The following is a 144,179-nucleotide window of genomic DNA, read 5'->3' on the forward strand; positions in this document are numbered from 1 at the left end:
GAGTACCAAAACAAAATACAAACAATCAAGAGCAAATTGCTTTTTATTTATGCAACAAAGCTAATAGGCGTGCAGGGCAGAGGCAAAGGAAGCTCCATCTCCAGCTGCTGAAGACCTCCCCATGAGCATCAGACAGAGCCTGCCCTGCCCTCAGCTTGGTGGGGCTTCATCCTGATTCAGCAGTCCCAGGTAAAGCGCTGGGGTCCAGTCAGTGGAAGGAAAGAAGGTGAAGCATGGGTCGTGTTTGCACCAGAGTGCTGCAGCTTGCGCCCTACTACCCTGCGCGTTATAACAAGTGGTGGATGCATGAGCAAAAACTCAGGAGCAAATACCTCTCCTGAACAGATGCAGACAGCCAGGAGCTGGAAATGTGCATCTGCTACCAAACCAGTGGGGCTTGGCTGTAGCTGGAGGCAGGGTCGTAAGGGAGGGCTGTGTGTGAGCAGCTCCATCAGAGCAGCCCCAGGAACCAAGCTCTGGTTCAGACAGCTCTGACTCACCCATCCTCCCAGCTTCATCCTGGAGCAGGAGGGGAGAGCAAGCCAGCACCAGCCCCAAAACGATGGTGTGTGTTTCCCCATGGCAGCTGTGCGGGGATGTGAGCAAGGGGAGCTGGAACCATGTCACCTCTCGCTGCTCCCTTTTGTCCTTTCCTTGCATAGACAGGATGAGCATGGCAAGTCCTGCTCACTTCTGGACCTATAGCCCAGCACAATAAAGAGGTGCTGGGTGGCAGCAGAAGAAGACCAAGAGACTGATGGCACAAAAAGACAGTGGCAAAGCAGGGAGCTGAAGACAGATCCCTTGGGGCAATTCACCCCCCTGGCAGGAGACATTCCTTCTCCTCTATAAGGGAAAGCACTCCGGTTGAACACCTATTTTTCCAGTGTTTATGCATGCCTGAGTTTGCTTCTCATCACCATCAGTGCCTCTCCCAGGGCACCCCAAATGTGCAATTCATACCCGGAGCTGCCCGAGGGGGGACTGGCTTGGCTCTGACGCCAGGCAGACAGGTGAGCACCGCTGGTACCGCAGCTCCTCCGGGGAATGACTACCTGATTTATCTCCAGCCAAATCCTCCCTGATGTAAATTGTAGAAGCTCTCTTGGCAGAGAGCCCCATCCCCTTATATAAGCTGAAATATTGCCCTTTGAGAATTATCCATTACTGCCAGACTGCTGAGCTGTCTGTCTTCAGCAAGGGCCCCAGAAGAGGAGAGGACAGTTGTGTTCATACCTTTTTTGTCTGTGCAAGGTAAGTATTGTTGCGTATTATCCCCTGCGGCAGAGAGTCCAGCGCCACTTGGACAGAGAGATGCCTCTGCTCTGTTGTGCTGAGACACTGGCTCAAATACTAGGAATTTAATTTGATCCTGTAAATAGCTTTCATAGTGAAAGTTTGATCTTGGTTGAGGGGGAAGTCTCTTTCGGGGGACTGAAATTTATATACACACAGAGAAAGAGATTTTTTTAAGAAAAATTGAAAGCAGCGAATCACTGTGCGTATTGGAAACGGGTTTTCAGTAAACTGTAATCCTGTACCCTTCTGTCCTTCCTCCCCTCTTTTCCACCCACAGAGATATACACACACATGCACACCCCAACACCTCTGGTCCCCACTAGAGCCGAGCAGACGCCAGGCCCCTGCCTCGCTGCTCTCCCCTACAACCAGCATTTCTCCAGTCATTTGTGCCCCTGTTTGCTGGAGGGATCTGCTCCCCATCCCCATGCTCCCACAGTGATTAGACTGTGCTGTTGAACCAGTTGTGTTTGGAGAGCTACGTGTTTAAACCATCGGAGAGATGACAAGCCTGGAGGAGGAAGGCGGCTGTTCCCTCTGCAGAGCTCTGATAAGGCCAAGGGTCTGGTTAATAGACCTGGAGGGGCTGACGGGGTCTGCTGAGTTTTGAAGTGCTCATTACATAGCTGCAGACTGCAGAAGAAAGCAAAACTGGTGCCCAAGCAGTGTAAACCCAGAGATGGCGACAGGTAGCCTGGAATTACACCGGCTGAGACATCGCTTCGCTCATTTAATTTCACTTAAGCTGCCACTTGAACTTAAAGCCGTTTCCTTGCACTGAAGTTTAATAAGCGCCCTGTGGCTGTTATCATTCCTGGCTCCACTGTTGGGCACTGGCATGAGGGGAACTCGTGCAGAGAGGCTCTCGGCTGGGATCTTAGAGCAGAGCTGAGTCAGGTCTTCCTGACTCGGTGACAATTCACAGCCCTGAGCAGCAGCATCCACCGAAAACTATTGTCCTGGAGAGGACGCCTCTTCCCTTTCTATCCTTGACCTCCCGTTCTCTTTCAGAAAGATCCATTTCAGCTCGTCCTACCCAACCCAATGCTTGGAGCTCAGCTCTGTTCCGCCATTCCCGCAGCGCCGAGGCAAACCACTGCCTCTCCAAGGGGAAACCAGCTTGGATGTGCTTTTCTCTGGCTGCAAGGGTGGCAGGGAAGCGAATCGCTGGCTGTCACAGCACGAATCACTGTGCCCCTTCCTGGTGCTTCCTCCGTTTGATGCCTCTTATTTCAGACCCCTTTGCCACCTGGCTGCAGGGAAGAGACTCACCTGAACCCAAAAAAAGCAAAACTGGGGTTTGAAGCGTGAGATCCTGGACTAGGTAGACCCCAACTTACAGTAAGGCAGCCCCCTGTCCCCTTCAGCTTACTGTCATGTTTCTCAAGGGCTGGGGACCATTGTTAGAGAACAATGCAGCATTTTTGTAGAAGAGGAGAGCACAGTTAATAAGTTCACTAACTGAGAAAAACACAGCCTTTTAATATCGCTCTTTGTGACTCATAGTGTGAGAGCCAGCTGTTACTACTGGAGTGAAATTCCTTGCTGATTAGTCTTTTAAAGGGCTTCCCAGATAATTAAATAATGATTTCTCTCCCCATTCATTCTAAGTGACAGGAGAGCCTGGCAAACCCACTAAGCATGGAAGGGCAGCATGTTTTCCCAAGCCTTATAAGAGCTTAGCTATTCTGCGGCTAATCCGGTGCTTAAACCCAGCCGCAGATCCCCGCACCAAGGGACAGGCTGTCCCACCTTCATGGTGCTCCAGTGGTGACTTGGATTTTGCTGCCCAAAACACTGAAACAAGGCCTTAGGCCAGGGCTGTGTTTTCAAATACAAAAATACGACAGGAAGGATGGCCTCACCTGGGCAGACAAATGATTTTTTTTTGCCTGGGCTTCCAAAGAAACCAAATTTATTCTGGGGTTTGCATGAGCTCAGCAACACTAAAGATGAATTAATCCCTCTCTGTCCTTCCTGGGCTGTGTTCAGGGCCACAACTAGAAAGAACAAGTGACCGATATGGAGGCCATTTGGAGGGATTTCTGGGATAATCTGGTCTTCAACACATCTGATGTTTCCACTACATTTCCAAATCAAGGCACGATTCACAGTGATTTGCTTGGGCAAGCATTTCAACCAGATGATCGCGTGGCCTCTCGGGGTACAGCTCTGTTGGTCTGATGGAGTTATTCTGGATTTCCACCAAAGCATAAAAGCCGAAGGAGAACCTGTGTATTCATCGGGGGTAACACTGTGGTACAGCCAATCAACGCAGGATTCAGAAGCAGGCATGCCTACACTTGAGTAACTGCATCCTCACGTAGTTTCACTTGTTTGGCTTTTAGAGAGGCTGCTTATCTCTTATCTTACTAAATCAGAAGGAAATTTCAAGACTCAATAACCTCTGGAAAAATTAAGGTCAGAAATTTGTCATTTTCACCACCAACAGAAAAAAGACTTAACAGATATTTTACCAAAGAACAAGACTGGTTTGTAGCTTCAGTTATGCTGAAACATTTTTCCAGTGAGCAGATGCTTTTATTTAATTGAAAACCAATCAGAAATATCATCTAAGACAGAAAAACGTTGACCAACCATATAAATATGTGAAAATGAGCTTGCGAGGTTTGCCCATTCCTAATTGAGAATCTGTTCCTGTGGTTAATTGAGAATCTGTTTAGGGGCAAGACAGGGGTGGGATAGATAGAACGGAGAAAATATTTAAGAAGCAAGTACTCTATCAGAAACATACTGTAATGAGAGTCTAGCAAAAAAAAAAAAAAAGTATTAATTTTATTTTTTTAACTAAGAGCCATCTGGCCATCTTGGCAAGAAGAAAAGATGCACCATTAGCAAAAGAGTCTGAAGAAGTCGTTCCAACCTAAGTGCAACGCACAAGGCATGTTCAGGCACTTGGAAATATTATGGATTTCTAATGTCCCCACAATACCAACACTATTATAACCACTGACTTGACAGGTGAACTGAGGTAGAAGGTGGTTAGGTGACACTACTGTAGGACAAAATCAGTCAGTGGCAGAGGCAGAAGTGCTTCTCCTCTCTTTGCTCTGACGCTGAAGGAAGCATCGCCCAACTATAGTGTAACCTGGAGATGGACTGAGCTCTCTGATGGCAGGAGATTTTGGATGAACTGTCCCCAAACCTGCAGCCATGAAAGCAATGAGCATTGCAAACCTTTCCATGAAAGCCTGGCTGGGGGAGGATTCTCCTATAGAAAACTTGCATTTAAATAGCATTGAGCACTTAGCCTGACAAAAGGCAGGAAATTCAAAGCAAAGGGTGACACTCTGTCTTTAACTTACATTTTTATGCCTTTTATTCCTTTCTTCCCCGCAGTGCAAATCAAGGACAGGGGGTCAAATTGATCCCTTTGGAAACTCCCTGCATTCAGTGGTGTTCCACCAGATATGTTTGGTGGCCCAAATCATCAGACTAAACAACTTTTCCTGGGAATAGAAAGCTTAGGCACGGTTTTCTGATTCACAGAGCAGAAGACCTCCATAGCCACCCTTGTCTAGGAGGGTCGCAGTGCTGCCCAGCAGCATGGGTCCCAATCCCTTGCCCCTGGAGAAGATGTTTGTGAGACAGAGGTGCTGGGAGTCAGGAAGCAACGAGGGATGCTTTGTAAACTGATAATGTTCCCTTTGATCTGAGAAGAGTGAGGGAAGGCAGAACCCTTTTCAGATAACCCGTGGAAAAAGAGCAGTCCAGAGCATGAAGGCTGAGCTTCAGCAGTGACTGGAAGAAAGAGGGACCTCTTGCTAAAAGATAAACGCTTCAAAATCCCAAAGCTGAGCTTCCTGAGCAGGAGATAGCTTCTCTACTGTCATCTTTAATTCATCAAGACATGTTTTTTTACATCTGTTGAAACCATTTAAAAAAATGCTAAAAAAAACCCAGCAAAACTAGCCTGAATTCAGGGAATTATAGAGCTCTGCCTGGAGTCCCAAGCATTGGGAAGAAGTTCAAACTTAAGGTCAAAATGTTACCACCCCTAATTCTTTTTTATTAGCTGTGTCCTTAGAAAAAAAATTACCTCTTAAGCATCACTACATCATTTGTCACATGAAAGGTCCCTGTTGATCTGTCTGGGTGGTTTCTAAGGGCTCTCAGAGTGGAGGCATGATGGAGGACTCTCCTGCCCTTCTCACCAGAGCAGTTTAGGATGCTCTTGCCCTCAGCAACCTGTCCCTGAGGCACAGTCCTGACTCCCATGAGCTGAAGGGAAGGGACAGTGTGAGCACTCATTAGTCTTCTCCTGTGCAAAGGCAGCCGTAGATCACCTTTCCTGATGGATCAGGAGGAAACTGAACCTTGCTGGCAGGTTTGTTGGGTGGCAGAACCAGCAGCAGATGCAGTAACCAACATCTGGGAATTAAGGCTGGCTTTTAAGTGCTCTGCTGTTTGCAGATGTTCCCATGCCCTTAGAGTCCTCCGTGGGCAGACTTAAAAACCAGGTTGAGATGAGCCATTGCTTTACTCACGAAGGGCTGAAATAGGACAACTAGTTTTCTACCATGGCCTTAAACATAAGGAAGAGCCTCCTTCTTCAGGGAGCTGTGCCAGGTCACAAGGCAGGTGTGGAAGTGGGGCAAAAGCAGGGGTCATAAGGGTAAATATGTCCAGGACATTGGGGACAAATTTAGGGAATTTGAGAGAGAGGCTGGGGTTGCAGTGCCTCTTCATTCCCCACACTCATGAGAAAAAAAATAACTGCAGACTGTCCCAGACTGTGATCAGCCAGCATGCTGAATAACACATCAGAAAATCCCCACTATGCTGTGAAATGTGCGCTGTGATGAAGTCTGCCCAGTCTCAGCCACTGGACCAAACTCTTGTGGCAGGTACAGGACAACCTTATTGCTCTGAGCATACAGTGCCATCGGGCGATGCTGCAAGGTCTCCCGGTTGTGCTGTTCTTGTGCACTGAAAAATGGATTTTACCAGCAGAAATCAGGTCACTAGAGAAGGATGGATTTAGCAATAGCAGTTTTGCTGCCATAAGTGCAACACACACCAATGGTGTAGCACAGCCCTCCCAGCACAGGCTTGGCTCCTGCACTGAAAGAACAACCATCAGTTAACCAAAAGGGCTTTCACTCCAACAGGAGAAACCCTCAAAAGGAATTGCATTGCTTTTTTGAAGAGAGCCCCCGGGTAGATAATTATCCTAGGTTGAGTTTTGGCCTTCCCAATCTTGATGGTTCCTTTTTAACTGTACCGGGAAGGCGGCAGCAGTGCCACAATGAAGCTGTTCATGTTTTTAGGGGGAGCTGCATGTCCAGATAACTCCCCTTCTGTTCACCCACCAAGCACAGTCCTGGCATTGTGGCTGACACTAAAAGACTGATTTTTGGTGCCTTCAACTGCTCATAGCAAGTCCTCAGCAATCTCAGCTGGTAGCGTATTGATAAAGTAATGAAACCCTGGACACGAGGAACGCTATTTTCTTCAGCCTGGGGATCTGGGGTGGGTTGGGGTTTGGTTTTGTCTTTTTTTAACTACTAGGGAAAAAAAAAGATAATCAAATCTCTCTGCCACTCTTAATTAGCAAAGGGAAAAAGCAGTGCAAGAAATAATTAGCAGAGGCAACTTTCTTTTAATATGAGACCGCAGTTGGCCACCCCAGGCGATCCAAACACATCTGATCGTGCAGGGTCATTCAAAGTCAGCTACAAAAGCAGAGGAACTCCTCCACATCCAAATGTTACTGCCCTCCTTATATTGCACTATAAAACTGGGCTGTCAAAAAGGCTAGAGATTTTACACTTAGTGTCAGTGTTTTATAGTCATTAGACTGATTATGTTGGTGTTTTTACCACCTTTATTCTACTAATTGGCCTAAAAGCCAAACAGGGACATCATTACTTTATACAAACAAGCAATTATTGGGCTATAAACACACCCTGGTTTGTGTTCCCTGGGTGAGGAGGGAGCTCCTAATGCTCTCTCTGTGGTGTCTGCCACAATAACAGGCATTACAGATGCACTTGACTTTAGCTCTGCTTACAAAGAGGCCTCAAAGCTGCTGATACACAAGAGAAACTGGACATTTGTTACGTCCCTACAAACAGATTAAGGAAAATGGCATAACTCCAGGTTCAGCCCATGCATCACTCTTTCAGTGCCAGGGTAGCTTGGCTTCATTTTTGGTTGGGATTCGTCGTGTATTTGCTTTCCTAGAAAGGGATGGCTCGGTGAATGTGGACAGAATGATTTGTTTATGAGACACCCATGAGAAATGTTTTATTTCCAAGAAATTTGGTCTCCTTGCAGGCTACTGGGTGAAACATTAGCTACAACTTTCCAAGACTTGTCATTGCCTAGAGCCCTGCAAAATACATCTGCTTTGTCCGAAAGGGCAGCGTCTTCCCAGGTTACACTCCCTGGCAGCTCCTCACCCACTATTGCTCTCCCAGCTGGGCTGCTTCAGTAAATGCTTCCAAAAAACAGCGACTGCACTTCGTTCCTCCTTGCATTCCTGGGAAAGCCATATCTGCTGGCTACAGTGTTTTGTTCCAAGGCTTGATGCACTTCGTGCGTGGAAGCTCTGCCCGCGTTTGAAATTAGACTTATTGGAGAGCAAACATTTGCATGGGGTTAGAAGAGCTGGGTTATGTGTCACCTGGCAGCAGGACTGCTGGGGCTCAGAGACCCAGGTTTTTCATCACCCACGGCAAAGTTTTTCGGTACTGTAAAACCCTATCACACCAGTGACCATGTGTGCAAGGGCTGTTTCAGAGAGGTATGAAAAAACAAACGTGAAATCCGCCCCAATATTACCCCACTGGCAATATCAGTAGTATCTTGGTCTAATACTTTATTTTATTTTACCTCCAGGGAGATAGCCCCTCTTCAGGTGAGGTTATAAACCTGAATTTATCTTCGAGTAGACCAAATGTTGACCATCCATTGTCTTCAAGAGGCCATAGTGACTTTCTGTAAGCACTGGGATACCCGGGAAAGATTAGGGAAGTTTGGAAGGGGGAGGTTTATCTCAGGCAAAGCAGGGAATGACCTTGCACCTCCCGAAATTCCTTCTCCAGTTTCTCCCTGGTGTGATAGTCCTCAACACTGATAGTAAATTGAAATGCAGTGTTGTTACGAACCATTAAATAATAGATGTGCTTCCTATGAGGGAGATCTGCTTTTAAATGTTGGTTGAAACAATCTATGTCATTAGTCTGAGTTCTGATGCTGAAAACGTCTGTGTTTTGCCTGAATAAAGTGTGTGGGACTGAGGCCTTTTTAAGTTGCCGAAGGGCTTTGAAATCCTTGTGTCCTTACCGCGTCACTGTTTTTTTAAGCCCTTTCCCTGAAGACTTCATCAAGGACTCTCACTTCAAAACTGATGACACAATATGACCCATTAGAGTTAAATTACATATGAAGTAAAAGTCAAATGCTCAGTATTTCACCAATGTTTTCTGCAGCATGACGCTGGCTGCTGTATTTACTGAACACATCAGATCTTTGACTCTACAGTTTCTTAAACAAGCCAAGTTTTTGGTTTGTTTTGTTCATGTTCCATAAATCCATTTAAACTGAGCTATAATGGTTATTTTTAAGCTATCTCTCAAACGTTTCTAAGGGACTTCTGTAATATCCAACAGAGATGGCTCCTCTCCTTTGGAAATAAGAAACTGTAGCTTCAGTGAGAAACACTATCTGAACAATGTCTTCTTTAAACAGCCCCCAGAAGCACTGCATTTCCAACTGTAAAGGGAATTTGCATGTGTTTCAGCATCAAAGGTTGATACGACTCTATCACCTAGGGACTGTCATGTTATCTAAGTGCCTGCATATCAGGAGCAGGATAACATTGTGTGGCCCACAGCTGCTGCAGATACTACATATTTTCTGAATTAACCTAGGCTCAGATTTATATAAACTATCCCTGATAACATCTGCCTAGGACCCTCCTTTGAAAATGTGCAGAGATCCAACCCAGGCAGGCTCTTTTCTGCAGCTGGGAGCCTGCAGAACAAAAACCAAATCAAAACACCTCTCTCCCTGGAAAAGCCACGCTTGTTTTCGTGATGCCCACCCCAAGAAACGGTGCAAAAAATGTTTAGCGGCGAAGGTAGAACAATGAAGATGTCAAGCGGCTTCTTGGGAGCGAGACGCTGTGTCTTGTCATGCTTGGACATGAACGGGGAAAAAAATGTCTTTATTACCCAGAATGGTAACCTTGAAGTGCACTGGCTGCTTGATCCTATAACTTTCCCATTAGAAGAGGGCACCCGCAATCCTAATGAGGCACAATAAGTAGATTATGAGACTCCTTTTGTTTTGCTAAACAGCAGCTTTTTCTGCAGGGAGTATCACAAAGGTGTGCGGGGCCCTGGTGCATGGGGCCGCTGTGACTGATACGCCGATTTGTTCGGTAGGGCCGGGGAGAAGAAGTGAAGAAGACAGCAGTAATGTGCAGTAGAGCCATGGGGGGCAGGTGCCAGATCTGCCTAAATTAGACTCATCAGTATAGAGGCTCTGCCCATTGTATCTGGGCTATAAAGCTGTCAGAGAGGAGCCCATTTGAATATTCCTTCATTCCTACCCTGGCGCTTCCTCCGCTCTCAGCAGAGCTAAGCCCCGGAATCTTTTGTTTGCATGAGAAACCGCTGGCATCTTACATTTATAAGGACTTCTAAGGCTCTGCTATGAAAAATAACTTTGTCTCGAAAATACAGGGGATTTTCTTGTTGTCGTTGGGTTTCTTTTAATTGCATGCAAACCAGCTAGTGAATTTGTGTGCCCCTCTGAGAAGTTATTTTTACAGAGAGTTCAGTGGTCATTTAAGATTCAAAGGAGAGCACAGCTTTTTACCAGGCAGCAATCTTTCCACCTTGCATATTCATTTCGGTGCCTAGAGGAGCAGACTGCTCCAGGGGAAAAAAGCAGGGATGGATTCCTGCCTCTGTGAAGGGGCTGGATCTGGTGGAAAGATAAGAGGGAATAGCAAGTGGGCCCACCACGCCCAAAATGGGCTTCTCAGCAATGTTCCTGTAACCATTCCTGTGCTGGATAGATGTGGAGAAGGTATTAGGAGTGGTCAAATCAACTTGCAGGCTGAGATGCAGAGTGCAAAATTGCATTCTTGTTTTCTGTTGGTTTTAATTAGGCCACCCAACCTTTGAGGACTGAGGTTGTGGAGTTGCAGGTCAAATGAGTACCCTGTAGCATAGCTGTTGATGTCAAAGGAGAAAGGCTGCGCAGCCAAGCAGGATGTTTCATCACAGCCCGCTCAGATGTTAGTTGGCTGCTTGTCATCGCTCTGGTTGAACTGGAGATATATGGAGAAGAAAGTCTCTCCTATTCTACTTTGGCCTCTCCATGTGAATCTGGCAACAGACAGAGAGACAATATAAATCTTGGGAAAACAAGTAAAAGTAGCTTGGGTTTTAGATCTCTGGGAAGCTCTGCTTTGTGTTACAAAGGCACTCCTGGTGCACCTTCGAGGTTGCTCTGGTCTCTGGACCTACCTACCCACAAGTACAGGCTGTGCACATCTGTGCAAATCCTCATTTCACCAGCAAAGTACTTGATTGTCTGGACACAAGGCATATGGAAGGATTTTCTCAAACTAGAAGGAAACTTTCATGCATTCAGTTCTTTTGATGGATCTGGTATTATTTGCTGGGGAGTTTCCCTGCCAGACCTTGGTCTGGAATACTATTTTCCTGTGGATTTAGTAGGTTCTGAGTTTTGTAATTCCCCAGAACCAGTGCAAGTGTTTCTACTGAACTGGGACAGCAAGAGGGAGAGGAGGCTATTCAGTTTGTCACTGCGTGCTGCTTCTTGAGTACAATTACAACTTACTATTTTAATGCTGGTATTAACCCATCATGGATTGAGATCCCACTATATGAACTGCTGTATGAGGACAGATGGACCTTTGAAAGCTAGCTCTTTTCCCAGAAAAGATTGACCCAAGGCACCAATAGCCAAACATGAAGCCAAGTAACCAACTATGTCACCCTCCAAGAGCAGACTTTTTCATATCTAGCCATTTCTCACAATCCAGGAGAGAAGATTCAGTTACGTAGTCACATCAGTCAACACTTGAATCACTGGCTGGGATCTTCTCAGTTAGCTGAGATAAAGTACAGCATAAATGTAATGGAACTGATTAAAGTTATGCCAAAAATGATGTACACAGAGAAGGATTTTAGATGTCAGATATTTTGAATCTTCTCTGTATTTTCAAAAAACCAAAGCAATCATTTCATGCCTGATCCAAGCAGCTAGTAATGTTTTTTACCAATACTGAGACATGTTACAGGTGTGTTGTTGGGACCTACCAGTCCTACATTCATTTGCTGCAGTCTTGGTTTGGACCCAAGATTGACTGAAAAAGCCCTTCTGGAGGCATCTTTTCCTTCGGCTGTATCAATGAACTTTGGAGGACTTTTCCAAAAGATTTTCTCTTTGATGTCCCAAATCCCCAGTTGGTTTTACTTTTTGCTCCCCATCACTGCCCACTCCTTGCTCCGCACTGCCAAAGGGCTCTGGGAGCTGCCTCCTTCTAGTGCTTGGATGAGGACTCTGCTTGCAGTCACAGCAAAGCCTCTGCATCTTGGCAAACACACCGCAGAGCATCACAGTACAGGCAACAGTATTTTTAAAAGCTCTCTTCCCATGGGATCCAAAAAAAACCATTGCAGCCTGGTTTCTGAGAAACCAGGGAAGACTTCTGCAAGGCTGGGCTGCAGGACAGATCGGAGAGGGGTGCCCAATACCATCAGCATGAGCAAAGGCACCTGCATTATCCCATTCTCAGGGCTGTACATCCTTTACAAACCACTCCTGAGAGCCCAGCCTGGACCCCTTGGGGAGAGCAACAGTTGTTGGGAAGCAGCTGGGGATGTTGCAGCACCAGCATCTTCCAACATACAAAATGCAGCCTCAGGCTGCCCAGTCGCACCTTGGATTTCTCCACGGAGCATCTAGGGATGTGTTTATAGAAAAGATATTGTTGGAAAAAAATCTTGCTTTACAACTGTTTTTATTCTTGGCAACAGGTGGGCCATTGGAAAAGGGACTGTTAGGAAACAAAACTGAATCTGTATTGTTGGCCGAGGCATAAAACGACTGTCCAAAATAAAGCATAAAACTTGTTAACAAGGAAAGCACACTATCAGATTCAATGGCAACAGGAGGAGGCAAAAAAATATGAAAACCTGCTCCAGGCACTCTGAATGCAGCCCTTATGAACTAGACCATTTCAGAGTTGTCATTTTACTTCTTTCCATTTTTTTAAGGGCTTTGTTTTATTTTTAGCATCAATCCTGTTTTTTTCCTTTTTCTGCTATTTTTCTGTAAATAATAATTGGTTCCTTTGTGGCAGCGTTTCCACATTGGCAGTGGCATGTAGTTCTTTCTTGGAGGTGGCAAGAAAAAAGGGAGCGATTTGTTTCAATGGGTTATTGTTGAGTGAATGCAAATATCTGCAGCCACTGGAGCAAATAGGAGCAGGGGATTAGGCGCAGGAAGCTGGCTGAGTGGCATAGGCCATCTGTCCCGGTCCTGAGAAAAGAGGAATCTCGTTTGCAGTGTATGTTAATTAGTTAGCTGATTGGCTCAGCTGTCACCTTTGCAGAGTGAAAGTGCACGGGCACAATTAAATTCATGTCCATATATGTTTATCAAAGCACATGTTTTTAGACGGCCTTCGTTTTTAGGTGTAATTTTGTCTTCTCAGGGACCGAGAGGATTCTTTGCTATTGTGCACACAAATGGAGGGGAGGAAAAAAGAAGAAAGAAAAAAGAAAGAAGAAAGAGAATACCTTAATTAAGACATGATCTGGATTGTTTGCTGAAGCGTCTCTGGCCGCATTCTTTAATGCACTTGAAATTACCCATTTGCATCAATAGGCGTTAGCTGAATTTATTTCCATTCAAATGTATTCCCTTGATGTTTCTACAGAAGGTGGTAGGTTTGGAAATACATGTATGGCAAGTTTGGGCTCCTACGGTGCCCCTATTCAAACACAATGTCAATATCCTACACTTAAAAGGGATCCGTTAGTTAAAGTAAAACACTCCCTGGGTTGGGGTGGGTTTTGTTTTTGTTTTCATTACATTGACATCTCCAAGGCAGCATCCCCAGTAACTTTCCTTGGGAAGAAGTTGTCTGCTTGCAAGCCCCAAGGAGTTATTTCCCATGGTGTCATGTCAATTATTTCTGATTTATTTGTTTACTGTCTTCCAGTCCGTGTCAATGCACAATGGGCCACGTCTCCTCCTCCACGGGCACACAGGGCCCTGCCTGCGGGGTTTGGGGATGCTGCAGAGCGCCGCAGGAGCCACGAGCATCTGCCCAGCCACTCGCACACTGTAGGGGCTTACGTAGAGAGGGCAGGCGAGGGCAGAGGGCAGGTCGGGGGCGAGGGATCTTACCTGGTTGGGGACACTGGTGCTGACCTTCACAGAAAGGCATGAAAGAGCTGCAGAGGCTGCTGGTCCCGGGCTGGAGGAGCAGTCAGGGAGCTGCTCTTCTGAGGCTGCTTTGCAGCAATGGAAGTTTTTTTCCTTACTGGCCTCAGACGAGAAACCTGTCACGCAGCCCACTTGGCTCAGGAAGGCCCTGAGGAGAGGAGCTTCCTTGAAACACTCCAGCCATCAGGCTGCATCCGCAGCCCCATCTCCCCCGAGAAAAACCTGTCGTGTTCTTCCCATCTTCTGTCAGGGTCTGGTCATGGCTTCCCAGGATACAAAATCAACCAAGGGGCACGTCTTAATGCCCTGGGGAGATAACCCCCTGTGTCTGCCTGCAGGGACTCCCCAGAAGCCAACGAGTTGATTCACAAGGCAGGGAGGGAAAATAAAACACCAGGAACTCCCTTTATTGCAAAAAACAAGAGCAAGTGCATTCAAAGCTCCAATGGCCAGAAGCAGAGGAGGAGACGTTTATCTCCAAAAATTGCAGCTTCTAGTTGTGAGGAATACACATCTCTATGCTAAGGGCTCGCGTCTCCTGCCCAGGGACTCTGTGTGCAGCCTGGGGTGAGGAGAGGCAGGGGTATGAGGGTATCATAGAATCACAGAATCAGAATAGTTTGGGTTGGAAGGAACCTTTAAAGGTCATCTAGTTCAACCCCCCTGCAATAAGCAGGGACAACTTCCACTGGATCAGGTTGCTCAGAGCCCCGTCGAACGTGACCTTGAATCTTTCCAGGGATGGGTCATTTACCACCTCTCCACTGTTTCACCACCCTCATTGTAAAAAAATTTCTTCCTTAAATCTAATCTGAATCTACCCTCTTTTAGTTTAAAACCATTATCCCTTGTCCTATTGCAATAGGCCCTACTAAAAAGTCTGTCCCTATCTTTCTTATAAGCCCCCTTTAAGTATTGAAAGGCTGCAATAAGGTGTCCCTGGAGCCTTCTCTTTTCCAGGCTGAACAACCCCAACTCCCTCAGCCTTTCTTCATAGCAGAGGTGTTCCAGCCCTCTGTCTGCATCGACATGGTGATAGGGCTGCTTCCAGCTGATGGGCCACTTTAAAATGGCATGTTGGAATGCTCATCTCTGCAGAGATGAGACATCTCCCATGTGCACACAAATCGATAAAACATGTAGCAACCTCCAGGAAAACATACGTAATACCTTCTTGTGCTGTTTCATAGGGCTCACACCCTTTACCTGATGAGGGTTTCCTTCCTTCCTTTCTTCCTTCCTTCCTTCCTCCCTCCCTCCCTCCTTTCCTCCCTCCCTTTCTTCCTTTTTTCCTTCTTTCCTTCCTACCTTCCTTTCTTCCTTCCTTCGTTCTGTCCTTCCTTCCTTTTCCTCCTTTTCCTCCTTTCTCCTTTTTTTTTTGACCTGGGGCACAGACCTCCAGCCACATGGAGCCTCTCTGTCCCATTGGAAATGTGAAAGCTGAGTTGGGTGAAACCACTCTCAGTAAGAGATGCTGAATCCCACCAGGAGAGACACTTAAGCAATGTCACCAGCATGGCCTTTGATGGGTGAGATGGGCTGTCTTGGAAGCATGCTCGGCCCCTGGCAGAGTAAATTAAACACACACATACATTTAGCCATGCTACTCTTCTATGTGATGCATGGGTCCTGGCCAACGATGATATTTCCTAATACCTTTCATTGGCATCACACTCTTAGGAGTTGTGTGTGTAAATGTGTGTCTTCTTCCTTTTTAAGACAAAGCACTAAATCAGCTATATTTATAGAGGATCAGCAGATGGCCAGCAAGCTGTGAAAAAAATTATATTTGTCAGGCTTATAAATCTGAAAGGGGAGTGTAAGCAAAACTCCACAGCACTTGATGTGATTAATTTCTGGAATGATATTTTGCCTCTGCAAAATTATCCCAGGCCTTCAGTGCATAGAGGCTGCAAGGAGCTACATGGTGCCATAACGGCAGCATCTAAGTGCTCCTGGGGCACCCTCGCAGCCCCCAAGGTAGCCACGGTGCTGCTGTCCTCACAAAACAGAGGGAGAAGGACCGGGCTGCCCAAGGCTGTGCTGAGGAACCTGCAGCAAAGAGGGGAACCAAAGATGGGCCAGACTTTGGGTTCAGCGTGAGATGGGAGACATGGGATGGGCACAGCCCTTTCCACGCACCCTACACCCAGTGCTCATGTCTGGAGCAGTGCATCCATGCTGACTCTACAGTATTTCACTCACTGGCTCTTCTGGAGATTAGTGAATGTCCCATGCCCTTGCAGGGGCTTCGGGGAAGCCTGGAAGAAGCCCCAACACGAGCATAAAGAGAAAAGCTGGCAAGGGTCAGGAGGGCAGAGCCAACCTGGGACCATGGTCCATCAGTGGGAGCCCTGGGGGACTGAGCAGATGTGCTCTCAGCGTGTGCCCCAGAAATGGCACAACTAATGCAAGATCAGCGTTCCCCCTTTTTTTTTTAACCACTTTGCAAAATGTATCCAGAGATTCACGTGATGGCACTGCAGTGTTTTCTCTCATGTCCTAACGAACCTATAACCAGCTTTATTCCCATCCACTACTAGAGTCAGGGTCTGACTAAACAGGGCTTAAAAATGTGTATAATATATTAGCAAAGATATTGCCAAAAGACCTAATTAAAAAAAAAAAATAAGCTGTGTGTTAACATCAGCCGATCAGAGCAACCCCTGGGAATTTCCCCTCAGTAACACAGCAGGTGTGAAAACATAACTTGTCCCCTCTACAGGATGCGTTAGCTAAAATGTTTTTAAAATACACTTTTCCTTCTAATTTAAATCAGCTTGCTGCATCAAGTTGCTTTGGGGTCATAGTTTTTATAGGCAGAGGGTCCAAGACACTGCTTTACAAAAGGATTTAATTCACAACAGAGCATGGGATGACGAATCTGGTTTTGGCTGTCAGAGGTGGGAGAGCACCGCTGTGCCGGGGAGGTGCGCTGTGCCAGCAAGCGCCGAGCACCCGCTGGTCCTTCCTCACAATAACTCCCTTTCCACCGAGGAGGAAGAGTAAGTGCATGTACAAAAAAGCCAGTCCTCCATGGTCATTACTCTTAATTACACTATTACTCGATTCAGGACTACCACAAAATTATCCTGATTTGCCACTGCCTTACGTAGATGTTTATACCAGCACAAATTGAGTGCTAAGTGGGTGTAAATCAATACCAACCCCTGAGCAGCGATTCCTGGCATGGCAGCATTTTATATTCAATTTCTGTAGCAGTAAAGGATACCATACAACAGCGGAAAATCGTCTCCTCTCTCCCTAATTTTACCTGTGAGACCTGTAAGACGGGGAGCAGCCGCCGCTTGCCAGATCGTTCCTAGCAGTGAAACTTATATACCCACACACGATTTTCCTTGCAAATCCTTGTTACTTCACTTTTTTAATCTTCAGCCCTCACATTTCCAACAGCAAGTGACAGCTCTGCATCTCCCAGGCTGTTTGTCTCCTGCAGGGGTTGGCAGTGCTCTGTCTTTCATTTAAGAGCCCTCTCGCAACAGCCAGAGTTTTCCTCTGAAAAAATAAATAAAGCTTCTCTCCCCACCCCTCAGAGAAAAACCCTCCCCAAAACCCAGCGAGAATGAAAGCTCAACCATCCAGGGAAGCTTATTTCTTAAAAAGGACCAGTGAAGTTATTTTGGAAGACAACTGCCAGACGTACTGAGAGAACATTGATCTCCAAAGCTGTCATAATATTTGACCCTCAGAAAACAGGAACGTCCATCCCTTGGGTAAACTGGCTGCAGTAATATTAAACGGGGAGAGGGAAAGAAAATGCTTGTTGTCTTTCGGAAGAGGGATGCGGGGCTGCAGCAGTGCTCCTCGGCCGAGCAAGCAGGCAATGCGGAGATCAAAAGCTGAGCTTCAAGTGCTTCTAGTCAGAAGCCTTTCATCTGCAGCTCTGCAAGCATTTAGAGGTGAAAGTCCCAGAGTTTCACTGGGAGTGACGAAAAACATTCCTTAGGACCTCGCTTGAAAGCATCGCTGTCTGCAAAATGGATTTATATTTGGGTTTTGTGCTCTTTTTTCTCTTTTTTCCCCATCCCTAGGACTTCAATTATACACGTTGGGCCAAATGCAGAAGTAGACCAGCTGCAGGCAAAGGAGATGGTGGTGGGATGCAGGGTCTGCTCCAACGGCTGTGGGTTGCAACCCCAGCCCCTTCAACCAGAGGTGTGCAGGTAGGGTGGTCTTATTCCCCCCCAAGAAGAGGGTCTTGGATTTAATCTTCTCCCTCCGTTGCAGGTCTAGAGAGGCACGTGGCTGTCTCCAGGAAAGCAGCCAGGGAAGGAGGTGATCAGACCGCAGCCGCCACGGAAAGCATCGGGTATGTAACTATTCAGCAAATTCTCGCAAATGACGGTTCTGTTCTCAGAAATCAGGATCACTCAGCATACGCTTCACAAACAGGGGAAAAAAAAAGGCGGGGGGGATAAATTCATGGGATAATTTATTCACGATGAATAATTCAACCAGCAGAAGTGACTACTCCAAAGATCAGGTCAAAAGTTGAGTGTTTGAATAAATGAATTGCCCTTTCACAAATATAAAAAGCAGAAATCTCAATATTTATCATTTGCAGACACACAAATATTCCAGAACAACATTTTCTAATGAACTGGGGAGGGGTGTTAATAATAAATTCTATTGATAACAGGAGTTAGAAAAGCAAATAATAACTGACTGGAACATGTTTATATATGAAAAGTGACTTTTCAAACAAACTGTCAACAGTGGGCTGCATTATAAGACTATTAGGAAATAGGAACTCTGTAAATAACTTGCCTACCCCGGCAACTACTGAACCTACTGCCAGTAAATAAGCATTACCTTGGAGCATGAACCAAGCTGTCGCAAGCTTGGAGGCATATGGTGAAAGTGCAAGCAGAGAGGTTTGAGATTCACAGCTGAGACCAGACGTGCAGTGAAAAATGGGAACCATTGGAGACCTCTCTGGGTGTCATGCCCCTAGAGGAGTCGCATCCCCTCCCTGCTTGGGTGCGAGATGGGTTTTTCAGCCACTGCTGCCCGAGGGCTTAAGGTGCAGCCTGGGCAGTGTCCCTGCACAGTCGCGTGGGTCCCCACCACAGGGCAACCAGACACCTACCTTCAAACCAACCAGCAAGGCCACCACATCCTTTTCACCATGATCAGCTACAGCTAGGCTGCTTCTGGCTGGGGCAAACACATGTGAAACGCTCAGCTGTAACGTGCCTGCGCCATCCACTGCCTCTCTGCAGAAAGCCCATGGAGGCTCGCCGTGCTTTCTTGGAAAGATGTTGTCCACAGTTCCTCCAGGATTTAATCCCACAGGCGTCCAGCCTGGCATCCCTAGATGTTGTCGTAACATGAGCAGATGCTGAGGTCCCCCCCAGATGCTCTCAGAGAGTCTGCCCTCATGGTGTTTCATTATTGGCCCACCTGCTGTGCCACTGTGGCAAACCTGCTCGTTTCCAGTAATTATAGAGGAATGTAGAAGTAGGAGCTGATCTGGGCTCATCAAATCATTTCACTCAGGCTACTGTTGGTCGTGCTTGCTCATGGCTGACCTAAGCCATGGCAGGAATTCATCAGTCCTGGGGTGTCCTCTGCCACTTTGCTGGCAGCAGTAACTGAACTTCAGCCAAACCAAGGGGAATTTGGTTCAGTGCAGTTTGGACTGATCAAAATTAGGGTGCAGGTCCTGCAGGCTGGCTTAATCCAGTCTTGAAGTCATGCTTTGAGATCACATTTGGAAAGATGAAGACACTAGGCAGAGAGTGAAATTCAATTTTTCCTTATACTGTGCATAGCTGTAGTGAGCACAGCTCTCGGCAAAGACTGGTCTCTGGCACACGGGGCACAGGAAAAATGACCTGAGGCATCAACAGCCTAAAAAGGGGGAAGGAGGTTGATGAGAGACAGAGGCACAGCGAGCTGGGGTTGGAACTGAGGTGCTACTTTCTTTTTGCAATGGAGTTGTGGGCTAAAAACCTCCCAATACTGCCTTCCTGTGATGTTGCTCGCCTGCCCCGAGGAGGACACATCTCCTCCAACTGACCCTGAAAACCACCTTGGTGTTACTGAGCTACAAAGAACTGTGAAACACTGCTCAGATGGTTTGACAATGCAACCGGGGTTTATGGCCTTGAGCAGGACAGAGAAGCAGCTCTACTGGGAAGGGGAGTCTGGGAAGGCTGGTGTGCCGAGCATCACCTTGCTCTGCCACAAAGCCCTGCCTGCTGTGATCAGCCATGGGCCACACCGCAACTTGGTGGCCAAGGCAGGACTCTCACTTTGGACTCCCCATCCTCTTGCTGCAACCGCAGCACAGCCTCTTTGTCCGAATGCAGACCCGAATTGCAAGAAAGTTAGCCTGATTGGATTTTTTTTAATTTTCTTTTATTTCTGGAGAAAAAAAAAGAAAAGGCTGTTTTCAACTTGGCAACAGAAATAACAAACACACGAGTACGAGAGCTGACAGCCTTAATTTGTTGTTGCATTTCTACAGCTTCATCTCAACAAGGATTCTGGACGCAGGGGAGGCAAATAGTGCTCCTACCCTATAAAAGAGGTACAGGGGGGAAGAATGTGGTCCAGTAATTATAGAAATGGTCTGGAGTCAGAAGGACTCCACTATGAGCAATTAAAAGGAAAATTAACCATAAGAAAAGTTTTCTTTCAGTTTTATAGCTAAATCCACAAATAGAAGAAATACTGTACAGTCGAACTCCAACAAACAAGCATGCCTGATTTTAATGAGGAAAACGAAGGGCTTGTTTTATGGGATATGTAATATAATAGTCCCATGGTAAGGGAGCCTATTTCTGCAGGGCTCTGCACTGCATGCAGTTATTCCAAGTGGTGCAAAGTGGGTGTAAAATGCTACCGAAACCAAATTTCTTCCTTGTATCCTCCTGTGGTCATATTCTACACCTCTTGCATGCATGTGTTCTCACTGATCTGCATGAGAATCAGCAGATTAAAGAAAAAGGACTAGTACTGTGATTAGGAAAGAAGGAGAAGGAAGGAGAAAGGTTCTGGACTCACCCCCTTGCCACAAACTTCCTGCATGATCCTGGTTGAGTCACTTAATTTTGGCTGAAGGTGGGATGGTAGGGCTCTGGCAGAGGTCCAGAGGTCCAAATTGCTGGTGAAGGTGGGATGCATGGGGCTGGGGTGCACCAGAGTTTGTAGCCGAACTTTGCCGTTATTGTGGCAAAAGATACTGTTGTCTATGAATACAGAGACAAAAAGTGAAAATCTGGCAGCAACAGGGACACAACCTCAAAATTTCCCTGGGGGAGCTGTAGACATTTGGGGTCTCCTTGCATGCCAGTGAGGATCACGGACATTTTGGTTTTCCACACGTGTGAGGGGCACGCAGCACCATCGCACACAACACAACCTCATCCCTCCCTATCACACACGCCTCTGCATTCACCGAGCTCTCTCTCACACCAGAGTAAAAAAAAACTAACTACACTTATACTCCCCCACCACTGCCACCACCCTTTGCCCCACAGACTAATCTGTTCTTACTTGCCCAAACTTACTGAAATATAAAGGCAACTTGGTGTTTATAAACGCAAAAGAAAATATATGACTTGTTTGCCAGGGAAAAGGTCTTAAGGCTATATAGCGAAAATTATTTCCATTTGACTTCTTCCACCCCATCATTTTCAAAGAACCAATTTGTTGGCTATTTTGTTGCTTTATTCAAAGAAAAAGAAATCTTGGGGTTTTTATATTATTGTCCCTCTCATATTTCATGCCATTCTTCTTGTGGGCAAGAACAGAGCAGGGGCAATACCAGCACAGAGAAGAGAGAAAGGTCTGACCAGCAGCTGGGTATGAGTGAAAGCACTGATCTTCAAAGACGGCTTTTGTCTCTCATAGCCCATATGATATGAGACAGTGATCTCACCGAGGGTCATGCTCCTTCTCCTTCTTCTCCTCCTTCTTTTCTTTCCATTTTGGGTGTTGCCAGGAAAGGCTGCCCTGTTTAGAGGCATACAACCCAGGGTTGCACCCCTCAGGACATAACACACAGTGAAGCTTGCGGTGATGTTCATGACCATCCTGGACTGCACTTTCCAAGGTGGTGGCATCCAGGGGCCTTTTACCCGAAAGATGCATTTGGCTTCACAGTGAGGCCAAATGGCCAGGATCAGCTCCGAGCAGATTGCACCACAGTGTCTGAGGGCCACAAGGCTTGTGGAAATGGGTTAAACATAATTATCACAACCTCACTTGTCCTACATCTGCCACCAGCAGCATGCTTCTTGCAATTTGTATCAAACTACAAATACCTCCGACCTGTGTCTGGGGCCATGGCTGGTGTTGATGAAGTGCATGTTGTGCCGGGTTGCAAACCACGTGGCACCTTCTGCCAAGCAGCTGGCTCTGCTGGAATGACCCTGTCTTCTGCAAATGGCCAACAAAACTCGACATGTAAATGCATCGCACTAACAAACCTGCTGGAGTTGCTACTCCTCAAGAACTTCTCAGTAATACCAAGCAACGATCTCACCAACTGCATCACCCTTCCTACACCCCCTGGGATCTCCTCGCTTTGAGCTAGTGACCAAGTCACCTTCCGCACCAGGTTTGCTGGAGGACCGGACTGCTGAAGAGGGGGACAAGAAGGCAACATCAATTTGGTACTCACCTCCCAGAGCAGGGAAAAACTATCTTGATGTAATCACCAGAACAGAGGTTTTAAAGGCAGGGCTGTCTACTGCCCATGTCCTGGGCTGACAGAAAATCCATCTCACAGCTACCCAGCTGCTCTTCCCTCCCTCATCCGTATCACAGCAGCATCCAGAACTGGTTCTCACAGGTAGCACAGGGCATTTTTTGTTTGTTTTTATTTATTTATTTTTTTAACTAACAGTGAATACGCCAGAAATCAAAGATTTTGAAAGATGAAATTCCTTGCAAATTCAGAGTGATCTGAGCTACTAGTTTCAGCCAGAGGGGGGGAAAAAAATGAAAGAAAGATAAAAGAGTGGGAGGGGAATTCTGAAAAAATTTCAAAACTCATTGTTTCAACATCTTCTAAACAAAATGGGTGGGTTTTTTTCTGAAATACTAAAATGTTTCATTTCAACATTTTCACATTCGTGTCTCAAAACAGCCTTTTTGTTTTACAAATGAATATAAATCAAAAGAAAACACGGTTAAATGAAAAGGTTAATAAATACAATAAAACATCTTGGGTTTGGACCGAATAAACTATTTGGGGTTGACCCTACAGGAATATTTTCCTTTTTTTCCCCCCAGTTTTCCAAGAAAATGCAAATAATTTGTTTTGGTTTGATCTGAAGCCATTTATTTATCATTCCTAGAGCCCAAAATGCCATTATTTACCTAGATCAACTCATTGGCTCCCTGGCACCCTTTTTTGGGGGGAATTAGGAAGACAAAGGGGATGAAAAGAGACCACATTGACATGGCTGTGAGGAGGGTTGCTGTGGGGTCTGGGCTTTTTGATCCCAGTCAGGATGGTTAGGTGCTGTGGTACCCACAGCGCCCTCAGGACATGAACCAGATGTGGGGAGAGGTGAGATTTCTTATCAGACCAAAATAAAAGATCTAATAAAAGTTATTATCTGCACCCACAAGATTTACCTTGCCTGAAGGATGAGGCACAGTCACTGCTAAAGCACAGCTCTGTCCCGAAGGGCACCGTAGCATCCTGATCGATATGTTTTAGGGGTTTTGGAAAGAAAATCAGGAGGGACAGGTTTAATGGTTTGCCTACTCTGTGGGAGAACAGGGAGCAAAAAACATCCCTGTCCAGACATGTGGGAGATGTCTGACAGGCACAGGGACAATGTGGAGGCCCCAGAAATGGGACTGGCCCCAGGTTGTACTCCTTGCTGTGCCATGCCAGGGGCTCCTGCATACATGCTATTCATTTCGGTTGCGTAATGTTGAGCTGTAAGACCTCATCAGCTGCTACTCATTACACAGGCACAGCCCTTCTTGAATAGAAACCATAGCAGAAAATAGATCTCGGGATGTAAAAACTGACATCTTGAATTCATAAACCGAGCGACAGCATTCTTGTTTAGAGTCTGAGGGTGGCCTGTTCTGAACTCGCCTTTTTTTATACCAGATGAGTCTAACCTCAGAGCCAGGATGACTCCAGTGAGTATCATTACCCTAAAGCAAAGAAAAGAACATGACTCAAGTCTAGCAGTGCTAGAGTCACTACAAAGCGCCCAGGCAGGGGACACCAAGTCTGATCCTGCCATCCGTCCAGACCCATCGGCTCTCTGATGATCTCCTCGGTCCCAGCGACTGCAATGACAAAGGGTGTGATTCTGGGCTGGAGACAGACTGCTTTGTTCACATGTGATTTCCTAACTGGGGAAGTGCTTTAGAAAACCCCAGCCACCAGAAAGGGACACAAAAATAAACCAAGAAACCACCATCCTCCACCTATCCCACTACCAAACCAGTTTCACTTCTGAAAGCAGGAAGAACTTGTCCCACGGCATGCTCCCCTCTCTGTTAACTAAAGGAAGGCACGGTCTGAAGTGGTTTTCATCCAAAGAGTGGACCTAGAGACACAAGACCTTTGAAGTTCCAGCATCTCTTCGTGAGGCTATGACAAAATGCCAGCCCCACCACAGAAGTTGCATCTTCCTTCCTGCTCTGCTTTAACTCAGATAAAGGAGAGATATAATTTGCCCACAGGTAGGTAGATGCCAAACCACAGCTTTCAGAGCATACCTGGGATGCAGAAAGGCTGCAGGAATCAACACCCATCGCCTCCCTCACCCACAGCCATGTAAAGCAGGGGGGCAAGAGCAACTATTTTCATTAAACAATGGAGGGGCTGGGGGAGGGACTCATTGACCTCTCAAAGTCTTTTACAACCCAAATTTTTTACAGTTTCATATACCTGTTTCATTAAGACACGGGTTTGGGGAGGTTGGGATTTTATGCCAGATCTCTTGTATGAGCCCAGGCAGGATATCTAACCTCTCCCCACCTTTCCAAAACCATGATAACATGTATTGACAGACACATTCATGTTAGTGAGTGTGCTGAAACCAGGACAGTGAGATACTTAGATAATGGTGCTGGAGACTTTGAAGTATCTGGCTGGCCAACAGGTATGGAAAATTTGCAGAAGTAACCTGAGAAGGCACTAATGTGTCTCAAATACACCTCATCATTGTCCCTGACCTGCCCATATTCAACCTTCATCAGTGCATCCACTGAAAACAGCGAGGTCTTCTCCTGCAGCTCCTTTTACAGCACCTCATGCTCTCCCCGCACCATGCTGGCATCACCCTTTCACAGACTCTTTCTGAGGCGGCTGGCAGTGCAAGTCCCTTTCTCACCTACTCAGTGGGAGGGAAGAAATCAAATACACAAGATAAAAACATACCCTATGCAGCAGCCTGGCTTAAGCATGCTGTCACCAAGTTCTGTCTATTTATTCTTTGTCAGCTCTTTCTACTTGCTCCATCTTTCCTCACATATTTCAAATCTGCATCTAATTCAAGTATTGCATCCATTTATTTTCTTAGTACTTTTATTCCCCTGAACCGTGTTTTTATGCTGGGTAGCCATCGTTGGAAGCACAGTGCTGAAATAAGGCACTTATTGGCTGCAGCTCCAGGGATTTAACCGGATATCTGCCTTTGTTTAAATTAAGTAAATCAGGATGTTTCCTAAACACCATAAGGACAGAAGTTTAGACTTCTACTGAATCAACTTTTTGACCTAAAGCCAGCAATGTTTCAGTCAAGGACATTTCCTGGATATATCCAAGGAGTCTGAAAATCCCCTTCATCAGGTTGCAGGAGCTCTACAACTCACCCTGTCAGGGACACCAGTCCTGCTCCCTTTGGAGGGGATGCCCACCCCTATAAAGTGACTACTTGAAGACAAACTTGTAGTCACTCAAAATTGAGTCAGATACATCCCACCCTTCAAATGCATTTTTTGATACAAGACTGTAGTTTATATACTTAGAGACATACTCATTCATACCCCCCGATGAAAACAAACCTGCAGCTGTTACGGGGTACGGCTTTAGACATTGCTACAGACAGAGCTTCGATAGGGGATTTGACAGAGCTATGTGCTGATGGATGTTGTGTTCCTGAGTACCTTATCCTACAGAAATGTTTTACCTTCAGTTTTTATTAGTGAGGAGTTTCCAAAGTGCTCAAAGCTGGACATGATAGTGAACGTGAAGTACAACAGAGATTTTGGCACCGTTTCTTACACCGATATCTTTCTGGAAGCCCAGAAGTTAAGCACACAACTTCCATAAGCAAGAAACAATGGCAGATGGACAAATCTTCCAAGCAGATCCATGGCCTCTGAAGACTGGAGAGTCCCAAAAGCCTTTAAAGGATCTGTGTGTCCTGGGACTTGCATTTTTATTTTCTTCTGAAGAAGCAAGCCACGGTGGCCCAGATGTAGTCCATGGGCACCCAAATGAACTGGAAAGCACCCGCATACCCAAAGGAAACAGGCTGCTGCAAATATTGATTGCTGGGGGAAGAGGGAGAGTGAGTAATTCCTATCATAAATTGGTTCAATTATTGGAAATGCTGACAAAAGCTAAATGCACAATAAACTACGGTGGTTCCCAGCACTGAGATGCTTTGAGCCAGCAGGGGCTTTGCTGTCCTTGAGCCACAGGCCACCAACAAAGACAATAGAAACTGCTGATGAAGCTAATCATTAATTGTCTTAATTAAACAACTGAGGAAAAGCTTTGTAATCAAATATCCACCTTCCTTTTGCTAAGAAAAGCTAACACGTTTGCAACACAGAGTTTGGAGAACAATCTCTCAAGGTCAGATTTAGATTGCTTGAACTGATTCCCATCTGAGGCTTTGAGGTGCTTCACTCGGTTGTTTCCATGTGAGAGAGCTTCACCCTCAAACTGTTACCTGGGCTTTACTCTTCCAGCCTCTTTCCCTAAAGTCAGCTTTTAAGGAAAGAGACGCTTCTCTCTATGAATGATGATAGTAAAATATGACCAGCAGTAATGACTGGTGTATCTACAGAGGTCACTGGCTTTGAAGGCCTTGTTAAACACATTTTATTTGTCTCAGCTAATGTCAATGTGGTGATTCACCCTGCTTCTCTATGCCAGCAAAATGAATGAGCATCATTAATGTTTTATATCAAGGTGCAGAATGCGTAGTTAAATGCCTTCCAGCAGGCACTGACGTCACACGAGGATGTTTTCCTTCACCTCTCCTCCTTGGCATTGCCCAGGACTTCAGCAGGAGAAAAAGCATACATAGATGTAACACAGGCCTTATGTGGCTCAGCAGCAGTACCCTGCAACACTTAGATTTTACTAGAAGTGCAGTTTTTTAGATGAAAAATGTACTGACATATAAGCAGAGCTCAAAATGTTGTCCAGATCAGCAAAAAAGGAGGTTAAAAAATTAGCTATAAAAAAGCAAACCTAACGAGAAGCCAGGTAATGCCTAACTTGATGTGATATTAGAAAGCAAAGGAATCTAAGTGAGGCAATTTACATATCTTGGCAGCAATGTGCAGCTCAGTAGGAATGTCTGGAAGGAAATCACATCCGCAGTCAGCACAGCAGTGTTAACCAAGATTTGAGCCTCAAAAATCTACAGCTTAAAGTTCCATCACTCAGGCTCCAGTTCATATGTTATCCCTATGTTAACAAATGGGTAGAAAACCAGAAAAACTCTCTGAAGGTCCAGAGAGCCAGCCAAATTACTTTGGATGCAAAGCCCATGGGAAGAATGATATATCTGATTAAATGAATTTATTGCAGAAAGTGCAGAACTTGATCAAAGGCTCCTTTACAGCGGAGATAACCTGCAGACATACCTTCAAGCAGCTTTAAACATTGCATCAACAGCAGTCTAACCCAGCAGCACCATGGAGTAACTACCCACGTACTTACCCTGTTCCTTGGGTGGGTTTTGCCACTATTTTGAACCTGCACCTGCTGCTAAAGGTACATGGTTTGGATCAATCTGCTCTGCGTTACGGTCACAACAGTGACGGCAGAGTGGACTTGGAGAGTTCATCAGAGCTCAGTCTCCAGCATCACCCAGTAAGGGAGAGGCACACAGCAGACACGTGCTAAAAATGAAAGCACAGCATCTGCAGAGGCCATCCTGCCACCAGACAACTGGAAGAAAACACAGGTGGGGATGGCTGCAAGCCACTCATCAAAGAAAGCTGGGATGGAACATTTATGGGGTTTAAGCAACTCAAAAGACATGCAAAGGGCAGCTCAAGCTAGATAGGGATGACCAAGAAGTTGCCTAAAGTGCCTGATGGTGAGGGAAGCATCTAAATTCAGACTCTTCAAAGTCTTGTAAGTGGGTAAGCAGAAACATTGAAGACAAAAGGAAATAATTCATTTTTCAGCTTGTTACCACTACTGTCCTTCAGTGCCTTCAGAGCTAAATCTAGGTGACTGAAGCTCAGCTGGGTAAACACAAACCAAACCAAAAACCCGCGTGCTTTTTGAAAATATCACCGCTAGCTGCTCATTTGCAGCTAGTTTTTGACACCTGAGGCTACGCTCTGAGAGTTTAAAACCTGCTGGACCCCCAAGGACATTTCTGCATGGATGCAGACACGCTCCCAGCCGCTCAAGCAACCTGCCTGGTCCTGCTCGCCTTACCCCTTGAGGTGAACACGGTCAGCAGTCAGCGCTGGGAGCAAAGGGCCTCCCCAGCACTGCTCTCAGTGATGATGGCCCTTGAGCAAATGCGCTTTCAAGGGCAAATGCTGTATCTTTTCTTTCACCTCTTTAATTTTATCAGTACTGCTTAAACCTGGTCTAAGAGGCCATCCAAGGGACAGCGATTGCCTCAGGGGTGGACATGCAACTGGAGAGAGACTGCCAAATATGCAGATGGTCGTTATCTGCAACAGCATTGCTGTGCAACAGGCTGAGCTGGGACTCTCCAGCCGTCTCCTAAGGAAGAGCAGAGCGTGCCCCAAGAGCGTGGTGTTTCTGTCCTTCAGCCTTTTGAATTTGGCCTCTGCAGAGGCTGCCTTTGATCAGAGCATCACCAAAGCCTCACCAGATTAAACTCCACCGGGCAGATCCTCAGTTGTGGTAAATCAGCACGGCTTCCCCAGGGTCGATGGAGTTATGGTGTAACCACCCTGCGGATGATCCAGCCCTGTCTTTCATCCAGCTCCAGCATCAGTGATAAACGCAGCTAGTTTCACATGCCTTTGTCCATCTTGCTGGAAGAATGCTGATTGTGAAATGAGAATTTGCAATGCTAACAAAATCCTGAAGAAGGGCTGCAGAGAAAAATAACCGCAAACAAATAAGACCAAACCCTCTCCTCGCTTAGAAGATTCACAGCATCCCGAGGAAGTCATAGCAGCAAGGCAGAGACTGACAGTGTTTGAACCCTCCTCTTCTCTTCACGAAGAAGATCTGTGGGCAAAGGGCACCTGAAGCAGAGGCGATTGCTGGCTGCTTTGCAAGACCTCGAAGCATCAAACACGCGTGCTGGCTCCAGCCCAGGATGGAGGTGTTGCACCATAGCAGTTTGATGCCTGCACTGTTTTCTCCTCACATTTGCACTGACTCTGCACACAGTCCTTGCCTTTCTGCTAAGCTCTGGTACTCCCTCGGCACATTGCACCGCCGAGGTACAGTGTTGCGTTGGTGGGTGGAAATGATCCCTGTAAGGCATATGTAAGCAGAGACCCTCACTCCATCTGCCCACTCAGCTTACCCCTGTTTTCTTGCACCTTCTCTCATTTCTGAGAAACTCACCCTCAGCTCAGTTCCTCCGTCTGCAACTTCTTTCATCTGGAATTAAAAATAGAGTTGGTGCAGGGAATTTCTAAACTCATTGTGAATATGAAGAGGTGAGAAGTGAAAACTAACTTTCCACCAATTCTGGTCCAAATTGCCTGGAGCCCACTTGTATTTTCTGCCCAAGTGAAAGGGCCATACATGCAGCTTTGAGGACGAGGAGGGTTAGCTTTCATCACTTATTCACAGAGCTGCAGTCCTCAGGCTTTCCCTTTAAGGTTTTAGCATGCTCAGGGAGTAAAAATTATAATACAGACCAAGATGGGAAACACAGAAAACAGCAAGTACCAAAGCCAGTACCCAAAAAGTAACACCAGATTATTTTGGCAAGGCAAGACCTCCCCTTTTTAGAGGCCACCTGCTTCTCCTGCAGACCTCAGCATGGATGTCCCACACCTCTTACCCCAGATCCTCTCTCATAACAGTCCTTGAGATGTCCCTGCGCTCCCTGCTGCCATGGGGCAGGGAATGCCCAGCAGCATTGTTTTTCCCCAACCAACATCATGTCTTCTAACTTGGATTTGCCTGTGGTGACCCGTGGTGGCAGAGCACAGCCAGCTCCCAAAACACAGAGGCTTTATTTAAATAAAGATAAGTCTGCAGGCGTGACAATGGCACAAGCTTTTTATTGCCTTTCATGTGGGTCATTGCAAACACCAGGTGAAGTTGAGGCATTTCAAATACAGGCTGGGAAAAAGACTGAGTGCAACAGAATAAAAGGAGCTGGAATAAGGACAAGCGATTATTGCACACAATAACCAAAGGAAAAATAACATTTTTCAGTCTTTCTCCAGAGGGAAACAGTTGGAGTCCAAACCTCGCTCTTTTTTTCCCAAATAAGTGTCACAGTCTTTTGGCAGAATGAATTTCGCCCCGAAAATTTCACTGACCCCATTCAGTTAAATTCACAGATCTTTTAAAGTTTTCCAACATCACCAAGCAAAAAAATAAACACTCACAATGTTAAAAGCGCTGCAAGAGACTGTTTGATTTGGGGAATTTTCCTTACTCACTCGCAGGCCCGAGCATATGGTTAGCATTTCGGTGCCCACCGGCAGCCAGGGACCGGCTGGAGGTGGGATTGCCCTGGCTCTGCTCAACGGGCACCGGCCATCGCTGAGGCTCCCTGGATGCAAACAACAAGGTAGCCGTTTCTCAAAGAACACAAAGACTCTTCAACCACCTGCAGAACACACAGTCTGACACCAGCACGAGGTCGCTAATTGAAACGGTCTCCTCAATTTGATGTTGATTGGAAAGGGAAGCCACAAACCTGGAAGAAAAGGAGAGGCAAGAGCAAGGAATCCAGATGGCAAATTATTATTTGTTGCCTTTTAGACCAATGTTGGACTGAAATCATGGCCTTAAACTGCCATTTACAACTAGTTGAGCTATTGGGGATGTGGCCATGTTGTTTGCTTAGTGTAATTCATATATTTACAGCAGTTGCCCATACAGTTCCCAGAGCAGGGTGGGCTCAGGGCAGCATCCAGGCAGCTTTCCTCCGGGACGTGGCAGAGCAGATACACCCAGCTGCAGGGACAGCCCTCCGTGGATGGAAATGATGCTCCAGTGTTTAAGTATCCCCAAGTAAAACACCATTTCCTTTAGGTATATCCTGTGGTTTCACTTCCAGGTAGACTTTTCTTTTGCTTTTAGCTAGGTGGTTCATTACCATAAGCCACAACATCTTATTTGAAGTTGTGTTTATTACCAGTTTGACACATTACACTAATATTTATTTTTCAAATCATACCATGAAACGCTTTACTGATACAATTGAAATGGGTATTAACTTAATGCTTGGCCTTATCAGGACCAATATTCACCAGGTTTCTTAAATCTGTTCAAGCCTGCTTACAAAAGGAATATTTTTCAAAGCTGCAGTGAGGTAGAAGCAAATATATTTCACACATTGTAAGAGACTAAGAGGACTAGAATTTAAACTTAGCACGAGTCCATTTCCTAACACCAAACTCACGAATGCTCTCCTCATTTCTCTGAACACAATATTCCTCCTGCAAAATGATCCATAATCAGCCATTTGTCAGACTTCAGACCTTCCAGTAATACTTACAATTTCCTCAAAAGTCAACATGTATTTTCATGTGGCTGAGTCAGGACATGGGTAATTTATTGGCTGAAATCAAAATATGAAGTGAGGCATTTTGAAAGCTGATGTATATAACGCTGGATGAAATCCATAGTGCCACGATGTGCTTTAGATAGCAGTAATATTTATGACCAACAATTGCCATCATTTTTTGTGTTTATGCCTCAATTACTGTGTTATGTCATACACTTCTGCGTAGTCAAAATCAGTGTTTTAATTTTAGAACCGCCTCACGGCATATCGTGAAAAAAAATTTATGAAATATAAGTAGCATGCTTTAGTCATCTAGCATGTTTCTCCATCAACCTTATCTTTCTTATCTTTAAAGAAAACTATAATTGGATAATCTTCACTTAATGTAAACTTCTAAAAGCTGGAAGCCATTTCAAGATTACACAGATTAACTGTGGCTACCTGTGAGAACATGCTTCAACATTTCTATGAATTCACGGTGGATAAAATCAAGTGTCTCCAGTATTTATGAAACTATTTTGGCAAAGAAGTGACTGGAAATTTGTCACACAGCCTTCAAGAAAAAATGATAACTTTTCTGTAATGTCCTTGTCTTTCTTATTACCCTATGAGCCAGTCAGTTGGCTGGAAGCAAATAGTGGTTTTAATTTTCTGTTGGTTTGCAGACAGAGTGCTGTCTGGCTCCCAGGTCAACTTTAGCATTGTCAGCTGCAGAAAGGAATATATTTTCAAAGTTCAGATCGTTTGATTTTGGTATACTTTTTACATGTACAGAGATTCCTTGCTGTCTAGCTGCACAGCTGTCTGCAGAGAAATCAGCCTGACAGTGGATTATCCCCCTTCCACTGTGTAGTAAGATACAAACTATTACAAATATTTTCATATTTCTATGGTTTGAGGCATCAACAGCCACAGAGAAAATATGCCCTTTTCAACCAAGTTCCTACTTGTGTTCTCAATTGAAAGAGGAGCTAATATATTCCTGGCAATACGCAACCCTTTTGTCTTACCATGGCGTATGATTAATACTATGCCTGAATTTTGGAGAAGGACACAAATTTGCTGTCACAAGGACACAAATTGGCTGTCACAATCAAGTGGCTTGTATGAACCAGAGTGGACACTGCAGACGCCTGCTTGCTGCTGTTTCTGAAGCGCCCAGCTTTGTACACCTTTTCTCACCGAACATGAGGTTTGCTCTCCAGCGCCAGGCTAGGGAGGTTCGTAAGATCTGCACTGTTTGCACGCTGCCTCCCGTGAGCCCACCATGAGCAATTAAGAAACAATTAAGAAGCAATTTCTGGGTAAACTATATTAAGCCTTTTGGCAATTATTGCTATTTTCCTGATTCATTTAAACTCTTTTCTCCCCTCATTGCATCAAGTTCAGAAACTAATGATTAAGAGGAGTAACTTGATTTTGTCCATTAATGTTAGTTCCCAGTCGTTGTTGTAGTTACACTCCACATAGGGATATCACTAAATAATATAAAATACCTAAATAATATTTAGATTCAGCCTGGACCAAACCTTTAACTAGCAGGTCCACAGATTCCAGACACTATAGAGACTGAAGTAGACAGTCTGTATAAATATATGGCAAAAAAAAAATCATATTTAGTTACAGAAGAATAAGTATATAGTAGTTTCAAGTCAGTTTCACCGTAGTCTGTGGGTCTCCAGGGTACACTGACTTCTCCTGAATGGTCTACAAAACTTAACAAGAAAAATAAGCCCATTGTCAGTAGGCTTCAATTTAACTATACAAGGGGCTGAAGATCTGCTGGGAAAAATGTGGATGTCTGCAAATGAAAAAGATTGAAAACCACTGACTGAAAAACACTGGCTATTCTGGCTGCATTTTTTTTAAGGAAGACTGGAATTATGCTGTAAAAAACGCCTTCAGAAGTATCTGTTTACCTCTCACTAGTACTGAGGACATATTTGAGTGGGATTTGCAAAGAAATTGTGATCTTTCGGATTTAAAGGTGATGCACAAATGTGAAATACCGCTGTGTGTGAAACAGAGGGTGCAGGCCCTGCCCTCAAGCCGGATGGTGGTTTGGAGAAATGAAGCCTCCAGCGATCATAGGTCTCCCACCTTGGACCACCTCCAGCACTTCCAGCCAGTGCCTCTGGGCCAAGGGGGATACTGTTTCTCTTTACAGCCCCACAGTGAAGCCTTGAAGCCCCCCTCCACCCACAGAAAGCAACACTGCAGGCTGCTAAAATGGGGTGAAAACTCCCCCTCCTTCAGCAGCTGAGCATCCAGGGTCCCTCCATTATCAGTGTAGAATAACAGGCACCATCAGAAGAAGTTTAAGTTCAAAAAGTGATATTCTGGAGGCATCTAGCGCTCTCCATTGACCATCGGGACAGCCCAGGTCCATCAGGTTCCCAACTCATGTGCTTTGCTAACTTCACTTGAAGTTATGCGGGTTTTTCAACCTAAGCAGACATGGGTGACGAAGTGTTGCAGAGGCAGGAGATGCTCAAATAGGGTGGGGAGTTTCCAGAGTCACACAGTTAATGGCAAATCTGGGGGTAAACCTTGGGTCTTCTCTATAAATAAAAACCTTTGACCGGTCAGTGAATCTTTTACACGGTGCTCAAGATCAGCAGTACTGCATCCAGTGTTTCCAAATGCTTATTAATGATTCATCTGATCTATTGACCTAAAGCAAAATTAGCTGTGAAAAGCATGGCAAAGCCATGCAGGCCTTGCAGGGCTGATTCTCAACCATACGGCTGTCCCCCAGCACCTTTCCGGTCACATTTTAAATGACTCGGGGTTTTCTTCCAGAACAGATAGAGGTGACCTGTGTTAAAAGTACATGCAAAAAAACCTGGGGCAAAATGCAACAGAGGAGGGGGAATGTCACCAAGTTCTGGAAAAATGCATCATGAGCAATTTCTTCATATAAAAGGATAATACAAAAGATAATTTCTGTCCTAGGAAGAGCTCCCAGAATTGGTTTCACTTCTCTTCTAAGAAGCCAGCAGGATGTTTGTCCAGTTTAAGAAGAAAGCACTCTCATTTATTCAAAATATTCATTTGCCCATCTGCCCCGGTGCCACCATGGACCACCGCCTGCCCCTGCCCACCGCAGCATCCCAGCTCGGCAGGCACCGGCAAGGCTGTTTGCAACATTGCGAACTGCACTATAACTTGAGCAATCAATTCCCTCCCTAGGAAAGCGGCTGCTAGAGCATCGCAGTGTTCCTGGAATGTTTGGAAATACTTGTCAAAACACGACTCCGGTTTCATTGTTAGTTCTATTAACATTCAAACATTTCCCTTGTTGATTAAAGGCATTGGCTCCATGCAACGTCTTAAAGTCAATATCTACCTGCCTCCTATCCAATTTCTTATGTAACTGCTGCTTTCCACACCACAAATGTTTTCCTCGTAATGATGAATGAAATGATTTATGCCACAATTACTACGCAGAGGCCTTTCAGGGCTGACGGAGGCCAAACCTCCCTGACCACAGGTTGCATTCTTCATGATGTTTGATCTGGACATCCAGCACGCTGCGTGAGGGGAATCACATTTCTGCAAAAGTACAAGATCCCTGAGGTAGTTATCGCTTTATCATGACAGAGCTGGACGCGGTCCCACAAGACAAGCAGCAAACCAGGAGTTGGTATTTGGGAAGGCAGTTCACCTTCCTGGGCTTTGGAGTGACTGATTGTACCATGGGGATAATAACACTTAACTATCCCCTACAGAGTTATCTCTGTTTGTAAAGTATCCTGAGACCCTCAACTGCTTTTCCACTGCAAAGCTGCTGGACGTGCACATCAGATCTGGAATGCGTGTGCATGTTGCTTCTTATTTCAAAGGCCAGTAAAACCTATAGAGCCACCCAATTTGTAATATGTCCTGTATATTTAATACACTGCCATGTATCTGATCCACCCACCCTATCTCTGCAGCGGACTATACCCAGAGCGGAGCTTGCACCATGCTCTTTGGAAAAATAAAACTACCACAGGAATTGCAAGGAGATAGACATACAAATCAAGCTCTAGATGTGGCTGGGCTGGAGTCAGATGCAGCACTGTGTCAGTACTGTCTTGCGGGAGCACACAGGCTGTATTAAAGCAGAATTAAGAATGGCTGATTTGTCCCCGTGTTCAAGCCTTCCCCTGAAGTAAGACAACGTGCCACTGAGAAAGAGCTTGCCTGAAAGTCGTAGTAATAATGCCCTAATATTGACTGAAATTCTGCTGTCCCTAACAGATGAAAGCCCTCAGCTCGTATTTATTTTAGGATGTGGTTATTTATCCTGCAAGCTCCCATGCTGCTCACTTCTCATCCCTCTCCCTGCCTCGGAGTGGGGCAGAGCAGGGTAAAAGCCCCCGGAGAAAGGAGGGTAGGGATGTGGCCACCAGGGCATACAGCAGGGCCAGGACTTGGGGAAGAGCCGGACGCGTGACATCTCTGAAGGGCTGGAGCCGAGGGGTGTTTCCATGCACCCCTGCTGCGGGTGGGCAGCTGCAGTGGACGGGCAGCGGCAGGCAGCCGGTGCCCTTTGGTGGTGCCATCCAGGAGAGAAGACTTTAAGTATGGCCATTGGGCTCGCAGAAGCTCATCTTGGCAGCGTGTGGTTTCTCCTCACAGGCATCAGTCTGCACAGGCGGGTGGGGGATTAAACAGGTTGTGGTTTTGTTTCAAACACTCCCCAAAGTAAGGTGTCCTGCTACACCCACAAGTGCAACGCTCCAGCCCATTTGCTTGAAATGTCCTACGCGGTGATGGCACGAGTAGGTCTGGCAGGCAGAAGTGATCTCTGACTTTTCCTCTCCAGGCTCCAGAGCGCTGTCTTGCTTTACTCCAAGGACAGGGAACACCCAGCCTGCACTGGCGGCCAATGGCACCTCCGAGAGCCGCTCGTGACCCTGGCACAGTCCCCTGGCTGCACATGCAGCAGCTGTGCTGAGTCAGCATTATTTCAAGGTCTGATTTTAAATCTTTGCTTCTCACACCCTCCACAGGCTCTCTCCAAGTTTTTTTTTTTTCCCCTCCACGTCCTCCAATCCTCTGCTTTGCTCTCCAGGCTGCCAAATTATTTTACCTCTGCCAGCACCTCCCCGTACGCAGCTCTTGCAGAAGAGACTCGGTGTGTCTCTCCAGCTCACTTGTCCCTTCTTATTTCACTTCAAACCAAAAAAACTCGCCCCTTGCAGAGCCCTCTATTCCTCATCCGTCCACGCTGTTCGGTGGGAAACAAATCCCACAGGGCAAGGTTGTGTTGCAACCAGCTCGCAGAGGGTGCAGGCACAGAGAGCGCCTTCACAGGGTGGCTTAACCTCTCGCAGTGTTTACCCTGACAATCAGGGTCTTTAATCTTAGCAACAACGACTATCGGCTTGAAATTCAATAAACCTGCCTGGAATCGCAGTCCTTTGGGCTGGCTAGCTAATAAAAAACGGTTTAGCCATTCCAATGCACCTTATTGATATAAATGGATAGTGACATGAGCTCTGGAAAACGTACCCGAGCGTCTGCATCCACTGGTGCAATTTAACCCTTGGATGCAAAGGGGTGGGCAGCTTGGGCTTCTCCTCACGCACACTGACACTGATCTCTCAACCAATATTTCAATTCAGCCTCACGTCAGCTCATAACGTCCCATCGGGCTGCAGGAACAGCTCGTTACAGCACTGCGGGGCTGCCACACTCAGTCCGGCTCACAAGTCAGCTAACGAGCCCCAGTTCTGATAAGAAATATTTGGCAATATTTATTGTGTGTCCCTAACCCAATACTATTCAGAGGCTCATGTGACCGCATCTCTGATCAAACTTACTGAGCATATTAAAACTTGCACCAAAGTTTCTCCTACTTCATCGCTTTGCTCCAACTCAGTATTGATTCAGGAATCACTTTCTGCCCGCTAAGGAAGCAAGTTCTGCGAGGATCCACTGACGAGGATGTACGGGGGTACCAGTCCCCAGTACCGTGTTTGCAAGATCCTTATTGAGCCCAGCACTGCGTCAGCTCAGCATTTGCTAAATGCGACAGCTCAGATGTGCAGGCAAGTGGCTTGCAACAGCGCACGGGAGAGATTGCAGGGGGAAGGGAAGCGGCTTGTGCCACCGTACCCCATCTCATCGCACTCTAGCAATGTCACCAAGGGTGACTCACAAGGAACCTCGGCCTCAAGGGCTTTCGGACAGGCATCTCACAGCCTGTCCCATCCCCATCTCCTGGATGGAGAGGCAGAAGGGTCTGCTCAAAGCATTCATGCCTGGAGCCGATTTTGCTGACAGCAGTCTGCGTTTAACTTATTTTAAGACTATCAACAGGTTGCACTTTCAGAGACAGAGTTTAGCAGCCTCCCTTCCAGGCAGAGCTTTGGAGAGGTGTGAAGGGAGAGGGGTTTTAGCCGTGCCAAGGCCGCCATGGCCTGCAAGGCCCCCCCAGATCACTTCCCAGCACAGCTGCTCTCGGTGGCCGAGCCCCCGGTGCGGTCCGGGCAGATGGAGGTGCCATGGGAGTGTGACAGTGACAGTCTTGGACAGTGAGCACACCGCTGGCCATGTTGTATTTCAGCTGCTTGCTCGGAAAAGGGCAGCCGCTCACCATCCCTGAGCTGCCGAAAGGGGTTTGATTTTCATCACTGACAGCTCTGGATATTAAGGGGATAAACAAATACAAAGTTCTGGGAAGGGAATGTTTATAAAGGGTAAAAGGAGAACAAACACATTGGCAGCAAGAGTATCCCTGCATGAAGGGGAGTGCACGCTCCTAGCTTGAGGGGGAAGGAAAACTTTGGGGCTAATATGTGGCTTATGGCATAGTAGTCCTAAAATAAATGCAATTGTGTTGTGCAGGCTTTACTAGTCTACGTACATGGAATTTTTTATAGTGAGAAAGTGGCTGAGACACAGTCCAGAGCCGTAGTTTTTGCTGCGCAGCACTACATCTCGGGCTCTGTTACGGTGGCCACCACAGTGACGAAGCAGGATCAGAAAATCTGCGCTTAATCGGATCTGTGCTCCCTGGCCCCACGTGAGTGTGCTGCACCAGAGGTTAATAAATGGGAAACCTAAAAATATCCCACTCTAGGGAAAACTGCGAACCTTGAAGTCCTTGGTACAGGACTATCTCAATACCCCTTTGATTTCCTGTTGTAAAGGGCTTCCAAATGTTATAAGCTTTTAGTTTTCCTCCAAATGAAAAACAGTTCAAAACCATTAAAGAGCTGAGCTGACTTGATCCGAGATGCAGACCTTTACGTCTCCCAGCAGCCTTAAACCTCCCCGGGTTCGGATCGGCCGTTTCCATCCTATTACCCCGCTCCAGGAGCATCACGAAAGCATCTGCCTTCCCCTGACACGGAGGAACAGCCACGGTGGCACTTCCGAAACGCAGTCACAGTGTGAGAAACTGCCCTGAATTCTCACCTACGTTTCTGTTTTAGCTGTGGGCTTAGGAAAGCTCCTGGTCCCCCTTTGCTTCTCTCCCCTTGGAAAATGGGGAGCATAATAGTAACAATAACGGGTGCTGCTCTTACCCTGCTGGCTTTACAAGAGATCAGAATTTGGCCCTGCTTTTGCAAAAAGTCAGCTTCAAAATGACGACGGCAACAGCTCCCCATGCAGTGTTATAATTATGCTGCTGTTGTTGTTTTTATTTTTATCGATTTTCTGGCACCTCCAGCACAGCAGTTGCGAGAGCAAACATCGTGCAGTTTGACAGGCTGCCAAGCCATCTCAGTGACGGTGAAATAACCACATTTTATTTATATGTCTGCTTTTCCCCCCATTGTTTTCATTGAAACCGACGGTGTCACTGGCGAGGGTCTCTGCTGACATGTAGGATTTCCTCGCCGCAGCCCCGTCTCAATGCTTCCCCACACAATGCAACAGTATTGAGATGTCAGAGTCTCTGTGCCTGATAAAGGTGTCAAGACGGATCCCGGTCGCAGCGACAACAGCGCGAACTCCAAGCCCTCCGCAGCGGCCGCGAGCCGTCCCCGCCGTACGCCCTCGCTGGAAGCCAAACCTCCGCACTGCCCCAGCTTTTTCCCTGACCCAAACAACCTCGGCTTGACTGTTCCACAGGTTGGGATTTTTGGGCCCCTTGTGCACAACATTTTCAGCTCTGGTAATATGTGCATCTATTTTCGGTGAATGAGTCGCTACGTCAAGGGGGATTAAAGCAGAGCTGTGACTTCTCTGTATGAAGCAGCTCGGATCGCTTGTCAGCAATAACTGATGCGCGTCCCTTAGGCAACTCGGCCGTGTTGGGTGTCTCTGAGACGACCGCAATATCCCAAACCATAACTACGATAGTGACTAGATCATCGTAATCGTTACTAGATACAAGCGACATTTAATCAGATTTTATTAAAGTAGCTAGTCCAGTCAGCGGCAGCAAACATGCAGAGCCCGTGGAGGCTGTGATTACTCGCATCAATAAAACACAGCGATTCTGGGTGTTTGGTGGGTGAAGTCAGGGTGCTCGAAGCAGGTTACACGCTGGTGGCTTTGGGGTACCGGGGGAGCGGGTGCGTTGCCCATTTGCTGTGCGAGCCCTCAGGCTGAGCCAACGCTTTGCGTGGAGTTTCTGTCCCATCCCCCTTCAGCCCGCTCCCACTGCCTCTTTTCAGAAAATGGGCCAGAAAAAGAAAATGCACGGGTGCGCTGGCGGCGCAGGGTGCCGCTCCGGAGCCGCACGGGCGCACCGCCGCGGGGTTCTGAGCGAACTTGGATCCCATCGATACGGGAAAAGGCCGCCCGCTTCACCCCGGGACTCGGCGGGGGCCGCCGCCTGCCCCCAGCGGCTCCCGGCCGCCCCCCTCCCCTGCCGGCGGCGGCCCCCCCCCCCCCCCGCCCTGCCCAGCCCCGGGGGCCGGGCGCGGAGCGGAGCGGGCGGCGGGCGCGGCCCCCCGCGGCGGCGGGGCGGGGCGGGGCGGGGCGGGGCGGGGCGGCGGGGCGGGCGGCCCGGCCCGGCGGGCGGGGACATCGCGGCCGCCCCGCTCCGCGCCCGCTCCGGGCCCGGCAGACGCAGGAGCGCCGCGGCGGCGGGCGGCGGCGGCGGAGGCTCGGCGGGCGCGCTCGCTCCCTCCCGCCCTCCATGCGCGGTGCGCGGCCGGCCGCGGGGCTTGCGCAGGTAGGCGCCCCGCCGCCGCTCCGCGCCCGGGCTGCGCGCGTCCCCTTGCGCTTTTTTCCTGCCCGCACCACTTTTTTCCCCCTTTTTACTACTCTTTTCCCTTTTTATTATTGTTTTTTGTCCTTTTTCTCCCCCGTGTCGGCACCAGGGGCGGGGGGGTTCCTCCTCCCCCTGAGCGCCTCTCTCCCTCTCCCGGCAGCGCGGCGGCGGAGCGGAGCGGTGAGCGGCGGCAGCATGCGGCCGGGGGATGTCTGAGGCGGGCGGTGCGGCGGCGGCCGCGCTGCCCCGGCGCCGGGCCGGAGGCATGCGGGCGGCCTGGGGCTCCGTCTGGTGCCTGTGCCTGGCGGCGGCCGTCGGCGGGATGCCGGCGGGGCGGCGGGGCGGCGGCGCGGCGGCGGAGAGGAGCGGCGGGCAGCCGGCAGGTAAGGCTGCGCGGCCGCGCACATGTGCTCCGCGCTGCGGAGCGGGAGGGGAGGTGAGGGGGGGTTCGGCAACCACGGGGGTCGGGTTTAGCGCTACAGGTCCCCCCCCTCTCTCGAAGGGGGACGGATGGAGCCCGCCGGGGCCGGCTTCGGAGCGGGAGTTGCAAACGCGGCGCCGGGCCGGGGAGGCGGCAGCCGGGCCGGGGTGATCCTGCTCTCACCGCCGCTCGGGCAAGCTGCAGAGGTGCCCAGGTGGGGAAAAGCTGCTTGTAAAACGATCCGTGTCGCCTAGGAGTCCTCTCCCAGCGGTGGCAGTCCATGCAACACCCGGGGGTTGACCCCTCTCTGCGCTGGGGAAGGGAAGGTGCCTCCGTAGGTCTGTAGCGCATCTTCAGCGCACATCGGAAATGCGCTGGCTGTGGGTCTTCGGGTGGGAAAAGTAAGGAAGGGTCATTTATATCCACATCGTGGGAGCAAAACTGGAGCTGCGACAGCTCCGGGTGCGCACACGCTGGATCGCAGCTTAAGAAGTGCGGCGGTGCTGAGAAGGGAACAGCATTTCGGGGAAGCCAGTAAAGATCTCCCCTCGAGTGGCAGCACTGCAGTTGCAAGCGAAAAAAAGTTAACACGTCGGACAAAAGCTGATTTTTTTTTTTTTTTTAAATGTCGTGTCTCTCTGATACGCCTCAGCTGCTACCTGAGTCCCTGTTTATTTTTCAAAGCTCTTTAATGGAAGGGAGCCCCCTCGCAGCCCCCCGTCTTCAGGATTGCGTGTACCCGGCAGAAAGTTTCCATTGTTCAGGAAAGGGTTTGAAGCCTGTTTGCCAAAAAAGTGACAGGGGAATAAATGGGCTTCGTGCAGGCTGGGGGGTGGGGGCATTACTTTCATACCCCTTTTGGTTGAAGCTATAAATCACACCGGGGGTTGGTTTTGTTTTCAAGAAAGTCCTAATAAAACACCAGATTCTTAGTGTAACTCGTTTGGCTCATTTTTCACAGCCAAAAGAATTGATTTATGGGGCAACATCTCAGCGACTTGGTCAGAGCAGATGAGGTCGGTGCGCGGGAGGAAGCGAGCAGCCTGGGCTGGTCACAGGGGTGGGGAGCGGCAGAACCGACGTGTCCCCGGTTCTGTCCATTTTAGGCTGAAATACGTATTGGCACTGTCACTTCGGGCACAGTTCAACCCACGGAGGTGGGGAGCAACCTCGGTGGCTGCTTTGGCGGTCCCCTGGGTTTCCACCTGCATCTTCGGGTTGATGATGTGTTCAAGTGGGGCTAAACCCTTCCCGTGCTCTAAGACACCTTTGGACGTTAAGGCTTTAGGATGCTGTTTGCGTTGTAACAAGTGGCGTACCCGGGGTTCACGCTGAGGGAAGTGTCTCTCTGGTGCTATCTTTAAACTGAGCGATGGGTTGGGATTTCCCGGGGCACCGGTGGAAATCCTCAGGACAGGCTCTCTTACTGCTCTGTCAGCTTTCTCCAAAGTAAAAGCGTTGCTGTCAAACCCCCCTGTGTTTCCCTGGGAGCAGGATTTGGCCCTGAGCGGAGGGCTCCCATTAACCCCAACGCCCAGCAATGTCTCCAAGGGTCGCCCCGTCACTGTGAGCTGCTGGAGGTCCCATGGGTGGGGGGCTGCGAGGGCAGGGGGAGCCTTGCGATGCCGGTGGCTCTCTTGCCACCGACCACGTGCGCGGGGAAGCGTGAAGCCGGCGCTGCTCGCCCAGCTCCGCGCCGAAGCACGGGGGCACCCGCTGCCCGTCCGACCTGGGGGGGAAAAGGTTGTGCAAAAGAAACTGTAAAGAATATAAACCTTCAGAGCCAAGTAAAAACACATTTTACTTTTTCAGTCTTTTTGAATTGAATGGTAAAAAGCAAATTCTTTCTCCTAGTCAAATGGGCCATGGGGTATTGGCTCATTACTGAGGGTTGTTGTTCGTTGGGCTTTGCATTTACAGTCTAAGGCCTTATTTTCCATAAAGGGGCTTGGAAGGATTTTTCCCCAGTGATCTAATTCTCCACACGGGGCTGTGAAGGCTATAACAGCTACTGCTTTGTGCCTATACTCAGCTACATAAAACACACATTGAAGGGAGGCATTCTCGAGGTATGTGTATGTTTGCTAATATGAATACTCGCTATTAGCGGAGGTGGAGGGGGTGCAGGTTTTAACATCTCCGCAGGGAGGTGTTCGGCTGTTGGCAGGAAGGAGGCAGATGGCGGGGCTGTTGCTGAATAGAAGCTAAACTAAAAACACCAGGGGCCTCATCTGGGCTGAGTTTCTCTTCTCTCCCTTTCTCGGGGCTGCTGCAGGAAGAACAATGTCAAATTTTCCCCCCCCTCCTTTTTTTTTTCCTTTTTTTTTTTATGAATGAAAGTAGAGAGGCGAGGCAGGATTGAATGTGTTTGTCATTCAGGGGCTATGACAGAGATGATTAGGGAGGTCAGTGAACTCCTTTGCAGCCTTGAGCATGCGGTCACTCTATTCAGCAGCCACAGAATAGACATCAATATAAAAAAGCCCGTCCAATTTGCATTAGTATTCAGATAAAGATATTACTTAGTACGATTTGTGAATGTCAAGTAATGCTGGCTGCTCTTAGAGAGCAGACCAACTGAAATGGCAGCGTTTTGCTTTTAAAAACTTCTGATAACCAGCCTGTCTCCCGTAGCTGGTTTGTATGTGTCTGTCTGCATACGGTATACGTGAAAAAGGGCATTTCTGGGCTTCTTGGGATTTGTATTGCGCTAGTTAGCCGCTAAGGCTATCTGTGTGCATTGAGAGAGTTTTATAGAGAGCTGGTTTGTGCGGGAAGGGGAGAGCTCTCCCAATCTGCCAGGAGCAAGAACTGAAGTTTCCTTGTGCAGTGCTGGAGTCAAATTGTCACCCAGAGTTACTGCACAGGCAGTCTTCAAGCCAAAATAGCAGAAAAGGTGCCGTTTCGGGATTTCAAGTTGAATGGTGGGGCACATACCGGTTCCTGTGACTTTTCTGCCTGGAAAGAACTGGTGATGCACTGGTTGCAATGTTTTTCTTCATGCAGCTGATGGCAACCTGGGGTCCTGTAGCCCTCCAGCGTGCGTCCAGCGGCGGGTCCAAGGGGTAGGGTATGGCGATCCACATCGCTTTGCTTTGTGTGTCTGAGTGTTTCAAAGTTCACCCTGAAATTGTAAGGGTATTGAAGGGAGTGCCAAATGGCACTGACCGTTCCTGCAGCCGGCCTTGGGGTTTACGCGTTCAAACCCTCTAAAAAGAGTCTCTTATATATTGGACGGTGCTTCCTACTTCGTGCCTGAGACCAGAAACCCTTTAGATTCAGTGGGCAGCTCTGAGCGGTACAGTTTGGAGATTAAAAGTTGATCCATTTGTTCTCATTAACAGCAGCAGCTGAAAAAGCTAATTAAGTCTTTAATGTTGAAACTAGCATATTTTACTGAGCAATAAAATAGAGGATGATGAAATATGGCTGGCTTTTTTTTTTTTAAAATCTATTTCTACCTAGCAAATAGTTTGCTAGAAAGTCTGTTCCAGTGCGGAGACTGACTCATTAATGCGTTCGGTACTAGCTGTATAGCATCCCGTCTTCTACGCATATTGACAAGGGTCACTCCAATTAAATCTGAGGGTTTTTTTCTTTTAATTAAGACTTTATTAACAACCACTGAGTAGGGAACATGATGAAAGTAAATCTGAAAATTGTGTAGCGAAGTGTTGATCTTCTAATTAAATCATGCAATTAAAGTAAGCCACTCTGACCAGCATGTTAACTTTTACGACTCACTCCAACAAATCTTCAGCACTGTTTGGGAAAGCATACCTGTCCTGAAGCCTGCCTGAGCGTGATTTTTGAAGTTAGGCGAACACTAAAGAAGTTTTGATTGCTGCATCCCTGCTGTATCTGGACCATTTCCATCCAGTGGGACCCAATCTGCTGCCTGGAGAAGGCTGAAATTTCGTGTGAAGCTAGGGGAGGACTTTTTTCCCCTCAATAAGGCTGGAAAAATTTTTTCCTCTTAAAGTATGGTCAATAAAAGTGACCTTTGATAGGCAACTATATGCTTAGAAAGCTGTCCTCCTTGAAAATTCGCTGCATACGTCTGCTATTTCAGTTAAAGACCCTAAAAGACAGGGAATCACCCCAGTTTCTGAGCAGTTAATAAAACTTCCAGTTTACAAAAGCATTTGGCCAAGATGTTTCTGACCGTGATCTGTCCGCTGGCACGCAGAGCTGTGACTGAAAGCATTAGCTGAACCTTAATTTCAGCTAAGGTTAAGGCATGGCCTGCTGGTAGGTTTTTCTGGCTGGTCATTGAAGTATGTAGGATCCAGTGCAGGAGGCTGGGTGTGAGCCCTGAGGCTTCAGAATAGGTGGAGAAGTGGCCATGTTCTCATAGTTTAGCTTTTGGCCATTTTTAGTATCTGTGGAGTAGAACCAGCAGGAATGTTACAAATTCAGATATTTCTACTAAAAATACAGGTGAAATTACCTTGCCAGTCAGGCGACTTTTTCCCAGCTAGGCTGGACCTGATACACAGACAGTCTATTAAACTGACTTTATTTTTATTCTGTTTCCCTGTTTGAATAGACTTTTCTCTTTTTCCTAGTGTGCTCCGTGCTTGTAACTTTTCTGATGTCCTGGGGGTTTGTCTGGCTCTGCATACCTGTTTCTTCTTTTTTCTGACCCTTCAAAGAAATAAAAAAAAGGCATCTTGAAATTACCTGCTAGCTCAGCACCCTCCAAGCCATTTGGTAGCATGGTTTGATGGAGCTGTTTCAGTGTTTGCCGTTTCATCTCTTTTAATACCGCTTAGTTAATAAAATTTATTCTTCTCCACGTATGAGGCTGGATGCCAGAGAGGATGGTGGCTTGGTAAAAATTCACCATACCTCAGTTTTTTGCAGCAAATGGGACTGCGGTTCAGCAAAGCCATTCCTGGTATGTATGTGAAAGCGGGCTGCCTGGGCTGCTAGGAGGAGTAAATCCGACAGCACCCCCTATGCAAATGCGGGGCTAAAACCATGTCTGAAGACATGTACGATGCCGACAGCATGTCAAAATACCTTGTTACACTCTGACTTTTTTTTCCTTGGCCTCCTGCATAGCTTATCAGTTTACTGTTTGCCCCTCTTTTGGCTGTTTATCTGGTGATCTTGTTAAAAAAAAAAAAAAAAAAAAAAAAGTACTTTTTCTCTGAAGTCAGGCTGACAGTCCAGGTGCCCCCTTTCCGATATGCTCACAGCTCAAGTTGCCAAGTGCCGTAGATATGATTTAAATCCCTGGATGTGTGAAGAATGGCTTTTATTCCTGCGGTGAACGCGGTATTCCTGGTGTGCTTACCCCTAGAGTATCTGCTCCTTGGCTTGAATGACCAGGAAGTTTCTGTAATATCAAAAGCAAATAAGAACTGTGAGATAGGAGCTGAGTAAAACCTTGGGTAAACTTCATAGTTAAAATGTGAAAGGTAATCAGATGTAAACCTGCCCTGTTGCTCTGATAGGCTATCTGGGGGGTTGTCGCATGCAGGTGGATAGGGACTAGCCAGGTAGTTAAATCTTTTTTTTTTTTCTTTTTTTTTTTTTTTTGCTGTGACACTCAGGTTACACAATGTAGCAAAGCTTTGTTTTGAAGAATAGCAGCACAGTCAAGTAAGAAAACACTTTTCCAGTAACTGCTTCAGTTTCAGATGTATTCATCTAAAAAAGATGTGGTATTTATTGCGGAGGGGGAGGTAGGTCTTGTGTGCTGGCCTTGCTTTCTCAAATCCAGAAAGCAAGGGAAGATAAAGAGTTGGTTAAATAAAAAGGTTATATTAAAACTTGGAAGGAGATTTCTTTATCACGCAGAACTGTATGCAAAACAATTACCATGTGCTTACACGTTTAGCATCTGTGAGATTCTGGGGCTGTGCCATTTCTGCAGGTTGCGAGGGGTTAAAAGTATTAATGACTCAGAAGCGAGAAGGGTTCCAAGTTTTCGGGTGAGGAAAGGACGCAGTCTAGGATCGCTCTCTGCGAGCCAGCGAAGCTCTGCGAGCTGTGGTGTGTGCCGAAGGCACTCTTCCCTGGGAACGCCGCAGCATGAGGACCCCAGCGTTGGTGTTGGCACCCAGAGGTTGTACCGTGAGCTGTTGAACAACCTGACAATGTCAAGCTGACACATGGCAGCATGTTGGTTTGGGTTTTTTTTTCCCCTCTTTTCCTTTTCCCCCAAGGAGCCAAGCCATCGCTGCATCCCTTAGTTTGAGTATAAGGTTTTTAGGGAAAGGGAGTAACAGGCAATCATGGCACACCATGGCATGCCAGAGACCCGTGAGGGTGGCTTCCCAGCTCCTCCTGTTTGATAACTGATGAAAGTATTTGTCGGCTTATCTTCATTTAATGCTTTTTCCCTGGAAAGTGGAGCAGTTTACAGTTGTGCCTTTATTGCACCAAACTACCTTGTGCTGTTCACAAGGAATCTTACCAAAGTATTTCAGCTGACGTAGTGAAATCGGTAAAGCTTTGGAGACGAGATCACTGCTAGGTTATAAGAAATGGGCTAGTACCCAGAAGTAATGGAGTTGAAGCATTTTGGAGTTGGCCTGGGGCGAGTTGGGTGTATGGGAGTCAGCAAAATAGCTGGGTATTGCTTAGGGGCCAAACCTTGTGGTGGTTATGTGGTGCGTACGTGAGTTCTGACTGATGCCAGGAGAGAGGAGCAATGCAAAGTAACAGGAAAGAAGTGGAGAACTTGACTGTCGTAGAGCTCCGAGGAGGGTGCTGAGGATGAGAGCATCTCTGAGGCTTCTCTCACAAAAGGTGGGCAGCACCTGGCCCCTGCAGAGATGGGGTGCAGACGTGGTCCCAGTAGCAGGACCCGCGTTCCAGGAGCCATCTGGTCCCGTGCTGCTGGTGGTGGATCTTCAGAGGGACTTACTGGGGGGTTTCGCTGTGGCATGGGGCAGAGAGCAGCACGGGAAGCCCTCAGGGTGTTTCTGCTCTGGGCTTCAGGGGGTACCACAGGGCAATGTGCATTACCCCGGACTGACAACTCATCCCCCCTTACTCACTCCCCCTGGGGAAGGCAAAAAACGCATCTGTGGGGGCTTTTCTTTTGAGGGCAGGGAGCTACGGGAGGTGTTCCTGGATTCAGGTGATGAGACCAGCCTTTACCAACCTTACCCTTTCCCTGTCAAAAAACTGAAAAGCTTCCAAGAATTGGATTTTTAATTTTACTTTGATGCTTGGCAGAGCTTGTAAAGACCCTTTAGGGCGAGTTTGGCTCCCGGTTCGGAGGGTTGTTGCTTTGTTTGGGGGTTTTGCCATTCTCTGCTGCTCATAGTCCTGTAAAAATAATAATGAGGTCTCGAGGTCCTGATCTTGCTCCTATTGAATCCTAAGCAAAAAAGCCCCCATTGATTTCCAAGGGAGCAGGCTGAAGCCCTTCACAGATCGTGGTGGGAGCAGCTATTTAGCATAAGCAGGGATTGTTTGGAAAGTTTTCTAATGACCCAAACATTTTAACAAGCAGAGGAAACTTGGAGGGTAAAAGGGCTCCCCGGTTTGGGGGTGGGGAGATGCCCGGCACTGCTTCATGGGGGCCATCCCTGGCGCTGGCTCTCCGTGACCTCCCGTTCCTCTCAACCTGCTGTAACGCAGACCTTCGCTTCTCGTCCCACTTTTTATAACTCCAGCTTTGATGCAAGCCAGCGGCAGCATCGCAGCCCAAACACGGGCCCCAAAGGCAACGGTGATGGCCACCGTCTGAGCCCCCCGTGACTCTGGCACGAGTCCTGCGTGGAGCCGAGCCGCAGCGCCGGCCGCCATCTCCTCATGCCCCATCCTCCTTGCCATCATATCAGTGTCGGCCGGCATTAGCCCCCAGCGCCGTGATCTGCCAGCCGCACAATGCGCCGGGGAAAGTGTTAATAATCCCCCGCGGGGGTCTGCAGCGAGCCGGGACCGAGCCGGCCCTGCCCGTGGGCAGGATGGGGCTGCCGGGGCCGCTTGCACGGGGACAGGAGCTGGCGGAGGAGCTTTCCTGGCACTTCATGGGCAGGCAGAGCAAGGGAAAAAGAGTTTTCTTAGAGGGTTGGTTTTGGGGTTTTTTTTCCATATCTCCCCCTTTCACGTGCAAGACTCAAGCACAAGAAATTCCGTCCCAGCAAAATATTTCAGCAGCTTGTTTGGAGACTGTAGGTCTTGAACTAACCAGTGATTTGATTTTTGTTTAAAATTTTTTAACTTCTCTATATAGATTCCCCCGGGCAAGCATTTTGTTTCTATCCCGTAGCAGGATCTGCGCAAGGTGAGCATGCTGATTCCCCGAGATGTGCTTTGGGAGATGGGGGTATCGGGGCTAAAAGTGAAGAGGAAAAACCAGTTGCAATGGGAAGATTAGGGAGTTAAGAGTGTGCCCTGACAACTAGCATCTGCAACCAAAGATAAATCCTCCATCAGCCTGTCTTTAATTAAAAGTATGATTGGAATTAGGCATAGTACCATCTCTCCTGATCTGTATCATGTGTATCTGTATGAATAAAGCATTTTTGGGGAGGGAGAAGAGAAAAACACCAGATTTTAATCTTCCTTTGGTAGCCGATATGTCTGCCTTTTGAAAGGGCATATTTCTCCCCGTCTTAGAGTACCCAGGCTTGTTGACAGTAAACAACTGTCACTTGGCAGTTTATGAAAGAAGAAGAGTGTTTAAGAAAACATGTCCAGTTTAAATAGTTATGTTAATAGGCTGGAGATTCATGCAGAAGTGGGGGGGCTGGTAAATGGAGGTGCATAAATTAGCTGGTATTTACTGCGTGAGAGATGAGCTGTGAGTGAATGCAGTTGGGAAAAAAAAATAAAAACTATATTCATTTTTACAGCCGGTGTGTTATACATGATTTCGCAGCTTTCTGTGAAAGCATTATTTTTTTTTTTTTCCAGGGAAAACTCAGAAAGCCTCTTTCTTGCAGCGTGCGGTGGGTTGGGCCCCGGGAGGCCCCTGGGTGGGACGAGCCGCAGGGCTGGGAGCCCAGCACTCCCACTGACCGGTCCTAATGCTGCTTCACGCTCCACGGGCAGCGCTTAGACCTTGCGGCCGCCCTGACGTGTCCTTAGCCTTTGCTTCGCAGGGGTGATCCGAAGAGGAGACTGCAAGGAAACTCTGCCTCCCAATCCGCGAACTGATTAATTACAGAAAGGAAGGAGAAAAAGAACTAAGAAATGGCAGATGGTGTCCTCTCTGCATCCCTGCCCAAAGTTGCTACAAATCCATCACCCACCTTCTTCTGAGTTAAACACTTGTGAACACAGTGAGTGATGAGCGAGCGCAAAGCATTTGTTCCAGCTCGGCCCAAAGGCATCAGTGTCAAAAGCGTAATGAGTGAGGGCCTGGTGTCAGGCACTGGAAATCTGTAATTAAGCGTAAAAATAAGTTTCAGGCTTTCCAGGCTCCTGATTTCCCTGGCTTGGGAACAAGGGTATAAGCGGCTATTGGGGGGTGCTGATACTAGTCTTGAAGATACTGGATAAAGCCACCCTCCGGCACCCCCAGCTCCCATCCTAGCTGCGATACAATATAAATACAGTAAATACTGTGGAGTTCCAATAAACACAGTGTAGGTACTGTGTTACAGATACTCCAGCTTTCCTTCAGTCTTGGGTATCTCGGAGGGAGGCACCTTGACAGCAGCAACTTCTCTTGCCCTTGTTTTAGGTAGAGCAGAGAGAGCTGCGGGAGCAAATGGGAACCCTCAGAGTACAGACGAGAGAGTCACACTTAATTCTCTTTTGGCCAGTGGTTCAATTACTATTGCCATTATTTGGACAAGGAGGCAAAGGAAACCCAAACCTGAAGCCTCCTGCCGCAGAAATGCTGTGAGATCTGCCCAGGCAAAAGGCAAATAACTCCTAGAAAGTGTTCATTGAGTTGTACTGGGACTCCAGCCTGTGTAGTATTTAGTGAAGGAATGAGATTTCTGCGTCATTTTTATGTGTAAGCATGCTGGGACCTTGGGATTTGAGAAGGCAGTGGGCTTCTCCATCGGGAAAGTTTTCATTGTTTGGATGGGCACCACAGAGGTGGCGGGGGGGGACAGCAGCGGTTCTCCTTTGCCCCGTCTCCCTCGGTGCAGTGGCAAAAAGGGGCAGGTTTGTACCCACCGCTCCGGTTTCAGCGGTGGGTCGCTGCCCGCCTGTGCTGGATCTGTTGACCCCACGCAATGTAAATCCTTCCTGGGAGGAGCCGTCTGTGCGCTCTGAACAAGGTCATCTTGTGGGTGGAATGTGTTAGTCCTGGCAAAAAGGGCCTGAAACCTCCTCAGGTGCTTTCAAAATACGTGTAAATGTTTGAAGTGGAGGTTTTCTCCCTCTCTGCCCCCCTTCTCCCAGTGCATAGCAAATGAGGTGTGGACAAGCAGTGCAGTCTTTGCAGTAATAACTTCAGCTGGTGCTTGAGCCTGGCTGTTTTGGGGATGAGAAGGAGCAGTTGGAGGAGCAACATGTGGTGTCTGTGGGCAGGGAGGAAGAGGAGATGACTCTGAATTAGCCACCCGCCCTTGGAAAGAGAGTGGAGGGGCCAGACTGCTGTGGGCAGCTCTTGCTCCACTTATGGGTGTATACATCCACATGGATAAATAGGTGTAAATATGTGGGGAGGTTGTCTAACTTTATGTCTTCACTAGTGCTACAAGGTGGTGGTTCATCCACCCATCCCACCCAAGGGAGCATGGCTGAAGCTCAGCTTCGGTGCCTGACTTTTAGACAAATCCAGCCCTCAGGTGGCTGCTGGGCTCAGTTTTTATCATCCATGTTTTCTGTCTGCAGAAGAGAAATGGCTGTTTTCTTTCTTCCTTTGCTTGCCTGTTGCAATGACTGTTCCTGCTGCGTCCTCACTCGGATGCTTGGGTCCTCATTCACAGAAAGAGAAAAAAAGCTGGGAAAATCAGACTGTGGAGGACAGGGCAGATGTCTGAAAGTGCCTGTGGAAAGTCCTGCCATGTCCTGCTGCAGGACACTGGAAACGATCCTCTGCAGAGAGTGCATCTCCTTGCAGAAGCATGAAAATAGCTGTGTATAGAGGTGTCTCGCCTGCTTCTGGCGTTACTGGAGCCTAACGTTGTACAGCTCGTAGAAGATGATTGTTTGGGAGCACTAAAACCGAGACACGCATGACTTCCTTGAACTCTCTCTTAATTTATTACGTGCAGTCCGAAACCCGCTGTAATAGATACGGTTGCAGGAGACCATTAAAAGGTCCGTTCTGGTGAACCTGATGCCCTGCTGTTGCTGCTGGAAATGATAAACCGCGTTTGGGTCGGATGGTATGCGATGCCCTGTGTGTGCGCGCGTATGCATGGAAGCCAGTAAGTCCTGCTAATTTAGGGATTGTTTTCCAAGTCTGTTTTCTATAACTCTGTAGACTTAATACAAATAAAGAATGGACCAAGTTTCCTGTAAGAAGCGCAGAACAAACGCTAAGCGTGGGATTTGAATGCAGAAAGGTGAAAACACAAATGTATACAGAAACAGCAAGTCAAACAAGCTGAAAAAATATTGTAAGGTTGATTTAACAGAGCAGTGAACTCAAAGCTGTCTAATCCCTTTAGCAGCCTTCTTTAAAGAGGAGAAATAAAAGAATTTTTGACATCCACTTTTTTTTTGCCATCTCTCCCAACTCTTTCTACTAATGCTGAAGGGTAAGAGTTGAGTTTAGCACAAGGACAAAGTGTTGCAGCTTCAGTTAGATGTGCTTTCTAAATAACAAAATCTTCATTTGTCATTTGCGACTTCAGATTAAAGTGGATCAGACTTCCCAAAAGGAGATTACTGTTAAACTTCTCCAACTTGGGTACCTGGCACCTAAATCTCGCTTGAGGCACTGAAATAACAGGCTTGGTTTTGAAAGATGCTGAGCCAGGTCAGGCTCTGCATTTAAATCACTTAAGCACTCTTAGAATCTGGCTATTCATTTTGATGCCTAGATATGGATTTCTGGGCTTAATCACTGACCTTTGCATTTCAAATGTTTGGCCTTTGTTTTCTTTACTAAGTATGCAGACAGTGCAGCCCCCAAATTTTTATTTTTCCTTTTACATAGCTGAAAAGAGCTAGCAGAGAAGACTTGGAAGTTCTGCATCTTATTACGGAGAAACAGGGATCTTTGAAAAATACCATTTTATGTAACTCAAGGGAAACTTGCAAGAAGGGGAATATTGACTTATTTTCATTCACATGAACATGATCCATCATATATCTAAAACCCACAATCAGTTGGAAAAAAACCCACCCAAACTACCCTAAACCTTTGCCCTCTCTTAATCCGTGTACAAGAGGGTTTTTTTTTAGATGTGCTTTCCCCCCCCCCTCAAATAGAGGCAATTGATAGGCTCATAAACAAATACCAAACATTAAGTCCTAATCTCCATATAGAGGAGCCTGACCCTTTTTATGGAGAGAGAGGGGAGAGGGAGGAAACAGGGACAGGAGTTTGAGGTTTAATGCTTATTAAAGTTTTAGTGGGTGGGAAAATGTGATCAATAAATTTTGTTTAATGCCTCGAAACTGGTGTTAGTTTTCACTAGCTACACTGGAGAGTAGTTTTCATTTTGAAACTAGGACACTCGTAGTTGGAATGACAATTAATGTGGAGTGAATATGGTCCCAGTTGGAAGCCGATTTTTTGAATAGCATGAAAACTCCCCCCGCTCCCTGCCTTAGCTCCGGAGTGGGGTAGCTTCCGTTTTTAATTAGCAAACCAGGCAAAATTTAGCTCATTGTGTCTTTCTGCTCCTTTGGCCCAGTGGATGGCTTGGATTTCTCCATCTTGCTATCATGAGGCTGTTCTTTTTATTTTTTCTTCAGTTTTGGTGCGGGGAGGAAGGGGGGGGGCTTCAGGATACTTAGGATTAAAGTCATTGTTCAGGGGTATTTGCAGCCAGCTGCCTGCATTAAATGAAGATTAGAGGAGCACGCATTAAAAGTGCAAGGGAAATGCAGAGGAGCTGGGATTTGGGAGCTGCATAGCTGTGAACCGAAGGGGAAAGGTTGGGGTTTTATGGCAAATTTTTTCTGATGCCATGTGATCTCAAAGGCCACTTCAGAAAAGCATCACAAGTAACTGCCAGGGCCAGGCCTGCCTGGGAATTGTAAAGGGACCATGAGTCTTTGCATCCCTAAAAAGTTCCTCTGAGGTAAACCTAAACTTTTGGGCCTGGCGAACTTACGTATTGCTTAAAAATTCATCTGCAAGAGCACTTAAGAGGTGGTGAATGTTTTGCTAGAATTCACTAAATAGCTGAAAACCCACCCTGGAGGTCACAACTCCAAAAGTAATGAAGTTTTGAAGGATTTTAGGAAGGAAACGAGGGTGTAGAGGAGGAGCCCAGAAAAAATAACTCAAAAGACTTACTCAGCAACACATGCTTATTCTTTTAATGACTTAATAAGACAGTTTAAAAATATTTCCAAAGATTGAGTTTCTCGCCTTTCATTATGCTTTGTGGAGCGCTCATTTGTGTAATCTGTAGTTCTTGTTGCAAACTTTGCTAATTGCTTGGTGTGTGTCACCTACAAAACCCCACCAGGTAGCCTGGTCCAGCAAAGTAGGAGGGATGGCATGGAGCACTGATGCTGAAGAACATAGGTTTGCTCAGGGCCTTCACATTTCGGCAGGACCCAATCCTGCTCTGATGGAGGCTGGGGACAAGCTTTGCTCAGTCCGTTGGGACGCTGGGAAGCCTCAGTCTGTGCCTCAGTTTCCATAGCTGCCTCCACTGGCTTTGGAAAGGGTTTGTGGTGGTTGCTTGCTTGCTGCAACAATGAGGTATTTTTGGACTTCCTCAGGCATGAGAAGCAGGAATGTTAAAACATCAGCCATTTTGTGGGATCTGTCTGTTGAGATCAAGCCAGGATGCGCCTGCTGTGCTGCGCAAAAGCTGGGGCCAAATTGGCCACTGTTCTTCAGAGGCAACGAGAGGCAGACACCAAAAGGACGATGACAGATCGGCACAGTCTCTTTGTGCTTCACCTAGGATCAGCCCTAACGGGTGTCCCATCACTCTGCCTTGAGTAGGGAGCGGTCTGGGTTGACCACATTTTGGCCACCGCGGTTGGGTGAGGTGGGCTGTGTGACATGTGGGCAAACCAGCTGCAAGGATGCACTCACCCGCGCACCCGGCTGGGACTGGCGTCATCCCCGCCATGAGCGTGGGCTGCTGAGATCTGATACAGCTCATTGCTGCCCTTCTCTTGAGTAAAGCACAAAGGCTTTGGCACCTGGGAGAGCAGGAACCATCTGCGTGGGCATCCTTGAGGTACTTCAGCACAAGCCAGGAGCTCTTGTAGGACACATGGAGCAGCACAGCCTGGGGACCTCAGCATCCCCATGCTGCCAAGCCTCCCTGCTCCGCTGCTCCCTGTCTTTAGGGAGCATTGATGAAGAAGTGGAGGACATTTCATATCAGTTCTTTTATTTCTGTTAAAAAAAAAATGGAGTGCAGAACTGTGAGATAGATAGATATGGGTGGTGGTTGCTTCGCTCTTTCGTCTTTTGAGTGGGGAACCAAAGAAAGTCTTTGGTTGCGCAGTCTGGCCAGATTTTGAGGAAAACCCCATTATTGCCTGTTCCTTTAAACCAGCAAAGCCCCAGCTGAAGGCTGTCCTTGGGACAGGCTCTGGGCTTTCAGCAGCAACCAAAGCTTTGTGTCTCTTGGGTTTTGCATTCCCATTTTTGTTGGGTGTAGCCAGGAGACCCCTTTGATTTGTTCTCTGGTTTTTTTTGTTGTTGTTGTTTCCTCCCCAGGGCTTTCCAAGTGCCACAGGGAAATCCTCCTGGCCAAAGTGTTTTTGTAACTATTTTAGCTTTGTGATGATTTATTTCTTCTTCTAACTCTCAGCATCTGAATTGGGTGATTTAAGAAAACAGTCCATTAAAAGGAGGATACTGTAGAGTCCTGATGAATCCTGTTTTCTACTTGGCCGGGGGAACAGAAAGCTAATTGCCAGTAGTAAATCCATTCAAAGGAGGGCTGGAGGGAGGGAGAAAAGCTAATATTCCTCCTTGAATGCCATTTAATCTCTGAAACCTTTCATGCAGATGTAAATTAGGATTTGCACAACAGAGTCAACAGTTGCTCAGTAGATAAGGCAGATTTGCAACATCTGCTTTTCCATTCGAGAAGCTCTTCCAAAGTCTCTGTCGGGGACAGCCAAGCTAAACACTAGAGATTTTTTTTTCTTTCCATAATCTCTTGCTTATGGAGAAAGCTGCATATGGCAGAACTAAACCTGGTTATTGTTCTGCTCATTCTGTAAGAAAAAAGTTTGCTTTCCTCCTAACACAGATCTAAAAAAAACCCCCACTGGGTGGTAATACAGTGCAGCACACTTGTTAACATCTTTGGAAGAAACCTTGTCTGGTAACAATTGTATAGGCCACTGTGGTGGTAATACAGTATAAACAGTTTACCTTGCATTATTATTAGGAAAGCTATTTTAAGCTTTTCCAGGAGAACTACACCCCTCCCACGCAAACACGCGCAATAGGTGAAAGATAAAGTGGCACCTTCAAATGATGGAGTCAAACCCTTTTCGGAGGTGGTTTCCTAAAGGCACATTTCTCGATCACAGTTTAGGCTTTTACAGAAGCAACCGCATTTTTTCGTTTTTGCTGAGGTGTGAGCCCCACTGAGCAGGGGAGATAACCCAGCTGGACACCACTTGGGGAAATGAGGTTGCTTTGGCAAAGCATCCCGTGCTGCTGTGATTGCCGGAGCCCCTTCTTCCCGGGATGGCTGCAGCCTGACACTGGGAAATGTGCTCCGAGAGGGGTCTTGACGTTGGGGGGGGGGGGAGAAAAGGGGCAGAAGAGAGAAGACAGATATATAATTTATATAATACTTTTCATTTTTATATATAATATTATATATAATATCATATACATAAAACACTATATATTATGTATATAGGTATATGTAGGTATATATAAAATATATTTAATATATATATAAAACACGTAAAACTTCTGTTTTATGTATTATATTTTGCTGTGCCAGCCTGGTGATGTGCCCTTTGGGGTGGCATGGCCATGGCCAGGCAGGGATGCTCTGTCACTGGCACCATTGTGGCTGCTGCAGAAAGCAGAGGAAGCTTTGCCTTGCATAAAGCACCAGCAAAAATACATATATAAAAAATATCCCATCAGCTCCCCACGGCCCTATGAGGGTATGGGCTGACTTCAGGTGACCTTGATCTTATCTGCCCTGAGAAGGCAGGTACTTGGGGAAGCAGGCAACCCATGATCTTATGGTGCCCACCTCTCACAGGGGCTGCTGCTCAGTGCAGGGCCTGGGGCTGGTTTGGTGGGTTTCAGTATTCCCCCAGGGCCCAGCTGCCTCTCTGGGGAGACAGAGGGAACAGGGACATTGCAGGGTGCTCGTGGGGAGGTGGTTTGTCATCCCTTGTCACCCCTCCTGGCTGCTTTTTAAATTAAGGCAAGTACGAAATGAACAGCATTCAGCAAGAAAAGTGTTTTACTTCCCTTCTGGGCAACGGGGTTTGGTGCAGAAGTCCCAAGGTGAGGTGAGGTGAGGTGGGGAAGCGGTCCCATCCCACGAGCTGTGACACAGGTATTGGGAAAAACACTGTTGTGGGGGGTGAATAATACTGTGGCCTCTGTTAACCCAGGTGGGACACTTATTTAGAGGACACAGTGCTGGTCTGAACCTGGAGATAGTCTATGTGCTCTTTGCCATCATGGCCTTGTTCATCCCACCGATGCTGGGGCAAGGGGAGTTTGCCATATCCCTACAGCGGTTAGCCACCGCCTCAGTGGCCATGACCATCATCCCCCGGGAATGGGATACCAAACTCAACAGGAGAAAGCTCTGGCACAGTTGTTGCTCCGTGATCCTATAATATATCCTGTCACGGTGGATTTGGTGCAATAAAATACAGAGAACAAGAAACGTTTTCGAATTAGCCTGAAGAGAGAAATGCGTGGAGTGCTGCTATCTTTCTGCTTGTTAACATGCCAAATATGGCTTGTCCAGCTTGAAAAGGGGAAAATATGATCCACTTAGAAATGAGCCGCTTAGTCCATTCCACCACCAGGCTGTGAAGCAATCCCAAAAAGCCTCTCCAGGGTTGCCAGGGTTCAAGGTGGGGTGAGGAATATTTTGCTGGTGGTACTGAAGGTTTTGTGCCTTGAGCCCTCTGTGGTGGGAGTCCCAGTGGGGTTTTGGTTGTGTGGTGGATGTGCCCCAGCTGCGGGATGCTCGCTGGAGGAGGAGGAGGAGGAGGATGGGGGAGCCATGTACCCGACCTGAACAGTCCCTTGGGAGGCTCCCAAAGACTTTGATGTTTGGAGAAGCAGAATCGTGGGATGCTACTGCAGGAGGAAAAACACAGATGAAGAGAAATAACTGGATGGAGTGTCCTGGAGCCAGGACCCAGCACCCTGCGAGGTGGTGCGGGGCCCCAGGGCTCCCCCACCCCACCGAGCTTCCCATGGGCCTTCGCCACCCAGCAGCAGCCCCGATGCTTTCTGCCACAGCACCTGGAAACAGTCCCTGGCACCAGGGAGGGCACCAGCCAGGCCCTAGGTTGGCTTGAAGTTTTTGGGGGGCCATAAGCAGCCCAGGAATAACCTATCGCCCTCCACCTCCTCATCCTTTTGTGCCTGAAAAATAAAAAACTGCATATCTTCACGCAGTTGCCGAGAGCTGCCTGTGTTAAAACAAAAATGAAATATTTCCAGGCTCAGCCAGAAACAAGTATTGATGTCTAAGAGGAGCAGACATCTGATGGAAATACTGACACACTTAAGCACTTGGAGCTGCGAACCACACAGAAAGTGAATTATTGCTGGGATGAGCCAGGCAGCTACGGAGATGAAGTATCTTATCCTTATAAGTGAATACATACAAAAGCATTTTAGTACTGGTGGGCCAGCTGCTTCTCATTGTGGAAGGTGCTTCCCAGCTAGTTGCTGCCTTTTTGCTCCTCTGAACAGCTTAAAACGTGCCTCTTTCTCTGTAGCATGTTTGCTATCAGCAGCAGTGATGATGCTGCAAGTGCTGATCTCCATCAGAAGCATCTCTTGGTGATTCTTGACTCATTACTGCTTTGGCTAAACTAATAAATGGTTGAATTTTAGTCATATCTTGGGAGCCCACAACCTAGATTGCCTCCTCCTCTCTAAGAACCCATTAAAGCTGCAAACTCATTAATCCCTGCTCTGCTGGCAAGTGGTGGAGAGGGCTCCTGTAACCCCTACTCGAGTTAACTCCCCAGTAATTTATACGTATGTCTGCTGTGGGTTTTGAAAAGATGCTGTTAATGTCAGTTAGATCCCAAATGGGAGTTTCCTTTGGGAAAGCCGGGAGGGACCTTTGCAACCTGACTTGCAATAGAAACACTTTAGGAAAGTTTTAAAGGATGCGTGGGAATAGCTGTTTGCCAGCAGCAAGGATGGTTTTCTTAGGACCCAGGACTGAGATCCAGGAGGTGGGTGTTTGTAGCTCCAGTAAATCCGAAACCCGCCTCCCCACAGTGCAGTTTTGCCGTGGGAAGATTTCTGACTGCCTCAATCAAAGGTGTGTGTCCAGATGCAAGACGCAGCCGTGTTGGGAGAGCTCAGCGCCTGCTCGCCTGTACTGGTTTCCTTGTGATTTAGCAATGGGAGATGCAGGATGAAGAAGGTGGCCAAATCCTCGCCCAGGTCCCCAGGAGGGCTCAGCCCATCTGTGTTAAACCCCTCCCAAGCACGGGCTGCACACCCAGCTCTTGCCACTTTGTTCACGCCACGTGGTTGGAGATGTAGACTTCTGCAAGTCAGTCTGATGGCTGGATGCTTGGCCTCAGGGGCCAACTTCATGTCTCCTTCATGTCTTGGTGTCTCTTGTTGAGAAGGTGTTGGAAACACCAGGCACTTGCGGCTGGAAGGTGGGAAGGAGGTGCTGGGCTCTGGGCACCCAGTGGGAGACATGAGCTCTGGTTCCCAGCTTTAAATTCCAGCTGTTCTCAGCACGGAAATGAGACTCTCTCCGCTTTCGGATTTATCATCGTATTTGAAAGCTGTGTGAGGAATAATAAGAGTAAAATTTCGTTCTCCAAGGTCACAGTTGGGCAAAGTGCTTAAGCACTTAAGTGCACGTTTAAGTACTTTGTAGAGGTCTCCAGTTTGGGTCCTGTTTATTTTTTCAGCCATAAGCATATAAACTGAAATTTGAAAAACTGTTTAAAGAAGTGAGATTAAAACCATTAGTAACATTTTCCTTTTAATTCGCCACTCCGTCTTTCCAGATATTACTCCCAGTCGGTAGGAATAAAGTCACTAGGACTGAACTTTGCATTTAACAGGCATCACGATATCTGCTGGAGACCGGCTGGGGAGATCGAGGGCAGAGATGCCAAAATAAAGTTGTCAGAAACAAGAAATGATGCTTCTTTCCACAGAAGAAGCTTCAGACCCCAGTCATTCTGCTCTGAGTCTAAAGTGAATTTCCTCTACATTTCAGCATTCCCTTATTATGTTTTATAAAAATAGTTTGTTGCTTTGTCATTAACCCAGGTTCATTATGGCTTTCAAAAAAGAGTGATTTCCTTTTAAATGGCTAAATAGTACAGTTTGGCTTGTGCTTAGTCTGGGCTTGTTCCTGTTTGGTAGGTTTATGATACAAAAGCCAAAATATACAAGTCTTGATCATTTGGCAAACAGCTTGGGTAAAACTGTGTATTTTGTATGGAGGGATTGTGCAGCTGCATGGGGTTTGTTTTCCAGTAGATTAAATTAGCAAGAGCTTCCATCAGAGTCAACAAAGATCAGTACCCAGTCCTGCAAGTGCAAAGCTGTATACAGGGCTTTTTAATTGGAAGCCAAAGTTGGCACCGTTGAAAAAATCCTTATAGTCTAGAATAAGGAAGGAAAAAACCTGAAAGGAACATTTAAACCAGAATATTTCTCAACTGTATTTTCCCCAAGGATATATCCCAGTTGGGAAGAGACCATGGATGAACACTTAATGTCACAACAGGTGCTGGTCTGATAGGAAGGAGATGCTGTCTCTCCGTCTCCTTTTTCTTTTTACTAAAAGTATCTGCTTTCAGGGAAAATCTTTTCATTAAAAGAAAAAAAAAAAACACCCTAAACCTTTGGCTGTATGAATACCACAAAATTCTGGCCAGAACCTAAAATATTTGAGTTGGAATTGCTGCCAGGGTATCAGAGGAAAGGTTCTTTGTAACCCCAACGAGTGTGGGCCTTGCCTCCTGCGAGACGATACCTCCCATGAAATACCACATTTTCTTTATGTCTACACTGGAAGGCTATTGACTGAAACATTTTTATATTTTTAATTTTTACATTTCCACAAGAATAAAAACTTGCATGACAAGAAGAGAAAAGCAGTACATTTTTCTCTTATAACCTGCTCCAGCTCTATCACTTAATGGCAAAAGAGCAGCTTGAAGCCAATGCCACATCCTCAGGTATTCAGAGCTGCTGTAATTGCATTGGTTTCACAGTCAAACTGTAGTCTATGAATACACTTAAGCTGTAAAATTAGGATCTCTATCCATATCTGATTACTATTGGAGATCAACTCAGGCCACCTGGGTTTGGATCATAGGATTAGGTTCAGACCAATCTGTTTTGAATTACTTTTTACTTGTGAATTACGTAATCATAGCACCAAAGTGTCGTCGTTGTGGAATAGGATCCCCCGTGATACATATTGTACAAAACCAAGAAGACTTATGCCTGGTGGAGCGTACAGTCTCAGAGCTGATGTGAGCCAGAAGACAGAGATAGGGCAGTGCCAAGTGAAAATGTTGGTTAGCATAGACAAGGTGGGGAGAATGGCAGTCTTGCTGTTGATCTGGTTGGGTTGAGGGCAGCTGTAGAGGGCTAATTCTTCTTCATTAAACTGGTGTAAAGATGAATAAACCATTCAATGTCACAAGTGAGTTTTATACGTCACTAAAATGAGCCTGAGGACCAGTAGACCCAAGAACCGCACTTTCAACATGCCCCACGTTCCTCCATGGGGAGACTTCTGAGCTTGAACCTTTCCTTGTGTCATTATCCTACGGTAAAACAAAAGTCTCCAGCCCGTGGCGGGGTTCACTGTCATCACTTGTGGAACAAACTGGTGCAGCTGGTAGATAGACTGAAGAAATAGGGATTTTGGCTTTCATGCTCAGTCTTCGGTTCTGCACTCCTTTGTTGCACAGCGTAATTCCATCAGGGAGCTAGTGGTGGGTTCATTTATTTTAGCTATTCCAGCCTGCGTCTTCTGTCCAGCCTTCCCCCTTGTTTCCTTCAGCCTACAGAGTTTTCCTTTGGGCCACCCAGAGTCACTTGAGAAACTGGGTTTATCCCCATCTCTGTTCCTCTATCCCCTCCTTGCTGGGTCTCGCAGGGGTTGTGGACAGACTCACAGAAGTAAAGAAGTCGAGATCCAGAGACCGAACTGTGAACTTTTCAGCACACACTTTCTGCCAGATCACCCCCCAATGCGACATTGGGTGTTGCAGTGACCCTACGTAGACATCTGTGCTGTTTGTTGTGATGCACCTGGTGGGGTGGCCATGTTTTGGTCGCTACAGGGTTGAAGCCATCCTTGTAGATTATCCAGAGACCTGACTGTAGTGTGCACAGCTGTCTTTCTGCATTACTACCTGCCTGGGGCAAGCAAGGCTTACCTCTAGCAAGGAGGAGCTCTGGGCACATGGAAGCATCAGTAGGGCAAATATAAGATACATTTCTTTTTAAAATGCTTTTTCATTCTCTGACACCTGCTCTTATTTACTCATTTCCATTTCTCCCTTTGCAGAATACTTGAGGAGCGAGACCACCTTTCTGGAAGAGTTGGTGTTTGGAAGTGGAGATACCATTGAACTTTCCTGTAACACCCAAGGCTCTTCTGTGTCTGTTTTCTGGTTTAAAGATGGTATCGGGATTGCACCTACCAACAGAACTCATATTGGACAAAAACTGTTGAAGATAATCAATGTGTCATATGATGACTCAGGGCTGTACAGTTGCAAGCCAAGACATTCCAACGAGGTCCTGGGAAACTTTACAGTCAGAGTTACAGGTACGTGCAGAAATACAGCTGTCTCAGTAATTTATTTTATTTTTTTTTTTAATTTTTGCCCCTTTCCATGTTCAGCACAGCTGGTGCTTTGCGGTGTTCGTCCGTACTTGGTAGGTCTCTACCTCCCTGGTAACTCCTGGCAGTGATTAGACTGACAAAACAAACCAGTGGAAGAATGCTTGCGTGTCCATACCAAATGTTAAAGCTTGATGTTAATACTGAGAGAGACTTAGAAACGGTGCTAGTCAGATTAAACCGCAAATCCCCCTTAACACTCAAATAGATGCAATGCTACATGTGCCTTTGAAGTCTTTTGTGAGTGAGTGAACTGTGGCTCAGGGAGGTTAAGTGACTTTTTCCACTTTATGTGACAAATCAGTGGCAAAGTTGCATGTAAAAGCTGGAGGTTCCTGAAAACTGTTTCCCTGTTGTAGCCGATAAATCTCTTCCCTCCACCCTGGTTATCACAAATTACTAGTTTGTTTCGGAAGTAGCTTATCTGTCAACTGCGTATATCTCAAGTATGTGCTTCATCAAAGTACTTACTGCAATTCATATATTGCAAACAAGTGCTGTGTTAGCAAAGCACATGCCGTCATTTGCTTGGCCATATTTTCCATGATTAGGACAGTAGGACAGAACAGCTACAAGCTGTGCAAACCTGGATCACTAAACAGAGAGTGCCAGAAAAATCTGTTGTTCCCAGACAGCTAACCGCTAACACTAAGATCATCTGCGTGATTTGAGGCTGCTGCATTGGTAGATGGATACTCATCACTGAGAGCAGATAGAAAGCCTCCTGATCACACAGATTAAAAGCCTGAATTTTCAGAAGAATTAACCCCTTGTGGATCTAAGGTTTTGAAAACTTCCCTTTGCCCTCACGCTGTTGGAGGTTTTTCAAGCATCCCCAAACAGTAGGTCCTTGCCTCCAAAAGTTGAGTTCCCGCAAAAAGTAAGGGGCTCTGTCTGAAAACCAAACACAGAGATGTTTGTGATTGTAAGTCACATCCACTCCATAAAGAGCTTTCTCATGCCAGAAATAGGATTTTGTGTGAGAGAGTCAAACCGTCGTGAGAATAAAAGCTCGTTTCAGCAAGCCTTCACCAACATCTGCTTTTCATTGAACATTACTGGAGATTGCTGTGAATGCTTCAAGGTCATATCAATTAAATGGTTAAAGAAGTATTTGGCCCTTGAAAGGCTTTCTTTAACTAGGTACGATTATTGGAACTATCCAAGGAACTGCAGGTTGTTAGAAACGTTACTCTCTCTGGTTTTTTTTTAAGTGACATTAAAATGCTTTTGAGTTCAAGGGGCAGCAGGGAGGCAGAAGAGGGCAGCTGGTTACACGCTCAAATGAAATAGCTGCCAGCCCCAAAAGTTCGTAAAGTGAGAAATTGTTTTTAATAGTGGAAGGGCTGATAATCCTCTGCTTTTAAAAAGTTTAAGCCCCTGTGTTTTTCCTCTTCACTAATAATAGCTAATAACAGCTTAAGAACAAGCGAGTAACCTGAACCTGCTTTCTGACAGCATTATGAGTCTTTGATTCTATTAGCCCACTGTCATTACCACCAAAGTGCTGGTAATGTGGGAGTCTCCGTTTTAGCTGTCAGCAGCGCTTGTTTCAAACTTTGAAGCCCTGCTTTATGTGGCAATAGTGGCGCCTCTCGTATGCTCAGATATTTCTTCATAATTAGTATTGATTGCTCAGCGTGGCACTGCAGAGATGAGATTGTTATCGGAGATTTGTGGTTTGTGTTCCCACTTCTTAAAGGTAATGCCGGCGATTAGCTCGGGTATCGGATCAGGTGTTTATGTGGATATCTAATGTTCGGGGCTGGAGTTGTTCTCTGCGTTAAACTGGTTTAAATCTGTACTAACAAACTGGAATTGCTCTGATCTGTATTCTTAAGTGAGCAAAACTAGGCTAGGTAAATTCAGAATAGCTGATACACACCTAAGTCCCATTTTGAGAGATGCTTCCAAATTCTAGGAGCATATCAGGATTTTCCTACATGGGGCCATGAGTTTTGAGTCTGCAACAAGTGGGCTCTTCTGCAGCGACTCTGAGTTTACACAGGGAGATGCTTGGTGCTGAAGGTAGAGCGAAGAGATGCTGGAGCTGGCGTTGGCATTTCAGTGTTGAAAACCAGGTTGATTAATAGCAGGGTTTGATCTCTTTAAAATGCCTCCCTTCAGACATGGGGTTGAGTGTTTTGCTAGTTTACAAAAAGAAACGTGCTGTCCTCTTAAAACCTGAGTACTTGAAGAGGATCACAAATAGAGGCTGCGTGCCCAAACTGATCTCCAGCCCTGTTGGCAGAAGCTCCATTTCTGCAACCATTTCGTGCACAGAACAGCCTTTGGATTTAGTGGCCGAGCAGCACCCCTGTGACAAGCACGGACTGCAGGCTGGTACCAGCGAAAAGAGCTTTTAAAATACCCAAGACTAAGCACTTCAAAAGAGGTGACTAAAAATATTAAGCCCCTTTCCGTTCATAATTAAAGGCCTTTTGAGAACAGCATCTAGCAGTTCTTGCTGTTGCCAATACTCATCAACTTCTGGAAAGGATTACTATTTTAGTAAATGATTAACAAATAGCTTACAAATTTTTAGTCACCTTTTGAAAAAAGGGATGTTTTAGTAACCTGAATAGGACAGCAGCTCTGAACGTGGGATATTTGGTCTTAAAAGCTAAGGTACATCTTTAATCTGAAACACAAGCGAGGTCAAAGACTCTTCCCTCAGTCTTGTGGAAATGTTTTTGAATTGGTTTAAAAATTGATTCTGCTCCTCTGGTCACGATTAATTCATTGGAAACCAGAAGGAAACTATAATCACATGTTAATATATGGGTAACCAAATCTGATTGTGCAGGGCTGAGAATGTGCTGGTTTCTCTGCCGATGCTGGTGGGGATTTGGCTCAGTTTCTGCCTTCGCCAGGACTTGAGTAAACCTGCTGGTTCAGCCAAAACACCTAAGCATCCCCTTCATTTCAGCAAGCCCCGTGGCATTTCCCTGGTTTGTTGCCAGCAGGACCTCAGCTGTGGATTTGCAGTTAGATACGTGCTCGAAGTCTTCCTTGAGACTTTGCCAATGAGAAGGTGCAAACCATGATGTGCCACTGCAGTCTAAAGCAGGGAGATGATTCCTGTGTTACTTGCTCTTGTAGATGGTGAATATGTCTGGAAAGTCCTTCCAGATTCTGCAGAGAAGTAGTATTTGTTGTTACCTTTCCCCTTCCTTTCTTTCCTTGCTTTCTTTTTTTTTTTTTTTCTATTTTTTTTCCTCCCCCCCCCCCCCCCCTTTTTTTTTTTTTCCCCCATTTTTACCTCTCCTGAGCTGGTCAGATAATGGCAGAAAACTCAAGCGCATCTTGAAATGAAGGAGGTTCTGCCTGGCTTGGTCTAAAGTAGTGCTTTACATTTCTGGCCACATGTTGAACACTCATAAAGTTTCCTGTTTTCTAGTGTTTAAGGCCAAGTTCTTTTACCACTGTCTCAGAATATAAAGGCTGCTGGGTTGTTAGCATTTTGCCTTTATTTAAAAAAGGAGTTCCTGGAGATTATATGAAGTCAGTGATGCTAAATCTTCCAGACACTGAATTGTGCTAAATCATATAAACTAAATCAAAACTAAGCTGCTATTTTGTAATGGGATTTACATTTACAGTAGTCATTTGGTGGGGGGAAGAGGGACTAAGACTTCGTTGTGCACAGCTTGGAGAAGGTGAGATGTTAGACCACATTAAGCGAAACGGTTCAGGATGTTTTGGAGAGATACAGATGGAAAATTCCCAACTGTTGACCTGTATTCAGTTACAGCCTCGAGGTGCCTCGGTAGGAAGAATATAACTGAAGGGAATTGGTTCACGGAGTAGCCATCAAAATGTCAATTGAGAGAGAGGTTTGATCGCAAGGGAAAGTGTTAAAAGCTTTGGTCTGAGTGGCTGAGCAAGGGGTTAACGAGGGGAGACGTGGCAGGGGCGTACTGAGTTAAAAGAAATATGCGGGGAAAGTGAATTAGAAATGCTGACCTGTCATTTTGAGACTCGGTGAAATAAAAAGTCTTCAGAGTGAATGCTAGAGGGGAAAAAAAGCAGGGGAGAGCTTGCTCTGCAAAAAGAAACTTCCCCTTTTGGAATTGCTTTTGTATTTATGAGAAGAGCACTTCACACAGGGAGAAGTATTTGGCATCGGACCCCAGTCTCTGTGGCAGAGCACTGGCAAACTCATGACACCTCTCTCCCAGTTCAGAAAGCTCCTGGCCACTTGTCCTTGGCCCAGCAGTGTGGGAGGGACAGGCTGGTAGAGCTGCAGGGAAGGGTGACCCATCACTTGGATGTCCTCCCTCGCTGGAGCCCACCATGACACCAACAGCCTCATCCAAGGTGGTGTCCCCACCTGCCATCCTCTTTCTGCTTCACTTCTTTCTCCTTCTCCTCCTAGATTCCCCTTCGTCGGGTGATGATGAAGATGACGATGATGAGTCAGAAGATACAGGTAATTAGTTTTTCTGGGATACAGAGGCCTTTTCTTTCAAAGAGGTGTGGCTCCCAAGCAGGGCAGCTCATCTGGGTGTTTGCCTGGTCGGACAGCAGCTCTTTCTCTGTGATGAAATCAGTGACCTTAGAATGGTACCATGATGATGTTTATCTAAAAATTTAGAAATAGCTGCCAGAGTGGTATCACTGCTGTAATATCCTACAGCAGCAGTAGCATAATTTTTTTTTTTTTTTTGGAAACTTGGTTCGGCGAATCTGACTTGATGAGCTAGAGTTATAAATTCTCCTCGCATGTAGATCCAGACAAACCCACTTACCAATTTTTTTTACTACACTGACGTTACACCAGTTTTACACCATAGCAAACCTTGGCCTGCTTTATTTTTAGCTGTTTTGGTTCTGGTCCTTACCAGCATCTTGGCTGGAGTCAGAGCATAAAGTTTACGCTAGCCAAGGGCCAAATTTACTAATGCCCTAAGCAGGAGCAACCCCTTTGGCTTTACTGGTTTTTCTTTCGCTCATGTGGGGAAGGGAGCCTGAGGACAGAGCCTCTCGGTGCTTTTACTCTGAATCTCTTTCAGTCCCAGTGCTTGTTTCTTTAAGTGCAATGGCATTAATCAGGATCATTACATGCTTCAGAGGCGTTAGTGTTGTGTTTTATTATGCTCTTTATATTTCTGCAAAGCAAGCTGCCTGTGTGTATGTGTTTTTAATAAATAAATGTCTTGCATTTGAACTCCCAATCAGCTATGTACATTGGCAGAAGTTCAACATGACTGGAAAATTTCTCTTGCCCATAGCGTTGGACATGCAGGACTCTTTAAAACAGGTCTCCTACTGTAATAAATTCATACCGCTGTGTCGTGCAGTATGTGGACAGTAATGGTGAGTTACGGTGCCAGGTGACCCATCAGCAGCAGTTAGTGGGTTTTGATAGCTTCTAATTAAGGGCCAGATTCTGCGAGGTGACAAGCACCTTTGCAGAGGTGCTCAGAGCTCCTGATGCCTGCTGAAGCATGGTAGAGGCATAGGGAGGGTCAGGTTTGGTCAGGATTTTTTCGTGCTGCAGAGCAGCTTCTGATGAGCACAATTAATCGTTCTGTACTTTTTTTTATGTGGTTTGTAGTAAACTCCATCTCTTAGCAACAGGTATCACAAAACATCAGCTGGTTTATGGTACAGAAAGACAACGTTTTTCTTCACTGAAAAGGAAAACACACATTTCGCCACATGTATTTATAGCCTGTATTCTGGGTCTTCTTGACTTCAAGGCTGTCTCTTTTTTTAGACCTGAAGGTAATGACTGGCTTTGCTTAAAGGTCTCGTTATAAAAAGTTGGATTCTTTTCTGCTTTAAAAACAGTTGATTAGCTTAACGTGCCAGCGTGGTGAAACCTCATGGCGTGTCATGAGGTAGATGTGCTTTGTGTTGCTTTGTTTGACATCAGACCCTCCATTTAGCCTTCACAATCTTCTCTTGAGTCTGGGGAGCCATGTTGTTAACCCTGGCACCACCGCCACTGGGACATCCCACTGGGAACAGGGGCTGCAGGACCATCCTGGGCAGGCGGACAAGTGGGTGTAGCCAGTGCCATGTCCCATGGACAGCCCAAAGACCTGTGTCCTCCATCTCTTGTGGCAAAAAGATACCCTACTAATGAGGTATATGAGCCTCTGCTTGGCCATCAAATGTAGCCATGGTCAGTAGTTAGAGGAGTGAGGGCAATAAACACGCTTTCATGCAAAAGAAAAATATAACCCATAGTTATTCATATTCAGGGGGAGGTAATCCATCCAGGACTGGCTTATTGCATGTTGCCATATTGCACATCACTGAATAAAAACCCTTTTCTCCTGGCCTCTTGCAATGATAAGTTAATTTTCTGGCTTACTTTTGTTGTTCAAGAGAGTTTCTTATCCTCACATTTATAGAGAAGAGCTTGGAGAGCTGATTCTAATAGCGTCATGAGTTTGAAACCAATCTTGTTAATTTTGGGGTTTTGACCCAAAATTGTTGAATGACAGGAGCTGGAAATACCAAAGCAAGAGAACAAGAGAAAATCTGTCCTAAAAGAAATGAGTATCTGGTGCAAAAACCCTTGGAAGAGCACAGAGACAGGCCCTCCACATGGAGTGCCCTGCTCTGCTCACCCCCCTTTGAGCACCCTCTCCGAAGGGCAGTACGGAAACGGGGCATCCCTTTGGGATGGGCAGCAGGAAAGAAGAAAGGGGAACTTCAGCAGCTTCAAATCATCGGCCCGTTTGTTGCAGCCTTGTCACAAACCGTGGTCCGCCTTTGCAAAAAGAGGCTTTCCAATACCTCTGTTCTCTACAGCTGTTTTTCCTGGCCCTGAAACAAAAACAAAACTCCCTTTTCACACACTGCTCTTCTGCCCCAGTGCTCCCTACCCCTCTGTATCTGTTTGTTTCGAGCCCCCGCTGCGTAGCCCCAGCACCTTCAAAGAGCCCCTATAATCTCCAATTAAATCTGGCTGTGTACTCAGAGGCGTCAGCTGGGGAAATTACACAATTAGGGTTGATTCTGTCTGCCGCAGAATTTTGTGGCAGCTCCTAATTGCTAAATGAGCGCTTGGCTGTATTAATTATTCCAAGTATCGTTCTCAGGTTTTTTTAATTGGTCATTCCAGTCGGATGGGTGGCCGGTGTCTTTGACGAACAAAACGGACCGTCGGGCTTAGTGTTTGATGATGGGAAAGGGCTGATGATAATGTTTGTGGGTCCCTTTTTTTCCACACCTGCCTATGCAGAATCATTGCTTGTAATTAATTTAGAGAGAGTGGTTCTAGAAATTTTTCCTGTCTTTCATCCTTCCTCCTTCCTCGCTCCTGAAGCTCTCTGGAGCTTTGCAAGCTTTGCTTGAAAAGAGGAGTTAGCAACATTTTCACACCCTTAAAAAGCAGTAATGAAAGGACTCTGGGGGCACAGCAAACCGAAAGCGGTGATGTTTTGTTCGCTGCTCCTGTGAGTGAGAACAAAGGCACCATTTTCAATGTGTAGACACTTTCTTCCAGTTCCAGTTCGAGTTGAGAGCGATGCTCTGGTTGTCTGAATCTTGGCACGTTAATCCAGGGGTGTCCAGCCCTGGCAAGCCCCAAATTGCATGGAAGAGCACCCAAACGGAGGGGAGGCCCTCAGAGACGAAGCCGTGTCTAATTGCAGGAGGGAGGAGCGGATCCTGCCTTTGCTCCATATGGAGAATATCCCCAGCTGGAAACTTTCCTGGGCCCCATCTTGCTCCTCTCTGATGTCCAATGGCAAAATCCCCCTTGGCTTCAGTGGCAAAATTTGCAGCCAGTGGGTTGATGCGTCTCCTGTGAGATTCAAACTCGTCTTTTGAGTGAGAAAATGTGGTGAAACATCACCCTGCAGTACACACAGCTGGTGTGGAAGGGGGAAAACACCCCAAACGCACCGCGAAAGGAGGAGCCCAGTCCTGGCGGGGCGGCCGTGCAATCTAGTTACACCCCTGTTCCCCGGGTGAGTGTCACCGATGCCATAAAATGGGATTTATTGTAGGCAAATACGTTAATCAAACAACAAACAGAAGGTTATTCGGCTGCCCTTCTTAGCTGTGGCGAAGGGGGACTTTTCCATCCATGCCTGGCCTTTTCCTGAGCTCTCCCCCGTAGCCCCGTTACCCTCCTGTAAAGTCCCCAGGAAATCAGGGTGCGTTGCCAAAAGGAAGCATTCGGCCAGAAAATAGCCTGTGCTTCGGAAACCAAGGACCAGATGTCTCCCAACATGGTTTCTGCAGCTCCCTCCTCTTCAGCCTTCGCAACACCACCCCAACTGTCCTCCTCCAGATTCACCCCCCTGCTGCTGCCCGGGCTTTTGCCCAGCCTTTGCTTGGTCTCTGCCCTTCCCAATGCATGTGATAGCAGCATCTTCCTTTACCATCAAGACCTGCTCTTCCTTTAGGAGTTGCATCCACTCTTCTAACATTTCTTGGAATATTCTCCCCTTTTTTGTGCAGTTCTTTACCATTTTTCTAAGCTTAGATATTGGAAGGTAGATGGTTACACAGTGTCCTGCTTTAGCCCACATTATCGTGTAGCACTTGAGGCCTCTCCTGGATGTGCTGCTTGTTCACAGTGAAGTTTGCTGTAGCCAGAATTTTGCAGGAGCACGGGAATTGCAGGGATTCCTCCTTTTGCTTTTGTTTATGCCAGCCGTACTCCTGCTCCGGTGCCATCCTGGCAAGAAAAGGGCCTTAAGCAGTTTCGTTGTTTAAAAAATGAAGTGTACGCGGCATGGGTAAGCACCAGATCCCTCTGATACGTGGAGCTGACTCTGATAAGCATCAGGGCATGTTGTGCAAGGCAGCCTGAGGGCAGATGCAAGCCCTCAGTACTGGATTGCAAGCCTGGGACAGCATTACTGAGGCACCTGCGTCCAGCTGGCTGGCTGCAGGGTGTGAAAGCAGATGAGACATGAGAGCAATGGGCCCAGCAGGGCCATCTCCAGCAAATGGAGGGCCTTCTGGATTTAGCTCCTGACATCTAGTTCCTCATGGCCAGGTGGGCTTCGCAAGGAGCCATGGGGAGAGGGGACCATGTATTAGCAGGTGCTGAAAATTAGTGGGTGCATGGATTGCCTTGGCTGAGCTATATGACCTTGCCTGCAAAATCCTTGGAGCTGAAGTGCAGCAAGGAGCCTGTTTGGGGGGACACTGGGGACTTAGACCAAGGTGCAGTCATCACTGACTTACTGGGAATTGCAATGGGATGGGTCTCGTGGAGCCAAACACGTCAGGGCTAAGTACATCAGGGAGTGCTGGAGAAGGAGAGCAGCTCTGGTGAATCTCAGAGGGATGCAACAAGAGGGAAAACTTTGTACACCCTTGTCATTAAGGGGAAGGGGATTGCAGAGGCTTCAGAGTAGCACTGAGGTGGGGCTGTGATGCTGGGTGGTGTTTCTGAGCATCATCACTGCGGAAGAGGCCAGCAGCGATGCTTTCCCAACAGCTTCGGTAGCCATCACATTCTCCAAGGCAGTTCTTGAAGGACCAGCACCTTCAGTTTGTCTTGGCCAGAAGCACACAGGTCTCTGCAACCGGTGGGTTTGGGTACTCTGTGTCTGTGGGTGCTTCGTTCCCATCTGGAGGAGATGCCAGTTACACTCCTTGGCCTCCTCTTTGCTATTTTGCAGCCCAAACAGTGTCTGCCCCCATCTCTCTTGGGCCTCGGTGTGGAGCAAGGAGCTGGGGGGCTGGATGTGGCCCCCGGCGTAGCAGGGGAAACACCCCCCGTGCCAGCTCTGCAGTGTTTCCTTAAGCAGAAATGAAAGCTTGGGAGGCTTTTTTTAAAAACTTTCTCTTCCTTTCTGCCCAGTATAATGAGTTTGCTGCTGCTGCTGCCTTAATTTGGAGTTAATATGTAATGTTTGTAACACAGCCAAGAAACATCGTTGTACTTGAGGCAGATTATAAAAAGTATCTCATGCTAACACTGGTGTTTTAAAACTTATCCGTGTTCGAAGGTAACATGAATCTTTAAAACTAAAATCACTTGTACTTAAAGAACATAAACATGATAAACCAGTTTGGCACTGGCTTTTTTTTTCTTCCCTTTCCTTAAGGAGGCTACACTACATTTGTGCTTACCGAGAAGCAAAATTTTCCAGTGCACTCAGCTAACACTTTTTCTCTGCTCCCTTGCTGGCCCATCAACATTTTTTTACAGTTCCAACATCTTTCTGCTGTTCATGCTTCTTGGCTACTATTGTCCCGACGGTACATCTGTATCTTTTTACACACTGAGGCCAGATTCTCATCCTGACCTGGGATAACTCTCCCTGTTGATTTAAAAGCAGCTACTCTAGATTTATACTGGCATTACTGAGACAAGAACCTGGTCGTGAACCTTTCATCACAAACCTAAAATGCAAACACCCTGTCTACGTCTATGAGAGTCATTTAGCTGGAAAGCATTTCTGTGTCATTTATCTTAACTGCAGCAGGTAGCAATTTAACTGTCACTCCACACATGCCAAAGCCTCCTCAAACGCATCTGCTCACCAGCTGATATCCTCCGCAGCAGAAATGGGCCTGTTCAACTTGGTCTTTCCTTTCTCAGGTGGCCCCTTCTGGACCCGGCCAGATAAGATGGAGAAGAAACTGCTGGCAGTTCCCGCCGCCAACACCGTTCGCTTCCGATGTCCGGCGGGTGGAAACCCCACTCCGTCCATCTACTGGCTGAAAAACGGCAAGGAGTTCAAGGGAGAGCATAGGATTGGGGGCATCAAGGTAAGGCCTCGGGTTGGATCTCTGTTTTTATCAGGAGTTTTCTACTGACCGTAGAAAATTGTATTTCACAGTGATTAACACTGGTACATGTAAGAGCACAGTCTCAGCCGTGTGGAAATGGGGGTGTCTTTGGCAGCCCTAGCAATTGCTCAACACCAAAGTGTTGAAAAGGGCTGCTGTCCCTTGGGATTGAGGGCTAATTCCCTCTGAGTTTGTCTATAGTGGTCATTCAGGGACTAGGTAAAAATGAGGCTGGGTTTATGGTTGCGTTGTGGACAGTGAGGAGAAAGCAGGAGCAGAAACTTCTGTTCTAATTTCTGGAGATCAGCCCAGTGCGTTGAGATGTGTTAGACTGAGCCGCAGCTACTCACAGCTTTCAAGGAAAACCGACTCTGCATCCTTTGAAGGTGTAGGAAGGACCTCACCAAGGAGCTGGACCATCATGCTCGTGGACATTAACATTCTTGTGGTATAAATCACTGACCCTTGGTCAAGTGTTGGATTCCCTTGTATCCCAGAGTAATAGCATCTGCTCTTTGGCTGCTTTCTTCTCCCTCCTTCTTTTCTACCATAAGGTGTTCTGGAAAATGCTCTGGCTTGTGTTTATAGATAGAGCCAAGGGACACAGAAACCCAGTGCACTCTGGTTTAATTAGCCAGAAGTTTCTGTGCTACCGTATATGACAAATTATGGCAGGATTTTAACAGGAAAATCAGCTCTTCTCTGATTTTGTTCTTATTCCTTTGTCCCCTTGAGGTCACAGTCAAACTGCTTTCTGGTTTTATTTGGGGAGAATAGAACTGGTAGCAGCTGATTATAATAAAATCAGTGTAGCAGGCAGGACTCCTGAGCAGTGATTTTTGCCTGCACTCTGCTAGCCCTGGCATATCCCTGGGCTGCTGCTAAGAAGAGGTGATTTTTAGGAAGGCACTTTCATCAGTCCTCTGAACAGCTGTGTGCTGATGCCTACTACATCTGTAGCATTTTGAAAGGGCGGCTAGGCATGCAAAGCGTGCTGGGCTCCAGAAACCAGAAAAAGGATTCAAAAAAGTTCCCTCCACACAGTTTTGGGTTGTTTCTTTCCTGTTAGCTCAGACCCGTTCCTGAAAGAGCCTTTTGTGATTGCTCCAGTGAAGCCTTTGAAGCTCCCTCCGCAGCCCTGTCCATGCTCCAGCCTGGACGAGGCTGGGGACACGCTCAGGTTTGGATCTTCTGAAAAGTTAAGAAGGGAAAAGAAGTGGGGAACCAACTCCTGTGGGTAAACAGCCTTTTGGCAGATAACATTCAGAAAGCACAAGCATCTTTTACTAACTGCAGGCTGTGAGGATCATCATGAAGTGTTTTCAGGCTTGTGTGCACCGTTGGAGCAGCTTTTTACAAAACTATGTGACGTCAGCTGCACTAAATTATGCTTGCAGAATAAAATCTAAAGCTGAAAGCAATTCCCCTACCTACTTCCCAGTGGTTTTAATCTATCCTTGAGTTTAAATTGACACGTTTCATCCTCTGCGACATGGTAGCGAGTCTTTGGCATCGCTGTGCTTTGTTTCTCTAGGGGCACCTTCCAGCAACAAGCTGATGCTTAAGGAGCTATTGAAGGCAATGTCAGGCCAATTACAGCAAGATTGGTTTAAGCTCTCTATCTGCCTAGGTGTAGTTCTTTGTCCCTTTCTTGATATAAAGACATCTTTCTCTCTCTGTAATTTTCCTTCCCTTATTTGCTTGCGTTTGCTCTTGAGCCGCGGTTAGATATAAGTAGTCTAATGTAAATCTCATCCAGTATAAATATACTGATAGATATCAGCTGAGATTTGAACCAGAAAAAGAGACTGAAAACCTTCTCAGTATCTCATGTATTTAAGATTTAAATTCCCTGTTACAACTTAGGTTCGTAACAGGATTAGGCAGATTGAAAAGAATGGGCAAGATCCAGATCTGGCAGAGTTTGGTTGGCTTACTTCATCTCAAGATCTGGTCTTAACCCAGCAATCCTTAAGCTTGGAATGTTCTCACTTGTTTTCAGCGTGTGGAAGAGTTGAAACATTGATTGTGAAAGGTCTGTGGTCAGCAGATGAAAGCTGACCACTCTTCCACTTCTGCCTCTTGCGAATGGCATTTAGATCCTGTGTGATTGCCTGGTGTTAAGTCTGCAAGAGAGAAGGGCGAGTGTTGAAAACATGAAGTCCAGGTTAACGTAGTTTTGTTACAGTTCATCCTTAACTGGTAAAGAAAGGAAATTCATATGACTTATCATATGAAATTTCCCAAAGAGCATTAATGGTTAAATCCTTGTTGGAATCTCTAATATCGTAAGCCTGTGTGTGTTAAATGACCCTAGAAGGGAAGATGGAGGGGGAGGGGAGATAGAGGATTATCCCTTCCCCAGACCATTGCACTGACTTGCATACCAGTCTGGCAAACACGGACTGAGGTTCCTAGTGTGTCTGCAAATGTTTGTTTCACAGGGAGCCAAGAATGCCAACACCAAATAAACCAGAGGAATTTCTAGTATCTCACCCACTTGATTAATGCCTGCACTAAGTCACTTCATATTTCTAGTGTTTTATTGAGTATGGCGACTATCCTCACTTGGGAACATCCCTTTTTATTATCCCTTAAATCGAGACACCAGTCTCCACCTAAAAAAAAATATCTTGTTGCTTCTACAAGAGTTTCCAAACAAGTTCTGGCCCATGAGTCTGTGCCCCCCAGGTTCTCTCTGTTCAGAGTCCAAAGTCCCCATCACAAACCTGACAAAGAAAATTTCTTTGAGAGTGTCATAAAACTGTCTTTGAAAGTATATTCTAAGTAAAATACCTAATTTGGGCCTGATTTTATAATACAGGTCAGACTAGGGAGTCATCCATGTATCTGGAGTCCCGTTTCCTTGGAGTAGCTCCTAGGGGTTCCAGAGGCAAATGCTTTGCAATGCTGATAAGTGGATTAAATTAAGTCTTTAGACACAACTATGAGACAAGCCAGTATGGAAATGAGCCACTGCGCAGCCACAAATTTGCATTGAAACTTCCTTGACAGTCTGGTATGTTTAGCTGTGAACTCAGGGTCCAGGCTCTCTGTTCCCAGAGCATCTCTTACCCTCTAATTGCTGCATTGCTACAGAGATGCACCGAGTGGGGTGTTGCTTTACAAAAGGTGTAAACTTGGTTTTGCGCTGAGCTCCATCTGTGCTGTCCTGGGTGGGCAGAGGGTGCAGTCAGACCTGACCAGACATCTGCAACAACCCAGATTTCTGTACAGACTGTTCAGCCACAACCTCCAATTACCTGAAATGAAAGGAAATTCTGTATTCAGCGGTCTCTGAAAAGTGGGGTGCTCAGGAGTGCTGTTCCTGGGGTCGCAGAGATCTACAAAGCAAGGGGCTTTGTTAAAATGGCTTTTGCTTGCTTATCTTGCAATGAAGCTGGCCAATCCTATGACTTTGAACCTTCTCTTTGCAGAATTCTGACTTTAATTGTGGCTTGGCCCTTTAAAGGAAAGCATGTGGATGCAATTTATGTGTAGCAGAAGAGGTTAAATGACTTCATATTTGAGTTCACCTGCTGCAGCAAGAAACCTCCAGGAGCAGTTATGCCCTTGTTTTTTCCATCAGCCCTTGACATTCTGTAGTGCAGCGTTATTGTAATCTCTTGCTTCTGTGTCCTTGGAGTCACCTTCAAAATGTTTAATAAAGTTAAATGTTCTGCTCTGGGCGGCAGAAGGCATCAAATTAATACCCAGAGATTTGGAGAGCTTTCATATGCTATGCATACTGAAGTCATCTTTGTTAGTGTTAGTTGCTTCTGTATTAATTCAAGATTTACTTTCCATATCCGTTATTTCCTTTATACTCATTAGAAACAAACGTTCTAGCTGGGAGCACAGGGCAGCAGGTCAGGGTGGAGACATGGGCTGTGCTTTCCCTTCTGCTACTGAACAAACCAACAACTGTGGATATGAGCCACATCCAGAAAACCAACTAGTATAAAACTTGGTGCCAAAAGAGAAGGGCTGACCTGGCATTCTAGGGACCAGACTTGAGGCTGGGCATGTTTTCTCCTGTTTTTTACAGAGAATTTAGGGGACTAACTTAGTTGTAGACACCCATTTCTGTTCAGACAGATGCCCAGCCCTGTTACCTCCATAGCACACATCTTTAAAATACGTTACAGATGGGGGAAGAAGTATGACTTGTATTGTTTCTAATCATCTCATGGGTTATATGTAGCCATTATTAAAGGCCTGCAGACAAGAGTATGGTATTTTGAGCTGACAGAGTCTCTGGACCAGAGTGGTCTGGCAGAGGGGACCGGTGGATCAGAGTTATCTTAGCTGATGCCTTCTGAAGTCGTTATTCTAATGAGAGGTGCCACATTCAGCTGGTTTCATTATTGTTTTTATTGTGGAAGCATCTACAAGTCCCTGCTGCAATCTCAGCGTTACATTGTGTTGCGCTGTTCATGCATTGGCCTTAATTCCCTTTCACATTAAGCCTTTAATGACCCTTGAAATGGGTCCTTGTGATGTTCAGGCCTGCTCTGGTGTCTGTTCATGCTGGTCGAGTGTGTAGAAGTTCACTGATTGTTCACTGGTTTGAATGGTCTGGTGATGATGGCACTTGACCACAGGCTTGATGGTTTGATTTCTTCTTCTAGTTGCGACACCAGCAGTGGAGCTTGGTGATGGAGAGTGTTGTGCCGTCAGACCGAGGAAATTACACCTGTGTTGTGGAGAACAAATACGGCAATATTAGGCACACGTACCAGCTTGATGTATTAGGTGAGATTTCACTGGTTTCCCTCAACAGCTGATCTGTGGTGACGTTCAACAGGCGCGTGATGGGATATGGGAAGCAGGAGCTTGATTTCTTTCCCTAAGGGTTGGATCATGCATCTTCTGAAGCCAACAACAAGCTTCCTTTTGGCCAACAATTCAGCCTCAGATCTGTGATCAATAAATGACTTAGCTGGTCTACAGAGGGGCCAGAAGGAATGGTAGGACTGACATGCCTCCTGCATTCCCAGGAAGTTCTTCCCTGTTTGGCTTGAGAAGCACTGGGTAAAGCAGTGGCCAGGACACCTGGGGGGAAAATCCCAGTCTTCACTCTTTCTGCTGAAAGGCCAGGAGATGAAGGGTTCAGAGGAGAATCTGCACTGGAGGAAGGACGGGTAAATTAGGATTTCCCTCTCTTTTCTTTTTTTCAGAAAGGTCACCCCACCGACCAATCCTACAAGCAGGGCTCCCTGCCAACCAGACTGTGGTGGTAGGGAGCAATGTGGAGTTTCACTGCAAGGTCTACAGTGATGCCCAGCCTCACATCCAGTGGCTGAAACACGTGGAAGTCAACGGCAGCAAATATGGACCTGATGGGACGCCCTATGTCACGGTGCTGAAGGTTGGTACACGCTCCCTCTTCTCACCCTCAGGACAGTCCTTCCTCTGCCTTGGTCTCCATGTTACAGAGACGGCAGTTACCTTGTGGGGATGCTCTTCAAAGAAACCCACTGCCATACTCATGGCAAGAGAGATCAGCATTGAGTAAAGGTGCTTGCCATCAATGGAAGCCATGAATTTTATTTACATGTTTATAAATAAGCCCTCGACTAGCAGTGCAATGCGAACCAGAAACTCCCAACAGAATATGTTCAATGCCACAGTTTCTAGAAGGGTAATCGATACTTAAATCAGACTTTTGGGAGCTTGAGGTCTCATTTTCTGTAATTGTTTTGTGTCTATAAGAAAAAAGTCATGAGAATAAGCCAAGGAGAGCTGTTGGGATTGTTCTTTCCTTTAAGCCCACGCAGTGGAATACTCTGCTTTTTGGAGGGGGTACAGCAGAAATGTCCTAAAGTCAATGTTCAGGCTCTTCTGTTTGCCAGAGATAACATAACTACTGTAGTGGCACAGATAAGCAAAGTAGTTGTACGAGCTGAGGCAACTGTGAGAAATGCAGCATAATAAAAGAGAAGCTGTCAGATTGCATTTGACCTAAAATCGTAAAAATAACCTTTTTTTACAGCTTCAATTGAGGTCTTTTGGGGCCTTATTAAAATAAAAGGCTCCCAACTAAAACACATGCTTTCCTTTTCCAAGTAAACACACTGCAGCGTGCACATACTAAATAATGCTGAACTACCAGCACCTGAGAGCCAAGATAGTCTTGTTCCAGCCACTAACATTTGTGAGCATTGCTATTATCCATGCTCAGGAAAGCGTTTTTTTTTATTGAGCAAAAACTCACTTACTAAGACTCAGTAAAATGCTTTCTTGAAAGGGAACTTCCAGATTACAGCCAAAACAAAGCCGGAGGGTCTGGTTTCCCCTCAACCTATGCAACTGTAAAAAGTAGAGAATAGAGAGTGAAAAGCACATTGGGCTTTTAAAATACTTTTTTTTTTTCTTCTTCTAATAATTAAAGGCATCCTATGTTGATATTTATTAAAATACATAGGGCCAAATGCAGTTTTTCTGGCTCTGCAGTTACAGCTGAAAGCAGATTTTGTCCCTGCAGTTTCAAGCTGAGGTTGTCCTGTGCATGGACATTCCCCGTGCACATCCTGCTGCACACACCCTTCTCTTTGTATGAAGTTTTAAAAAAACCCTACTTATCAGACAGCATCTACAAAACTGTAACTCAGCCAGATACATGATAATAAAAGCCAGAGACCCTGGAAATAATTACACAGATTGAAATAACAGATTGGTTGGAAGAAATGGCTGGAGACAGTTCTTCAGGATTGGCAACACACACTTCTCGCGAGTTGATAAAACTTTTTATTTTTTCGCTGTGTCTCCAAATGTGTTTGAATTATGCATATTTGAATTTCCCCCTGGCTTCACAGCCCAGTACCAAGCTCTGAATAGCTGGCTGTGTCACATGCCATCTAGTATAGTCTCCGAGCTCCGTGTGTGGTCCCCGTGGGATAAAGTGCTACCTTTTGGAAGTTTGCAGAGCGGCTGCGAACAGTGCCTTGTGTCACAAGCACAAGCTCCCATTTTGCTGTGGCAAAGAACATATAAATAGTCTGTATAAATAGTGTTTTAAAATCAAGTTGGAGCGGCACCGGGGTGGCTAGGTAATTAGAATTGCCAAATACCTTCTCTTCTGTGGACAGCAAAGGCTCCGCATTCCTCGAAGGGGAGCACAGGCAGGCGTTTGAAAGCACAAGTTTTGTTTGGTTTTATTTTTTTGCTGAATAGGACCAGCACACGTCTATTTACTACTTCTGGTTAATCAGGAATGCTTTGAATTGTATTAATGCCGGCATCAGCGCTGGGGCACGTAGCATTTCCATTTTGGGATGCATCTTTTGTGTGCCAGTACTGGGCCTCTGTGGAGCTGTATCAGGCCCAGCTTTGCAGGGATTTTTTTTTTTAATGTGTTGTGTGCTTGTTTTTTAAAACTAAAGATCTGATAAAATGATCTCACTGTCATCTTGGGGCCAGTCCGTTGGCTTTATGGGCTCATTCCCCTCATGCCACATGGTGCCATTGCTTTGACCCAGCATCCTGGCCGTGCTGCTGGAGCAGGGTGCTGTTAACAGCCCTTCGCTGCCCACAGCTGCTTTAGAAAGGGCTCTCTCCTGCCCAGTGCTGTGGTGCCTGCAGGGAGATAAGGCTTTTTTATCAGCCTGCCCTTCCCTCCTGCCCTCAGGAGATTTTGTGGAGTGTAGGAGCTGCTATGGGGCAGTTTGTATATGGGGAGTATTCCGGTCTCCATCCAAGCGAGGGGAAAGGAGAGGTGCCCAGCACATGAAATTCCCCCCTCACATCTAAATGGGGGGGTGGGGTGTCAAAACCCACCCCAGTCCAGATGGATAGATTGAATGCCGTACTTTCAAGCCATTTTTTAAACAGCCTGACAAAAACAAGCCATCACCTGCATCAGTTCCTGAAAGCCTGGGCTAATTTGTGATCAAAGGAAACCCCTTTTTCTTTGCAGAAGAGCACTAAATACATTCCAGTTACGGAGGGAGGGCTGGCAACACTGTGCCCAAGCTTTGTCGAAGGCTAAATTGTATGTTCTGCATTGAAACATGGCCCGGTTTAATTATAAACAAGGCAGCAACAGCAGGCAGGCACGTTTCCCCACTAGTCAGGACAGACAAACTTGCCAGCACGTAAGCCTTAGAGATGAGATCAGGTCAAAACCGGTGGTGGTTTGTCATCAGACACGGGACATTGCGGCTCCTCTCCAATGCCACCTTTGGGTTCAGTTCCTAATAACCTATCAGATCTGGCAGCCCTGTTGATTTTTATGGGCTGCCAGTCATATTAGCAGGATCAGGCCTTGAAATCGAAGGCACTGAGACTGATCTGGAGAGCGTAAGACCAAAAATGAGAAGACCAATTGTTTTATTTTCATTTCCAGAACTGAAGCTGATATTCTTTCTATACTTTCCCTAGGCTACTTCTGAGGCCACCCAAAACAGTTGTGCATTTTCAACCAAAATAAAAACAACTGTTTAGGGAAAAAACTGATGTGCTGTTGTGGCAGCGTGGAAGAAGAGAAATAAAACCTTGCTTAAGAGTCTGAAGTTTGATTTATATGCACCACTTTATTTAGTAAAGAAGAGGCTCCTACAAGCAGTGGAAAAAATTACAGCTAATTTCTGAAAGGCAAAGTCAGCAGCGAGTTTCAGACCGCCACTGCTTATATTTTGTTTCCAAATTCTATTTTGGAATCTGATAATTGAAACAGTATTTGCTGAGCCGGGTTGCAAACACAAATCTCTGCTTAAGCCCTTTCTCTGGTGCTCCTGTCTGCAGAGTTATTAAGAAACCGTAGGGCCTTTGACTGCCGTCAGATGGAGAAGTGGGAAATTGGCCTATTTTAAAAAAGAAATCGCATGTGTGCCGCTAGTGAAGGGAAGGGAGATCACTTGCACGTGGTTTTGGGGCCAAATGCAACTTTTCTTCTCCCAGGTCCTGGGTTAGGTCTCTCACCGCAGGGTGAGCCGGGGAGGTTGCCACAGCCAAAAAGAAAATAGCCATGACCAGTCAATCCTAGCTAATGTAGGTGCGATGGAGGTATTGTTTGGTTTACTGAAGTTCAGGTTTCTGTCTGTTCCTGCAGTCTTGGATCAGTAAAAACGCTGAAGCCGATGCTAACCTAAATCTGTTCAATGTGACAGAACAAGATGAAGGAGAATATCTGTGTAGAGCCAACAATTTCGTAGGCATAGCCGAAAAACCATTTTGGCTCCACATTCGCAAACCAAAACCAGGTAAAACCACAGACTCTGTCCCAAGGCCCTGGCAACTGCAAGAATGAGCTATAACATTTTTAAGAAGCTAGTGATTAAAATTACTATTCATTTTGTATTATACCCTGTCAACTGACGCTGAATGGCTTTATCTTATTTTCTTGCTAATTTTTTTTTTTTACAAGAATGTAACGCCTATACAGCAATTGCCATGGAAAAATTCCCACAATAAAATGACTGTCAAATTTTGCTATCAACTCTTCACGCTTTTATTCCTTTCCCTTCCTTACAATTGAGTGCTGATAACAGAATTGCATGTTAATGACCTGTGACGTTCAAAGCTCTGGAAAACCAAGCTGTTTCAAGATTTTCACCCGTAAAACTGATATAATCAGTACACAGATTTCTGCCCCTTGGAGAGGTAATGGAGAAATAAATATGAACATTGGCTCATGAAAGCAAACAAGTTAAATAGAGAGCAGCAGCAATCTCCTGGGCTCTGGGGTTTGACTCCAGCCTGGAGGGTTTGGCTGCCGTGTTGCTCAGTGCCACTGCAGGGAAGTTCCTTACAGGTACCTTCTTGTAATCAACCAGAGTTATATTACAGCATCGAGGGCTGTGTAATGAATATATGGCTTTGAGATGCCCACTCTGAAAAAAAATTCTAAAATTCTATATTTTTCGATGAACCAATGAATCAAAATGTTTGTATGTTCCTCTGATCAGCACTTGAGTCTTTCCCCACTACATCTCCCCTCCTTTCTCCTTTCTTTCTGTCTTTCCTCTCTTCTTTTACCATCTTTTTTTCCCTGCCCCATACTCACCCTACTAACCCAAAGTCAGTCATATTGTGGGGTCAATTTTTCATTTGGATGCTTTTGCTTGCATGCTTCTTTAGTGGGACAGAGTAAGAACCTGGTGAAGGGAACTTTTTTTTTGCTTTTGACTACAGATTGCAGAGGGGAATGAATGAATAAATGTGGAAGATGGGCCACTGAAAAAAAAAAAAAAAAACAACCCACCTTAATCTGCTTTTGAAATTTGCCTGTGGTGTCCTCACTTGCTGGGAATGTGGCTTATTCTCGGTTTTCCCTCTTTCTATGTGTGTGTTTTTTTTCCCCGTAGACGGCAGGTGTTAACACAACGGATAAGGAGCTAGAGATTCTGTACTTGCGAAATGTTACTTTTGAGGATGCTGGGGAATATACTTGTCTCGCAGGGAATTCTATTGGGTTCTCACATCACTCTGCTTGGCTGACGGTGCTACCAGGTATTTCCTTCTGTGCTGGCCTCTCTTTCCCTCTCCAGGGTGCCTTGACGTTTTGCTTTAGAAATGCCAAGTTCCTGCAGACCGCCCCTTGCTTGGAAGAGGGTGCGTTACCCAGGGAGGGCTCTCCTCTGGGGTTTGCTGTGCGGGTGGTGAATCCGCACAGCAGAAGACCTCTGTTGCATATTCACAGCTGACACTTTTTGCATTGCGTCTCAAGATCTAAATTGTTTTTGCAGTAAGGGTGCAAAATGCCCATATCTTTTTTTGATCTAGATAACAAGGAGGTGTTCACAGCCTCTTTGTTAGGAGGAGGAGACCAACAGGAGACTGTTAAGTGTCAAAATTAGGAGCTTTGTTTTCTTACACTGCTAGTGGGAGAAGGAAACCTCCCCATCAGATGATCCAGGGCACCTAAGTTGGACATGGACTGTGGATCATCTTATGAAGGAACCTTTCTGTCTAACCTCACATCTTAACCTAAAATTAGATGCATAAGTGGTTGGTGTGAGTACACCCTTCGCTGCCTGTAGCATTATTTCCGCTTCACAGATGAACAGGCCAAGATAGTGATCTCTAACAGAAGGTCGAGGAGAGTCATCTGTAGAGAGGGCCCAGGAGCCCTGGCTCCCAGGGGCATTGCAGGCTGCCTGCTCCAGCTGGGATCGATGAAAGCTGCAGTGGGCTTGAAACCCGAGGCCAGAGTGACCTCAATTTTGTGGTCCTTTCATGTGCAAAGCTCTCATTGACAATGAAGCCAGCACAGAATATGCAACAGAGGGGTCTGCTCTCCCAAAGAGGGGGACAAGGCTGTGCTGTCCCTTCACCTGCAAAATCTGCCTCTGGCTATGGGGGAGGCATGAGCACAGTCCAGGAAAGCACCAGCAATATTCATATTGTATCTCATAGGTGCTGTGCCTTGCAGATGGTGCAAGAACAGACCTGGAGTATGTTCAGTTGACCCTTACTGAAAGGGCATCCAAAATCCTATACGCTCCACTTTTTGGCTCACCCAGTCATAGACCCCATTTGGGTCCATCTTGCAACACATCCATCTCAGGACGTGTTTAGGAACTGGAAACTTTGGCATTTCTAATCCTGACTTTATCTGTGCGGGTGATTTGGATGTAGTCACTTTTACTGGGGCTCAAGAGGGTTTCCTCCATGCCCAACCCTGCTGCCGGTGGGATCTGCTGGTCTTTTCTCTGTTTATTTGCCAGCTCTAAAATAGCTCATCTGATCCTGTTTCTGCTTCTGCCATCCGCTGGATGAGAAATCATTTCCTTTGGTTAGAAGACTAATGTCTCTGTTATTTTGAGAATCTCCTGATACTGTCTCATCCAACTGTTACACTGTTTTTACAATGTATGAACTCACTCCTCTTATTTAAGCAAAGAATAAACAGGAGAAAACCCACCAAAAAACCTGAAGTGGAACTTTATATTGAAGTCAGGCACAGTGAAGGGCAGCCATCCGTGCAGCAGCAGGCCCTGAAGCACTACCCACAGAGAAGGTGCAGGATACTGCCCATCTGGGGAACCTCTGCTTGTAAACCCCTGTCCACGCTAAGGGAGGAGAGACACGGAGCAGAGGGCAAGACGGTGTGAGCCAAGGCAGCAGAGCTGCGGCACCAACCTTAGTGCCTGATCCCGGGAGATCTGGTAACCCTTCCCCGCCGGAGGAGATGGCTGCTTGGCAGGATCAGGCCCTGCACCACTGACACACAGGCTGGTGCAGCCCCCAATGTCACCAACAGTCCTTTCTCCGTCTCCCACTGGACACAGCCACCGAAGACCTGATTCGGAGCCTGCTGCTGCCAGGGACAAACCTCCCGCTGCTTGCCGAAGGCACTGCTTTGGGACAGCAGTGATGTACTGATGTAACAAGCCGTTAGAGAGCTAACCACACCAGCATGACTTCATTATAAAGTTTACTGCTGCTGACTGTTCCTCTGACACCAGCATGCCTTTGGGGGACAGAAAACCAGTCCCACCGTGGCTCCTTCCTCTGGTCTATGTGCCTGTCCTGAAAGGAACAAGGAGAGAAACGCAGCTGAGCTTTGCTGGTCCCAAAAAAGTCTTGCTAGCAGGTAGCCACTGCTGATGGGCTCATGCCATTACCATCCTGGCTCAGCCACCTCTCTGGGCCAGACCTTCCAGCCTCTTCCCAGCAGAACTAAATTTTCATTAAATAATTACGCAGATTGCTCTCATGAGGCTTTTTCCCTGTGTGATGCCTTACCCCTGGGTGCCCTTCGAGCCCCTTGGTCCCTCAGGGCAGGCACTGGTCCAGTGGAAACCTTTGCTGGAGAAGCCGAATCAGCAAAGTGCAGCAAACCCCAGTCCTGCAGCCTTTGCACATCCAAGGCAACCAGCTACATGGTGTGGATGTGCGGGGAAAGCAAGATCTGGGGCAGAGGGACAGCACAGACACGTGAAGACGCCTTCAGCCTAGAGCAGTGGTTTTCAACCTGTGGGCTGAAGGCTCTTAGAAACCCCAGGGTTGCATCAAAGGGCAGTAAAATTACCCCAAAAAAGGCAAGCTGAACTGATGTTTCAGCTACAGCTGCAGATGGAAAACCACTGGCCTAGGAGAGTCCCCTCACTGAAGTCACTCAGAAAACTGATGTAGATGAGCAAGTCCTCCCCAAATTCCTTGTGCTGCATGTGTGTAGTTGCATGCAGGCAGCTGCCCACCCCGTCCTGACTGACATCTCTTGTTACCCTGCAGCAGAGGAGCTCATGGAAATGGATGATTCGGGGTCAGTGTACGCTGGCATTCTCAGTTACGGCACTGGCTTTGTTCTCTTCATCCTCGTGCTGGTCATTGTGATTATCTGCAGGATGAAAATGCCAAACAAAAAAGCCATGAACACCCCCACTGTACAGAAAGTCTCCAAATTTCCACTCAAGAGACAGGTAACAGAAAGTAGATACAAGATTCCTATTCCCCCCTATGGTCATCCCTCTTTTTTTTTCCCCCTCCTTGAAATTTTCTCTCTAGGTGAGAAGGTCTACCAGAAAAACATTACCCAAGAGGGACATAAGTTGGCTGCTGTCAGGAGTTTAACCCTTTTATTAATTTGTTTCTGTTCCAGTGGAGCAGTAGCTGGTGGCAGCTGACTCTTGGTTCATGAGCAGCTCCCAAGCCACCGCATTTCTGTCGCCCTTGTCCAAGAGAGGCTGGCAGTGCAGCCATGGATGCCACAGAAAGCACGTCTTGCAGGGGAACAGTTTAGTCCAGGCTCCCTGGTGGAGCGGGGATTTGGGGAGCAAGAGCATGTTTAATTGTGCTCGGTCCTGCTTTCACAGAGGTCACTGGTGACTTGAACCAGTTCTCATGGAGGTGGGAGAGGGTCCTCTTTCTCCATGCAGTTAGAGATCCTCTGCTGCATAATTGCAGAGGGGCAGGAGCAAAAGGCACCGTGTAAAACCACATAGTGAAGAATACAGATGTCACTCCTTTGGCTGCAAGCTCGTGGTGGGCATTTACAAGGCCAGAACAGAAGTCACTCCATAGCCTGTACATGTCTATGGGGATGCACACAGAGCAACTGAACAGATTACACCTCCTGCCTGCTGGAGGGCACTGGCTGACCTGTCCCGCCTTTCCACCAGCTAAAAACCTGACCACAGGTGCCTACATCAGTGCATTTCTGCAAGGATGGGGGGAGAGGTGGAGCAGGGAGGGGATTTCCCATTTAGAAATTACCAGCAAGGTGTCAGTGAGCAAAGATGGCTCAAACCCCCTCAGTGATCCATCTCAGGCACTGCCTTCCCTGGGAATACAGTTGGCAATAACACTTCATTTGCTCTACCCAAGCAGGTGTCGTTGGAGTCCAACTCTTCCATGAATTCCAACACGCCCCTGGTCCGGATCACGCGTCTCTCCTCCAGCGACGGGCCGATGCTGGCCAACGTCTCTGAGCTGGAACTGCCTCCTGATCCCAAGTGGGAATTGGCACGCTCTCGGTCAGTCAACTCACGGTTCAAGGTCCCCTTGCCTCCCGGGAGTGTCACCACCCCGGTACCCACTAACGCGCCTGCTTCTTCCTCCCTCCAGCCTGACCTTGGGAAAGCCACTTGGCGAGGGGTGTTTTGGCCAAGTGGTGATGGCAGAAGCAATTGGGATTGATAAGGACAAGCCAAACAAGGCCATCACGGTTGCTGTCAAGATGTTAAAAGGTATGGGGAGTCCACGGAGGGCAGAACAGCATATTGCGCTGGGATTTCCTCTCATTCCCTCTCTTTTAAGTCTTTTATACAAACAGATACAATAGAAGAAAGCAAGAACAGCCTTTCTTCCCCTTCACCCACATAGCCTGGGGGTGAGGGCTGTCTCCTTGGAGAGCAAGTAAAAGTGCAAATCCCATCAGGAAAAGAGAATGGGAATTAACCCAGTTCTCTGCCAAGGGGTAATAGTATCCCTGAGAAGAAGGGGAACCCCCTTCACTTCCAGCCAGCTCTGTGAATCAGCCCGCTCCTTACTCCTCCTGTAGCCAGCGCTGCCTGTTCTAGCAAAAGCTTATGCAACAAGCTCAGGTGGAGTTTGCAGTAATTTGCTTGACAAACTCCTTCTTCACTGAAGAAACTTGATCCCAAACTCCTGAGAGGTTAAAGAGAGGCCAAAAATGGGGGAGTCGTTGGGTGCCTTCGGCTGAGTCTCTGTTTCCCATCCTTCCCCCGCGCACAGTAACCACAGACAGCACACAGACCTGAGGAGTTCAGCTGGAGCAAGCAGGGCGGATGCTCCAACAGTGAGCAGCGTGGGTTTGAGGTTACACGGGGTGACATCTTTAAAAAAATAATCTTTAAAAAAATAATACTTTTGATCAGAAAAGGATTCTTTTAATTTACATTTCCTTCAGTCCATTCTGAAGTTGTTTTTGGAAGCAGGAACATTTCCATCTTTCCAAACCAAAGCATTCGTTTGGGGAGTTTTTCCCCCATTTTTCTACTTATACTTTTGTAGAAAAATTAGAGCTTTCCATGAAAAAAATTCGTTCCTTCCTCTAGTCCTTCTCCCAGCTCTGACTTTCTCCCATCCTTAACTCTCTGCCTCTGGAGATGAGGGAGGGAGACAATTAGAAATGGAAAATGGTGCCAGGTACCAAAACTGACTTTTTTTCTTTAATACTTATCAGGATGAAACAGAAGAGGAAGGGTTTTATTGATTTCCATATGACATTTCTTTCCGTCTATTTGTTTTTTCTTCTTGAACAAATATTCTCTTTTTTTGAGATAGTATTTTTTGTTTTTATTTTGATTCTTCTTCCCAAAGTAGAATAAAAACAAGCACTGCCATATTTTGAGTACTGTTTCCCTATCAAAGCCCCGCATGGCTATGCAGCAGTTCTGTTAACTACTTCACAAAACACTTATTTTCTTCCTGACATTTTTTTGCTTTCCTCTTGCTTTCTCCAGATGATGCCACAGACAAGGACCTTTCCGATCTGGTCTCTGAGATGGAAATGATGAAAATGATTGGGAAGCACAAAAACATTATTAATCTCCTCGGTGCCTGCACGCAGGACGGTATGTAGCAAAGCAGCCCGGTGCTCGCAGGGCCGTGGGAGGCTCAGGTTTGACTGTCCCTTCTGTGTAACTACTCACTGGCTGCCCAGAATGTCCCAGAGGAGATTTCGGTGGTCAGCTGTTCCTCCGCTGGATGCTGATGTGCCCTTGCTTGCAGGACCGCTCTACGTGTTGGTGGAATATGCGTCGAAGGGGAACTTGCGGGAATACCTCAGGGCACGTCGCCCACCTGGCATGGACTATTCCTTCGACACCTGCAAGCTGCCGGAGGAGCAGTTGACATTTAAAGACCTGGTTTCCTGCGCTTACCAGGTGGCCCGTGGCATGGAGTACTTGGCATCTCAGAAAGTGAGTTGAGAAATCTCATGTGGTAGAAGCATCAGTCAGACCTGTGTGTTCAAAGGCATGCAGTGCTCTGTGTGTGCGTAGGACAACTTGGGCAAAGCGTTGCAGGCTTCTCCCTTTACAGACCAGATTTTTCAGTATAAAGTACTGGGTTTTTGCAGAAGGCTTTAGCTGTATGCAGAAGTTCCCATATGCCAGCTGCATCCATGAGCCACGCAGCTGCACAGCTCTCGCTGTCACCTGCAGGCCTGTTAGCATCCCCAAAATGCATACAAAAGCATAAGCAACCCAGACCTTGATGCAGTTCCTCAGCAATTCAACCTCTACCACTCGGAGAGGTAACTGGCTTTCCTGGTTTCGTCAGGCGTAGAGTTAGTTTTCTTCCTCGTAGCTGGTATAGCACTGTGTTTTGGATTTAGCTGTCGACTGGGGTTAAACCACAACGCTGGCTTTCAGATGTGCGATCCTGAGGCTCGGGCAGCAGTGGTCAGGGTGAGCGTCACACCAAGTTGTGAGCTTCCACCGTGGGAGACGTGATTTTAGACAACAGTCAGGAGCTGCATGCACTCCTGTCCCCTTCATCTGCCTTCTGAGATCGCTAAAGATGCAGAGCACCTACGAGGAAGCTGAGATCCTGGGTGTAGCTCACGTGTTTGTGGCTGTCACCAGCTTGGTGAGGAGCAGAGCTGGCGGTGGATTTGGCTCGATACATGGCCGTGCCCAGGCTGCTCCCTGGGGAGCACTTTGCTGGCGTTGAGCCGGCTGCTGCGTTTGCTTGCATCATACCCTGGGATTAGTCCTGATTTACCCTGACATCAGCAAGTGGAGAATCAGGCCTGGGGTTCAGCAAGCTGTGCACCAGGCGGCGTGACTTCTTTTTGCAGGCAGGGAGCACTACAGCAAGAGCCAGGTCAGCTTCAGATGTCAGATGTGTTCGTCCTGTGACTGCAGCTCAGGGCGGATGGTTCGTGATGGCTTTAAACTCCCTTTCTGCAGAGTGCAGGCTAATTTAGCTTCTTTCTCAGCTAACAGCTATGATGTTGGGGGTTGGACTAGATGACCTTTAAAGGTCCTTTCCAACGCAAACCGTTCTATGATTCTATGTATTTTGGATGTATTGGGGATATGTTAATTTGAGGATTTTTTTCCTTCAAACATCAGCCTGCACTCCTCTTCTGGGCAGAAGAGCAGGGCAGAAAGACAGCTTCACGTCCCAATAGGCACCCACAGAAGAGGAGGATTGGCTTTCTCATCTGTGCATCCCCTTTGGAGAGAAAAGACACGCGGCTGTGTCAGCGCTGCGGCTGCCGATTAGGTGTTGCTAAGAGGTGGCTCCCACCGAGCATGCATGATGGGGCAGTGACACAGAAAGCGAAGAGTTAAGCAGTGCCCGCAGCTTTATGAGCTTGGGAGTCAATGAAACGGCAGCTTATAAACCAGACGGTGCTGTTGGTTCCAGGCGCAGGCAGCTAACAAGCCCTTATTTATTGACTTGCTCACCTTTCACAGTGCATTCATCGCGACTTGGCAGCCAGGAACGTGTTAGTCACTGAAGACAATGTGATGAAAATAGCTGATTTTGGCCTCGCTAGAGACGTTCACAACATCGACTATTACAAGAAAACCACCAACGTAAGTACAGAGCTGCCAAGCACGTGCAGTTCTCCTTCTGGCAGGGAATTCGGCCGTCCCTGCAGCAAGTGGCCCTTGTCGCACATCTCCCTTTCTAGAGAGGCTTAGGAGGAAGAAATCTGCCAGTGGCCTCATCCTGTGAGGGGCTGTAGATAGGATGGCCCCAGGAGTCCACCCACCCTCCATTTTCTTCCTGACAGATACTGCTGGTGCTAGCAGCCGGTTGAGAGATCTTGGCTCTGACCAGGAGGCTCTGGACTAAGAGAAACCAAGGTTTTTACCAAAGGGAAATGGAGCCCTTTCCAGTCTGCTCCACTACTGTTCCTAAAAGTCCCAAGGAGCCAACTTCTGTCCCACCAGAGCCCTTGACAGAGGAATGACACTTTTTGTGTACCTGGAGCTACCGGCTTTCATGCATTTCTCTCTCTTTTCTACAACTGAGCAGCTTGGCTCCACTACCAAGGGTGAGAAGATGGTCCCAGACAAGGGCTGAGTCCCGGAGTTGTTTAGATTTTCTGTAGAGATGAATTTACAAATGAAGGGCTGGAGAGAAGACCTGTGTCTTGGTTCAGAGCCCTGCAGCAGATGCTGAGCTCTAAGCAAAAGCCGCAACTGCAACGGAGTGCAGAGATGGCAGTGGAAGAGGTTGAGCATATTGCAGAACCTGAGGGTCTTGACACTGCAAGGGGTCTAAATGTCCAGGCAGTCCTACAAAGCCCACCATGCCCATACAGATCCTTTCCAGTATCTTAATTGCCAGGATTTCTTAATCATAAATCAATAAAAATTATTGGGAATTTTAATAGTAGATCAAGTGGATTTTCCCTGTTTGAGCTGTGTTGGACAGCTGAGAGAATAATCCCATTTGTGCATCCTGCCTATGTCCCATCTCTAGTTGCCTCCCCCAGTGAGACAGTGGGTCAGAAGAGGACAAAGCCCTCCCATAGTCAGGTTATGCCTCAGACATGAAACAGTCGTTTCTGACTCCCTCCAGGGGCCAAGCAAAGCCCAAAAGAATGATGATTAATCTAGTCTTTATTTCTCACATGTGATGGCCCATGTTTATGACCCTGATGTGGGATGTTCCCCTGGAAACTTGGGATCAGGCTTCCTCCTTTATTCTCCAGTGGGATCAGGATATGATTCTTAGAGGATCTGGCCCTTGCCTTCACTCTTGGAAGTTTCCCTTCAAGTTCAGCCTAAGCAGGGTTTGGACTTGGAGTCAAACTGCTTCTTCCAACCAAAGAGATGGAAAGTGTTGTCCCATGCTCTGCTGCAGAGCTCGCTGCATTTCTGAGCAATGAATGCTGCTCCCATGCAAAGATTTAGAGGCTCTGATATGTTAAACCTGCCTTGGCAGTGAAATACAGTCCTCTTACAGAGAGCATTTACTGCAAAGATTGTCAGCGAAGATCCAGGGATCAAATGCTCTAATCTGTTTATATGTGGCCACTACTGCTTTGCCCAGTGACCGGGAAGGCAGATGTGGTTGTTAATGAAAATGTTTCAAACTGGATTAGAAAAGCAGATTCAGATGGTGCCGCTGTGGCTGGGGGAATATGCTGATGGGATGTTCCCATTGTCTTCCTAATTACAGGGTCGGCTGCCTGTGAAATGGATGGCTCCAGAAGCCTTGTTTGACCGGGTCTATACTCACCAGAGTGATGTGTAAGCGTACTCGCACTTCTAAAAAAGAATAAAATGTCAGGGAAATCGACACCTATAGTATCTTAAAGACAGACATACTGCTAAGCACGAGCAGGGCTTGTTCACTGCTGGGGTGCCTGGGGATGCAAAAGCAAATTAATTGATTCCAAGCTGCAGCTTAGCACACGTGGTTTTATTTTACCGTTATCCAGTTGCTTTCATCTGAGGATGTCTAGTGAGCTGCTGAAAAATTATTGGAAGGCAGGCAGGTATTTCTTGTCCAGTTTATAGATGAGGAGATTCATCCTGCAGTCAAAAAAAAATCCGTGCAAGAAAACCTCCATGTAAAAAAAAATACCCTCAGCTTCCTCCACGCTTTGCCCCAGACAGTTACGCTTCAGCTGAGTACGTGGGATGATAAAATATTCTGTCTGCCATTAGTAGAGTTGATCAGAGAATATTCAACAAATATATTCTCGGATTAATTTTGCCGCTTCATGTATTTGCCTTTATTTATCTTAATCCTGTCTTGTCTTTTTTGGTGCCTCTGCACGGTAGGCAAACAGCAGAGCCTGCCTTAACGTGTAAATCTGTATCACATCTGAACTTTGCAAGGACTGAAGTAGCTCAGCATGCACGCTGGGTTTTTTATTTCAATATTTGGTCAATAATGGCATTTTTACAGTAATTCAGCAGCCAGCCTGCCTGTTCCTCAAGGCTCACCGCTTGCAATTGGACAAATGAATCTTTCTATTTCTGTATTTTTCACATACTTTGGCTTTTATTGATCTTAAATCATAGTTTCCATGCTTAGGTAATGCTGCAGCAGGCATGACAGATAAATCAAAGCTAGAGAACGGGAAAGCGAGCGTGCATGGAAGCAAAACAGAGACAGATAATCCCTGTTTTTAAAAAGAAAATGAAGAAGGCAAGAGATATTTTTCAAAAAGAGGACTTTTAACCAGAGCACAGCTGCGGGAGTGGAGTGTGTAACATTAGTGCTCTGCTGATTTTTGTTGGGGTATTTTTCTCCCAGCTTGGCCAGTGAAATGAGTGTTGTAACAAGCAAGTTTTGGTATCAGCTTGCACAATTAGTGGCCTGTGGTTCCAAGCCTGCAATTCAGTGAAGCTGTGCATGAATAATTTGATTTGTTCCATTCAGTGGAGCTGGTGGAAGACCTAACAAAGAGCTGGGGGTAATAGATGGGCTGTCACCTATCTGATTAAATGCTCATTTCAATTTCAGACTTGGTGCCTGGGATTTCTTTGCTATTGAGTTGGATCAGCAGAGATCTCCAAGTAACTAGTAAAAATGGCCTAGGCAATTAGTCATGCTATTGATGACTTTGTTAGCTATGCATGGCTGCACAGAAATAAAGCTGGGCGGGGGGGAGGGGATATAGGGGGGGCTTGAAAAAAACCTCATTGAATTTTAAAGATCTTTCTTTGGTTTCCAGCTGGTCTTTTGGAGTGCTACTATGGGAGATCTTCACTTTGGGAGGGTCTCCGTACCCGGGAATTCCTGTTGAGGAACTCTTCAAACTCTTGAAGGAAGGCCATCGGATGGACAAACCTGCAAACTGCACCCATGATTTGTGAGTGTGTGGTGGGGGGATGACCTCCTTGCCCCACTCCCCCTTCCCTCTGCAGCCAAATACCACCCCAGACCATGGTTCAGGCCGGTGGGACATCCCCACCGTGAGATTGTGGAGCTGGCAGCGGGTAGGTTTACCTACCCCGACACATTTCGGCTCAGCTCATGACTCATTTGGTGGGTGGCAGTTGGGGGTGCAGCTCTGGTGTGTCATCTTTAGGATGGTTCCTCCTCCTCCTCCTCCCCGAAGCTGGCCATGCGCCAAGGCCACCATGGCTGAAGTTGTGTTGGCCATAGCTGTTCCCTCAGGCAATTTGGAGGTGGGTGGGCAGGCAGATGGGTGCCTCTTAGCCCCACCATGGGTGACAGTCCCCTCTCCCATCTCATGCAGGTACATGATCATGCGGGAGTGCTGGCACGCCGTCCCCTCGCAGCGGCCCACCTTCAAGCAGCTGGTGGAAGACCTGGACAGGGTCCTCACCGTGACGTCCACCGATGTGAGTGTGGGGGGGTGCGGGGAGGGGTCGCTCGGTCCCCAGTGTGGGGCACCCACCATTGATGGGTCTGTCACCCTGGCAGGAGTACCTGGACCTCTCGGTACCCTTCGAGCAGTACTCGCCGGCTGGCCAGGACACCCACAGCACCTGCTCCTCGGGGGATGACTCAGTCTTTGCACATGACCTGATGCCCGATGAGCCCTGCTTGCCCAAGCACCCCTCCTGCAACGGTGTCATCCGGACGTGAGGACACCCCGGGCGGACGGACGGATGGACGGATAGACAGGCGGGCAGCATGCCCACGGAGGCACGAGGGTGGGGCGCCGAGGATGAAACCGTAGTGAAGGATCTTCTAGTGGAACTGCGTGGTGGTGCCCGGAGATTTGTGGTGGTGTCGAACTGTTCAGGGTAAAAAAAAAAGAAAAACTTTTTTTTGTTGGGTTTTTTTTTTTTTTTTTTTTCCCATTTGCTGTATAAAAAGTCAAGAAGCACTGTTTGGCCTGAAGGAACTAATCTATTGCCAAGATGACCTATCATATATGATTTTTTTTTTAATTTTCCGTTTTTTGTTTGGGTTTTTTTGGTTTTTTTCTAAGCAGAATGTTGAACCTGGGGGGCGCTGACCTCCCAGCCTCCATGCTTGCATTTCGAGTGCCAGAGTAGCCGTTCTGTGCCTGCAATACGAAGAAGAGAAAAAAAAAAAATCTTCCTTTTTTTTTAAAAAAAAAAACACAAACAAAAAAAAAAGTGTAAAGAATGTAGAAATTCTTTGCTTATGCAATCTGTACATGAACCTTTTTGGTGGAGCTGAAAAGCCACGTTGCCTGCAGGGATTCATATATTTATAAAAATATCTATATTTTTGTTGTCGTCGTTTTTATAGCTTCATGATCGTATTACCCAGCTACATAGAAGGAATCCTTTTTGGAAGAAGAAAAAAAAAAGTGAAATGCAAATCGTCATGGAGAAAGGAAAAAAAAAATGATAAAAAGAGACAGTCAAGCCATCTGAAATGGCGGTGCTTCGGCCAGGCTCGGCGGCTGCCGGCCCTTGCACTGGGCTGGGAGCGATGGGGCTGTGCCGAGGCGGGAGCAGACCCCAGGGACGGGCAGTGACCTGGCAGCGGCCGTGGGGGTCCCCGGGGAGGAGAGCATCACCCACCCGAGACCGGCGGGGGACCTAGCTCCTGGGTGCCCACATGCTGTCTCAAGCCACATCCCGACCTTTGGGAACAGCTATTTTGGGGGAAAAGGAAAAAAAAAAATCGCTTTTTGGGGTTTGCATAGTTTTGCTTGCCAAGGGCGAGTGCAGGGGAGCAACTCCTCCATCCAGCCCTCGACGCCAGCGGTTTGGCTCCATCTACGTGCAGTGACTCGGAGAAAGAAGTTACGGGTACCTGTAGGCAAGAGCCTTTAACTTATATCAAAAAGGTTTATTCCAGAGAATCTGTGTATATATCTATAAATATATCCTGTATATATATAAATAAATATATTAAAAAAAAAAAGAATGTATAATACTAATGCAACATAAAGCAGTACTGAGAGAGAGTCTCAAAATACGAGCATTGCAATCTAGGATATACTGATCTGGGCAAAAGAAAAGATTGTTTGTTTGTTTGTTTTATATCTTCACAGTTTTGTTTTAAAAATTGTACCTTAACATGTATATTTGTAAAGTTATTTATAGACGTTAACATATCTGTTCATTGGTTTAAATAGCGTAGCATTACTGTAAACTTTAAATTTCACCGAGTTTAAGGGTGGGGTTTTTTTAACTTATTAAAAATGGAGAAAAAATATATTAATCAAGTTTTTCTTTTGTGTTTATGGGAAATATTGAAAGAATGTATAGGTGTACAGTCCTTTAACAAATTACATTTAATGTTATAAGTATATATATATATATATATATGTATTCATTAAAAAAATATTAGTTTATCCTGGATTGCAGTGAGCAAAAGTAAGTTTATTTTTCACTACATCACCAGTGGTTAAAACCAAACAAATAGCAGCAGAGAGATGATTTTTACATATTTCAGAAAAACAGAGCCAAGAATTCTTCCATCAGTTTAACCACTGTGCATTAAGGGGGTGTGGGTGTTTATTTTTCTATTTTCAAATGAAGGTATTCTTTGTGGTCGATTTAATAACAAGTATGCAGCAAAGTGAAATGTTGACTTTGGATGATGCGGGGTAATTTTTTTTTTCCCCTTTGCCAGTACCGTTGTATTTTGGGCTTCAGAAATGCCTTGTGAGCAAAATAGCAAGAAGAGTGACACTCTTTGCAGGAGAGGTGCAACGACTGCGTAGTTCTTTTGCATCTAACTTACTGGAAAATGCCAGTGATGCCTGATTTTCTGTGTTTAAAATGCTGTGCTATTTTGTTCCTCGATGTCAGACAGCTGTTCAAAAGCACAGGAGTGAACTAGGGTATTTTAGCATGGATCAAGCTGACAAGGGGAGAGATTTGGGCTGGGGATTTTTTGTGGGTTGTGTTTTTTTTTTATTGTCCAGAAGACTTTATCTACTACCACGAAGAGGCGAGGCAAATTGCATCCTGAATTCTTTCCTTCCATTTTTCTCTGGTGCATATTACATATCAATGTTTCAGAATAACAGGATGACAGCATCTCATTTTAAGATTTATTTTTTTTTCTTCTTAGAGCCACAAAATCCTTACCCTAAAATAAATAATTTATAGTTTGAGGTTATTTCAATGGAAGTTTGAGAAGGTAGATTTCTATAGATTTTTGTTTTGTTTTGTTGGAATAAAAAAGAATTTTTTTGTATTTTCTTACAAATGTCTGCTAATTGTGTACATTCCAAGTACTCGAAGCGTTGAGTTTTCCTGTACTGAAAAAAGAAAATGTACAAAACTGTGCATGATTTCAAATGTTACTAGATATTATAAATATATATATAATTTATTGAGTTTTTACAAGATGTATCTGTTGTAGACTTGTTGACTTTAACATTTCTTATTCAATGCTTATATAGTTTTATAGCCTGGACTATTATCTTTAAAAGCTTAAAAAAATTAAAAATTCCGATTTTGTTACATTTTATACTGTTGATGTTACAATCCACAGGTTTGCATAGCGTGATTTTTTCAATGAGCAACTCTGTTCAGTTTATTTTAATACTGTATTTCTGTGCCTGACAGCTGCAGCTGTCGAAGGTGTGAGATGAACACTAAATAAAACTATTCTGCTTTTGTTAACATGGCAAACTTACTTTTACAAAAAAAAAAAAATAAACAAGTTGTTAAATTTTGGGGTTTATTCCCGGTTGTGAGGGTCCTTTGCAAAACCAGGTCTTCCAGGCTCTGGGATTTGTAGTGCCAGGAGGGTTTATTTTTTACAGTGCTGCTTTGCGAGTCCTGGCCAGCACAGGTTTTATATTCATAATAAATTTATAACAATTTTGGATCAAGGGCAGTATTATTTCTTTGGTAGTGTGTATATTTATATCCACACAAGCTGTTGTGTGCACGCAGGTATAGAGGTATTTAACCCCCACTCTCATACAGGATTAACCATATAGCAGTAGCACAAGGGCAGGAATTGCTCATTAAGCCTCTGTTACGGATTTTATCCAGACCAGGATGTCTCCCAGCGAGATCGTGGAGGTGCTCGGGACATTGGATCAGGCCTGCAGATGCTGGTGAATGTGCAAGGTCCACAAGAGGAGCCCAGTGCTAGGAAAAGGGGAAGGTGGATGCATGCAGAGTGGGCACCCAGTGCTTGGTGGGATGGGCACGAGGGACCTCATTCTGCCCTGCTCCCAAGAAGCAAGGGGAGCCCAAATGTGGCTTTGGCTTTGGCAGGGTTTGAGCAAGGGAGCTCAGTAAATCCTTGCTTTGCTGGTAGCAAATGATGCAGGGGGATGTTTCAGCTTGGGAAACATTGGGCCTATCCTACCAGCACTTCCATATAATATTAATGGATTCCTACAAGTGAACTTGCGTCCCAGACGCCTTGATTTTTGCATGCAAGTTTATCTACCTACACATAGCCCACCTACAGCAGCAGGCATTTGTAGTTTTAAGTAGCTGGGCGTGGGGGTGTATGCATCTGAGTGGGTTACATCTGCGGCACTGGGACTGGCACCACTGTTACGCCCTAGTAGAATTAAAAAAAAAAAAAAATTACATGGGGTTTAGGTCATTTCCTTGCCATTGTAAGAAAAAAACATTCTTTTAGCCCTACTAAGATGCACTGCATTGTGGGAAGAGAAGTCTTGCTACCTGGCATGAGTTGTTTCCATGCTTTAAGGACAGACTTTGATGGCCAGCCCCGTGCCCTGCCCCAGCAGGAGCGGCGTGGGCCAAGGGTTGATCCCTGGCCATCCAGGGCTTCAGTTGGAGCACAGCTAAAGAGCCTTTTGCTGGCTCGCATGCAAATGCCTTCATCATAGCAGGATGGTGAGGATGTTGTGCCCCATTTGCCGCCAGGACTTGAAAAGCAGGAGAGGGATGGATCATTCTGCAGTTAGCTGCGGTGTGTAGCATACCCATGCTTTATGGCTGCCCAAAAATAAGTTCTCCAAGCACATAGCACAGAAGTCAAAGTCTCAAAGAGGCAAGTCTCTGTCCCAACGCAGTGGCTGACCCACACATGGAGCCGGCGTGATGTTTGCTTTCCCTCTTGGGTTTCATGATGTCATTCTTCCTCTGCTGACCTTCACCCGCAGCAGTGTTTGCTTGTGGGTTAGGGAGGAGGGGGTAATATTTTACTTTAATTGCCCTACAATGCAGCCAGTTCTTAGCCGCGGATGAATATTTGGCTGCAGTGTGTGATGTGCATTGAGCAAAGTGCAAAACAATCTCAAGGAACATTTGCAAAGCTGCTCAGCTGGGCTGCAGCACTGAGCAAACGTCCCACCGCAGCTTATCCTCCCCTTCGGTGGCCGACCAAACCGTATGCCCTTTCCACATGAAAGAGGTATTTTTCAAAACAGAACAAATGTCTTTTTTTCCTCTGTGGGTGACTACACAAACAGGGCTTTGCACTGGCCCCCATGACATGTTTCATAGCAACATTCAAACAAATTACTAAAATTATGATTTATTTTTTTTTAAATGTGTTCCCATTGGTCATGGCTCCATGGTGAGACAGGGAAGATTTGGCAAGAGGAAGAGAAGTCTGAAGTCCTGCAGGTGTCAGTAAGAGATGGCAACTAGAACGAAAATAGCAGTTTCTTGGTGGCTGGTGCCATTTAAAACTTGAAGGAGGTGTCTCCTGCTAGTGGACTCCTCCGAGCCAGTTCATCCCTCCCAGAGGCTACATAACCTGCAGAAAGGGAATACGGAGACATGGGTTGTGTTGACATGAAAAAGGAATATAAAAGGTGAAAGATGGATCTGCTCAACACTGCAGAGCTACTAGCAATGGGAGGACACAAGGGAATGGCCAGAGGAGATGCGAGGACATGAAGTGCTTTCTAGGGTTTCATGGCCAGGACCATGGGCTCACCAAGAGACAGGGAAGGGATTTGTCACTCTTGCCTGTACCTTCTTCTTCCTCCACCTTCTCAGCCATGCTAGCTCTAAGCATGGTTTCACTTTCTCATGCCTCTGATTTAGTTTCTCTGTTTCATCACCATTGTGTTGTTTTTCACAAGCAGCATCTCGGGTGTAGGCAACATGTCAAGCAGAAGAAGCATTGTGCCCTGCCCCAATGAGATTATTATCTAAAACCAGGAAAGAAATCAGTGTTCTAGCACACGGTGATACAATTGGCTCTGAGCCTTGCGGGGACATTTGTGCCCACACGCACCACTGTGTGATCAGCTATCCTGGCTGGTGCCCACCAAAGACCAGACCAGAACCATTGCACCTGTCCCAGGTCCTTTTGGGGAGATCTGGCAGCATGCAGGAGCAGGGGATGGGGAAGGAAAGGATCCAAGCAGAAGAAAGATATCTTACCAAATGTGCAGGTGGGATTGGCCCAGGAATGATTTTGCTAAAGGCCAAAGTCTGCATGCATCACCCACCAACCATGGCTTGCTCCAGGTTCCTCACCAGTGCAGACAAAAGTGGCTTTGCCATCAAGGTGGAAGGACCCAGCTGGGAGGGGAGAGCAGGGAGAAGGGGCAGAATCGGGTACGTCTTCCAACAAAGAGCTATATTCAAGTAGGCACTGGGCACCAAACTCAAGCAGTGAAAGCAAGTTTGGCACCAGCAGAGTTAGGCACCTGCACACTGCCATGACACTGGGGTGCACTCCCTACACATTCGGCCAGAAAATCAGGCAGCACAAACTAAAACCGACGCTAGGCAGAACAAGATAACGCCATGGATAATCAACACACAGCCTCTCAGTCGATAACACCCCCTGTCTAGCTGTTATTACTGGCATTTAGCTAAATTCCATGCACACTCGCCTCTGGGGCTGCCTCACCACCCTCTGCATGCTCTTGGGGCATGCTAGACTGAGACAGGGGTGGAAGGTGGTACCACTGCCTTACATCAAAGGTAGGCACTGCGTTTGGGTTCAGTCCACCCTGAGCCAAAGTCAATGTGGATGTTAGGGTAATCAGAGACTTCCAAATGTTAGAGACTGTATTAAAGAGCAGGTTGCAAGCAGGGGTGGTGAAACTTGTTACCTTTTGACTCTTACTAACAAGACCTCTTGATAGCAGAGGAGCAAAACTTGAAGTATTGATGGCAGAAAATCAAGACTGAGGAAAGCAATATAAAACAGAGCACATCCCCTGAAGGCTCTGGCAGACTGGCAGAACAGGGCAAAAAACCCAAACAAATTCCTACAAGCCCTCCCTGAAGCTGCCTCAAGGAAATATCAGCTTTGGAGAGTAACTTTGCAAATGCAAAGTGATCGCAGCCTGCACAGGCATAGCACAAAGCTCTGCGGAGAAGTGCTGTCGTGCACTCCTGATGTGCTCATACACACCCGAAACGGCTGCCTGGACAACCAGGATCCAGCCAGCAGCTTGCCACTTTCCCAGGAGCCAGCGTGTTTGCTCTATGAGGTAGCTCTGGTCATACCAAAAAAGCCTGAACCCAATCTAAGAGAAATCATTTCATGTCTTTCCTGGGTAGCACCACGGGTATCTTTTTTCCCAATACAGCAAATAACTTGTTCAGAAAATGATTCTTTGTGCTGACCTTCCATCAGACACTTACCTAGCGTGCTCAACAAGGCAGAAAACCCATTTATTGGTTCCAGACAGTCGATGTCAATTTTTGCACTTCCACACCAGTCATATAGAGCAGGCAGACAAATACAATTTTCTCCCAAAGTGAAAATTAGCTAGACTTTGCAGAAGTTGTTTTCAAGCAGACCCTGGAATTAAACCTGCTTTAGTAGCACTGACAGGTAATCTCGTGTTATTGCAGGAGAGAGAGATCTGTTTTCATCCTCTTGTGCCTCCCTGCAGCGTTTAGCTCCCGCAGCCATTTCTGTCCTGCAGAAGATGGCAGACTCACAGGTGATGGTGCTTGAGGCCATTTGGGAGGAACAAACTCAATGAGCACTGATAGGGGCTCATTGTACACCTCCATTACAGCGTCCCAAAAGAATCATCTTCCTGTCCTGGCGTGACACACACACATCTTCCACACAGGAAGAACATGCACTCAAGTGCTGACATTACATGGATGATGCCCACCACACCTTCATTGTGCACCACCATGAGGGCTGAGCAGCTGGACAGGATCAGCTCTTGAATGTGTCTAATTGATTCAGTTTGGCCAGTGGCTTCAGAGGACTCCTAGTTCTCTGCCAGTCTTAAGTTTTTGCCTAATACAGCCCCCTAGGTATGTCTTCTCTCATTTGATGACAGTGAGGAGCTTGTCTTGTGCTAGCAGACAGCAGTCTGGCCTCCACTCCACACTGCCTGGCTCAGCCAAGGGAACTACAGCAGAACGTTAACTACGTGACCATGGACCTTGAGCCCTTGGGAAACCGCTGAGTAGGCACTGCTGAACACAGCAGCAGAAAGGCGCTGAGATGTTTGGGTGAAGAAGGCAGAATGGAAACCAAAGGAGAAGAGCAGAGACAGGCACGTGGATGGCGAAAGCTGAGTCATCTTCATAAGAGGAGGGAAAGGACCAAGCTGCCAGATGATTTCCTAAGAAAGAAGCAATACCTTTCCAGGTACTTATGAGTTCACACGCTGGGAATGTGCTGCTGTCAGAAAGGGGCACTCATTTACAGCCTGCACGTGAGAATTTCAAAGTCAGGGCAGCCTGAATGCCATCTCAGAGCTCTTGTTACACAAGTAATTCAGATTTCTGGTGATTATTCTTCTTTGGACAGAAACCATGCAGCCAACTCTAACCTACACAAGAGATGGAGGAGGATGGAGATTGATCTGGGCATTGTAATATGTGTTTGTGGAAACACCCTCATCAGTATATACATTCCTATCTAACACTTCTGTTGGAGGTTTATGGCTTGCACATGAAAAACTTCTGCAAATACCTCCCAAAGGCTTTTATGGTCAAACTCTTGGAGAACAACAGGAAAATCCAGAATTGGACCATCCTAATGAGACACTGCGGAGTCTCCCTCTTCAAAAAAGCCACTCCACTCAGAATAACCCTCATCGCCTCAGCCTGGGGTGTATAAACACCCAACTAATAAAAATCATCTGCCAAGCAGCCCTTCACAAACTACCCAAGAAAATATTCATACCCCAACAGGAGAAATGATAGAAATACCTGAAAATTAGGTAATGCCTTTGCAAGTATTATCACCTTCCAAATAACCCAGGAGAGAGAAGGAGGGGCTGTGCAATATACCCCTGACGACCAGGGACTTTCATCTGGCAAGGCAACCACCGAGGTCTGGAAGCATCATACTTGGCTCCTGAGCAGCACAGTGACTACTAGATAAAAAAAAATGGAGATAAATGCAACACATGTCGTGAGGCTGATGCTAAACAAACACCAAGATCCAGGCAGGGGTGCGGGTCCCAGGCTGCAAGTGAGGAAGGCAAAGGAGCTTCCAGCTCTCCTTGTACAGGCTGAGCAAAGATGTTTATGGTGGGTGAGTGGAGCTGACCAGGTTCTGGACCTCCTCCAGCCCAGTAATAGCAAAAAATTGGTGTTTCTGCAAAGATCAGTGTCTGTGGAGAGGGTGTACCTGGAGCTGTGCCAGGTGGGCATCACTGCCCTTTTCTCTGCAACAGTGTTTTTTTCTGCTAGTTAACAAATCCATAGTTATTAATATATAGTTATATCTATATGCTTGCTAGTTACCATTTCAGCATACGAGCATACGAACAGTTCTGCTGTTAGGTAAATATTCTGGGAAAATGTATGCTTTTAATATTGCTTACCAGTTTTATTGACGTTTACTACTAAGATCGTAATTCTGCCTTAAACTGGAGGAAGTCTCAGATGGGCTGAAACATTTTGGATACACCTCTTCCACCTCCACCTATGCCTGCTCTAATTAGCTCGTGATGAAATTTTTCATTAAAAGGGCATAGGAGATACATGCACACTCACCCCACATTTTATTTTGATTCCTAATTATTATTTATTTGTGAGGATCACATTTTTTTCTCTTTTTAAAAAACAAACAGGATTTAAGAAACCTGAGCCAGTGGGAGCCTTTGGATACCAAGACCATTTCACGCAAAGCCGCACTATCAGCTTTCATTCTCTGAGAGTGACTTTAATGACATTTTCAGGAATTAGGTTTGCAAAAGCAAGACTGTTATTGGATATTCAGAAAACAGAAAGGTAAGTGCTGTATTCATTACAACATTACAACGCTATGTTGGCACAGAAATAGTCATGACTTTTCCATCAGCCTTGTACTTAAATATAGAATTTAAGAAATTTTTACAAGGTAGAGAAAGGGCAAGAAATTATTGGCAAGAGGGGTGGTTCTGAGGTTACAGAATCCAAAATAATTTTGGTTGGCTGACCAAAAGCTAATTAATTTTTCTGAATGCACCACAATCCTCATGTAGGTGGTACTAACTCATATTTGCCTTCCCCAGATCGGTGTATCACATAGATTTTATGAACAGGGAAGAATGTAACAGCAGTATGAGCCCAAGGAGAGAGGGCAGCTCTCCAAAAGGGAGACACTCATCATTAAAGTCAATCTTAAGAAACCATGTAAAAGGCCATCATTCTAATTGTTCAGCAAAATCTCCAACAAAGCCAAGAGAGGTTTGCTTGTGTGGGAGGGACTAGAGAAATAAGGCCTCCGTGCATGTATGAGCATGTAGAACAGGGCAGAAAAACAGTTGTTTATGCAACACTAAAGTTGAGAAATGAAGCAGTCAAGCAATGCGGCGTTAGGGTTGAATGCTCAGCTGTAATGTTTCCTCCCAGTATTTAAGTGTTGACAACGGTGGTTTTGCACATCATTGTGACTCCATGCAATAGGCAAGATCTGTGAAATATGCCATAGTTGGCTTGTTCCATGACAAGTCAACCTGTGATTATCCTGCAAGGGGAAAAAAACACCCAACACTTTAATCTGAGACCTCACCATCCTTACGGCCTCATGCTTTGTCCTTGATCTCCAGGTCTGCATGAGCTGTGCCTTGGTGCAGGGGTCACTTCACACTCTCAGCAGCAGAGAATTATGCCTAAAATAAGGCTGTCACTTAGCTGACCACAAAGTGTTTCTATCTGGATGCCAGCATCCAAATAAGAGTCTAAAACTGTCATCGCTGGTTTTAGCTCCTGCCTGCTCTGCAGATGGGCACCAGGGAGCCGAGTGTCCCTCACTGCCCATGCAGCCCCGCACACAGCACATTGCAGGACCAGCCTTTCCTATTCGGTATCTCCTAGGGAAGCTGTGTCTGCACGGCAGTACCTGATTTTTCATTGTTCACTCAGTAATTAGCTGTTTGGTGGCTCTTGATCTAGGATGCTCCTCATAGCTGACACATATCAAGCCAACTGCCCCTTCTTGCAAGCATAGGAGCACCTGAAAATGGTGCTGCAGATATTTTCTTACAAAGTCCACATCATGTCTCAGGATTCAGCTGTGCAAGACAGCCAGGGCAAGCACAGTCCTATGGCTTGTCATGAGAGCTTTTTTCTCCCTTTCAGAAACGAGAATCTCTGGCTACAAAAGGACAGATCTTCCAAAGCCTTTCAAACTTCCCAGCTTATTTTGCATATAATTCCAAATGATCAAACCTAATGCTGATCTGACCTTTGTTTATTTTTCTTTCCTCAATGTCTGAGTGAGTCGTTTGGCTCAGAAAATGGATTTAACTATCATTTCAGACAACTGCTAATTACAGTGACTGAAACCTAATACTTAATTCCAGCCTCAAAGGAGCCAATGATTCACATTAAATATCAGATGAGGCGAAACATCTCAATTTAGTCTGGCTATACGTTTGTCAGATTTCTGTGCAGAATGAATGCATGAACAAGATACTACCAAGACAGAGGAAATCAGATATCACCAAGCTCTCAGTAACACTCACGGAGCGTAACCTACGCCATTCGTCTTAGGTACCTTGAAGTTCAGGCACTGATGAAGCAGATTTCAGGTGGGACATCTAATGTGCAGACAGCGTGAATTTCAGCAGCGAAATAAATTATTAATCATCAATCTCTCTATTTTCAAATCTTAAAGGTGCTGAAGCAAGAAAGACTTTTGCAAATTTAGTAGAGCAAGAGCAATGCAAGCTGAAGGAATGATGTGAATTTGCAGCACGTCTCCCAGGTACACAGAGGTAGACAGGGTCCAGTGACAAGTGGGGGCACAAGAGGGGCTTTTCAGATCTCTACGTAATCTTTTAGGATGGTGCCAAAGCTGCCAAACTTGAGATCTAAGTTTCTACAGCTAATTACTGCAGTTTACAGACACTGAAGCTAAGGCACATGTTTTCAGAAGGGCTGAGAGCCCAGGCTCCCAATATGGTGCAAATTAAAGCAATAGCGTCGTTAACTATCTGGTCGTAACACATTGCAGCTCTAGCCCTAGGAGCCCAGGCATGGGGACCACACTGGCATGCAGCGGAGGATTAGCTTCTGGGCTCCTCCACCTTCCCGGTGAGGTGGCAGAGGTATTTCATATTTTTTGACCACTCCCTTAAAAAAGGTAAGACTTACAAGCCAAAAAAATGGCAGTTTACTAATGCCAACTAACATTTTACTAATTACCAACTAACACGTGGATTTAGCTGGCTTACCTTCAAATGTTCAGGTTTGAAACTTCTCACCCTTTCTTTTTACAGGCATTTTTCTGCCTAACATTAAACCTCACATTATTCAGCGTTTGCTTCCAAAAGCCAAACACTGCCATTTGAGGGAGCTGCAAACTGGACACAGATTATCCCAGTAATCCCATGTACAACCATCCCGATCAGCTCTCTCAGTGGGAAACTCTCATACGCAGCATTTCAAGGGTTCGGGCACATCCCAGCAGTTATTTTTCCTGCAGTCCTGCTGCATCTGTGACTCTTATGCTGGAGTACGCCTAACGCATCCAGCTGCCCTGGAGCCAGGGCTTTACCTGCGCTCATTCACCATAAAACCCTGTTGTTCTGTGGGAACATCTGCTCATTTGTGCTCCACCCAAACACCCCACACATTCTTCAGAAATTTCTCTTTCTACAGGTCTGGTTGCTTTTTGCTAGCAGCAATGTACACTATTGACATGCTAAGAAAAAGTATTTAGCAGAAGGGAAAGTGCGTTCCTCATAAATTATTCTCACTGCAGGATCAAGAGGAGCAAACTAACACTCCTGTACTTTGGGAAAGCTGTTTGCAAAAGGAAAGGAGCTTAACTGAGTCAGTTAAGGTGAAATACCTGCCGTTGCCTCTCCATGATATGCTTCAAAAAGCGTTTATGGCAATTTACCCAGGTCGCTACGGGACTAAGTGACGGGGTGGCTGTACAGCACCCTGGGAACCGCATTCCTGCCCTGTGAATCCATGCTCAGTGAGGCACCAGGGAACAGCTTTCTACTTGTGCTTCCACCTTGGCTTCTGTGAAATGGGCTGTGAATTTGGGGCTGGTGTCTGGCCAACTCTCTTTCCTTAGCTCCCTGGTGGTGTTCCATACCTGACACTAAAGACTGAATTTGCATGGAAGAGCGAGAATCCTGCTCTGGTGGGTGTGGAAGACGACACTCTGCTGTGCTGGGCAAATGCAGGATACGGGATTTATAGCAGTTTTCTATAGACTCCCACATTCACAATTCCAGCCCAAAGAAGCGGACTTTTAATTCTTATTACTTTTCAGTCTAAGTCACCAGTTGGAGCTCTTTTTATTTGACTTTTCATTGTTGAATTTGGAGGGTACTTTCCAAGGACCATTTACAGCTTTTCTTCGCAACTATAAAATCTAAACATCATTTAATATCACGACCCCAGCATCTGAGGTTTCAAAGAAAGGAAGCAAAGATGACAGTTACCAACTCTGCTTTTCACTCACATTTAAGATAGTGTAATTTTTTTTTTTTAAAGACAATTTTCAGACATGAAAATAAGTTTTGCAAAACTAGCTAATGGTTCAGTTCTGACTGCACTTCCCCACCCTTCCTCCACTCTGACACTGGCGTTGCTTGGAGTAGAACAGACTTTCAGATGTGTGGTGGTGACTGGCCACTAAACTCTCTGTGAGAGGTGGTAGTTCAGTCACGCCTGGGCTTCACACTCGATCTGCAGCCACATGAAAGCAAGTAAGTAACAGTGTAATATTTTACGGCTAGTTGTGCTGAATGTGTTGCTAGAACTTCTTCTCTCGGATGACCCAGTGCTCTTCTTCGGGGCTTCATTTTGAGTTTGCAGTTTCTGTGTGTTTTTCTCATCAGGATGCAAACAACAGTCTCTGTCTGAGCTAACATGAACAGAAAGCCTTTCCTGGGCTTCTTGGGTTTAGTCTTACTATTTTATTTAAGTATCACAAGCTTGAGATCTCATGGCATTGGGCAGCGCACAAATGCATGGCACCCAACCCCTGCCCTCCAAACGGCTGCTCCGGCAGGGGCTGAGATGGAAAACCAGGCTGTAGACAGCACCAAAGAAAGTCAGACAAAGAGCACAGGACCTCCAGCGCCCAAAAAGCCCAGGTCTGAACTTCAGACCCCTCTAGTTACATCCCTGCAAACCTTTTTACTTAGTCCTTTATAGAGTTACCCAACTGGTCTGAGTGTTAAGCAAAAGGGGTCATTTGTAGGAGCTACCTTCAAGCCAGATGGTTACTCAAGAGTTGCCTCTGGTTGGATGCTCAGTGTCAGGGAGGTTTGGTGGACAAAGTTTCTGTAAAACCTGTTCAAACTGCAGCAGTGCGCTTCTTCCCTTTGCTCCTGCAGTTTCAATTAATCTGACTTGATTTAATCTCTCATAATTGTTCAGTGCATTTTTATTTAAATTTGCCTCCAGTCTCCAACCAATTAGCACATCCATACATAAGCGATGTCGGTACCTCAGATCTCACTGGACTCCCTTACTCGCTGTTTCATCATCTTCAGCTCCTAAAATGCTCCAGGTGGCTGCCAGAAGCTGAGCAAGGGCATTTCTCCCTCAAATTCCAGACTGAGTTGTGAAAAACCTTTTGTGATCATGAGGACTGCCCTGAAACAGCTCGGCATGCGGGGAAGCCCTGTTAAATCACCCTCAGAGCCATGCATCTTATCAGCCATGCTTTTCCCCTGTGACTGTCCAAAGTGGCTCCCGTAGGAAGCAATGTGCTGATTTTGGCTTGCGGGAGAAAGTTAAGGCTGAACGACTGTTACCAAGTTGTCTGAACCCGGTTCCAGCTCCGTCTCTGCCATGTTTAATAACTTCCATAAATTACTTAATTTCTCTGTAAGATTAAGTGGATGGTTATGCATGGCTCTCTGGCTTCCCTGGTACCAGACTGATAATACTGGAATTTCAGCTGTGAACAGGGATGACCAGCTGATAACTGCCATCCAGGTACAGGCTGCAGATGCATGTGGGGGCCCTTGCGCCCATGCTGGCCTTCGTTAGGGAAAGAGTTTGGTGAAACAGTCTTCAAAACCCACTTTCCTGACTCAAGCTAGAAGATTTACCAAGTCTCTTAGAAGTGTATGCATTGCACAAGGTTAGGCCAGCAAAAACAAGAAATGAGAGGCCGAGCACACACTTCTCAGCTCCTGCCTTTATGCCCACAATGGCCTTCACCACCTTCTTAATGCCTGCATCCCACCAGCCCTGATGCTGGAAGAGTCACTGAGGGAGCAGCAAGTTTTTCTCTAAGTTCCCCCACTGTTCCCACTAACAATGTTGTTGAGAAAAATGGGTGAATGCTCTCCTCTCTAACAAAATTCTCCATAAAAGTGGCTGGTAATTACAACCATAATGAGCACAGACACCAACTAGAGATGAATCAGCTATGTACTCTTTACTTGTCTGGAACTACAGATTATGTCTACAGTGGAAAAGTTCATCTTAGAAAATATATTCGTTAGCGTGATTAGATCAACACCACCACAATATTCAATATTACTTTGCCTTTGGCAGCAGCAAGGACGGCTGGGCAAAGCAGCATTTAACATGATGCTAGTCAAGGCATGTCAGATAATTTACTTTCCAACACAAGGCCGTCTCCCACAACAGACAAGCCATAGCAAAGGAACCAGTTTCAGTGGTCACTGAATAAATGAAAATCTTTCTGAGGTTATATATATGGGATGGGTCAACATCCCCTCCAGTAGGAGCCTCTCATAGCAAGGCCAGTCCTACGCAATGGCAGCTTACAAGAACAAGCCCTAAAGCACCATGCCACTGGCATCAACCGGAGCTCTGCACACTCCCAGCAAAGTCTGAAATACAGAACTGGGCATTGCTGGGAGCTCTAGCCTGTCTGGGGAGCTCTTGGAAGTTGGCTTGCAGCTAACTAGCAAGGCACACCCACTGCAAAAGGTTTCTGGGACACAAGAGCAGCCTGTGTCTGTGCCACAGCCATGCTCACAAGCACAATCCTCCTGGGCCTGCCCCATTTCTCTGTCCACTTCCCCAGACCTGGGGCACTGTATGTACCCCAGTTTCCATCAAATTGTGCTTCTTTCACTCTGGTCATGCTTTCTCAAAGCTGATGTTGTGAAGGTTTCAGTTGCAAATGCTGTCTCATATTATTCACTTAAAAAGTAAACGCTCCCTCTCTGGTGGTTACAGGCACTCTATCTGTGCAAGCAGAGAGTAGATGAGGTGCAAATGCTCTAGTTGAGTATCCTACATACTCAGGAATAGTTTCTTGCTCTGAAAGAGCTAACAAACTTTGCTGTGCCTGTAAGCTGTTTCCTCAGGTTGCTTCTTATGCCCCACACACACAGAAAAGCGAGAAGTGTCTGTTAGGTCAAAAATACACATGCAGACCCTGTAACGCATTCAGGAGATGTAGAGAGACCTAATATCTCACAAAAGTGTATTACTGCAGCAAAGAAACTATTCTTCAACCATGGCAGAAATCAGCATAGGTCAGTCAACACAGCAGCATTAGAGCAGCGCTGGAGACCCAACTGGTGAGCGTCACAACCATTTGGGCTTCACTCACTGAGCTACAGACTATGCAAAGCCAACTCTGCCAATGAATAGGCCAGCATCAGGGGTCTCTGAAGGCTGCTGTCATCATCTGAACTACATCTATATAAGCTCACTTATCATGCATCAGGATACAGGCACCACTGGCACTTTCCCCAGCTGTAATCCAGTCCACATGCTGGCAGTGGGAATTGTCCTGCACTGACTCTGCCCCACCAGAGGATTCCCCAGTCCATGGGAACTCTTTCCCTTGGCAGCTTAGCCAGTTTTTCTGGTTTGCTTTGCATTGCCGTAGTGGAACAGAGCTGGTATGGCTACTCTGACTGACTGAGTCCTACCCAGCTGCCTAGGAAAACTCTACCATGGGAGCAGACATGAAAGTCAATGTTTCAGAAAGATTTGCCCTGGCTTGAGAAAAGCCAGGGAGCTGGTGTTGCAAAGAGCCTGGGCCAACAGTCTGTTGCCATGCAGCAGAAGTTACCTTTCCCTTGCAGTTAGGAGAGATTTCTAATCAGCATTTCAACCTTTGCCTTATCTGCCAGCCTGGGTGCTTTTATGGATCCTCTCAGCAGATCTGCACACTGCATAGATATGCCTGGGTTAGTATTTTCTTTTGCCTTTGTTTTAAAGACGGCAAATTGAAACACAGGCTAGAGTAGATAAAGGGCCAAAGACTCCAAAAGAGCCTGTAGCAGAGCGGAGATGGGAGCCCAGCTGAGCACCACTTCGGGACCCCCACTTTCCCCCACTGTGGAGTGTCTGAGCACGCTGCCTAAATACCTACACACATAGGACATGCTGCTACAGACCAGCATCCCATCTGTAGACCCAAAAGCAAAGAAAGTCCTCTACAAATCTTTGTGAACTCTTTCTGCCTATAAAAATAAGTAAACCCTGCATTCCTTGCTATTAAAAGACAAGACTTGGTCGGTTATCTGCATGGATACAGCCCCTGCAGGCTATCATCTCTCTTTGCTCTCTAAGATTAACTCTTGTTTACACCTGTAAGTCTTTTTCCCCATGACAGGTATCAAACATTACCAAGAAGTCTACAGATTTCTCAAGAAACCCAAGTTCCCAGGTTGCAATGCCAGAAGACGAAGCCAATTTAACTACTCATGATCTTTGAAACCCTGGGGCATCACATCAACCCCCCACCCCATCTCCCATCTCCTGGTCACACACCCTTGCTCTATTCCCTATCAGACTCTTCCCTGAGCTGATTCAACATGTTTGACCAGCAGAAGACTAATCTACCTCTTAAAGAAAGGGGCTGCTCACTACTGGGCTAGGAGTGAACAACTCAGAGAGGGGGCTGGCAAGCCCCAGAGCTCAGGAGGGGCAGTGAGACCACATAACCTGAGGCAGAGGTGGGTGGAAGGAGAGGAGTGAGCTAGGGGCTTGTCCTAGGCTAGCTCTTGGGTTGTCCTTGGAGGGGCTCTTGGGTTCTCCTAGGAGGGAATCCTGGTTTGTGCTAGGAGGGGCTCTCCTCATCCTTCAGCTGTTCTCCATACGAATGGATGGGCCAGGTTTACCATGCCATGCCTCTGTCCCCATGCCAGGGACAAGGGTTTTCCCTCTGCAGCTGGGGACAGAACGGGAGGCAAGAAGCTCCCCGCTTCAGGAGGAGTTTGCATCCTGAATCTGATAAGCAAAGTGTTCCCAACAGTCATGAGCTATACCAAGACAGCTCCCCCACAGCCTCAGAAACAGCAGTCCCGCAAGAGAAACGTCTTTCCAGTCACAAGTTTCAAAATGATTTCTATTTGCATTGCAATGAATTTGCCACTGGCAGGGGTTGAAACTCAGGAGTTAATGTACTGCAGGTTTATGGTAAACGAATGCTTCTGGAGCCATAATTCATGTTAATTGACAGAAGCTGTCTACAACACTATGAAATATGCACATCATAGCTGCAAAACAGGAATCCCTCTGTGCATCGGAAAACAAACAGTGCCTTTTGCTTCCAAGCGCCATGATTACTTCTTTTTCACATCAAATAAAAACTGCTAGTTACATTCGCATCTGAAATGAAGTGTGAATAGTCAAAGATGCATCTGTAACAAACCAGCCAAATGCAAGAATTGGAAGAGGAATGTACCTGAGAAACAGCTGACCATTCCCATCCACGCCACACTTTGATCATAAAACACACTGGACAACCACTGAGCTCAGGGCAATGAAAATCATCAGGCAATTACCATTTGTGTGACCCATTTTCATCACTTCATTAAAAAAAGGGGGCCAACTGGGGCAAACTAGCTTAGCTTCATTGACTAGAGCACAATCAGCCCCTTAAGATTTATCTGCTTGGAAAATGCATATATTCTGCAAGTAGATCCGCTTTTAATGATTGAACTGGATTTACAGCCTTACAGATATATTTAGGAAAAGAGGTTTACTTTCTCAGTGAGGAAATCAGTGAAACCAGTGAGGGGATGTACCCAAGGGTCTTTACTGGGGGCAGTGAGCCATGGGTAGGTTTGTTAGAAATAGAGGTTTGCGAAGTGAGATTTCAAATGTTGCGTAAAGAGAGACTTCAAGGCAGCAAGGGAACCATGCTGAAAATCTCCCTTTTGTCAAAATGTGTCACCACATCAAAGCACAGGCATCCTGCAAAGACAATGTATTTGACAATGTATTTGGGGAAGATTTTCTGGAAGTTTGAGGAATCCCCAGCCAAGAGAGGCATCATGGTATGGTGTGGATTTTTTTTTAAATGAGCTTTTTGACCCAAACCAGCAATGTTAACAAATTCCATTTTAGGAAAGCATTCTAAAAAAATTCTGTTTTGTTCCTATGAAAAACAAAAACTAGCTTTGAAGCTATGAAAGCTGTCATAAACAGAATTATCTGCTTACATCAATAGCCGTAGGGGACAATGTTTGGCCTTAGAAAATCCATCCTAGACCAACAAACCTAGCTAATGCAAGTTAGCTCTCACTGCAGTTGTAAATAGAGGTTTTTTTCCTCATTCCCTTCCCTATTAATATTATTGAACACTAGTAACTTCAAGGAAATGTATTGGCAAGCAAAGTCCTCTTTCTAGATCATACACAGTGGAGGTTTTTTGCCACCACTGAACACATCAATGTAAAAGCCTAGGGGTGGCCTTAAGGAAGGTATGTTCACCAGGTTTCTTGTCTTTTTGCGATGACAAGCAACATGCCAGCTAACCCCACCTGGCCCCACCATCCAAAGCATCTTTCCATCATCTTCTCTGAGACCTGTGAAAATCCCCATGGATTTCCCATTGGCCAGGATCCCCGCCCAGCACAGCCCACCTTCTTCAACAGAGCTCCCACCAAAGCGAGGTGCTGTGCAGCTCCAGGCCGAGAAAGCAAGACCTGGGCAGACGCCTGTTGGGGCATGGTGTGAAAGGGGAGGAGGTAAGAGGTGGCGTTGCTCAATCTGGGAAATTGTACAAGGCTTGGGAGACGCTATCGCATGAAGGGTGGTTCAACTAGGTTCTACCAGATTTTGCCTATGTTTTTGGACCCAGGGTCCAGCTTTATATCTTACACTCCTTATGCATCAGGAGAAGAAGTGAGTATCTCATTATTCATTCACTAACTAATGGCAGGACTTTGCCAATCTCCTTCACATTAGGTTGTTCCTTATTCCGAAGAGGGGACCTGGTACATTCAACATGGGCACCTGAGGATCAAGGCACTGTGAGTGAGCTCGCTGCAGGCAGGATTCAGCCCAGACAGGAGATCATTATTGAGCCTTAACTTGCCCCTTTCATTAGCAGAGCCGTTCTGCTGGTTCACTCCTGCATAACTAGTGAAGAAAACAATGAACGATGATTCCTTCCCCGAAAGGCCTGAAACCCATGAGCCCAGCCCTGCAATCATCACTCCCACAGCTCTTCTTTGACTTACACAAGCAGTTCGACATGTGGATGAGGCTAGAGGATTTTCGGGATAAGACCTCAGGTAATCCTGACCTGACCTGCCTCATGAAGCAGGAGGAAGGAGCTCAATCCAACTGGCTTGGGAGGCAGCTCATCTTGCCAGAGGTACCCGATGCCAGTTCCTTTGAAAATAAAGAATTAATCATCTTTCTGATTAAGTTTAGATACTCTTAGATGGGCAAGGAGAAACGAGTCAAAGCTGAAGACACCATCAGAAAGGAGCGGAAGAGGAACGGTAGATATTGGGACAAATTGTTCTCATTTGGAGAACTCAGCTGAAAAGAGGTGTTAAATTGCAGGAGGTTGTTTGCAGCTAACAGCCTGGCCCATGAAGCTTTCCTCTCCCACCACAACCCAGATGCTGAGTGAAAGCAAACAGGCCCTTTCACTCATTTTGAACCTGATCCTGCACCATTCAAATCAGCCAGGCTTTGCCATTAGCCCCAAGATCACAGGTGGGGAGGGAACACAGCCCCCTATGTGCTGCCTATCGTGCCAGCGGCGAAAAAAGCATTTCTGAAAAATGTCAGCTAAAATATTTGAACAAGCCGGTTTTCAATCCCAGCGTGGACAGAAGGAGCTGCTTTTCAGCAGGTGTTAGCAGGAAAAGATAAAGCTGCTCAGTTGAAAATATGTCATCTTTCATTTGGAAATATGTCAGTACAAGTGTGTTAGCACCTTCACGCCAAGTCTGGACAAGCCCTGCAGGAGGAGGACGGCTGAACTAGCGAGGAGAGGGAGTTGGAACTCGCTCTGGGGGCAGCTCAGTGCTGCAATACTTGGGGTAGGGGAGAAAAAGCAACTATCCTCAAATGGGAACATCTTAAAGCCAAGGGGTTTAGGAAAGGAGTTTGCAACTGCCAGCATTTTACACCTGCTCCAAACAAAGTCTAAGGATCGTGTTTGAGGCAGCTGTGGCTACATGGAGTCTTTTCTGCACCAGGATTCCCAAGGCTGACACTATTGTGGGAGCTAAACAAGATTCAGCAGCAATGGGACCACTACAGGAGCCAGACCCAAGTGGACAAAGCCAGAGAGGAAAGGGGTCACCTCCCAAGAGCTCAAGCTCTTCTTGTGCTAGTCCCTGCTGCTATAGCTGCTTTGGCATCCGAGCTGACATTTTGGATCCTGAACACTCAGAGCAAAACCCAGCCTAGGCATCTTCATGTCCCTCCAGCAACAGCCGTAGTAGAGCTTCAAACGCAGGGTTTGTTTGGCTTGTTTTTCTCCATGCAGAGTGGCTGCACAGTCCCGTTCACTTGGCATTTACCCAAGCAGCTGCTGACACAGTCCCGAAGAGACACAATAAAAAGGCTGGGGGAATGTACAAATTCAATTTAATGTGGAACGAGGGACCAGTTAATCTGATCCCTGAGGAACACAAAGATATTTATTTTCATGACAGTGTTGTGAGGGCTCCTATTCCAAGACAAGAAAAGCTCTCATCCATTGGATCCGCACTCCCTCTATGCCAACATGCCTGAATGGCCAGTTTTGAAGCCAACTCCCAACCTGCTGCTTGCAACCAGATTTTGTATTTTGAGCCATATCTCTCTGGCACAAACAAATGGGTATAAACCCAAGCCATGGAGAGATCCAACAGCAGGAAAGACAATGTGAATTGGGATGCTCAAATTTCTATCCCGTTTCCCAGGCACACCACAGTTCCCGTCCCATCCCAACAAATCCAGTGCGACACGTCAAGTGGAGTGTCCTCTTGAACGGCTCTAAAGGATTATTAAACATGTTCATGAGGTCTGAATGGAGTTATAAATAATAAATGGCCAGTGCCAATGCCTCAGTATCCAGGACAGATTTCTAGAGCTATATGCCAACCCACAGCTTGCAGGAAGAAATACTTAACCCATGTACAGGGCGAACAGAACTGTGAGAATATTAATCCTGACGGTCCTCTGACTATTAACATCAACACTAATTACCATCACCACAGCTTTCACTCCAGCCTGTTCCTCCAGGTCTGTACATTAGCTCACAGTTTCCTGAGCAAAAGCATTGCAGCCTTCCCTGCCTTGCTGCACAGCCCTGCCAGGTCTCCTCACCCTCCTCTCCACGCTCTGTGCCACGGGTATCCGGATCCTGCTGTGCCGACCCCGTGCTGGGGCAGCCATAATTGTGTTGCCACAATATTGAATTAACAACACGGTGACTCTGAAGGTACACCATGTTTTTAATTTCCTATTTGATGAAAAAATAGTTGCTGAAATCAACTACATTTTCATCATATTTAAGTGGGTGATCAAAGTTCTGTTGCTGTGCATGACCAGAGCTACCTCCTCCTTGGATAAAACAAGAAAAAACAATTTTCTGCCCAAATCCACTTGGGATACGCAAGTCCCCTGAACAGGGACTTCCACCATCGCATAATGTCAGAGCCAATTGAACATGGTGTGCCAGCATGATGCACAGCAGCCACTGGCATCTTCACCAAAAACAGATCCTGAGGGGGAGGTGGAAGCTCTCAGCACCATGGCAGCCACGGCACCAGGCCAAGAAACAGCATACTTGGATTCAGCTCCTTCCTCAGGGTGAGAGGACCCAAAGACATTGCTCCCATGAGCCTGCCTCCACCACCATCCTGAGGAAAAGCCTAAGAGAGAAACCTCCAGCATGGGAGTCAGGACCTCTCTGCAACCAAGAAGCACCAAGTGAGTCAAAAAAGAGAGCAGAAAAGGAAGAGCTGTCTTTACCCTCCTGGCTGCAGCACTCTGCCCTGAAGAAAGGGGAGATCAAAATAATTTAAAAATCAGCCCTTTGGGAAATACAAGACAGCCTCAATTCTTTACTTCCAGTGATTTTAATGGAATGACTCAGATGCTTCAAGTGCCTCAGACACCAAAATCCCCTGAAATACTTTGTAAAGTTGACTCCTGGAGAAGCAGTTTTCTAAGAGGCAGTGACTGTATTGGGGGTTTAACCCTTTCCAGCAGTTCTGATTTCCACTTCTTTCAGGAGCAAAAAGCAGTTTTTAGAGCCAAATGAAACCACTTCTACAGAAAATCCTTCTTCCTGGCACCATGCAGGGCTCATACAAAGAGCCACAGGGTGCCAGCGATGTTGATGCAGAGGCAAGGCAGGTTGGCCATAAGGACTGGCAGAGCAGGGCCAGGCTGGGCACACTGGCTTTTCACTGCCCACAACCCATGGCTGGCAGTGGGATCCTCTGAGAGCTCTGAGCAGGCCATTACCAACACTATGAAGAAGAGGAAGAAAAGCCTATGGTTACCCCTAGGCCAAATTTGCTTTCTCTCCACATAGGAAAACTTCTCAGCAGTTTTGGAGGAATAGTGTAGCAGGGTCTAAGCATGCCATCAACCTGAGCCCAGGTGAAATACACAGCAATGCAAGCTCAGACATTGGTCCTCCAGAAGTCCAATAACTGAAGCAGATAAAAGGAGCTTCCTCCCCTGAGTCAAGCAGTTCTTCTGAGCCATCTAGGGACAGACTGACATATGCGGAGGAGGTAAGACAAAGTTGGTGTATCATCTCTGTGGCTATGTGTCAAGGCAAAGCAGCTTCTGCACCACTTTGGGACATGAGAAGGGACAAACCCTGCTATTACACCCAGCTATCCTAGGTGCAGGATGAGCCTGGTAGGGCATAATTGAACAAGTTATACCTCCTAGGCTATAGCGGAAAAAGCTCTTCAGACGCTGTGGGTGGTGTTTGGTGTGGTCCTCTCCAGTCTCTATGTGACGGAGCCAAAGCAGGTATATTGAGGATCTGGTCACCAATGAGGCAAAGGAAGCTTAGGGGGGTTAAATGAGAAAAACAATGGAGCATGAGTTGTTTAGAGCGAGGATCATCTTTTTCCTTTGCATTGCACAGTATAGGGGACCACAATTCCTGACTGGCAAACGTAAGCACTTGTGCAATAAAATGAGAATAGTAACAACGGGTATGGCCATTTTAAGGAAACTGAATGAAACATAGTATATTTAGGTTGAATATCAATTGCTGTTTCCAGAGGTCCTTTAATAATGGAGCAATTTGTCAAAGGAAATTACAGAAGTCACATTTCAGAAGTTTTTATGGACACTGGATGAAAGAAGACAAAATATATTTTAGATACAATCCTACATTATTAGGAGGGAATGGAGGGATTATTTTTTTTTTTATCTCTAGTTTCTGTGCATGTTCAGCTTTTTACCCAGGGGGATTATCTCTCTCTTAGCATGTTAACATTAAGACTGCATACTTCTCTGAAAGATACAATTCAGTGAAACACAAAGTATTGAGCTTAATACAAAAGTAAATGGGTGATGTTCTGTGACCTCTGTATTTTATAGGGGATGAGACTAGATGATCTAATGGGCCCTTCTGGTCCTACTGGCTGTAATGCCATCAATGAATGACTTTTTAGAAGCGATTTTTATTTTTGGATCCTACACAATTCTTTTTGTAACATTACTAGGAGATAAGAGGTTTAGGGAGACCAAGTTGAATTAAAGATCCATATAACAACAAATAAATAAATAAATACGCAGTGTTTTTGCTGACAAATTGAGGGTATCATGGATCAGCAGTTTTATTATAGTCTCAGAGAGAAAAGATCAAAAGACAGATCAATGCATCAGCTTTTAGTTGGTTTTAGATCGCACGCTAAGGGATTAAGAACTCAAAGGATTTCCCTTCAATCTCAGAGAGTTTCCAGAACATGTAACAGTTTTAGGTCAAATTATAATAATTAACTTGAGATAGCATGTTGACTGGAGAGGAACTTTGCCAAAAACAATTTTGCACATCACTAAATACTGACGTTTGAATTCAGAAGAGAAACTTGCTTTAACTCACCCGCAAGTTTATACAGGTTCAACCATTAAAAGGGAGGTTGGTCTTTGCAAAAAACAAGAGCTGAAAGTTGTAACGCTTCCCAAGTCAGATGGGGAGTAGTCCCAAGAGGATGATGTATACTGCAGCAGAAAGAATGTTTAAACATACATGGGATCATGCGCGCCGTGCAGACAGACATAGCCTCTTCAAACTCTGATAATTAATCAGTGACAGGATCGTTAATCAGCACTTCTATGTCATTAAGAGATCCTCAGGAAACTGGTAAATGTAAATGCCAGGGCTTATTTTTAGTAGGCAACTCGTCTTTGATAATGAATAGATGGACACTTGGCAGGAAAAGAAAATACAATCTCAGCCTAAAGTTGAAATTTTACATTCCCATTAAAGAGTTGCTGTATCTCAGCCAGGTGGGATGGCCCTGCTGCAGGAGTCACCGGGCGATACCACACAGCCTGCATTAGATAAAGAGCAAAGCTGTGTTAAGAAGAGCAATAGTCAGTTTTAAGGCCACAAGTAGCTGGTTTTTAAACAGAAAATATCCATTCCCTGTTGCTCCATATCCAAGTGAGCAAGTAGAGGAGAGCTCAAATATCTGCACTGGCCAGACTTAAGTTTTATTCAATTTTATTTCAACCCACATTCCTCAAGCTTCAAACTGTCATTGCTTCCTATTGCCCCTGCAGGCTGCTTCACCCCTTTAGAGGAGACGAGGCAGCTGGAGAAAGTCATTTCATTAAAATAAAAACACAAAAAACCCACAAAAAACAAAAAACAGGCATCTAGGCTCCGGCTTGAAGAATTAGACAGTCCAACAATCGCCGGGTCAATTCACATTAAGCTGAACAAAGAGCAGACGGCAACAAGAAGATGAGCTAAATGGCTCGGTGGCCGCTGCCTGTCCCTAATTCTCTGTTGACTTTCGCCAGCGCCTTGTCAGAGGGGGGCTGCAGCATTTGACCCCCCGTTTCCAGGCGCAGGCAGGGAGTTGGGGACACATGCAGCAGCATTAAATAGGTGACTCCATCCCTGCGTGCCCCGGCCCTGCCATGGGTGACTGCTCTCCCAAGTCAGCCTATCAGGAATTTATTGCCGCTTCTCCATCACCCAGCAAAGAAACTGTCACACAGATGTTGGCATTGTAACTCATTCAGTGTCACCGTGGGGTTCTCCGCCATTGTGTCCCCGCACAATGGGGCGGCATTCAGGGAAGGGCATGGCGGGCCTGCAAAGGTAGCCCGGGGCCGGGGACGTGCTGATGCGCTCTTTGTTGCAGCTCCTTCGCCGAGGGTATCGCCTGCCCTTGCACTCCCCTGCGCCGGAGGCAAGGCCTGGAGAGGAGCTGGCAGGAAGGAAGGATTTTCTGCCTTTTGTGGGCTCTTTCTGTGCTATTTTTGTTCTCTGGGACGGCTTTTGTTGCCCAAGGTAATGATCCTTGGCCTTTATTCACATCTCTGCTTTTGTCCGGGGGCCTTTGTAGGCAATGCACCAGGGGTGAAACCCGCCAGACACAGCACCAGGGCCAGCCCCTGCTATATATATATAGCTATAAATAACTGGTTGTGAGTTATATAGTATGAAATCATCCTTGTCAGAGTATTGGCTGCAGGTTGTGCAAAAGGCTTCACAAAGATACAGCAGATGCATCCCAGTTCCGCAAAGCATCCTAAGAACACACCCCACTGACCACAGAGGTGGCGGGGTGATGAGCAGCATCCCAAAGCCTGGTCAGGACTAGCATCTTCACAGGCTGTCCCACAGCCACGTACTGTGGTCCCCGGGCTTTTTTAAGTGCACGCACACTCCTATCCATAGGGAAGGCCAAGAAAAAGGGGTTCCAGGAATGATGTAAACCAAAGCAAAACCCTTCCCTCAAACCTCTGCTGAACCTCCTGGGATGATGCTCTCACCCCTTCTGCATGCTCCTCCCTTGGTGCCTGCGAGGGAACGAGAGGGCAGGAAATGTGCGCACGCTGCTTTTAGACCCACTCATATATGCACATATATATAAAAGTAAAACCAGCTTCAGTCCTTAAAAGAAGAGGAGTTCCAAGGCCACGTCTTTCCTCCTCAATGTCAGCACCGGTGGCATCCTCACCATGCTTGAGCCAGAAAGGCAAAACCTGGTGGGGAGAGCCCACGGTGATGCTGCTCCACACTGAAGCCTCCCCCAGTGCCCAGCGCGAGCTTTGCTCCGGCTCCCTACACAGAGCTCCCCTCCAGGCTCCAGACCTGCAAACAGTTATGCAAGTTCTCACATGCATAATATTAAGCATATTTGTTTTTGTTTTTTCAGGTTCAAGGCCTCGGAGTGTAAGCTCCGGAGGGTAGGGAGGCTTTGCTGTTCAGACATCTAAGGCACCACACCCAGCGGTGAGGAGGAGGGATTTTTTTTTATTTTATTTTTTTTTTAAACTCCCATCCGTCATCTCAACAGCAACAATGGTGCCAAATGAAGTCTTTCCACTCATACAATTTTTGCGGTCTAAAATTCACCACGTGTTTAACCACGACTCCTTGGCCAGTCCCCGCAGCACCCCGGTTCCCAGGTGGTCCCGCGTCCCAGCACCAGCCAAGCCTGCAACTGTTTAGTTTCTAAGCTCAGGGCAGTCAGGCCAGAGTGGATACAGGCCAAATATAATATAGACACACACAGGCCTATATTATATAAAATACGCACACACACTTACACATATTTTATGTATATACATATACATATGTATATAAAAATATATAAACTCACACACAATGTGTGTGTTTAAAATAGAACCCCCCAACCAGAAAATAAAATATTTTACTGCAAAGTGAATAGATTTTTTTAATGCTTAGAAAACCGTGTCAAAATAAAACTAGAACATTAATGAATCCCTGTTCAAATGCCGACGAAATACAGTGCTTCTTACTGACTGCATGAAAAATTTTTACTGTTTATTTATATCCTTGCTAATAGGAAAATCTCATTTAGAATGAAATATTATACTTGCTACAGAAGGGGCCTAAGTCTTCATGGCCCACCAAGCTGTCCTCAGCAGCAAACCTATGGCACAGAGGGTCTGGAAAACTCGTGGCCTCACTGAATGCAAGCTTGAAAATCAAAACTGAACTGGAACACATAAAGTTCACCCTCCTGGTGGGGTCCTTTTGCCCTCATGAGACTCTCGAGCCAGGCAGTTTTCTCTGAACCTGAGCTGGGGAAAAGCCTGCCCTCCACACCAGCCCTTTTTTTTAAGCTTCCCCCTCAAATGGGTGCCATCCACTGCGGAGATCTGCCTGGTGTCCCCACAGGCAAGGTGACTTTCCTGAATAATGTACTTCTGTGTAGGACCTAACGTACTGTCTATGATGATTACATTTGAAGAGAGGACTATCTCCACTTAACACACCCTGTTGTTTGATGGAAAGACCCTTGTGGGGGTTGGCAACCCAGCCAGAGAGGGTTTCTTGATGGAGGTAGGCTTTGAGATCTCAGACCTTCAAACAGAAGCCACGAATTGTGTGGGCAGGTTTCCTGAATCATTACACCCTGTTATTAGGGCTTTCAGGTGGGAAGGGGAGAGACCTGGACTGTCCCAGTGGCAATTTAATTATTTTATACAAATGGGAACATCTTTTAAAGTTTTAGAGCCTGGGAGAGGCTTTGAGAGCTATGTTTGGACATTTCTTTGGGGAACACAAGTTCAAGTTCCATCAAGCAGAGGAAAAATCACTCATGGGAATCTCCCATATCCCAGGTGAATACTTTAATTATTGGCCTGGGCATGGGGAGGAGGGAGGGAAGCACAGCATTACTGCTTTCTCCAGTTCTTCAACTGACAGAAGTGATTAACCCTTCTTGGGCACCAGACCAAGTCCAAGCTTTGGGCCTCCAGTCATAACAGGCACCTCTAGTCCATGCAGAAGTAACATCCAACGGCAATGGTCGACGCTTCTCTGAGGTGGTGTGGGTGATAGGAGCCCAGAGATGGGCTTCTCCAGAAGGCAAACACAACCACTGAAGGTGCAAATTTCCCTCCAGAGGGGTCTGTCTCTTCCCACTGAAGGAAGAGGGATCCTTGGCCACCAGAGTCCTAAGGCAAGGAACCTTCTCTGGTGCTGAAACAAGGTAGTATGAATCATAGAATCACAGAATGGTTTGGGTTGGAAGGGACCATAAAGACTACCTAGTTCCAACACCCCTGCTGTGGGCAATCTGGGCACCAAACCTCAGTGTTTCCTCAGCCCTTCCCCTCCTGAAATTCATTAATCCCATCCTGTACAGTGCCCGGTGCACTGTGTGGATGCTCAGTTTCCCTGCATAAAGATTATTCACGCAGTGACCCATAACTTTGGCTGGATGAGAGCACTAACATATGTAAAGGATTGAGCCAAGCTCTTGGAAGCTAACAGGAAAGAAAACAAACTAATACGCTGACATAGCACTATAATATGGAGTAATCAAGAAAAAGAGCAATGCTAACATGACTTGAACAGTACATGAATTATGTAATGCTGACATTGAAATGCCTGAAAAATGGTGGGAGGAATCCCTTTTCCTCAGAGTTCAGAAGAACATGGTGCCCTGGACTAGCTGGGAGCGGCAGCCTGCCAGGACAGGACAGCAGGCCCCTTCCAAGCCTGATGAGTAACTAGTTTTTACCAGTTTAACAAAGAAAGCTTTCAGCATTTCACCATAATGATGGCACATCCCAAGGAGATAAAAGAAGAGGGCCAACGTTCACAGTCAAAACAGGCTAGAGTGAGTCAGTTTGTTATGGTGGATGTATCTGAGCTCAACCAAAGGTGATTTTGAGGTTCCTTGAGTAATCTTATGCAGCAAACCTAGCTAATGCCTGTGCTCTGGTTTTGTGTAAGTTGTAATTCACAATCACTGTTGCATCGGGAGGAAAAATACATTAAAAATCATTTTGCTTTGTACAAGTTAGTCTAGAACAACACCATAAATACTGAGGTTCCTCAGGGAAAAGGCTTTCTTAAGCAAAATTACTGAGCACAGCTTGCATTGATTAGGTACCTCTAAGCCCCCAAGAGGAGATCTTGTCTCAGCAACTCAGGCTTTTCACTGACAGCTCTTGCGCAGGACCATCATGAAACCAAGCGTAGCTCAGGGTGCAATGAGAGCAAAGGAGTCCCAACCATACGTGACTGGGTGACAGTCCTCCTGATACCCTCCATCAGCGACCAGAGCAAACACCCACTGAGTTGGTGGAAAGAATATCACTCACTTCAGTGGTCTTTGGATGCTGTCCCAAAGGGGAAAGCAATTTCCGTCACAGAAATACGCCTGCCACCTAGTTCATTTATTGCTCCTTTGTTAAATGTACTATAAAGACTCACACAATAAAGTTCCAGAAATCATCCAATATCAACAGGTTTCAGCTGGAGTGATTAACCAAAGCCCAGAAACTTGGAGAGCAACTGTATTAATGTCTTCTGGCCACTAAATCTTTCTTGCCAAGTAATACAAGAGCCAAAAAAAGCTAAGTAATTAGGAAGTTAGCACAATACTCCAAATCCCAAAGAGGGTTCACTAATTGTTTACAGAAGATAGACTGCAATGAAGGGATGATTAGAAATATGTCAGCTGCAGGACTTTGATAGCAGCAAATCTGTCTTGGTGGGGGATGGAATAGACTACAGAGAGCAACAGAAGTCAAATAAGCAGAGGGCAAATTACTGGCTGCTCAGCCTCAGAGATTTTGCAGTCCTGCAAACATCTACTATATTGGTCTAAACGTAAGATGGCATTAGACATGCCTGATATTTTGCATAATGGGAAACAAACTAAAAAAAAGTGGACACATCGTGGAGCCATGGTGTTGCCTTTCAACCCCTCTGGGACCACACATCCAGCTGACAAAGCAGAGACTCCTTGGGAGCAGCCCTGCACACAGCTGCTGTTGGAGCAGACGCTGGGCAGCAGTGACCCAAGGCAGCTTGTGCCATTGCAGCCATAAGAAATGAAGGCAAACATGGGCAGCATCCAGTTCTGGTTTTCTGGACCCTGTTGGTGCTCTTGACATTAGAGGGCATGGGGACAGCCAGAGGACAAGCTCAGTATCTGGGGTGCTTGCTCGGTATCATTAGTGACTACACAGTAGAGTGAATTTTTACAATCATTTTCATATGTTTGGGCCAGTGCAATATATCCCAAGCTGTGATGCTCCACAATCCTGTCTCTTGCATGGCTGCAGCCCACTGGTACGTGTTTGTTAACACCTATAGCTTTGTGCCAGATCATGCAAACTGGAGCACAGGACAAGCCTAAACGAGTGGGTGGAGGATTCAGGGCCACTTTATCTGTATGAAAAGTCAAGGCCAACCACCATCAGTCAGATGAGCTCCTATGATTGTTGCATCTCACCACTCCAACTGTGCCAGGTACCATGTGTAGAAACTTGAGGCATCTATCAGAAGCATAGCTGAGCAAACACACACACAAACACCTCCGTACCAAGAGGCAGATAATGTTTTCTCTCTCTTCCACAGCTTCCAGATCCAATTGTCTCTGTTTCTACAAAATATTTTATTTTTCTATTTTTCAACACTGCAAACCCTGCTTGGAGCCCATTAAACTGTGTCCGTACACCCCGGGACTCAGGGCTGTTTACAGCAGATCAGTATGGGCTCTCAAGGGAGGGAGGAAATAGGGAGGGGTTGCAATAAATACTAGCAGGGTGCTTTAACGAAGCCTGTGGGCGCAGGTCCATGAAGCACTCTGCACCTCAACCTTACTGACATAGCTCGTGCACCCTGCAGGATCCCCCCAGACCAAGAGGTCCCAGGCTCTCCAGTTAAACTGGTCAGCCAAAGACAAGGCACTTTGCTCTGCTGTAGCTCCTTGAGACACACAGACCTTGTAGCTGGTACTGGGAATTTCTGCCAATGACTTCAAAGAGGGCAGGATTCAACTCATCATTTGAAGCCCAGCCCCGTTCCCTGTCCTTAGGCAAGTGGAGGAGCCATGAGAACAACTCAGAAACCTCAGCTGCTTCAAAGCGCATCTGCCTACCTTGGGAATCAAGAAGCGCCCTAAAAAACACACCTCCCCTCTGCACCTGCAAAGCGCTGGCGACCTGTTCGCGCTGCCCGAGACGAGATGAACGCCCAGGCTCTACTTGCCAGCTGCATGGTCCTCAAATGTCTGAGTCCCTGCTATTTCACATCACATCCCAGCTCTTCCCGCTGCGTACTGCCACAAAAGCTGTGCCAGCCCGGAGCCTTTACCCAAGTCAAACACCCAGAATCAAATGAGTAAAGGCATAATCCCATCTAGGATGTATGGCTTGATAGCTTGGCTTCCCTGACAGCAGTTGTGGGAAAACAGCACAGAAATATTTTTGTAACATTATAGCAGTTGCCTTCTTAATTAATACTTTATTGCACTAATTCAGCCTGCTTTGCTGCTTGCAGGTCATCAGTATGAAATCACTCACCCCCTAAAGGGGCTCGTAATTCAGATGTTTTCCCACGGTGCAGCATTCTTCCCCTCATCCTGTCCCACCCAAGAGCAAGGCCAAGCAGTGTCCCTATTTCCCTGGGAAGTCCAAGGGAGCATATTGCAAATGAAGTGATACAATACCTAAAAGGCCAAATAAAACAGAGTGAGGGGCCGTTCCTCAGCGCTGGGTACACAGGAGAGGTTGGCCGAGTGCATGTTCTCCCCACCCCAAGAGGACGAGTTTTGGGAACAGCCCTGTGCTCATGTCTTCCCTCGGATGGTGCCAGGACACCAGCTTGGAGAATGTGAGTTAATGCAGGCCGAATCTGTGACAAGGCATTTGCTAACACTGAAACTGTGTGGATGGTCACAGGCCAGGGCACAAGACCCTGTGTTGGCCATGCATGTCTACTAGTGGCCATGGAGGGACCTGCCCATATTGACCTCATGCTGCCAGCTCAGTGCATGACTTGTTACAGACAGAGTTTAGAAAAGCAAAGGCGCTGAATTTTCTGTGTGAACGAGACCCGAAGGGAAGTTCTGAAAGGGGATTGAGACACTTAATGACTCCTTGGAGGAGCTGGTTCAGGATGCCACTGCATGAGGAAGCACGTAGCCTTGGGAAAGCTCCCTTTTGTCTCTGGGCCTCCATTCCTCATCTACCCAATGGGAAAAACAGCACATTCCCTTCTCTCAGGGGTGTTGGTAGAGTTGTACATCAAAGACCACAGGGTGTCCGGGTGCTGTGGGGATGGGAACCAGGCGACCACCCAACCTGAGATGAAAACACAAAGAAAGGCGTTTTCAAACAGAAGTAATCTAAGTCAATTTTGTCATCTCCAACTTCAAAGATACAAGCTCTATTATTTTGTCTGCTGAGGAAGTGGAAAAATATTCTTCTTGTCCAATACAGATTCATGCCGACAGCAGGCAAAATTTTGGCCTATTGAATTAATTAACATCGTTTTTAATTGAGGTTCCACATTTCACCCAGCCTGGCTTAGGGCATGTCTACACAGATGGGCGCAGACACATGCGGGCTCCTCTGTCTGCCTTCCAAGCCAGCTTGACTTGAGCTGGCTTCAGCGTCTCACCAGGCTCGCATGAGCTATCTGGCTACTTGAGGGCAACTAAAACACGCTCCAAACAGACAGGGTATAATATTTAAGCCCAGCACTTGGCTTCATGAACATGGCTTCATGGCTTCTGGACAAAGCTGGCTTGTGCCCAGTTGGCTTGTAGAGCAAGAGAGGAGCTCACGTCTCTTTGCATCCATCCACACAGGCATGCCCTTATATGCCTGTTTTAATGTTTACGAAATATCTTTTTATTTGGCCACCCACTAATGGAAGCATTTTCATGACAGCTTTTAGAAACTGTACAGCTTTCCATTTTACTATTTCCTTGTACTGTACAAAGCCAAAATATTGTGTTCATAATAATCAGCAAAAATCAGGAATAGAAACATACATGATCATGACAGCATTAAATAGCAACAAATTAATTACATCTGTAAAATGTTTTTGTTTCTGATAATCACAGGTGCTATTTACAACACAGGTTTTATTTCATACGTGGGTGTGTGCAATGATCTATTATTTTGGCAGATTCTTTTAGAACAAAGCACATTCATCAGTCCTTACTTCAATAAAAGACTCAACTGGAGTAAAATCTACACGACATGGAAGTATCCATGGAACGGATGCAGTCACGGGAAAACAATCCATCTCCATTTCATCTGTATTAATGTTCAGCCAAGCTCAGGACAAATACACACACAGAGACACAGCTGAAACAATCTTAGTATTTACTATGGTCATTTTTCGGCACAGGGCACAGATACGTTTGGAGTGAGCCCAGTCACTGGAAAGAAATTCTCTGGACATGGAATAATAGGAAGTGCATGGAGTGTACAGAGGAAAAACCTTTTCACAGGAACACAAATAATTCAGAATTCACAGGGACATAATTTACAATGAATGTAGTAATTTACTCAGGGAAGGAGGAAACTTGCAATAATTCATTTGAAGTGGCTTTCTTTGCAAAAACATTGACCAAGATAAAGCTTATCAGAGGCATTCTTATAGCTTTTGTGTGCAGTTGTAGTAGTCCATGGGGTATTAGTTATTTGTCAGTTAATATGTTATTCAGATATAAAACATACAAGCCAATTAAGTATATTTAACCATTCACTGCCCACTGCTGGAATAATATCAGTGCTCCTCATGACTTTCAGCCAAAGTCATTGCTTGTGACATTGGCATCATGATAACATTGCCAGGAAAAGGAAAAACGAAAGTTCCTACCGAAATAATATAGTCGCTGGGGAAACAAATTATATGGAGAGGCTTGCAGAATTTGTCCTGTTGAAAAAAAAGCCCAGGACCACAAAACATATGTAGTAGCACTAAGACTTTCTTCTCAACAGTAGAGTTTTTAGGCCTTCACTCAAGGCAGCCTCATAAATTCAAGCACACGGGCATTCCCAGGGGACAGCAGCATTCAGAGCCACTTTGTGAACTATGGAGTTCAGGTAGATCTGCCAGTTGAACGAGAACAGTTTTGTTGCCTGTGTCAGTGCCAGACAGCAATAATTTGTACAGCGATCAGGAGAGACGCTGCCACTAACAGTTAGCTCTTACAATAATACAAATAGGAGCTGCAATAACGGATCAAGGCAACATCTGGCCTGTTACTACTGTTGAAAAGAAACAGATATTTCATAGAAAGATAAACAGAACAAACCCACCAAAACTCTTGTGTTTTATATTCCTCTTGTAGCCTATTCCTCTGCTGTGTGCCTGTACTATTCATCCTACCACGACCCCCCAAAATCAGTAAGAAGCTTGCACGACTAAAATGCAGGTAGGTTTGACCCTATGGGAGATCTCCGTCCATCCTCAGATGCTACATGGACAAGAGACAGGAAAGGTTTATTGCTTGAACATCTGCGTGGAGGCAGGAGGTGTTTCTGCAGCACCAAACCCTGATGCAGCACCCAGCCTCAAAGAGACAAGGAAGAGAAAAGCAAGAGATTTGCTCTTCTCTCGCTGTGGTCATCACTTCTTGAAGCTTAATCCAAGCTCTTCAGAACTCACAAAGAAATAAATTAACAAGGCTGGACACTGCAGCTGCCAAAACAAAAGATTATTCTACAGTCACGAGAATTAAAATTACTCACGAGCTCAACCAAAATCTCCTCTAAGGAGACAAATTTTCTGATCATCTGTAGAAGAAAATACCCCAGTTAAATAGAGGACTGTAATTAAACAGTTATTCGGGTTTGACTGAAAGGGTTTGGCCTGCAGAGGTTGATTGATTCCTTGTTTATAGATGATGTGCCTTACAAGACTGAGGGTTTGAAGGGCTGTGGGGCGATGTGAGCAAGAGAGCTTGAGACAGTTAAACCAACAAGATGATCGTGGGAACTGTTCTCCACACTGACCAAAGCTTAAGGTAAGTAATGCCTCTGACTGTCATGGAATATCTAGTAGGTTTAAAGAATTTCAATTTCTGACCTTAGGCCCGGAATAGTGGAGTTTGATGCAAGATGAATGAGGAGACAGTTGCTTAAATCAACTTCTCCTTTGAGGGCCTACCCAATGGGTCTTTTCTGGGGACACTAGTATCAGTGGTATCTATATTTTCATTAGCTTCACCGTACCTTCAGTCAGGTCCTACATCTATGTTTCAGCGGGTATCAAGCACAGGCTGAAGCCCACGCAAGCCCAAGCTCACTGGTTGTCTTCATTGCGCAGACTCCAGCTCACGTTCAGGTTCAAGACAAGCTTTGGGGAACAAAGGTTCCAGCATGCAACCACTTATAGCATGGACAGACTGGCCACAGTGTGCTGTACTATCTACCACCCTTTACTCCTCTGTTGAGGTTAATTGGTCTCAAGGACCTTAATAGTACCTGCCACTCAGATGACTAGAAAATATAAGTTAATCTGCTGTTGTAGAACAGCACACATGTCTGCGGACAGGCAGGTCCTGTAGTTGCCATATGGAGGTGAAGAAACAATCCAGGGTTTGCTCATAATTTGGTCCCGACACCAAAGGATAGTATGGCCTGTCCTGCCTGCTCAAGGGCCACAAATGCGCTGAGGATATCTACGGGGCTGTCAGATGCTTCCTGCTATATCATCTTTGCGACTGTGGTGCAAGCAAGGGAAGTTGACACAAGCAGACTTGTGCTCTCAGCTCCTTTGCCACATAAAGGGATGCAAGAACAGAAGAAGAGATAATGCTGCTTATACAGAGCTTTTGCAACAAAACGCTGTAAGTAACTGTTAGTTTCAATTAGTTCTTCAAAAGGCCTTTACAAGATGGTTGTTCTTTGCACATCAATAGAGAATGGCAAGAGGATTATTTTGATGTTCCATTTCTCTTGAGTTTGATGTTTGTCCCCTTTGAGTACCTAAGGATGGTGGGAGCTGTACCAGGTTCTGCAGGTTTTCCCACCTGATAGGTAGGTGAGTAGATAGTTGTTGTCAGCCATCACCCAGCCCCCATTTGCCTTACCTTGCTGCCTTGCAAAAAAACACATCTGTGCCTTGTCTCTCAAAGGATCTTGCAGCGATATTTCTGACATGCGTAAGTTATTACACTGCAGAAACAACTCCCTCCTTTCTGGAACTGAATATAGCTCCACATTCACTGTCAAGCTCTACCCAAATCTTCCACTGGGATCAATTCCACTTACAAATACTGGTCTGCAATTTTCTGTCTGCTGTCAAGCTAGACCAGGCATCCAAGAAAGTTTTTCCTTGGTTTTAGCAGAAAAGTCTTGTCCTTCCATCTATGGACTCCATCCATCACTCTCAGCAAACGACCCTGTCCTATCCCATCCAGGCAGCTCTCTCCAGATCAGGAAAGATATGCAATACTTACAACTGGAACATTCATTTTTTCTTCACGCTCCACAGTTGCCAAAATAAACTCTCCACAAGATAGAGGCAAAAAAGTTACTAACAGAGTGAGTTATGCCCTGATTGCTGCATTCCTCTCGGCATTCCCTGGGGGCTTGCTTGCTGCACAGTCCTTCGAGGAAGTGCTTTACATGCTGGGTTTGTTTGTGTACCCCTTTCAGGATTTAACTCTAGCAACACCTTAAGGCAGCTCATAAATGAATGAGTGAATTAATGAATACAAAATATGAGCAAAGTGTGCTCAGTCCAGCTCCTGATTCGCCTTATCCCACGCTCGCTAGCCCAGGCTGAGGGGCTGGGGTGTGTATTTGTAACCCACCAGGCTCGCGCTGCATGAAAGCATTCATCTTCCTATTGGTTTTTAATTCCTCACTATTTCATTTTGCTGAGTCTTTCCTGACTTCTCTTTGCCTGCAATGAAAGGAAAACCAAAAGCTCTCTCATGACCATGATGCTCCTTTTCCTTCATCTTCTTACCAGGGTAACTCACCTCAGCCCCCTCTCCAAGGCGTGGTGGCCAGCAGCTCGGGCTGTGGGCTATATGAGGCCACGCCACTCATTGTAGCAGGCAATACAATATTCTCCCTGTTTAGACTCCACCTCATTCCTTTCCCTCACCTGTATTTGTTTTCTCAACTGATGAAATGCACAGAACAAAGCTTGTCCTTGCCTACAACTCTTTCCTGGTTAAAGCAGTTCATTGAAAACACTTTTCACAACCTGCACTAACCAGACCTTCTCATATCATCATATTCAGCTTTTTCGTTCCTTGGCTTTAGTCACTTTTTCAAGTGGTGTTTCACCACTTTGCACGTACAGAGACACAGCTGACTGGTTCATTCGTTCCCTAACCGTCCTTATGGTCTTTTTACACAGTGGTGCAGTTTGGGCTACACTTCGCTCCTCTGGGGTGGCACGGTGAAGGACCCACACAGCCTTACTGCTGTTGGCATCTCACTCTCAGCTCCCCTGGGAACTTCCAGCTGCCCAGGAGCTTTTTGGTCAACCAGTTTTATTCCAGTGACCTGAAAGGCCACTGAGTGGAGAGATGTCTCAGGTGTATCTCCCTTCCACAGACCTAATGTCCTGTGCTGGACAAATCTCATGACCCCAGATTCATTATACTGTATGGACACCTCCTACTAAACACATGATTTAAAGTCCCTAAGGATTGAAGCTGTATAACCATCACTCCCCTGTCCCTTCAGCGAGTTCAATACACATTTAAGGTTTATTAAAGCAATACCCTAACATCAAACAAAGACCAAAATCTGCTTTATGCTGGACAAGAATAGAGTCCCACCACATGCGTGTGACAGTCACTCCCTTGTCATGGTGAGATGACCTCTTTAGCACACTGATGACTACACCTGTAAATAACACCATCCTTCTACAAACAACTGTAAGAAGCCAACTAGAAAAGCATCTGCTTTGTGCTCCCGTTCTGCTTTGTTGCCGTGTCTCCATGCTGTGCCCCAGGCTGCAGTCACACGGTATCAGTTGGGGTGACTGGCTGAAGCAGAGCTGGGAAACTGGGACTCTCAACCACAAATCCCTTGGGAATGCTCTTGTCAGGCACTTCTCAGCACTGCTGCCTGCAAGGAAGTTACTTCTGATGTCTTTTACCATGAAAATTTGCACCTCTCCATCCGTTGACCTGTTCCCTCCCTCCATTCTCGCTTCCAGCAAGAAAGTTCACCCCAAATAACTTCCATGGCTGGCAGGGCAAGCTAGCTGTGAAAAGCAAACCTCCTGTTGTACACTGCATGCTCTTTAGATTCTACAGAGGGTGTGTGCTCCCTGCCCAAAGCCTGCCAATTTATTAATTAAAACCTTTGCTCTATGGAAAGCATCAGTCTCCCAGCTGGGAGCAGGTGCTGCATCCAACCCAGGCAAGTGCCCTCCTGCCCAGCACAGCCCAGCTCCCCTAACGTTGGACACTTGCTAAAGCAGACAAGTGGCTTACTTGGTCATTTGACCTCCTCTAAGAATGAAATAGTAGCTCACTGTGATGTATTCAGGGTTGGTTTTGAGGAAAAAATTTCCTTCCCCCATGAAACAGGTTTGCCTTGAGCAGAGGTTTGCCTGCCTTAATGGGGAAAATATTTGTTTGCTTTTAACTGTTCATGAAAATAGCTCATGTCCTCTAAAGTATTAGGATAGTTGTAACCTCCCAGAACGACATATTAGCTTTCTATTAGACACATTTATGTGTTATTTTTAGGAATGGATGGCACAACCTGTATAAAATCTTAAACTACATTAATATTAAGTTTCAGAGTGGGAAGGGGACAAGTTTCTGAGCAAGCACAAGCCAGAATAGCACTCTCAAATTAAATGGAAAGTCACTGGAACATACAAGCACTTGGGGATATCCTTGATATTCAAGATATGCCTTGATACACAGTCACCACAGAGTAGATAAGAATTGGAACCAAGATCAGCTTCATCTGATTTATAAAGATCAATCAAACAATCAATCTGGGCTTTGAACATGAGATAATTGCAACTGAAGCAAATATTTTATTCCTCAAAGCTCATTTTCTTCTGCCGACAGAGCTTGTAAGCACAGGAGCGGGGTGGTACCTGCAGTGTCAGTGGCTTCGCTAACAGATTACAGTGGGGGTTAAGAATCCATTTCTCAAGCAAATAGCAAAAATTTTGAGCTGATAAAAACTTTCTGGTTATGAAAACAAGTACCTTCAGCAATAGCAAAAGAAGTGCTGAAGATCAAAACAGCAGTTTAGGAGCATGATCTGTGCTGAAGCAGCTTTTTGAGTTGTCCGAGGATATTAAGTTTTGCAAGACTGAGCTAAATGAGGTACATGACAGCGTGCAGAGGCAAATCACCACAAATCACCATCTAAATGGGCACAGAAGGGATATGTGATGTGATGAAACTCCTCAAATCGTCACTGTCAGAGGCAAGAATACAGTTTCTAGCTCCACATCTTTGGCTTTAGCCACTGAGGCTGTTATCCTGGCTCTGTCTGCTGTGATAGTTAGGCTGTGATATTTGCTAGTGGACCTGATTTCAAGAGGGGAAAAAATATCCCGAGTTTCTAGTGAAGTCGGCTATTTACAGTCTCTTTGCCTGGAATCTGTGCAGGTCCAGCTTAGCAAAGCATCTTCCTACAAACCAGGCACCAAGCAAGAATGTTCCCACCAAGTATGTTTAATCAGTATGCAGAGACTGTATAAAAGGAAAATTGGAAACTTAACCAAGGCAAACAAAATGAATGGCAGATAGCAAATAAAAACAAATACAAAGATCTAATTTTACGTATCACTGGAAAATTCCACCAGCTCAAATGTCAAGGTCTGCATTTAAATGCAATTTAAGCAAAAAGGAGCTGATTTTCAAACCTGCTTTCACTGTTTTTACTATAGATTTGAACATCTTGTATTGGGTTTAAAACTATGCCACGAAGAGTAGAATAAATGCATGAAATTAATTCTGACTGGCTTTGATATACTAGAAAATATACCTGGTGCAAATATAAATCTATTTTATTATAGCAGCATAATGACATTAACTTTATATTAATGCACGACACACACCCTCAGTGCCTTGCTGAGCCTCAGGGCAGGAGATCACCATTAATCCCAGTTTGGCTGCACCCAGGGACACAGGCAAGCAGAGATGCAGTCCAACTGCTCGGTTGGGATGGGGAGGTGGGTCCCCAAGTAGTCAGATGGGAGATTAACTCACAAAAGTGCTTTTTATAAAAATTCTGTGCTTCAAATAAAATGCAAAATGAGCAGGTAGTTATTAGCAAGCCTTGGCTGTGGGTGCAGCACAGGGGTTTCCATCGCGCAGAGCTGGTGTGCGATGGGCTGCTGTAGAGCCCAGCCAAGGGGGATGCTCCAGCCAGCAGGAGCATCCTTGCAAAAGCATCCCAGGGTTGTCAACACTGCCTGCCCTTCCACTTTGAAAATCTCACTGAAGTTTGCTGCTATTCAAATCAGTTTTATGTTTCTTTGCATGGACAGACAGCAGCCGTGTGTCTCCGTGCAGGCTGTGGCTCTGCACAAGCACAGCCAGGCAGTCGAAGGAAATTCAGTGGCTGCCTAACGACTCTCCGGCTTCCAGGATAACTTATTTTTTCTGAGATTTTCTGGACAGAAACACATGCTGTGCTGGGCACACCGAGAAAGCTCCAGACTTTGGAGGAAAACTTCCTAAAGCAGACATGCTCTGCGCATGGCCTGTATACATGCTGTGCAGGGCTTTCAGTGAACGCTTTTACCAGCAAAAGGGTTTTTAACTACCGTACATGAGAACTGGAGACTTTGTCAATGTTCCTACCCTGCACCTTTCCAGTCAGCTCTTCCTGACATGCGCCAGTGGATCTGTGACCTGGAGAAACACATTTTGGGGTTCAATGTCTATTATCCTGCTTCTTGCACCCTGTGATCCAAATTCACCAACCCCAGTGATCAAGTTCAGTTCTAGGTCTCTCCATCCTTGCTGACATCCTACTGGTAGTTATAAAGCAAAATTTTGGGTTGCACTGACAGAAACGAGTGCCACAGGGCTGGCAGACCTGAGCCGGCTGCCCTCTCTGGGGCACCACAGACCAGCTCCTGTCTGAGACACATCCAAAGGACAAGGAGCAGAGGCACAGGGGATTTGGGGCAGAATTTCCTGGGGTTACTCTTTCTAATATAGGTGGTAATAATAATAAAAAAAAATTCCTGAGCAATTGATGCAATTCTGAAACCAGACTTTTGGCTGATTGAACTTGCTAGCTTTGCAGACCTGAAAAAAAATAATAAAAGAAAATGTTCAAAAAATCCTGAAACCAAAAAGAGCAATAGCTGTATGAAATCAGGCCCCATGTGCGGGACGTGTTTGGCCACGCTATTGCAACATCCGCCCCGCACACAGGTTACCTCATGCAGCAGAGAATGACCCCTGCGAGACAGTTTTGGGAGATGAGATAATGCTCCTCCTTATCTTGCAGGAGGTGGAAGGTGCCCGATGCAAAGGCTCACGCAAGAATATTGTCACAGCCCCAAGCTACCCTATATAAAGTCTCAGGAATGCAGGCTCAGCTTTTCAGCTCCTTGCAGGAACCTCTTCCCTCCACGTCAGATGTTTCTGAGCAATATATAGCAACGACATTTATTATTATGCTTTTCATTAGGCATCAATACCAAGCCTTCCTTAGCTGAAGCCTTCACAGGCTCAGCACAAACCAAGTTATTTATTACTTTTTCTCTATACAGGAGCTTTTCGCAGACACCTTTAAGTAAGGAGCTGTGCTCCAGAAGTCGTTTGCAGCTCAGCTCCCTGACAGTAACTTTACTGCACTGCAAGCTTACAATGTTATAATAGATTTATGGCACTCTTCTAACAAAGACACTGCTTTGCAAGGACCATTCCCAGGCCACATTTCAAGTGTAAAACCAGCTGTGTCTGCTCTATCAACATTCATTGAAGGAATTATAAGAAATAATAATGGGAGAACAGTTTCCTATCTCTCCTTAGATACAGAGATGACTTAGTAATACTTGGCTTAAATAAATATACACACATATGTATGTTTTTTTTCTAGGTGGAAAACAAGCCCAGAAAATTTCAGCCCAAAAGCTGAAAACTGTAACAAATTGCTAACTGAAAATGAATTAGAATGGAAACCGTTATGCAACTTTATCTTTGTTATGCTAATTTACAGCTACTATTCCCTTAGGCCTAGTATAATGCCAAACTCTAGTCTCTTATCAATCTTTCCCTAGGACAAGAGGTTCATGTGGTCTCTTATATTAAAATATTATGCAAAAGAGATACTGTGAATTGTGGTTCAATTTTGTAACCCTGTGTCTTCAACTCCTTTTTCTGGACCGTGTTTTGTAAGAGAAAGAGCCATCAGACTGATGTTACACAAAAGTTGTCTTTCCCTGAATTTATGAGCTTTGAATAAATGCGCAGGCACACCGAGGCATGGTATGGGGGTCTGCATACAGAGAGGAAAAATTGTACAGGTCAGAAGCATACAGCGTGCTACGGACTAATTATACATTTTGTATTAACTTTTCAATAAATCAGTCTCATGACAAAAATTGTAACGAGGGGGGAAAGGAGCAGGTCGAATCCACCCAAGGTGCCACGTTCATGGAAAAAAGCAAACCTTGGTTCATCACAACCCTACCAGTGCCATCCCAAAGGTTTCTCCATGCCACCCTTCCCTGAGGGACTTTTCCCACACGCATCTGCCGGGCTCCTCTTCCCTTGCCACCCTCCCAGGTGGGCATGTACCCAGAGGGCTCCTGTCCCACCTCTGTTCTTCCCTTCACTGGCACTAGCAGTAGCACTTTACACCTCTAAGCTGAAGGTAATTTGCTCCAGGTGGAGGGTGTAACCATGATGCACAGCCCCCAGCACCACTCTCAGCCCTGTGCCCATCACCTGGTATACAGCAGGGGCAAAAACACTCCAGGTTCACCTTCTTGAAGGCATTTCTACCCCAGCAGCATCCACCAGGTATTTCTAAGCTCTGTCTTTTCTCACCACACACATTAATGTGCACGCGGTTGTATTTATGAAAAATGAATCAAAATGTCCATATTGAGCACGGGGTGGGTGAGGGGGCTGGAAGAGGGGGAGGGAAGGGCAGATTTGGAGCAAGGCCCCAGCAGCCTCGCCATCCGAGGGGGCAGAGAGCGAGTGGTAACTTGAACATCTGCCATTCAGCAATGTGGCTTCCTCCTGAATCAGCGATTTGCTTGATGCTGTGTGGGAATGCCCACGGGACACGTTTTGGAAGGGTTAGTGAACAAGTGCGAGCAGCTGTACACGCTTGCTTTGAAAGCTTATCCTTTCCTTTCCAGGACTTTATACATATCAAGATTTAACTCCACTCCCTGCTCTACGGACATCCCTCACTGGCCTTTAAAATAACCATTCGCCATTACATAAATGCCAGGTTGATTCTTTGTGAGCAATTTAACTTGTTTTCCACCCTTTTTTCCTGCCTGTTGAACACAAGAGAGTTATTCCCTATGCGCGGCTCCTCAGCTGGTGAGTTACCAGTGGTACCTGACCCCATCTGTTTGCAAACCCACGTGCACAAAATCCAGCCCACATGCACTCAGCATCGCTCCCGTCAACACCTCCGTGTGCTGAATATTTCTTCCAGCAGCTCCCCTCTTCCCTTAAGCTGAAGCATAGCCTTTTTTTCCCCCTTCGCAGGAGCTCTAGGTGCAAACTGGCTCATCATCCATCTCATTACTCTTGCCAGTAGTTGCCCCTGAATAATCCTGCTGCCAAAAAGGTAGCCAGCTATAGCTCATCCACACCACGTAGCTCTAATTAGACCCCCTGAATACACAGATACCTGTCAAAGACCTTTAAAAGAAGCTTTCTCCCCTCAGTATTCAGTGCCTCATGCCAGGGGAAGGGTTGGGTTGTTCTATTCACCCTCATTTCAACGACCTACCCAGGACTGCCAAATGACACTGTCACCTGCGATGATGCTACAATAATGGCAGCATTTGGGACTACACATACCTTAAAAGCAAGGAATGAAGACTTAAAACTGACTACCTTTGTGATAAGCACAAACATATCTGCATGTGTCTGGGATTGAACGACAAAATATCAAATCCTAGATATTTTGAATAGACTAGACTGTTTCAGTTGGAAGGGGCCTACAACAACCATCTAATCCAACTGCCTGACCAGTTCAGGGCTGATATCTTTTGGGGTGCTTTCCTTTTTCCTTTAAAGCCATTTGGATGCACTTGAACAGAACTTATAGCATTATCAGCTTGCAAACACTTCACAGCCATGCCCAAGAACATTGCAATTCCCATTATAACAGAGCATGTGCCGTGCCCGCAGAGGTCTCTTTGCAGGACTGGATTTCTATATTTAAGACTCTGAAGACAGAGGACAGGTTGCAGATGGTCTCATAAGGCACCCCAGCCTGCCTGGAGGTTATTCAAAACAGTGATGAGAGAATCTCATTGACCCAACAACTCAGTTGTTTCTGGAAATCTCCTGTGCAGTGGGTGGAAATTGCAAATTGGTTACAGGAATGGCTGGGTCAACAAATACTTCACAAGCCACATGAAGAGTAGTATCCCCACAACTTTCAAATTGGGCTGTACGTTGTATTTGTGGACTGGCAAACAGCATATTATAGGAACCGTGGATGCTGGGAGCCGGCAGAGGTCAAACCCAGCCCTGCAGCTGGCATCTTCAGCCACGGTGGTCCGCATTTAATCCGATGTCTCCTGGTGTCAAGGGGCACAAAAAGCAGCGCTTCACCCCAAAGACATTGTAGTCCCCAGGAACCTCAGACCTTTGGGGCTTCAGCAGGGCACAGCTGCATGTGTAGCGGGGCACAAGGACCATCCCCTCCTGCAGCCCAGGATGTAACATGAGAAAAAACAGGTTGAAACCACTGTAATCCTGGGAATTTGTCACAATTTATTCACCTGAGCGACTGGGCTGCACTTGCACCTGGTGTGATTCCCCCTAACAGCGGAAGATTTGCTGCACACCAGGGTTTGAACTTCTTAATGAAAGAGGGACCCCAAGCCCAACCTGGGAACAGCACTGCTTGTTAGTCTTTAATTTGTACACGACCCACCGCCGCATGGCACAGGGAAGAGGAGTGGATCCGAGGGGCTGCCTGCCCCCCTGAGAAGTATTCGTCTTGCTAAGGACTGCCAGAGGCAGGGCTGCTGTCTTTTCCCTCTTAAGGGTTTGGTGGTTTGTTTTTTTTTTCCCTTTTTTTTTTTTTTTTATATGATGTGATCAGAGAAGACCCTGTGAATAACCTGAAATTTTAAACCCAACCAGTCCCGTCTCCCTCACACACACCTCTCTACCACTCCACTTAATTTTTTACAATTGTTTTTTCCCAAAAAATATCCAATAAGGCAAAAAAGTTACAGACTGTTTTTCTTAAGAAACCAATTCTGCATCATTTCCTAGCTTGTATTCTTTCCTTTCTCTCTCCTATTTCAGGGAAAGCCACTTTCTTATTCCTGCTGCTGCCAATCTCCTACTTACAAGAGAATGAATCCAAAATAAACTCATTAATTTCAGTGAAGATACTCTGGAATTATTTCATTATAACTCCAAGTATAATTTTCCCCCCGAACTCTTTAACCACTGTACAGATTCCTGTTATGCACTCAGATTTCAGACTGTGTCCAGCACTCTTAATAACTCAATTAATGTCACAAAAACTCAGTTATATTTGAATTTAAATCAGAAACAGAGGCATTGCCACTGTCTTGTCTTAGTCAATAGTTGGTATTGCACCTAGAGGAAGGTGCAAGGCTTTTCTTTCTTTCTTTAAAAAAAAAAAGGCATTTATGTATTCATTTAAAAAAAAAAAAAAGAACAAGAAAGAAGATTCTCTATAATTGCCTTAGATTAATGTTTTTTTTTCCTGACTCGTGGCAGCATAATGTGGGGAGATGCAGACAACTGGACTAGGCTGATGTCAGGGTAGTGGAAGAAATACTACCTTTTGGTAGCGTAGGCTGTGCATTTCTGTATCCCCATTTTGGAAGTGTAGCTAGCAAATGGAAACATTTACATGCTATTCATATCGCCAGCCAAGAGGATTTTAATTAGAGGGTTTAATTTGTTGGTTTTACCTTTATCGTGAAAAGATATTTTAAAAAAATCAAAGGTAACAATCCACATATCGTTCAATCCAATATATTCAATTTATACCATCCTGAAATTTCCTCTAAGAAAAGGCAGACACGTTATTCTTTCCCATATTGGCACAGGGCTCTGAAGCTCTCATTTAGTTCTCTTGTGTAAAATGATTAGGTACTGAAATTTGTCTCACTTTTTGTTCACGAGCACAACGCACTGCAAAGCATGCAGGATACCCAATAACAACTGCGCTTCAGCTGCACGTGATCCCTATGGAAAATGGGATTGCTTAAAAGGACATGTACCAACAGACAGACAACAGGATTTTTCCTTCCTAATTATCCACCCGCATGCGGGAAGGCAGGGTGTGTATATCAGTATATCTCTGAAGTTTGGAGAAGAGGTAATACCCAGGATTAAAACTGTTACAGACACGTTATTTCTTGCCATACAACATGGAAATATCAAAGTTCACACCCTGTTATTTTGGAAGATCAAACCAAGCACGGATGGCAGAACCTGTCTGGCTAAAAAGAGCACCCATTTGGGACGCATGCTTGCTACGCTGAAGAGGCTGGATGGGTTTTTTTGCCCAATTTTTAATTCTTCCAGATTACACCTAGGCCATGCACTAAACCAAGAGAAATTGCGAGGTCATTGCACCACTAGCAGTGAAGACAAGGAAGGTGGAAACAACCCTCTGACTGAGCGGTCAGTGTTTCGGGACATGTGCCCCACAGTTCCATCACTTATCCGCAGACACTCATTTCCAGCCTTGCTCCTCCCAAATCCCACCCGAAGCCTAGGGATAGCTGAGCATCACACTCAGCGTTTCTGTGTTGCGCTGTGCAACCATTCCCCAGTCTCAAAGACTTCTATTCCCTTCTCAAAAGCTGCTCTTCCCCCGACGTGGGGAGCAGGTTGGTTGGCTTCCTCACCCTTCCCTCATGGCTCAGCTGATTGAGACCAGCTGCACTTGTCTCAGCTGCTCACCGCTTCCCCCTCTCCTAAGCAAAAACATCCTTTTCAATCCCCCGAGCCCATCCTCCTGTGGGCCCCACAGCTTCTGTGCACGGCTCCAAGGAAAGAGGCTGCTTGCTAGATAATAGCAACGAATCGCTCTCACTGGCAGAGCACGGGAGGCGATGCTCCTTCCTCCTGCCTCTTCCCTAATGGGTTATTTAAATCATCCTAATCAAGCAACGGCAAACCATCACTCTCCAAGAGC

At 46.2% G+C, this 144,179-nt stretch overlaps 1 protein-coding gene across 5 annotated transcripts; it reads left to right on the forward strand.

The window, feature by feature from the left end:
- Positions 1-41,008: 41,008 nt before the first annotated feature.
- On the forward strand, positions 41,009-99,195 carry FGFR3 (fibroblast growth factor receptor 3). 5 transcript variants are annotated; one of them, XM_087736290.1, is made up of 17 exons: positions 41,009-41,198; positions 63,010-63,273; positions 67,727-67,780; positions 73,877-74,046; positions 78,699-78,822; positions 79,248-79,438; positions 83,120-83,270; positions 87,247-87,440; positions 88,342-88,487; positions 88,579-88,700; positions 89,940-90,050; positions 90,208-90,398; positions 91,905-92,027; positions 93,625-93,695; positions 95,132-95,269; positions 95,660-95,765; positions 95,848-99,195. In XM_087736290.1, the coding sequence occupies exons 1-17, from the start codon at positions 41,024-41,026 to the stop codon at positions 96,010-96,012; spliced, it is 2,496 nt and encodes an 831-aa protein (XP_087592416.1). In that variant the 5' UTR covers positions 41,009-41,023; the 3' UTR covers positions 96,013-99,195. The 5 variants fall into 5 exon arrangements, with proteins under 5 accessions (XP_087592416.1, XP_087592417.1, XP_087592418.1 ...); XM_087736291.1 differs by having other exon boundaries at positions 87,247-87,434; positions 88,339-88,487; XM_087736292.1 differs by having other exon boundaries at positions 87,247-87,434.
- Positions 99,196-144,179: the final 44,984 nt, after the last annotated feature.

Source organism: Nipponia nippon, unplaced genomic scaffold (assembly GCF_047370975.1).
Source record: "Nipponia nippon isolate SJK-2023a ecotype South Korea unplaced genomic scaffold, ASM4737097v1 scaffold_6, whole genome shotgun sequence".
Lineage (NCBI taxonomy): Eukaryota > Metazoa > Chordata > Aves > Pelecaniformes > Threskiornithidae > Nipponia > Nipponia nippon.

Bases quoted from the DNA above. Each gene is read 5' to 3' on its own strand.
- FGFR3 (XM_087736290.1), top strand. From the start codon at position 41,024: ATGTCTGAGGCGGGCGGTGCGGCGGCGGCCGCGCTGCCCCGGCGCCGG. The intron at 79,439-83,119 runs GTTGGTACACGC...CTGTTCCTGCAG, and splicing joins CCTATGTCACGGTGCTGAAG to TCTTGGATCAGTAAAAACGC. The intron at 92,028-93,624 runs GTAAGTACAGAG...TCCTAATTACAG, and splicing joins ATTACAAGAAAACCACCAAC to GGTCGGCTGCCTGTGAAATG.